This window comes from Sorex fumeus, unplaced genomic scaffold, assembly GCF_029834395.1.
Source record: "Sorex fumeus unplaced genomic scaffold, SorFum_2.1 ptg000061l, whole genome shotgun sequence".
Classification (NCBI taxonomy): Eukaryota; Metazoa; Chordata; class Mammalia; order Eulipotyphla; family Soricidae; genus Sorex; species Sorex fumeus.
In genome coordinates this window covers 22,958,140-23,102,318 of record NW_026606118.1, presented here as the reverse complement: position 1 = coordinate 23,102,318, position 144,179 = coordinate 22,958,140, and the positions used below count along the sequence as shown (strand labels likewise).

The following is a 144,179-nucleotide window of genomic DNA, read 5'->3' as shown; positions in this document are numbered from 1 at the left end:
TAATTATTTTGTTTTATTATTAATTATTATTGGGAGTTGGCATCACTTGGTGGTGTTTAGGACTACTTGTCTGTCTGTGCTAAGGGCTCACTCCTGGCCATGCTCAGGAGACTATATGGGGTTCCAGGGGTGGAACCCAGGTCAGTCACATCACCCTACCTACCGTACTAGTTCTCTGTCCCTTATTGGTTACAACTGTCAATCTGTTTTTGTGCTTATTTTATAAATTAAGCTATTAATTTATAAAGAATGACTATTATATTAAGTGTTTTTAAAATATATTGCATGCTTCATTGCCTTAAGTGAACATAAGCTGTTAAGAACCACACATAAGTACATTCTGTAATTTCAAATTCATGCAAGGAAATCATAATCAACAATTAAGAAATAAATAAGTCTATTGAAAGTCAGTCAATAAAACTGACATAATATAGTAAGTAGAAAATGACACTAAAATATTACTGGAATATCATTCTACGTGTTTTATGGAAATATAAAAGGTCCTATATTAAATTTAAAAAAGAATAACACATTATGATTAAAAAGATTTATATGATTAACAGAAGATCAAACACTACAGAAGAAAACATAAATAAACTTGAAAATTTAGTAATAAAAAATTACCTAAAATGTATACAGAGAAAAAGACTAAACTAAGGAACAACTGAAAATGTGCATATGATTGTAGACAGAGACTTTAAACTCTACACAGCTGTTGGTCCCAAACAGTTTAACAAAACACAGAACATTGAAAGGTCTGAAAGATGACATAGGAGAAAACAAAAATGACCTTGGGCATGTCAAATATTTTTAGACATGTCAAAGATACAATCCTTGAAAGAACTGATAACTTTGAATTAAGGAACTAATTTGGATATAATATAAAACACACCTCTTAGGCAAAAGTGCAGGGGGAGAGCTAAGAAAGAGGCTAATCACTGCATACTGTTAAGAGGCAGTTTTAATGGACAAGTGAATATTCATGCACCGTAGCACTGTCGCACTGTCCTCCCATTGTTCATCCATTTGCTCGAGAGAGCCCAGTAACATCTCCATTTGTGAGACTTGTTGTTACTGTGTTTGGCATATCAAATACGTCACGGGGAGCTTGCCAGGCTTTGCCATGCAGGCAAGATACTCTCAGTAGCTTGCAGGCTCTATAGAGAGGGTATAGCTGTGTTCAGTCATGTATGAAATTCAGATAGTCTCAGCAACACATTAAAACACATTTTCTCATGTCTGTATCGTTCTGTGACTGCCCAAGGGGTGAAGCTATAAAGCATTTTTTTCTTTTTTTTTTCTTTTTATTAGTGAAACACCATGAGGTACAGTTGTAGACTTACAAATTTTTGTGCTTGGGTTTCAGTTATACAATGATCAAGTACCCATCCCTTCATCAGTGCCCATTCTCCACCACCAATGAACCCAGTAGCCCTCCCATCCCCCCACCCTATCCCCCTCCCCACCCCACCCCACCTCAGTGGCATGGCATTCCCTTTTGTTCTCTCTTTCCTTTAGGGTGTTGTGGTTTGCAATAGAGGTATTGAGTGGCCATCGTGTTCAGTCTATACTCTACTTTCAGCACACATCCCGCATCCCGAGTGAATCCTCCAAACACCATTTACTTGGTGTTCCCTTCTCTATCTGAGATGCCTTTTCCCCCAGCATCTGCTGCCAGCTTCCAAGCCATGGCGTAGACCTCCTGGTACTTATCTCAACTATTCTTGGGTGTTCATCTCTCATTCTTTTACTTTATATTCCCCAGATGAGTGCAGACTTTCTATGTCTGTCCCTCTCTTTCTGAATCATTTCACTTAGCATGACACTTATGATACTTTCCATGTATTACTACTTGTATGTAAATTCCATGACTTCATCTTTTCTAACAACTGCATGGTATTCCATTGTGTAGATGTACCAAAGTTTCTTTAACCAGACATCTGTTTCCGGGCACACGGGTTTTTTCCAGATTTTGGCTATTGTGAACAGTGCAGCAATGATCATACAAGTGCAGATGTCATTTCAACTATACTTTTTTGCCTCTCCAGGATATATACCCAGGAGTGCTATTGCTATTGCTAGTGCTAGTGCAAAAATTTCTAATTTTTTGAGAATCGTCCATACTGTTTTCCTACAGGGCTGAACCAGTTGGCATTCCCACCAGCAGTGAAGGAGAATCCCTTTCTCCCCACATCCGCGCCAAGACCGGTTGCTTTTGTCTATAAAGCACCATCTAAGGAAAGCAGAACTAAAGCTTCTGATTTGCCAGGATCCAAATTTTGAGTCAACAGGTGATCATAGTCTTTGAGTAACTCTCCCCCAAATTAAGAAAAATCAAATGCTTCTGCAAAATATTCAATAAAAAATGAGACGACAAGACATTTTCAATAGATATGGCAGATGGCAACTGGAGAGATAGTACATGTAGTAAGGCATTACCTTGCTTGCAGAAGATCTGGCTTCTATTTCTAGCATAAACATGGTCCTCCCAAATATCACCAGGATCACTGTTGTGCATTGAGCCCCTGAATACCACTGGCAAACCTATTCCTCCTCAAAAATATTGTAGTTGACAACTTATCCAAAGTATATTTTAAAAAAGTATATCATTTTATGTTTTGTGGGTCACACCCGGCAATGCTCAGGGGCTACTCCTGGCTCTGCACTCATAAATTACCCCTGGTGGTAATTTGGGGATGATATGGGATGCCTGGGGTAGAACTCCAGTCAGTTGCATATAAAGCAAATGCCCTCCCTGCTGGACTATCACCCCAGCCCCAGTATACAAAAAAAAATTAAACAACAGTATGATAGTAAGAATTTAATGTTTAAAATATGTGGAAAATGAATAGATACATAATAAAGAACTTATATGAAAGTATATGCAAATGAAATATAAGCATATGTGAAGATACTTGGCATAGTACGTCTTAGGAAACTGCAGTAAAACAACTACACACCTGTCAAAATAATCAAACTTCTGAGCTGAAGAGTGAGTGTAAGATTTAAGGCCCATGTCTCAATCCTCAATGTCCCTCTCATCACATCTACTTGTAAAAAAACCAGCGGGAGAAAACCCTGAGCACAGAGCCAAGAGTAAAATGTGAATTCACTAGGTGTGGTCCCAAAATCCTAAAATAATAAATGAAAAATCATTACTCCCTAAATACTAATTCTGATAGAGATGTGGAACATTGAAACTCTTGATGCAATACAAATGCAAGATGGCATATTCACTTTGAAAGATATTTTTGCAGTTTCTCACACAACTAACTGAGCTCTTACTACGCAATTCAGCAGCTCTATTCCTTGATACTTGCATCTACATAAAATGAAAACTTAACATCCACAAAAATAATTGAGCACAGATATTCATAGCAATATAATTCATAATTGATAAAACCAGGAGTTTATCTTCAGTGAACGTAAAAGTTGTGCTCTAATCAGTCAATAGATTATTATTCAGCACCAAAAGTTGAGCTTTAAAAAAAGGTATGGAGGAATCATCAATACATAAGCCATATTTTTAAAAGCTATATATGTATAACTGAACCCAAGCACAAAAATGTATAAGTCTACAACTGTACCTCATGGTGCTTCACTAATAAAAAATTTTAAAAAATAAAAAATAAGCAGACACACAAAAAAAGCTATATAGGCAAAAATTTATAAAATTTATATTTAATTAAAAAGTTGCCTCAGTGACTGGAGGGAGAGCACAGAGACTAATGCACTTGCCTTGCACATGGCTAACCCCAGGTTGAACCCCAGGTTCAATCCCCAACTCCATATGGTTGTCCAAGCATATCCAGCAGTGATCTCCAAGAACAAAGCCAGCAGTAAACCCTGAGCACTACTGGGTGTGGTCGCCAAACACTGCCCCACCTCCCCACACCATCCCTGTGGCAAAAAAAAAGAAGTGTTAATTGTGTCGAGACATTTATGCCCGTGAAAACTACTTGGTAAATCTAATTTATATTTTAGAGTCAAGAGAACTCTCATTCGTAAATTTTTGTCTTTTTAAATAAAGTGTGGATTAAAAATTGTACTAAGGTATATTAGTTTACTAAGGTAAACTCCACTAAGACCACAGACAAAAAGAAAACATGCATAACATCAGTTATTAATATAAATACAACAGTAAATATTTATGTACATAAACACCTGAAAAAAGCAATAACAGAAGAAATTTTACTTGAAACAATGAAATCAAATGCAGTGAAATTTGTTTACCATATAAAACATCACAATTCTATAATCAGGAAAAAGATTATCAAAAACAAACTCACATCTAATACACTAAAGGGTAAAAGGTAAAGGCCCTCCCGTTGATCATCGATTTGCTCAAGCGGGCCCAGTAACGTCTCCATTGGAGACTTTGTTGTTACTGTGTCTGGCATATCGAATACTCTCGGTAGCTTGCCGGGCTCTCCGAGAGGGGCGGAGGAATCGAACTCGGGTCAGCCATGTTGGCCGCTTGTAAGGCGAACGCCCTACCCGCTGTGCTATACACTATTTTTGTAAATATGAAAGCCCAACATTTCCTCACCAGTAGAGCTAAACTATAGAAAACAATTAAAAGGTTCTTCTGTCAGAAGTAAAATCATTTGGGCCAGGTTGTGCATTTGCATTGCACGTGACACATCCGAGTTCGATCCCTGGCATCCCATGTGGTCCCCCAAGCACTGGTAGGAGTAATTCCTGAGTGCAGTGTCAGGAGTAGGCCTTGAGCCAATATTGGAGGTGTGACCAAAAAAAATTGTAAAATCATTTCATCCTAACCAACAAAAGAAAGAACATATAAAGTGTATACAAAAGTAAATTTGTGTGGAACCAAAGTAACATAAGAACATTGGAAGAAGGTAGTTGGCACTTTGGTAGGGAGGATATAGTAACTTTATATAACAATACCATAAATGCCAAAACTGTCATAAAAATGCTACCTAAACTATAAATTAATTTTTAAAACACAGACAGCATCAGACCTCTGGAAAATTTCAAGAAATCTAACATTTATTCACTGTAAGTAAGTAAAGGCCCTCCCGTTGATCATCGATTTGCTCGAGAGGGCCCAGTAACGTCTCCATTGGAGACTTTGTTGTTACTGTGTCTGGCATATCGAACACATCACGGGGAGCTTGCCAGGCTCTGCCATGTGGGCGAGATACTCTCAGTAGCTTGCCGGGCTCTCCGAGAGGGGCGGAGGAATCGAGCTCGGGTCGGCCAGTGGCACAATCGGTTAGCGCGTGGTACTTATATTCACTATAGTTCAAGAAAATAGTATTCACAAGAAAAATATCTGAAGACATAATGCGATAAGACTCAAATAAAAATTAATTTCTTATGGTTTAAATGTCTTTAAAAGATGACTGAGGGGCTAGAGCAAACTCAATGGGTTGAGAGCATAGTGGTACTACAAAAGGCCTGGTTAAATGCCCAGCACTATATGGTCCCCTAAGCACCAGAAATAAGCCTGGTGTAACCTACAGAACCACTGGTTAGGCCTGCCCCCAACACACACACACACACACACACACACACACACACACATACACACACACACACACACACACACACTAAATGATTGAGTAAATACAATTTAAAAAACTTGAGAATTGTAGCAAATAAGGAAAATATATATTACTACTACAAATAATAATAATGATAATGACATAAGCACAGGGTGAGTGGGAATGCAAGCTCAGTCTTTTAAGTTACTTTTCTATAATGTGAAATGGCATATGCTGGGAAATACTGATTAGGATAATTAGGTCTTATCAATTGATTGTGGCACTATCTACCCAATTGACGAATAAACATAATATAAATTTTGATGATGATTGTTTTTTGAAATACCAAGTTATATACATAGAAAATTGTCTGCCACTCACCAAGCATATCATAAATGTTCTGTAGGAAACAAAATAGTCTCTTGATTTTTTAAAATAATATGACATGGAGTTATTGAAGTCAATAGATCTAAAAGAAACATGAGGGGGTTGGAGCAAACGGCTAACCCAGGTTTGATCCATCCCCGGCATCCCATATGGTCCCCTGAGTACCACCAGGAGAAATTCCTGTGTGAAGAGCCAGGAGTAACCCCTGAGTATCACCGGCTGTGACCCAAAAAGAAAAAAAAAAGAAAAAAGAAACATGAGGGATTGTGAGCACTATTTTTGGGGGTGACCTTAAGGCAAATATTCAATCCTCTTTCAGAAGCAGACAGTACATGAATTTGTCTTATAAAACTCTCTTTGTATGTAAACATGTTTCCTAATTATACTTGGGACTTGGCTAGCTAACATGCAATAGATACGCCATATATGGTAGATAAACAAAATACACTACAAGATCAGAGAAAATACAAAGAATTACAATCAGGCAGAATAAACAGAATTCACCATTAATGCAAGAAAATTTCAAAGAGTAAAATCTTATTTTAAGAATATGGTGTTCGGTCATCAAATTCCAGGAAGAATGTAAATAATGGTTAGCTTTTGATCTGGTAAAGAAGCTTTACATAAATGTATTTTCCAAACAGAAGAACTCTAAGAAATTTGACTAAACTAAATGGTGAAAAATATCTCATGCTCTAAAGAAAGTAGAAAATTAGACATACAAATAGAAGCTGAAGGAGCCCAGGACAGCTTCTAGAATGATGGCATAAAAATTACTACAGGCATTCTTCCCACTGAGGAAAAAAAACTTATAATTGGTGAGAATTGTAAATAACTTTAAAACAATTTAATGCCTCTAGAAATTGTCCACAGTGTTTACAACAATTAAATAAATATTCAACAATATTTACTAAATCTCAGTAAAATAGTCTGTCAGTTTTGACTATGAGACTTGATGCTTGTTATTTGAACCCCATCTTAAGACTTCTGTTGCCAGACAGCATGACAAAAGTCCTCCCTTATATGGGCACAGTCAGGAAAACAGGACAGCCTCTCCCCAAGGTCCCAGATAATTATTATGGTAACCTCTGCTCCCCCATCAAATAAGAGACAGGCCAATTCTCTATTTTTTTATCCTCAACTCCACCCTGTATTCCAGAGAAAAGCAGTTGTGTAGTCTGGTGTATCTCACATATCCAAGAGCCACTAGTCGGGAAGAAATTATATTCTCAGAGCAACAGGACATGAATTATTGGGTCTTGGACATCCTGAAAGCAGCCATTACAGGACAGACTGGGTGAAGTAGGCCAATGAGGTCAAACTCTGCCATGCCTGCACATCACCTTGCTCACAAAACAGGAATATCATCAAAAGAAAATAGAACAGTATCCCTGCTCTCAGAACTAAAGAAGTAGAAGAGGTTTTATCCAGAGAGAAGACAAGGCTGCAATCAAAAAGAAATCTTCTCTTAAGAGAACTGCCCATACTGAGAATAGTGGAAAAAAGGAATATGAAAAGTGAATATGAAAAGTGTTATGCTGAGTAAGGTCGGTTAGAAGAAGGGGGATGGACAAAGAATGATCTCTAGTATGTGGCATGTAAAGAAACATAGTAAAGGAACAACAAACAGCCAAAGACTACAGAACCTGGGAACTGATCTACAGAACTGACTTTACTGCAATGGACAAAGTAAGAACTGGGTTGAGGTTTGGGACAATCTGGTGGAGGGGGTTGTTTGGGAATATTGTATGAATAAATGCTTATCATTAACAGTACTATAAACCGTGATGCCTAAAAGCAAAATAATATAAAATTTACAAACAAGTGTGATGATGATGGCCATCAACTAAATGAGGCTGGTAGGTATGAGAGGGCAACATGTTAAGTTGCAAATCAACTAGCAGTTTACCAGAAAGAACAAGAGTAACATTTTGCAAGGTACCAAGTAAGATGGTAATTGCAAACCATAACATCCAAAAGGAGAGAGAGAGAGAGAGTGAAAGAGAATGTGCCTGCCACAGAGGCAGGGGAAGGATGGGGTTGGGGTCATGGTAGGATACTGGGAACAGTGGTGTTGGAGAATGGGCACCGGTGAAGAGATGGGTATTCAATCATTGCATAACTGAAACATAATCACGAAAGTTTGTAAGTTAGTAACTATATCTCATGGTGATTCATTAAAAATTAAAGAAAGAACAAAAAAAAAGAAAAAGAAAGGGAAGGAGAATTTTTTTAAAATTTTTATTCATTGGGGCCTGAGTGATAGTAGAGCTGGTAGGGCATTTGCTGTGCATGTGGCCAATCCAGACTTGATCCCCAGCATCCCATCTGATCTCCTGAGGCAGCCAGGAATGATCCCTGAACACAGAACCAAGAATAAGCCCAGAAAATTGTAAGGTGTGGCCCCCAAACCAAAACAAACAAATAAAAATTGTTATTGATTGCAAAAAAAAAAAAAGTAGGAAGAAGAGAGGGGAGGGGTGGGAAAGAAGAAAAGATTAGTCTTCCTAATGTTGGAATAAATGTCAAAGAGGGACTTGTAAAGACTGCTTTTGAGACGGTTTGAGTTTAAATGGATCACGCTATAAGAACAATATTTGCTCCTAAAGCATCATTAGAGCAATAGAACTATAAACCAGCAATTAATTTGGTAAAGATGAATTGAGTCTTATACCTACAAAAAGGCTCATCTTTGGGGATGGGGGGGTAGGGAAGCCATGGGGGGCATACCTCACTGTATTCAAAGCTTGCTCCTGATTCTGCACTCAGGGATCATTTCTGATGGAGTTTGGGGGCCATATGTGGTACACAAAATAAAACCTGAGTTGTCTGCATACACAGCAAGTGCCTTACCTGCCATACTAGCTTTCTGGCACCAAGAATCATCTTAATAGAAGAATCTGGGAATGAGTCAAAGACAGTACTGCTGTTACCGCTCTATCCAAGGATGACTGTCCACATACCCAAGACTGTGTTCTCTGAAATATGCTACCAGGGAGCACAACACCAAAGAAAAAAGGGAAAAATCAAGAAATAGTCCAACCTTGTCACTAAATGAATAAACAAGTTGTGGAGATGATGGAGGAAATCAATACACAGAGTTGCTATAATATATTTTCTAAAATGCCAAATGAATTCTGAAACATGCAAGATCCATATAAATTTTTAAAAATGGGACTGTCACTGTCACTGTCACTGTCCTCCCATTGTTCATTGATTTGCTCAAGCGGGCCCAGTAATGTCTCAATTTTTGGAGACTTGTTGTTACTGTGTTTGGCATATTGAATATGTCACGGGTAGCTAGCCAGGCTCTGCCATGCGGGCGAGATACTCTCTGTAGCTTGCCAGGCTATGTTGATAGTTATTGGACTGAGAAAAAGAGGAAAACACCTTAGGAGGTATTTTGCCCTTGGGCAGTCAGGAAGGGCTTTGGTATGCCTTTTAGGTGGTGTTCCCTTTGGACTTGATGGGCCCTCAGGGAGGGCTTTCTTTTGTTGATTTGGCTAAGACTAGGTGCAGTGTTAGCCAGAAATAGGGGAGATAGGGGAGTTGGAGAGAGAGACAGAAGAGAGAGATATGAGGGAATGAAGAGAGGATTGGAATAAACTGCAATTAAGACCAACCAGCCTGATTCTCTTCCTTCCTCTGCCCTTGGCCAACAGCTGTCCCAATCCAGGTCACACACAGCCACAGCGGCTCTAGGGCACTGAACGCGGGCAGTGAGAGAGAGCCGTCCAGAGAGCCCACGAACACACAACCTTCCACGTGTTTAGTTTTTTACAGGGCATCATTGTTAAAGAAGTAATAGAAGGTTTGATAATATTTCACTCAAATAAATATCACATAATAAGAGAAAACTGGCTGGAGCGATAGCACAGCGGGTAGGGCGTTCGCCTTACAAGCGGCCAACATGGCCGACCCGAGTTCGATTCCTCCGCCCCTCTTGGAGAGCCCGGCAAGCTACCGAGAGTATTCGATATGCCAGACACAGTAACAACAAAGTCTCCAGTGGAGACGTTACTGGGCCCGCTCGAGCAAATCGACGATCAACGGAAGGGCATTTACCTTTACCTTTATCGAGCAAGAGAAAACTATTTAAATTTACCAAATGGAAAAGCTATACTTGAAACATATGATAAATTGACATATTTGAACCAGAAAGAACAAAAATTGATTTGAATTGGCAGAAGTCATTAAAATTAAAGTTAAACTGTTGAAGATATGTATGCATATGTATATGTATGTATGTATGTATGTATGTACACAATCTGAAGAACACAGTGGAAAGAAAAATAAATAAAAATAAACAGGGAATCAAATAAATGTAATGTGGAACATACTTTAATACACAAACATGCATAATGGGAGTATTAAAGTGGAGGAAAGATTAATAAGAATAAAATATCATAAAACTCCCCAAATTAGACAAAATACATTGATCTACACATCTGTGGAGCCCAACAAGTTACAGATAAGATAAAAACTAAAAGCTCTATCATCAAACATAGCAAGTTTAAAAGTCAGTGATAAAATCTGGAAAACAGCAAAGAATAATGACTTACAATGTATTAGACTGATAACTGAGCACTCATTACAAATAAATCAAGCTATATTCCAGTAACTTGACATAACAAAAATTATGAATGAAACTGAGATCCTGGATGAAATAAATCAACTAAGAGTCTAATATCCAATATGATATCTTACATCCATCATATCTCTTTTTGAAAAAAAAAGCAAAATACCACATCCCTAACTAAACAAAACTGAGGTTTTTTTTTTAATTTTAGCAGATCTACTTTACAAATATACTAAAATGAGTTTTTTCAGGAAGAATTAAAATTAGCCTGACAATATTTAAATACACTTTCTGAAGGTGGGTAATTTAAGAATAAGATAGTATATACAATGACCTCTCAGTATCTGTATTGCAAACCACAATGCCCAAAAGGAGAGAGAAAGAGTGAGTAAGAAAAGTGCCTGCCATAGAGAAAGGCTTGGGGCAAGGCTGGAAAAAAAAAAAAACTGGAAACATTTGTGGTGGGAAATGTAGAGTGGTGGAGAATGGATTTTAGGAAGTTGTATGAATGAAATCTGATCACGAACAGCTTTGTAACTGTGTATCCAATGGTGATTCAATAAAATAATAATATAATAATAATAAAAGAGTACTGTCACTGTCACCGTCCTCCCATTGTTCATCGATTTTCTCTAGCGAGCCCAGTAACATCTCCATTGTGAAACTTGATTGTTACTGTGTTTGGCATATCGAATACATCACGGGTAGCTTGCCAGGTTCTGCCGTGCGGGCAATATACTCTCGGTAGCTTGCCAGGCTCTCCGAGAGGGGCGGAGGAATAGAACTCAGGTTAGCCATGTTGGCTGCGTGCAAGGCAAACGCCCTACCACTGTGCTATCGCTCCTTCCCATAAAAGAGTGCATAAATATTTATTCTTTCTCCTCTTACTTCTTAAAATCAGTGACACAACCTGCTGTTAATTATTCTGTAGAACCTCCTCTGATTGCAGTGGTCTTACTCTGTCCACCTTTTCTCTCCTGCCCACATGTTGCTACCTTTGGAAGCTTGGATGGACATGAACATGACTTTACTGGTTTTAAAGGAATCAGAATATCAACCTGGTAAACATTTATTATGAAATAAAGGAGGAAAATAAAAATAAAATTGCTGTGAGATACACAAGAAGAAAAAAAATAATGTCACACAAATTCAACAATATCAATATTAGCAAAAACTATAAAATTATTAAACAATTCAAATGAAAATGAAAGGTGTTGTCAAGGCCGTCACTTTGCAGTAAAGGATTTAACTCAGATATGTGAGGTCCTGGGTTAGATCCTTGGTTACACACACACACACACACACACACACACACTATACATTGTCAAACTGGGTTACAAATAAAGAAAAAGACCTGACTTGGCACAATACAAACTTGAGATTCCATGATTGAGGGGAACAGCAATAGGAAGTGAATGGGAAGTCATGGGGTAGAGGGTAGCTGCAATGTAGGCAGGTAGATAGGGAAAGGCCCTTTGCAATGAAACAAAGTTTCATGGAAGAAGAATTCTAGGAATGACCCACCTTGTGGATACAGAAAACAAAGGCCTGAGAAGACCATCCGCAGACCCTCACGATATAGGCCTCCCCATGAAATTCCTCTTTTTGGACCTCCCTGGTGACTTCCTTAGCAACGGGCTTTTACCTGGAAAGAGGCGTCACGTGGGGACAGGCTGGAGAAACCCTATAAAGGCCACCTTGAACAAAGGAAGGGCGCGCATATGCTACCTGAGCCCATGTGCTGCTTGCGCCCACGTGGCCGAGCACATGTGGTGCCCGAGCACATGTGTCGCCCGCATCTCCCCTCTTGAGATGTGTACTTTCATGCTTTCGTGTCTAACTTTACTCTCTCTCTCTCTCTCTCTCTCTCTCTCTCTCTCTCTCTCTCTCTCTCTCTCTCTGCCCCTCCTTACCTAAAAATCCTCCAAATAAAATCTATTTGTTTCACTGCTTGTCTACTCCTGAAATTCCTTTCTGCGAGGCGAGACAAGAACCCAGCAACCCTGGGTCCCGGGTGGCAGAGGCAGGTGGGGAGAAAGTAACTGTCTTTCTCCTCCCCACTTCACATAAGTCACCAGTGGGGCCCACCGACATCAGCTGGAGTCAAGGGCCCTCCCCCACCCATACATCAATGCTTCAGAGGAATAGTGTAGCTATAAATCCAAACCACAGAGTCAACACTAAAAGTAGGAGATCCTAACCACAAGAACAAATTGCAATAATGTGTCTGTCAAGGTAGCAAACTTGACTGGGGCAGGGGAGTAAGGAACACTAGTGGGAGGAAGTTCACACTGGCGTTGGGACTTGTTCTGGAACATAGTGTGCCTAAAACTCAATTATGAATGACTTTGTAAATCAGGGTGTTTTCATTTTAAAAGATTAATAAAACATGAGTTTGGGAGGCACATTTGAATCATGGAGATTCATCTGGATTTCAACCTGAGAAGTATACTCTCAACCTCTCTCTCTCTCTCTCTCTCTCTCTCTCTCTCTCTCTCTCTCTCTCTCTCTCTCTCTCTCTCTCCCTCTCTCCTTTCTCAACATAAACTATTATACTTCCTCCTCCTAAAATTCTTTTCTGTGAAGTAAGGTGATGATCCTGCAAACCTGAGCAGAGATCAAATGTGAGAAGTCACTCTCCTTTCCCTGCAGAAAGAAATTCCTCCTTCCAACCTGAGTTCAGTGCTCCCTGGGGTCTTAGATGGTGGAGACCAGTTCTTGTGCCATGAAAATCAAGTAAATTTCATGCACAACTTCCCAGGAGACTTGTGGGGCTGGTGGGATGATAGTGTCCATGCAGCATAAATGTTCTTAGAAGACTTTACCAGTCCTCACCATAGCCAGGACTTCACCAAGTGACAAAGATAAATCAAGCAGAAAGTGGCACTACTCTTCTTTCAAGGGTAGCCTCCTTGTTTTCCACTTCACCTAAGTCACCTGCAGCATTTTGTGAGCGAGCCAGGTGAAAAAAAACCCCGCTGGGAAATAATATCTAGAAGTAATGTCATGTAAATCAGCTGCACAGATAAGTTGCTTGAGAGTGTCTCATAGTTGGTCAGAAACCAAACTCATCAAAATTTTGTCCCAGGCTACTGTACTGGAGAGTTTTCTGTCTTGGGGCTCTTTCCTCTGTTTTCTCTCTTAGCTCAGAAGAAAGAATCCAGGAATCTCTAAGTTGGAATTGAAATGTTAATGAGGGCAGACACAAAACCTTAGTCCTAGGAAAAATAATGCAGATAAAAGGGTCCATCAGGGAGATTCAGAGAAAAGATATACAGTTCTGCAAAACTGTTTTGTCCCCATTACCCAATAACAAGAATATCCAAGGTTAGTTCGGGGTTGGAGTCCCTTCATGCAAAGCCAGGGTTAGAATCCTCTTCATGGCATGGGGTAGTGGCACCTCCTGCAAATTTATGTTACAAGCATCACTGGGAACTTCAGTCAGGCAGGGATTGGGAACTTAAATCAAATGGGACTAAAGTAAAAGTCACTATAAGAAAGAAAACAGCAGGCCCAATCTGTCTTAGCTTTTTTTGTTTTTTTTTTTTAATCATAGGTCACCACTACTACTAAAGAACTAAAACGAATAGAAAATTTAGCTTTTATCCCTAAACACTCCCCTCTAAGGCATTTAGTAAAATACTGGAAGATAGTCTAACTAAACAGAATAAAAAGGAAGGATCATATCAATCTTTGTTGCATCATCTGGCCCAAATATAAGCTAGATCATGGGGAAATATGGCCTATTAAAGACAGATTGCATTACAATTATCAGTCACTGTCCTCCCGTTGTTCATCGATTTGCTCGAGCGGGCCCAGTAACTTCTCCATTGGAGACTTTGTTGTTACTGTGTTTGGAATATCGAATACATCACCGATAGCTTGCCAGGCTCTGCCATGCGGGCGAGATACTCTCGGTAGCTTGCCAGGCTCTCCGAGAGGGGTGGAGGAATTGAACTCGGGTCGGCCTTGTTGGCTGTGTGCAAGGCAAATGCCCTACCTCTGTGCTATCACTCCAGCCCCACATTACAATATCGTTTTTTTAAAATTTGTATTAGTAAAACATCATGAGGTACAGTTGTAGACTTACAAATTTTTGTGCTTGGGTTTCAATTATACAATGATCAAGTACCCATCCCTCCACCAGTGCCCATTTTCCACCACCACAGATCTCAGTATCTCTCCCACCCCCGACCCCCTCCATCCCACTCTGTCTCTGTGGCAGGCATTCCCTTTTGTTCTCTCTCTCCTTTTGGGTGCTGTGGTTTGCAAAAGAGACATTGAGTGGCAATCATGTTCAATCTATAGTCTACTTTCAGCATGCTTCTCCCATCCTGGGAGGATCTACCCAACACCCTTTATTGGGTGCTCCCTTCTCTATCTGAGCTGCCTTTTTCCTAGCATGTGTGGCTGGCCTCCAAGCCATGGAGTAAACCTCCTGGTACTTATCTCAGCTATTCTTGGGTGTTAGTTTCCTATTTTGTTACTTTATGTTCTCAAGATGAATGCAATCTGTCTATCCCTCTCTTTCTGAATCATTTCGCTTAGCATGATATTTTCCATGTAGTGCCACTTGTATGTTACAATATCATTTTATAGCTAGAATTTTCCTTCAAGAAACAAGAATCTTAGGTGCACACCATTGAAGTATTATACAGGATTCAGAAAAAAAAAGGAACAGGCTTTTATATGTTGTATATGCTAGACCCTGTCTCAGAATGAAAGGAATAGAATCCAGATCCTTTAGATGGCATTCTGTGATCACATCTCCCGTATGAATGGTACCTAACTAATAAATTGTAGAGGATCCCCTCTATTAGGGTCTGATGTCTGAAAGACCATACAAAGCAATGAGCTTTGTAGTATAAACCTTTATTTGGCACAAGTCAAGCAAGCGTTGAGTTCAGAAAGCTGAGAAAGCTGAGCGGTCAGGGCCATTCCCTCTATTAGGAGAGTGACCCCCCTCTTTTGTTTTCACACCCTTTTTATTCCTGATTTCTGGAAGTTACCCAATTCTTGATGGTCTAGCTCATTTCCTGGTGACCTTTTACTTGATTGGCTGCCGCCAGCGAGTTTGTCTGCTCAAGTGCCGTGTCAAACTCCTATTGGTCGTTACCATCTGGGGGAGTCAGGTCTCCTCTCTTTCCTAGGACTGGCTGACAGCAGGTTTCTACATTCTGCTGTGCATCAGGGTTTCCAGCTAACACTGTAATCCTGAGATATGCCTCAAGACCATGGTCATAGCTGGTACAAATTTTATACTAAGCAGGCTTTCGGTGCAGAAATGCTGCCACTTCACAATCGTGGTTCTATCCTATGCTGAATAGTACCTATTTTCTCTGATAGTAGTGGGGAGGGCCCCAGACCCATCTTCATCAATAGATCCACTAATGACCCAGAGCACAAACTACACCTAAACAGCCCCCTCCCTTGCTAGAATCACCCTTGCTCTTTTCTGGAACCTTTCTAGTTTATAGCTGCCTAGTTCAGAAACTTAGGAACAACAAAGTTCTCATCCTCTATTCTTAGAAGAGACAAGATTGACAAGCGGCTTCTCCTACTTACTACAACTGGGAGACAGAGGAACAAAGAAGGGTAGCAAAGGAATTGGTAGACAAGGAGAGGGAAAGGGCTGAAGACTCATATCAAATACCTCTCAAGTCTAACCCATCCCATGCAGGAGTCTGAAGACTTCCAGTTCCCAAAGGGACTCCTCCTTCAGTATGGCAAAGAATTCCCTGCATTCACTGGGAATTGCAAACAATTTTCTGTGCACTCCAAGAAATCATAGACACTGTACAAGAAGTGTGACCAAATGGATCATTACACAATGCACAAAGGCAGGTACAAGATTGTTGCTTCTATGTTTCTTAAGAGGAGTCTACATGGACCTCTTCACATTATCTTTGCTGAGGCAAACTCCGAATAGTAAGTAAAGCCCAAAGGTGCTGCAGTGTTCCTGACCTTTCATCACTCTCCCAGGTCTTTGTGACCATAGCTGGAAAGTCAATCAATTTCTAACTGACCTCATCATTTTCTTTCTCCTCTACTCCATAAAAAAAAGAACAGTGATTCATGCATTAAATATTTGATCACATCCTCCACTGCCTCTGAAAAAAGTGCCTGTTCTCTCAATTCTTTGTGCTACCCAATTCTGATTTTACATTGAGGTATCCCCTAAAGATTCAAGAGGCTCTCCTGGCTTTCCAAATGAGTTTCTTGCTTCCTTTTCGAATGATTTGTAGCTAGGCCTACCTAGCTGCAAACTGCAGATATGGGAAGCAAGTATCTCAGGAAAGACCTTCGTGATTATTCCTACTCAGTTGAAGAACAGAAATTTCCGAAGAAGTATAAATCGCTCCCACCATCTTGTACCTGCATTTGTGCCTTGGCCAAGTATAGAAATTACTGTAGCTGTTTCTATATAGCTGTCACTATGAACTTTACATCAGTTAAAAAATGGTTGAGCTGGAGAGATAGTACATGAGATGAGGCACTTGCCTTGCATGCAGTTGACCCCAGTTTGAATCCCTGACACTGCGTATTATTCCCAAAGCACCATCAAGAGTGATCCCTGAGCACAGTACCAGGCCGGAGTACAACCTTTATGTAACCTCCAAAGTTAAGCAAAGTAAAACATACTTGCCTGAGGCCAGTTGTTAAAAAAATATGATCAAAGGCTCCCTTAGAGAAGCCACCTTGCTCAAAATTAACTCAATATAAAATTAAAGTTATTGTCTGAGTTCTTATTATGCCTATGCAAAATTCTTGCCAATTTACTAAGAACAAACTTAGTCTTTTGCTGTAATTATAAATGTGGAGAGGAAAACTGGTCTTTATTTCAAGGACATGACTGTTTTTATGGAAATCAAATTCCAGTCCCATAAAAGAACAATAAAACTTCTTTTTAAGAAAAAACAGACCTTACCTTCTCTTCTAAAAGCTAATTAGCTTGTCTTTTTACAGAAGGCTAGCACAAACAGGAGCTAACACTTTCTTTTCTCTCTTTCTCTCTCTCCCTCTGTCTCTCTCTCTTTTGTTTAATTTTATTGAATCACCATGAGATAGTTACAAGCTTTCATGTTTGGATTACAATCACAAAATGATCAAACACCCATTACCCACCACCAATATCCCCAGTATCCCCCCCCCCCAATTTCCCACCCTCCCTCTGACTCCATGGCAGACAATATTCCCCATAATCTCTCTCTACATTTGGGCATTATGGTTTGCAATTCAGACACTGAGAGGTTCTCGTGTTTGGTACTTTATCTACATTCTGCACACATCTCCCATCCCGACCAATTCATACAGTCATTATTTTCTTAGTGATCCCTTAGGAGCTAACACTTTCTTTAACAACTAACTAAGCAGTATACAGAAAGAAGAATCAATAATAATGGGTAGACTCTACTATCTTACATTCAAGGATGATTAGGTAAATTGACAGAAAAGCAACAAGTAATTAGAATACTTTTCCCCATAAACTAATTAGACAACAATCAGCTCTAGAGCTGTTTTTTTTATATATATATGTATATATATATATATATTCTTCTGCAGTATACATGAAACATTCTCTAGGATTAATCATAGAGTAGATCATAATACCACCTCAATTAATTGAAATAATTATTGCAATCAGTTAAAGAATGTTCTCTTACTGCAATAAATTAGAATTTGAAATTAATAACAAATCTTAAGAATTCAGAAATCAAGTGGTAATTAAACAACATACCTTGAATAACCAATGAACAAATAAGAAGCCATGAGAAAAAGTATAAAATATTTTAAATAATAGTCAATATGCAACATGCCTAGCTTAATGTGTACAATTAAATGCTTAGAATAAATGTATAGCTCTGAAAAACTTTTTATAACCCTAACCCTAACTCTCCCGGGAGAGCACAAGGCAGAGTCTCCTACCCTGTGTCTGACTATCCTCGCCAGGGCCCAACAGCTGAAGACCTCCAGGCCCCAAACAAGGCCTTACTGGGGCCACTCTCCACACACTTGGATAAGCCTCAGACATAACAGAACTGGCAGAGGAACCCAGGTGTGTGGGACCTGGGGCTGAGATCTCCAAGACTGCACGGTTTGGGACTAGACCTGTCAGTAGCTAGACAGTTACACCCTCCAACTGCCGTGTAACCCCAACAACGGCCAGGATCCAGAGATTATCACAACAAGCTCCCGGGAGCGCGCGGCCACAAATGTGACTGCGCGACTATTTATTTACTTTTCTCTAAGTTTTCAGGGTACCTTAAATATCCAACCCACATGGCAGAGCCTGGCAAGCTATCCGTGGTCTATGCCAAATAGACCAAATTGATATGCCAAATCCAGTAATAAATGGATCTCATTTCCCTAATCCTGAATATACAGAGTCGAGAAGGATATGGAAGGAGAGGCTGATAAAACACCAAGGCAGACATAGGCTGCCAAAAGGCAGAAAAACAAAAATGATTGTCTGTACTTTTAATGCTCGTACGCTGGCATCTACTGCATCCATTGAAGACCTTATGGTACAAGCGCGAAAGATCAAGTACAACATCATTGGTCTGACCGAAACGAGAAGACATCAATCCCATCATGCTGTTTTCGACACTGGAGAAGAACTGTTCCTTGGAACATGTGATAAAAGAGGCATCGGTGGTGTTGGTATCCTTGTCAACACAAACTTAGTCACGAGCATTGATTCATTTGAATGCCTAACAACCCAAATAGGACGATTACACTTGAATAAATGTGGCTCACTACCGGCAGTTTCTATCTTTGTTGTCTATGCACCAACATCCAGTTATGGTGAAAGAGAAACTGAGAAATTCTACATGGAGCTGGAGAAGTTCTATAAAGAAGATCACACCTTCTACAAGATCTTTGTCGGTGATTTTAATGCCAAGATAGGACCAAGAAGATCAGGCGATGAACTCCACATCGGAACCCATGGCCTGGAATGGAACGAACAGGGTGACAGACTGTCTGAGTTCATCATGTCAACCAAAACCTTCCATGGTAACTCACAATTCCAAAAGGCTGAATCTAAATGTTGGACATGGGAGTCTCCCGATGGACGGTTCCACAATGAAATAGACCACATCATATTCAATCAGCGGTTTTGCCTAACCGATGTTGCTGTTGTCCCAAAATTCCAAACGGGATCAGACCACCGTCTTCTTCGTGCAAAATTCTACCTCACAGAACAAGGAGAAAAGAATGCAAGGTTTAAGAAGAGGACTCCCAGAACAACCACCAACTGGGAACTCTTTGGCTCTGTTGCGGCAACATGGGAAGATGCCGTCATTGACAACATTGATGAGGAATACGATAGAATGATTCAGCACCTCCATGATTGTGCAAGGAATGCCAAGAGAGAGATAACCACAAAAAACCGTCTTTCTTCGAACACTCTTGAACTTATTCGCCAACGTGGCTTGGCACATGCCTCAGGCAACCAGAAGCGAACATCCGAACTGGCAAAACAGTGCAGAGAAGCCATCAAGGATGACCTCAAAAACAGGAGAGCAGCAGTACTGGTAGATGCAGCAGAAGCTGGGAAAAACATTCGTAATGCCCGCCTGTCCTTCACCAACTACAAAACCAAGATGACTGCCCTCCGACATCATGATGGATCTATCACATCTTCCAGAAGGGCAATGGAGAAGATTATTCATGACTTCTACTCAGATCTCTTCAATAGCCACATCCACTTGCCCACATACCACATACCACATGATGGATATGTCGTTCCCAATGTTCTCCCTTCCGAAATCCAACATGCCATCTCATCGGTAAAGAAACAAAGAGTACCTGGCCCAGACAAGATCAGACCTGAACACCTGAAGAACTTACCATCAGTACTCATCAATACATTGGCTCGACTTTTCACACGCTACCTGTCTGAATGCAAGGTTCCATCCCAATGGAAAACCAGCAGGACTGTACTACTATACAAGAAAGGAGACATCCACGACATTGGCAACTATCGCCCAATCTGCCTATTGTCTGTCATCTACAAACTATTCACTCGAGTCATCCTGAATAGGATTAGCAGAACACTAGATGAAGGACAACCATGTGAACAAACTGGATTCCGAAAAGGATTCAGTACCATTGACCATATCCACACAATAACCAAGCTCACTGAGGTATCTCGGGAGTTCAAGATGCCGCTCTGTCTAACGTTCATTGATTTAAAGAAGGCCTTTGATTCTGTTGAGACGGAAGCAGTCATGGAAGCCCTAGCCAATCAGGGCGTACAAACTCAATACATCAGGATCCTTCGTGAGCTCTATTGCAGATTCACTACCAAAATCTCACCATTCTACAAAGAAGTAATCATCCATATCAAGAGAGGGGTTCGGCAGGGTGATACCATTTCACCAAAACTCTTCAGTGCCACCCTCGAGAACATCATGCGACGACTGGAATGGGAAAACATGGGAGTGAAGATAGATGGTCGGCAACTACACCACCTCCACTTTGCTGATGACATCGTTCTAATAACACCAAACATCAGCCAAGCAGCACAAATGCTGAACGACTTTGACCGTGAATGTGGAAAGGTCGGACTACAGCTGAATCTTACGAAGACAATGTTTATGAGAAACAGCCTTGTTCCTGACGCTCCATTCGCTCTCAACGGAACCACCATCCCCAAATGCAACAGTTATATATACCTAGGTCGAGAAATCAACATGATGAATGACCTGGCACCTGAGTTGCGCAGGAGGAAGAGAGCGGCTTGGAATGCCTTCAAGAGCATTGAAGAAATAACTAAAAGGACAAAGAACCTCCAGCTACGAGCACATCTCTTTTATTCCACTATTCTTCCTGCATTAACATATGCCTCAGAGACCTGGACCCTACGAAAACAGGATGAGAACGCTATTCGGGTCTCTCAAAGAGGAATCGAAAGAACTATGCTTGGAATATCACGATTCACTCAAATGAGAGATAGAATCCGGAGTTCTGATCTTCGTCAACGCTCAAGAATCAGGGACGCTGTCTCATTTGCCAAGACATCAAAAATCAGATGGGCTGGACACGTAACGAGGTTTACAGACAACCGCTGGACTAGAGCCATTACTGATTGGATTCCACGGGACATCAAAAGATTGCGTGGACGCCCACCTATAAGATGGTCAGACTTCTTCGTCAAGACCCTAAATGAACGGTTTGAGGCTCTGCATGTTCCTAGAACGAACAGATACCATTGGGCTACGCTAGCACGCAACCGGGATGAATGGAGACGTTACTGGCACCCGCTCAAATAAATCGATGAATAACGGGGATTAAGTGATTAAGTGATTAACCCTAATATGAACATAAAAGAAAAAATTTCATTTCAACATCCTAACTTTTTATCTTGAAAAAGAAAAGAGCAACCTAAAAGTAGTAAAGCAGATGGAAAAAAATAGTAAAGATTAAAGCATATGCTAATTAAATGGGGGCAAGAAAAAATATTAGTACTAATTAGATTTAATTTTGTTCTTAGAAAAAAATAAAATTAACAAAACTTCAGACAGACTGATGAACTTAGAAAGAGAGAAGATGTAAATTACCAAAATTGTCTGTGAAAAATAACAATTACGTTTTCCAGAAAATACCAAAGAATAAAATGAACAATCTACCAAGTAGAATTTATTTATCATGGATCATATTGAATATATGGGTGATGATGTGAATAAAAAGGGATAGATGTGCATACTTAGCAAATATATAATTGGTGTCATACCTACAGAAAATAGTATGATGATTCCTTAAACTTTTTAAAATAAGACTATCCATGTTTCAGCCACTTAATTTTGGGGTATTTTTGCAAATAAAACTAAAACACTATCTTAAAGAGATACATGCAGTTTTATGTTCAATGCAGTATTATTTACAGTGGCCAAGATAATTTTTAATAACTTAAACTTCTATTAAAGGATCAAAAGATATAGAAAGCTTGGTGAATTTATACCAAAAAAAAATCAGTAATGCAAAGGAGGAAATCTTGTCATTAGCAACAATATGTCCATGAAACTTGAGATCATTATACTAAGTGAAATAAATCAGAGAAAGACAAATAACATATGATCTCTCTTACATGTGGAATCTTATTAAAAACAGTGGCAACAAAAATAGTACATTCATAGAGCACATGTTAAATGCCAGAGTTGGTTGCCAGAGGTGTAGGTTGCCCTTGAAAACAGATTTAAAAGTTCATCTTAAGAATGTTTACTGGAGCAATAGCACAGTGGGTAGGTCTTTGCCTTGCATGTGGCTGACCCAAGTTCGATTTCCAGCATCCCATATGGTACCCTGAGCACCACCAGGGGCATTCCTGAGTGCAGAGCCAGGGGTAACCCCTGTTCATCGCCAGGTGTAACCCTTGATCACTTGATCACTTGACTTCCCGTTAATCATTGATTTGCTCAAGCGGTCTCCAGTAACATCTCCATTTGACCCTGTTTCGTGCTAGTGTAGCCCAATGGCGTCTGTTTGTTCTAGGAACACAAAGAGCCCCAAACCGATCGTTCAGGGTCTTGACAAAGAAGTCTGACCATCTCGTAGGTGGGCAGCCACATCATCTTTTGACGTCCCATGGAATTCAGCTGGTAACAGCTCTAGTCCAATGGTCATCTCCAAATCTCATTACGTGTCCAACCCATCTGATTTTCGACGCCTTGGCAAACGAGACAGCATCCCTGATTCTTGATCGTCGGTGGAGGTCAGAACTCCGAATTCTTCTTCTCATTTGAGTGAAACGTGATACTCCAAGCATAGCTCTTTCCATTCCTCTTTGGGAGACCCAAATAGCGTTCTCATCCTGTTTTCATAGGGCCCAAGTCTCTGAGGCGTATGTTAATGCAGGAAAAACAGTGGAACCAAAGAGATGTGCCCAGAACCGGAGGTTCTTGTTCCTCTTAGCTATTTTGTCGATGCTCTTGAAGGCATTCCAAGCCGTTCTCTTCCTCCTGCGCAACTCAGGTGCCAGGTCATTCATCATGTTGACTTTTCGACCTAGGTACACATAACTGTTGCATTCGGAGATGGTCGTTCCATTGAAAACGAATGGAATGTCAGCAACGAGACTGTTTCTCATAAACATTGTCTTTGTGAGATTCAGCTGGAGTTCAACCTTTCCACACACGCAGTTGAAGTTGGCCAGCATTTGTGCCGCTTGGCTAATGTTTGGTGTTATTAGAACGATGTCAGCAGCAAAGTGAAGGTGGTGTAGTTGCCGACAGTCTATCTTCACTCCCATTCCTTCCCATTCCAGTGGTTGTATGACATTCTCGAGGCGGTACTGAAGAATTTTGGTGAAATGATATCACCCTGTTGAACCCCTCTCTTGACATCGATGATCACTTCTTTGTAGAATGGTGAAATGAAATCCTGCTAGTGAATTCGTAATACGGCTCACGGAGAATCCTGATGAATTGAGTTTGAGTGCCTTGACTAGCTAGGGCTTCGATTACTGCTTTCGTCTCAACAGAATCAAAGGTCTTCTTTAAATCAATGAACATTAGACAGAGTGGCATCTTAAAGTCCCGAGAAACCTCAATGAGCCTGGTTATCGTGCGGATATGGTCAATCGTGCTGAATACTTTTTCAGAGACCGGTTTGCTCGCATGGCTGTCCTTCATCTAGTGTTCTGCCAATCCTATTCAGGATAATTCAAGTGAACTGCTTGTAGATGACAGACAACAGGCAGATCCGGCGATAGTTGCCAATATCGTGGATGTCTCCCTTCTTGTACAGTAGTACAGTTCTGCTGGTTTTCCACTGGGATGGAACCTTGCATTCAGACAGGTAGCATATGAAGAGCCGAACCAGTGTATTGATGAGTACTGATGGCAGGTTCTTCAGGTGTTCGGGTCTGACCTTGTCTGGGCCAGGTGCTGTTCGTTTCTTTACCAATGAAATGGCGCGTTGGAGTTTGGAGGGGAGAACGGAGAGCCTGGCAAGGTATCCATTGTGTATTCGATATGCCAAAACCAGTAATTACAATGGGTATCATTCTCCTGACCCTGAAGGAGTCACCAATACGGCAGCATTGAGAAGAATGAGGAAGGAGAGGCTGATAAAATCACAAGGCCGAACTAGGCTGCCAAAATGAAGAAAGACAAAAATCATTGTCTGTACTTTCAATGTATGTATGCTGGCATCATATGCATCCATCGAAGGTGTCACCCAAAAAAGGGAAAAAAAAAAGAATTATTACAGGAGTTTGGAAAGTCTCCAAATGCTAAAAGACTAATATTTCAGTAGTAGCACACCAGATTGGATAGAAATGTAACATAGTAGCCAACTAAGCACTATTAACAGGAACATTAACACAGAAGGCTCAACTAGCAATAACAGTTTAGTAAGCCTCAAACAAGGACCTAATGTCTCCATGGTGATATACAAAACTTTTCACATCTTATACTGAAGCATATGTTTTTTAATTCCATTAGCCACAGTGTTAACAAGCAATATAAAATAAATTATTTTGAGCCTGCAACAGAGGCAGGTTTAGGGAGTAGTTGGGAAAATGGAAACAATGTGAAAGAAAGCTCACAGTGGTGGTAGGAATATAGAATGCATGTAGCAAATGTATCTTGAACAACTTTGTACCATGGTGTTCAAATAAAGTGTGTGTGTGGGGAGGGAGAAGTGTTGCAGGGAGGAAAAACCTTTATAAGTAAGGAACAAGACAAATAAGCTATGCAGAAATGCACAAAACATCTGAATAGACATAGCCCCAAAGAAGATAACAGATAGTCAGTTGGAACATGGAAGCATCACAAGTGGTTTAGGGAAAGGAAAAAATCAAAACCAGATTTCACTCAAACTATTAAGGTGGTTCTAATAATTTAAGAAAAAAGGAAAAGGAATGCTAGGATACAAAGAATTTCAAACTCCTATATGTCAGAGGTAGAAATAAAAAATGGTGGAGTCACTACAGGAAACAATCTATTTCTCAAAAGCTTACAAGTAGAACATCCAGAAATTAAGAACCAACTAATACATTCAAGAGAGTTGAAAATATATATATATGACATAAAACCTATCCACAAGTCATTCCAGCTTAATTCATAAAAGCTAAAATGTGGAAGCAACCCAATTATCCATCAACTGTAAACTGCAGTACTATCCTCACGTTGTTCATCAATTTGCTTGAGCGGGCACCAGTAATGTCTCACAACAAATTGTGAGACTTGTTGTTACTGTTTTTGGCATGTCAAATACGTCACGGGGAACTTGTCAGGCTGTGCTGTGCAGCTGAGATACTCTCGGTAGCTTGCCAGGCTCTCTGAGAGGGGCTGAGGAATCGAACCCAGGTCATCTCCGTGCAAGGCAAAGGCCCTACCCACTGTGCTATCACTCCAGCACAACTGTAAACAGATAAATAAAATATGTCTATAGAGTGGAATATCAAGTGACATTAAAAAGGAGCCAAGAACCAACGCATGCTACAGTATAAATTAACCTTAAAAATACTGCCAATATTTAATGATACTAAAATTTATAGTTTTTTTAATGTCAATCTCAGAAGACCACATAATGTATATTTCATTTATATGAAATGGAATGTCTGAAAATTATGTGAAATGTCCAGAATAAGCAAATCTTTTGAGACAGAAAATACTTAGGCTGTCTAAGACTGGTGAATTGAAGAGGAATGAGGGGAATGGAGATTGATTGGAGGTGATGAAACGTCTTTAATTGATCATCGCAAAGGCTATATAATTTGTCAAAAACCATTTATTGTACACTTACAAAGGGTGAACAGTGTGGTATGTGATTTTTAGAGGCTTCATTAGCTTATGACATTTACATGCATAACACATTTATAGCAAATCTATGAAGCCCTTAAATTATAGATATTTCCAAATAGTGGTTATAATTCATATGAGTTTTCTTGACAGTTTTGCTTCCATCAGTAGTTCAATATAAGTCATAGCCTACTATTTAACTTGTAGAGAGAGGAAAGAGATTTAATTTTTCACTGTCTTATTGAAGTTTATTGGCTATCTTTGAAAACCCTTCCCATTGAGAAACCATTTCAATTCAGTCCTATAAAGTAATTATAGGCTGTGGCTATGCCCCCAAAATAGTTTATCCTAAACAAGTGACACATTGCCTTTGGCTTAAACCACCATATTTAACAAAATCTGGTACTTAAGGTGAGGTGATTTCTGTTGGGCATAAAAAATCATAACCACAGCCATCAGATCTGTTTATTTGTTGTTTTGTTGTCTATAACCAAAAATACTTTTTTGTCTTTCTAATTTTATTTTTATAAAGTTATTCACAATAATTTATTACATTTAATATCCCAACACCAATCCTAGCACCAATACACCTTCCTACCACCATATTTTGAATGTCTCCACCTCAATCCCCAAAGCCTCCCCCCCAAGCAGAACCTAAATAATTTATTTTGTTTTACTTGTTATGAATAAGCTGCTAAAAAGGATCCACCCTGCTCCGAGTTCCCCCGGATGAAACAGCCTGGCACGGGGTTCAGAGGCATCTCTGCAGCATGTTACTCTGTGTTGCTCTCATCCTAGAGATTTATTTGTGAGTTTGCCAAAAATAAAATTTTCAAAAATCTTTTCTTTATGATAAAAAGTTGTATTAGCTGGATAGTAAAGTGGCTTGCATGAGTTTTGCAATGAATTATTCTATTTATAAAAAAATTTAAACTATGCAGTATCTGAATCATCATAAGAAGGGAACTTCTTTGTAATAGTTTTATACATTCAGAGGTTTCAAAAAGAATTACAAAAATGTGAGATTAAAATTTTAAATAAAAATAGAATATAAAATTAAAATGGGAATGAGACTAGTTAAAACTAAGAAAACACTAGACATTAAAAAACTTAGAGTGCCAGAAATGTGGATGAAAATTTACTGTGTATAAAAATGCAGCTGAAGAGAAGATGTACATGTATGTTTTTAGGAAACTCTCATGAATTCTCCATTACAAAATGTACGTCTTTCTCTCTTGGTGAAATATATGTCAAAAAATTTTGCTCAATTGACGAAGGCACTTTCTTTCACTTGAGCAAATTATTTGTGCAGTTTAGTTGTTATATTTACAATTTGGGCTGGAGCAATAGCACAGAGGTAGGGCGTTTGCCTTGCATGCAGCCAATTTGGTCGACCCAAGTTCGATTCCTCTGCCCCTCTCAGAGAGCCCGGCAAACTACTGAGAGTATCTCGCCCACACGGCAAAGCCTGGCAAGCTCCCCGTGACGTATTCGATATGCCAAACACAGTAATAAGTGTCACAATGGAGATGTTACTGGGCCCGCTCGATCAAATCGATGAACAACGGGAGGACCGTGACCGTGACCGTGATTTACAATTTACTTCAATCTTTTCTAGTTTTCCCACAGTATATCCAGTTCTTATTTCAACATTTAGAAAAGCTAAAAAAGAAAGACAATTTCTAACTTGGAACACTTGGTCTAAATGAGCAACTGGTAAATATTAGTAGCACTGTCCTCCCGTTGTTCATCGATTTGCTCGAGCGGGCCCAGTAACGTCTCCATTGTGAGACTTGTTACTATGTTTGGTTATTTCTCAAAAATAAACAGGTTTATAATTTACTAGTTAATCGCTTTCGAGACACTCATTTGAGTTCCATACTTCCTGTTTAAAGGAATCACCATAAAGTGATTTTCCCTCTCTTCTGGTATGTGATCAAAAGTTAGTATATATAGTAAAAGGATCTGTATAATCTCCCGGCAGCTAGGGAAGGCCCTGGCAGCTCTCCCTCTCACCACCCACCTTCGGTGGTCCTGGGCCACTGCCCCACAAGGATGACCCAGGTCATGGGTGGACAATGGAGGAAATGAGGGCCAAGCCAGTTGATTGATCAGTTGCCGTTTATTCCATTCTCCCCACGCACCTGTTCCAATCTCCCTGAGCCCCTCATTGTAGCCTCACACTGTCTCTCATTCCTATCTCCTTCTATTTCTCCCGCTCCTCTCTCCACGCTTCATCTTGCAGCCTGGTCTCTCTCTCTCTCCACGTGCCTGCTCCTGAATTCTTCCCCTACATCCTTCACTCTCTGTCCCTCTTGCTAGTCAATCAGCGCTCCATCTTGCTGTTCTGCTCTCTCTATCATCTCTCTCCAACTCTTTCTCATCTGTCTCAAACTCACCAGCACTGGGGGTAGATGCTATACCCAGTCCAGTAGCAAAATCAACATAAGAAAGCCTTTCCTGGGATCATTAAGAAAATGATGGCTGGAGGAATAGTTCGGGATGGGAGATGTGCGCTGGAAGTAGATGATGGACCAAACATGTCTGTATTGCAAATCATAATGCCCCAAAATAGAGTGAGAGAGAGAGTATGGGAAATATTGTCTGCCATGGAGGCAGAGGGAAGGTGGAAAAAGGGGGGGGGGGTATAATGGGAAGAATGAGACCAGTTGTTACTGGTCTCATTCAGTTGTTACTGAATCTTACGAAGACAATGTTTATGAGAAACAGCCTTGTTCCTGACGCCCCATTCACTCTCAATGAAACGACCATCTCCGAATGCAACAGCTATGTGTACCTAGGTCGAGAGGTCAACATGACAAATGACCTGGCACCCGAGCTGCGCAGGAGGAAGAGAGCGGCTTGGAACGCCTTCAAGAACATCGAAGAAATAGCTAAGAGGATGAAGAACCTCCGGCTCTGGGCACATCTCTTTGATTCCACTGTTCTTCCTGCATTAACATATGCCTCAGAGACCTGAGCCCTACAAAAACAGGATGAGAATGCTATTCAGGTCTCCCAAAGAAGAATAGAAAGAGCTATGCTTGGAATATCACGTTTCACTCAAATGAGAGAAAGAATCCGGAGTTCCGACATCCGTCGACGATCAAGAATCAGGGACGCTGTCTCATTTGCCAAGGTGTCAAAAATCTCTGATGCTGGTCATCTCTGGGCTGGTCATGTAATGAGATTTAAAGACGACCGCTGGACTAGAGCTGTTACTGACTGGATTCCACGGGATGTCAAAAGACCGCGTGGCCGCCCACCTACCAGATGGTCAGACTTCTTCGTCAAGATCATGAACGATTGGTTTGAGGCCCTTCATGTTCCCGGAGCGAACAGATGCCATTGGGCTACACTAGCACGCGACAGGGACAAATGGAGACGTTACTGGCGCCCGCTCGAGCAAATCGATGACTAGCGGGAAGTTAAGTGATTAAGTAATACTGGGAAGATTGGTGGTGGGGAATGTGCACTGGTGGAGGGATGGGTGTTTGATCATTGTGTGATTGGAACCCAAACATGAAAGCTTGTAACTATCTCACAGTGATTCAGTAAAATTAAAAAAAGAAAAAAAGAAAGAAAGAGAGGTCTTCCTTTGCTCATGGCCAAAATATCACTTAAGGTGTTTTTCTCATTTCCTAAGTTTAATAACTTAATTAACATCTTAATTCTGCTTCATAATATTAGTTATTTTGTATGAAAACTGTAAGAGATACATTGAGCTTGTAGGGTGGCTCTCCTGGGGACATCTCACCACAGACTCAGACAACAGTTCTCAGGCCAGATTAACCTTTCCTAACCCTAGCAGGGTCTGAATCTAGTTATTATTTTTTTGGATCATGACAGAATTTGTCCATGACCGTGCTCTTAACTTGTAGTTAAGTATTATGGCACTTTGGCCAAGCCCATTTTGATGCCTGGGTAACACAGAGCTCACAGCTTGCCCTGGATACATCCAGTCCCTCATCAGGACCCTGCTTTGGGGGTGGTAGGAAGTAGTGCAACTGAGGCTTAAGTGGAGGGAACAGATGTCCAGGAGGTAAAAATTATTCAGAGTCAATTAACTCCCAAATTACAAAGGCATAGCATTAACTGTCTTCTTGTGCCCATGAAAAAAGGACATTGCTCTGAATTAACTATGCAAAGAACTTAAGGAGAAGAGAAAAACAATATTTACAAGTCAACAGAGCACAAAGGAAGAGGTTACAGGTAAAGACAGAGGAGTGGGAGCACTGTGATGGGAGTAACTCAAGAAACCTAAGCTCCCTGCAGCAAGGCAGAAAGGACAAACCAATGTTATCCTACAAGGACCAGCCTTAGTTTAAGGCACTATATTTTACAAAATGGTTAATGCAGTTTTTCCTGCGTAAAACATTCCAGCACTGCACCCTCCACCTGAGTGTCTGCATCCCTGCACCATTGTCCCAGTGTAACAGCTCAAGCCCTCATCACGAAAACCCCAAACTTCCTCCTGAAGACAAGTTCTCATTTTCTGTTGTCTTTGGGCACTTGTTATTCCCTACCATGTTTCCTATATCCCACATGTGAAAGATCTCATTTTGTATCTGTCCATCTCCCGATAAGGTCACTCAGCATGATATTCCTAGAGACATTCACATAGAAAATTTCATGACTTATATTTTCTTAAAACTAAGTAGTATTCCATTGCATATGTATATATATATATATAAATATATATATATATATATTCATAGTTTCTTGATCTGGTCATCTGTTCTTAGACACATGTTTTTTTTTCAGGTTTTAGCTATTGTGAACAGTGCCGCAATGAACATCAGAATGCAGATATTTGTTTTGTTTTGTTCTGTTTTAAGGAGAGATTTTTGGCCCTTGTGATACATGCCTGAAAGTGAAATTGCTGGGTCAGATTGAAGTCCAATTCTTATTTTTTTGAGAGATGTGCATATTGTTTTCCAAAAAGTCTGGGCCAGTCCACATTCGCACCAGCAGTGACTGAAACTCCCTTTATCTCCCCCAATATCCATGACAATACTGGTTGCTTTTGTTCCTTGTGATGTATGCCAGTCTCACTGGTGTGAGATGATATATCTCATTGTTATTTTGATTTGAATTTCCCTGATGGTAAGTGATGTAGAATATTTCTGTCATAAACCTTTCGGCCATCTGTACATCTCTCAGGAAGCTCTTCTTTATCTCTTCTCCCCAGTTTTAATGGAGTTGGATGATTTTTTTTTACTTGCAAAGCTTTACCAGTGCTTTATATAATCTCGGATCAATCTTAGTTTTCACTGAAAGATATTTTTCAAATATTTTAAAGTAGACAATAAAGAACTAAAGATTTTCTCAAATTCACCATGAATGAAGCATAGAATAAATATATAAAATAATTTTATGTGGCATCAATGCCTCCTCAAGCGGTAGACAGTCTAATTACGTCTTTGCTTCTAACATCCTTATTTCTAGACTCAATAACAAATAGTAGACAATTCACTATTTTATGACTCATTAGCACCACCTAGTGAATGTTATTTACATTTCCTAAATGTAAACTTGTGATGACAAAAATAAAATCAAATTAACCTTAGGATGACAACAAAACTTTTATCTCCAGCATTTTCTTCATATTTATTCTATTTTAGTACAGGTTCATTTACCATATAACTGAATGTTAGTTCATTAAAAATTATTTTCTATAATTTTAATATTTTTATCAGAAGACTCATTAACTTGGCTAGAGAACAGTAACGTAAGCCTGCCTGACATATATCACAGATTCATAATAAATATTAGATAAAATATTGGATCTTAAAAACCTCTGCAAGCTACAAAACTTAAAAATGTAGAACAATCTACAAAGTTTAATCCATAAGGGGACAGCAGGTTTAGATTTAATTTATGTTCAGAAAAATTCTGTGTATTTCAGAAAAATACTGTGGTTGAATTGATAATAATTTAATATTAAATATATGGGCTGGAGCAATCGTATAGTGGGTAGAACATTTGCCTTGCACACGGCCGACCCGGGTTTGATTCCTCTGTCCCTCTTGGAGAGTCCGGCAAGCTACCGAGAGTATCCCGTTCACACGGCAGAGCCTGGCAAGCTCCCTGTGGCATATTCAATACACCAAAAACAGTAACAACAAGTCTCACAATGGAGACGTTACTGGTGCCTGCTCGAGAAAATCGATGAACAACCAGAGGACAGTGCTACAGTGCTATTAAATACATATTATATTTTATATACGTATGTTATATTTATATACATATTAATTTCTAATACAGCTAAATTTATAATTTAAGTTGTTTATTTCTAGGCATTCAAAAAAGTGAAATATGGAACTTCATTGGACAGCATTTTCTGCATTTGATAGTTTCGAACACCTTGTTAAAATCACATTTCTAAACAAAAATAAAGGGTAAAAGGTAAAAAGGTAAAGGCCCTCCCGTTGATCGTCGATTTGCTCGAGCGGGCCCAGTAACGTCTCCATTGGAGACTTTGTTGTTACTGTGTCTGGCATATCGAATACTCTCGGTAGCTTGCCGGGCTCTCCGAGAGGGGCGGAGGAATCGAACTCGGGTCGGCCATGTTGGCTGCGTGCAAGGCAGACGCCCTACCCGCTGTGCTATCGCTCCAAACAAAAATAAAGGGGGTATTTTTTATTTTATATTCTTTTTCAGGGGCACACCTGGTGGTACTCAAGGTCCACACCTGAATCTATGATCAGGGCCACTGAAGACTCTGTGATTAGGGACTACACTTGGCTGTGCTTGGGAGATCGTATTCCATGTCAGGACTCAAATCAGCCACTTGGCAAGCCAAGTGCCTTAACCTTTGTACTACCTCTTCAGCCAACAAGGGCTATTTTTACAGCCCAAAGTCATACTTACTTTTTTGTTCTAAAAACATTGGCTGACACAGAGTTACACAAAACTTGAAGATGCAATAAAAATGAGGTTAGTGATGAGAACATCTGATTTTCGTAAAATAACTGAGGAAGTCATAGAGCACATGAAAAACCCAATGTGCTTAAGAGAAAGATTCCTTGATAATAAACTATTGGCGAGTTTCATAAAATGGAATGATTTGATATAAAAGTGCTCACAAACTTTCACTCTTTCACTAGATTTCTGTAGCTCTTTTGTGTAATGATAAAATGATCACTCTATCACTGTATCACTGTCATCCCGTTGTTCTTCGATTTATCGGAGCAGGTGCCAGTAGCGTTTCCATTCGTCCCAGCCCTGAGATTTTAGCAGCCTCTCCTTATTCGTCTTTCCCAACATCTTGGAGGCTCTTTCAGGGCAGGGGAAAGAGACCTGCTATTGTTACTGTTTTTGGCATATCGAATATGCTACAGCTAATTATGGAAAATGGGTAAGGAGTGTCTTTTGATGTGTCCAGGAATATGTTCACTCATATGTGAGGCTTGGCCTGAGCATGTAGAAAGTGGCCTGGAGTGTGATGTCGGTTGGGTAGTGGAGGTCAGCTGCTGGGGCTGGGTCCCTTGGGATAAGTTAAATGATAAATAATAAGTTAAAGGATAATAAACTGATAACTTCTAAAAATTCCATATTTATGATTCAACACTTTTTATTACACTTACTTTTATCTACCTTAATGCGTGACACGAGAAGAATAATGGAATTAAATAATCAAATAATGCTCACAGTACATGTTTTCTAATCTAGAAAATACAATAATATAATAAAGTGTTTACCAAATTTGGAAGCATCAAAGGGATCTGAAACCAGTGAAGTAATTTTTGTTTGAGATGTAGAGTTTGCCCAAATCTTTCCTTTTCAGAGGCTTTGATATCGGGTAACAAAAAAACAGAGACAACATATTAAAGTCACTCATTCCCCAAGCAAATATACTGATACTTCATCCAGTTCTCCTCAAATCACATCATCCCATCTGCCCTTCCTAATCTTTCAAGATGTTTCTCAGCCTAAAGATGCCCAATTATGAAACAGGAAAGGCTCCACTCAAAACTGATTCATACAGTTACAAAGTGTTCAAGAGGTTAAAAGACTGACATGAATTTTGTCCACTGAATATAATGCGCAGTGATATTGCCAGAGAAGACAAGAATTTGAATGAGCCTAGGTTGGAAAAATAAATTACCTTGTTTCCTTGAAGGCAATGACTCTGGGTCAAGGCTAAGGCCTCTTTCTTTGCTGTTGTGTGGAAAATCATCTCTATTGCTTTTCCTTTCGGTATAACTATGTGATTTTGACATTTTTGTGGTCTGTAATCTGATATTTTTCACAGATTGTCTTTCAGAAAATGGAAAGTATTCTCATTAGCTGAACGGGCATGATTGATGATGCTAACAAATGTCTTTCTCAAAATCCATCAAAACTTTAAACCAAGGTCAGGGTATTAATAAAACTACTATTTTCCTCCTATTTATTTTCTCTCTGGGTTTGTATGTTGATAAGTGTCCGGCTAATATCAATACCAGAAGAAAACAAGCATCCTTCTTTAAGAAATGTGGTTGTGTTAATATTTATTTAAGAGACATGGACTCAATGGTCATTAGTAAACATATCATTCAAAAAATTAGTATGTGTCTATCAATAAATTCAATTCCCACACTGTAAACTTTAATTTTAAGAGAAAACAGACATTATAGACTTTGGACTGAGGATAGTATCATAAATAATCTTTCTTGTGTCTTACTGATTGGTCAGTATAGTTTACTGGTTATTATCTATGTGCCAAATATCCAGCTAAAGAATTTACATTCATTTTCATGTTATAGCTAGTAAGTAATACTATGAACTTTTTATTATTATCATCCCCTCTTTTCAAGGGAGAAAACTAAGTCTAGAAAGGTAAATAGCATGTTCAACTTTACTCTGCTGGACAAAGACAAGAAAAGAGAATTAAACTGCAGTGAATATCTACCTGTTCACTATTATGGCACTGATAAGGCTTAATTTCAATTTTTTTCTCATTCACTTGAAATAATAGTCTGGTCACCAAGTAGGTGGGACTTTGTATGCCTCTGGGAGTGAGTGTCCAAATGAAGTAATCTTTCATAACTTATAAGAGATGTCAAATGACCCAGTGGGTTGCAAGTCACCTAAAATTTCAGAGAGACTCTTTACTATTAGTTCATTTGATTAGGAATAGGGTCATAGAAGGGGGGAAATTATATGCAAGACAGATAGGATTTTATTTTATTTTTATTTTGGCTGGGAGGGGTCATACCAGTAGTGCTCAGGGGCTTACTCCTGGCTATGTGCTCAGGGAATTACTTTCGGAGAGTTTGGGAGACCATATAGGGTGCCAAATATTAAGCTCAGATAAACATTGTACAAGGCAATGCCCTACCTCCTATGTTACCTTTTTTGTCCCAAGACAAATAGGATTTTAATGTTGTAAACTAGAGATCACAGTGTAAGGGTAAAACATTTTTAGAACATGAAAATTATCTTATATGTGAGGGAAAAGTAAGGCACATTAAGATACAGGGGACAGATTGAGTATCTGAAGTATTGCCTTTTTTCTAAAAGAATACCAAGTCAGACTGATAAAAGGCCAATTTATGGAATACTTAGAATGCTAATTTAAGGTGTATTGTCTATGGCCATTAGGATTGGAGAAACAATGGAGGAAATGGCAGGGAAACAATAAAGCCACATAAAAGACAATTATTCTGACATTGATTTTTAAGTAGGTAATAAGGCAGTAAGAAGACAAATGAGAAAATATTCCTATTAGGTTCTAGCTACAGCAGTGTAGAAGTGGTGTAATTGGAAAGGAGAAATAATGTATTACTAGAAATGTAATGTTGTTCTATCCTACTATGAATATCAGTTTTTAAAGTTCTTAAATTTAGCATATTTCTCTGTGTGTTTCAAGTTAACACAAAGATCTCTTGGAATTTGGCAGGGATAATGCCTGTGAAAGATTGTCCAATAACCTCAATTTGTGACATAATAGATCTATTAAATCAAAGGAACAACTTCAATACCTATTTCTGTTTGTATGCTTTTAATCTTGAAAATCATAACTTTACCCAAACATTTGTCCCACATCTGCACAAAAACAGGTCTTTAACTGAAATTACTGTGGGAAGCTTTACATAGAATATTTAGCTGTAAGAGAGTAGTTGGGCTTATCTTGGTTGTACACAGATAAAAATTTTGAAGGAGTTCTTCTTTGGTACTCTTTTATGAAAGATTCATATTAGAACCTTACTTCTAGTATACTGAAGCCCTAGTAGGTTTTTAATGCTTTTCAGTTCTGATGAATCAGAAAGCTATGCAGGTTCTCGATAACTTGTATAATGCCCATTCAATTCTATATTGCCCAGCCTACCAACATACTTTGAAAATATGCCCCTATGTTTCCTATCTCATCTGATAAGAATATAACTATAATGTATAAAACTGGAAAAATCATTTTTTAGAAACTATCAGAGAATGTGAGATGATTTCATTCAGATGACTTATAAAAATCAAATTATAGGCAATGACATATTATTATAATCATCTCACAGATGATTTCCTATTTTTACCAGATTCAGTATGTTTGCATCCCAGGATCTATATGAGCATGTGAAAGATAAATTAGCACATCCAAATACTTAATAAGTAGAAACTCATAAAAAATGGAAATTAAATTTTCCTTATAAAAGAAGAAAAGGTAGTTCATATATTAGGTGTTTATAACAAAGAAAGGCATTAATCAGCTTTCAAAGGCTAAATTTGTCTCAAACTCATTATTATTCAAAGCAATGAATTTTCCCTGGTAACGTGTCACAAAGGGTCTAAGAAACGAAGTTCTAATGATAGCCCAGCAATTTAGCACAGATTTTTCAATTCAGTAATCTGGAGTTTATGCACATAAGACTGATTATATGCATCAAAATTTGATTCTAAGAGTATTTAATAAATTAAAGATATTCAGTGTATTCCAATAATACAAAATATGATTCAATATATTTAAATACACACTTTGAGTAAACTGCTTTTTCAAACAAAGAACAATCATTCATTTCCCCCACACTATATCATGCTACAAAAGCTTTTGCAATTTCTCATTATGTCTGGCATTGAAAAATAATAGCAAATTGGAGCATTATAGAAGTCATGTTGATGAAAATTGAACTGAAATATGTGATAAACACTGACAAAAGAGTAATATTAAATAAACTTTTGAGCTTGACTGTACAGAAAATAATTTCACTAAAAGAATAATTTATTTTCAGATTATTAGTTTCTTGTAGATACTTGACTTAAAAATTAATTAATGAATGATATAGGAATGCACAAATTTTAGCACTTAGCATTTTTCAGAAAGGTAAGCATAACATTCTATTCAATAAATCCAATAAATCTGTTCAGAGATAGCACCATAATATTTATTAACTCATTGATACTTAAGTAATTTGAAATATTATTATGTACAATTGAGCATGTTGAGCCATACACTTTATCTTTAACCAACTCTAAATTATTACTAAGGATATTTATGATGTAATTGGCTAATGAACTAATTAGTAAGTTTAATTACTTGTTTATAACTAATATCTAAGTTTCTCATTTGTTATTGACAGTTTATTATAGCTTCAGATTAGAGCATTCTAAAGCCAGGTGTGATATAGATTGTCTCACAATGAAAGAACAGTTGAAGAACTACCCAGATATCCTTTAAGATTACCTAAGAATCACTGTTAGGACAAATTGCCATCACTGAACATCTTCAGGAATATATAGACTCTTTTGTCCGTTTTGAGTTATGCAGCATTTTATTTATTTATTCAACTAGATCACCACGAGATACACAGTTACACAGTTGTTCATGATTGAGTTTCAGTCATACAATGTTCCATTGCCCTTCCCTTCACCACTGTACATTTCCTATCACCAATGTCCCCAGTTTTTCTCCCATTGACCCTTCCTCCCCCATCCGCCTGTCTCTGTGGCAAGCACTTCTCTCTCTCTCTCTCCCTCTCTCTCTCTCATATTTTGTGTGTTATAATTTGCAATATAGGCATTGAAAGATTGTCATGTACACCCCTTTACTTTTGCCTACTTTTAGGACTCAGTATTTGTCCAGAATAAAGGAATATATAGACTCTTTGGAAGTGCAGAAGATCTTTTGGAGAAGTTGATGTAAATCTGAAATCCAGAAAATATTTCATTTTTCAGTTCATCTGACGGACAAGAATCCTGACTGCCTAAGCATCCTAACTGTCTAAAGCTTTGTTCATTTTTTAATTAAATTTTGGAAGGTTCTGTGCCAATTGTTCTTACTATTCCCTTTCTTTTACCACTTTCTCCATATCATTCCTTTCTCTTAAGGGTCATGAGCAGTGAGTCTAAAACCTATTCAGAAAGACATTTATTAATAAGGCTTCCAATTTCAAACAGATAAAGCATTTTCAATTTCATTCAGGCATGAGAAGATTCCGGTTAAGGAAGCAGGGAGGTAACTCAAAATCTGGTGTTCATTCTTTCCATGTAGCCCTGGGTTCAATCCCAGGCACCACATGGTCCTGAAGACACACAAAAAATGATCCCCAATCAATGTACCAGGAGTAGTCCCTGTCCACTGCTAGATTTGGCACACATAGACACCTCAAAAAAAAACAAGAACAGGGAAGACATAATGACCCATAATAACAACTATACAAAAATAACTCATCTCATACTTCCTAATCAGAGACCTATTCAACCTGATCTCAGAGCCATAGCAATAGATTGTCTGCATTCAGAAGGTAACCTCTCAGATCTGGAACAATATTACAGCAGGTATGGTACCTGCCTTGCTCATGGCCAACAGGATTTGATCTATTATATCCCATGTGATCCCACAAGCATTGTCAGGAGTAATTTCTGAACACAGAGACAGAAGTAACCGCTGAGCATCACTGGGTATGGCCCATAACACAAAAATAAAATGTAACAGTGTAAATTTTAAAATAATGTAATTTACTTAAATTAAAAATCAGAATGCCTCAGGTTCCATAGGAACAGAACTGAGACAACATTGTGTGTAGAGATTATTGGAGAGTGTTCTCAAGGGTCGATCCCACAAAAAAATGAGGAAAGCAGAGCAGATAGAGAAATGTCTAAAATGTGATGGAAATTGAAGTCTCAGTTACCCAAGCTCTGGAGTCACGTGACTATTCAGAATTGTTCAGAAATAAGTTTGGAACAAGACTTTATGATCTGCATCAACTAGTTTCTAGTCATGAGACTTCTTTTGGGAAGGGACGTATGCCTGGGTGTAATAATGGAGGACTCCACTCAGTGCTTGCACACTGCCATTATTTACACAGCATCCTCAATTTGTCAGTGTTCCAATTTAACATTGTTCCAAATGTTCAATATGTAAGTGCCGTTATTCCCAGTTTTCACGAGCAAAACACTACAGCCTTTACTGTATAGAGAAGAGAGACCTTACTTGGTCAGCTTACCCCTATCAAATATGAACGCCTCATTAGAGACAGAGAAAGTACAGGAATTAAGGTGGTTATCATATATGTATCCAGCCTAATTTGATCTCTATCTATACTGCATATGGCCTCTTGAGCACTGGCAGGAGTGAACCCCAATAGCAGCCCAGGAGGAAACCCTGAGCACATATATGTGTAAGTCCCCCACCCCCACCCTCCCCAAAGTAAATAAAAGAAAATGCAAATACATCATTAGTCTTGGTCTTGTCCTTCTATCTCAAGATTCTTCATGCCAAGCCTTTTTCTCATGTTCTAAGAGCTGGTCCAGTCAGTTGTGACCAAGTAAACCTGTCTGCTTTCATCCAAACACAGCACAAAGAACTGCCAAGAACCATTTTACGCTGAACACTTTAATGCTTACAGCTTCATCTTTAGTATAATAATTATTCTATAGCAGCTAGAAAAATCACAACATTTTAACGTTTTATGTTAATTTGATACTAAATTCATAGTAGAAAATACTAAATACCTTATTTAATCTATATTATCTCAGACTAATATCTCAATAATAGAAATCCTATCACATCATATTGTTATTTTTGTGGGAAAGAGGTAAATTTGAAACCCAGTATATATATATATATATATATATATACATACACGTGTATATATACATATGCATATGCATATATAGCACTGTAGCACTGTCCTCTCATTGTTCATCAATTTGCTCGAGCGGACCCAGTAACGTCTCCATTGTGAGACTTGTTACTGTGTTTGGCATATCGAATATGTCACGGGTAGCTTTCCAGGCTTTTATATACTATACTAGAAAGTCTGACTTATTATTAATTATATACTATTTGGCATTCGAATAGAACTCTGTAGTTTTCTTAATTTTAATTACAAATTCAATCTACTATATCACAACTATTACAAAGTTACTTTTCTATTTATTCAGAGGTCACAGAAACTTAATTCTTCACAGAGAAGCACAAAGCTATTTTAAGAGGTCTTTTGGTTCTAGAGGAAGTAGAATAATGAGTACTAAATATCCTTTTATGTTCTCTGCAATAGATATATAGAAAACTGAGTATCAGAAAATGTATCATTGTGAAACATAAGCTAGCTATTTAAAGCAAACTGTTCAGGATTGTAATCAGTAAGAGAATACAAACCAGGGGTCCTGATTACAGGAGCTCATTGTAGTGTTCATTTTCAGCGGTTGAAAACTTCAGAGCTCAGTGGCCTCAGTGAACTGAGAAACCAGAGATCAGTATTTGAAAGGAAAAAAATGGTTAGAATCTGAAGGCTAGAGTACATAGAGGGGGAACATCAAATGGTGAGAGCTCCAGAAATTTTTAGAGATGCTTACCTGAGGCTTTGACTGAGTACTAATATGTTTAATAGTGAGAGGAAATATTCTAACTTAAAGAATAAGGATTTGAAGTACAAGCAATATTAATAGTAGTCTGAGGCCACATAACCAGACTGGAATGATTTTATAACTCAATATGTATCTATAATCAATTCAAAGCTTATTACTTTAGTTGTGATCCCAAATTTTCTCTCTACTATCAGTTGTTTTAAACCTATCTTAGTCCCTGACTCAGGCCTCAAAGATATCTAATCGAATCTAATCGTTTAGCTACATGCCAGAATAAATACTAATATTTTTAAAAATTAATGAAATATAACAACCAACAAAACATAAGGCTTTCAAGTTAAAAATTACCTTTAGTATCAAAAACAGGGTAATATAACCATAATGAAGGGAAAGGCAGTCATTAGAAACACATGAAAAAACGATGTCTCTGTGAAACAGGGACATTAAAGAGCTATTTTATTGTGTTCTGTCTACCTTTAAAAGGATAGAGGAAATAACATAGTCATTGGATAAATTATTTCTTTTTATTCTGAAAATACAATTTCTAGAGCAGAGTTGATTCTAGAAATTTTACAATTTTTTTCTTAAAAGACCAGATAGTTAATATTTTGTCTTTGGGCCAGGTCATATAATCGGTACTACAAGTATTCAATTCTGATCACTTAGCACAAATATATAAATAAATAGGCATGTCTACCCCACAGTAAAATCTTATTTTAAAAAAGTCATAATAGATTTTGGGACTGAGTGACTTCTGTACTAGAGAGAAAAATAATATCAAAGATAATATATGTCCTTCATATAATTAACTTCATATTAGGCTCTTTTAAAGAATAGATAGTGAATTTAAAGCGGCTATTCTCACTGAAATTTAATGAGAAGAAAAGATTATAAAAAGGATCAAGTAACTTTGAGACCATATTAAAAAAATGTAGCATCTATATGTAATTACATTAGGTGTAATTGTTAGAGTTTAAGGATTAGGGAATTTGGATAAAACAAATGTTTGAAGAAATAATACATATTTTTACCCAAGTTTGTTGAAAACAAAATCATAAACTGATATTGTTCAACTACTAGCAAGAAAATACAAAAACTGGAGCTTCTAATTGTTAGGCAATTTACCCAAGGTATTTTTATGATAAGATATGATACAAATCCAAGTTAACCAAGAACCCAATGTTTTACCTGTTTAATATTCTTTCTCTTATGCCTATTCTTTAAAACAAGAGTGGAATATTTATTGAGAGAATAATGTTAGATGTTAATACAATACTGTGTTGTTAAGCAATATAGTATTGCTTCCATTAATTATAATGTCTAATAGGAAAGAATAATTTTCCCCATTTTATGGATGAAGGAGCTAAAACAGGATTCACATATAATATTTAAGTAACAACCAGCCTTAGAAGAAAAATATACAAATTAGGTATTCTAGACTTACAAGCTGTGTTTTACTCTTGAGCCTGGCAACATGCAGAGTACCTAAAAGATAAATAACATGTATTTGTTATATAACTAAAACCATGCAGTTTAAGAACATTTGAAATACAAACTGAATGATAAAGAAGAAAAATGAGGCCATTAATTTAATCATTTCATCAAGCAATTACTGGCAACATAGAAATTGCTAACAATAAATTTCAGAGTTAGTACAATAGCCCCAAGTACAAATCTGAATCTTAGAGTAATAAAATGATAGGATTTTAAAATTACTAAGAGGGTATAGAACCCTTTCTATTCTTTTTGGAGAAATGAAAATTCAACCCAGCTGTTAAATCATTTGCCTAAAATAACATCATTGGTTATTGACCCTTTCTTCTTAGTCATTCCCAGTTCCATTCCAGAAAATATAAATTATTCATGCAGAAAGACAAACCCAATTTTGGCAGGTCAGAGATTTCAATGAGATGCGAATTGGTTAAGGATTGTGATTTATGAATTGAGGCAGCTATCCAGATTGCCTTATCTCAGCTGTCCTTCTGTGAAGCATACTATTGTGAGTACCTAAATTGACCTCTATTCCATCCCATTCAAAAGTCACCTCTCATGAGAAGGAGGAATAATTACTGTAACAAAATGCAAAATTTTGGAAATCAAAAACATTTAGAGAGGAAACATAAATAGAAATTACTTTTCCTTTTTTTCCAGAAGAAAATTATGATAGCATGTTCACATAGTCCAAACAATAAAAATCCTCCCTCATTTTCAGTAATATATTTCTTAAGATTTTAGGTCTATGCATCTATACATACATAAAGACAGACATCATGATTTTGTGTAAGCCATATGAAGGTAGGGGCTACATTGTTTTCACACATTTCCAGAACTTTTCACAGTAGATTGTTCTTTAGTTCAAAATTATTGAATAAATAAAACAAACTATGTGACTGTGAGCAAATACATTGAAAAGTATCACTATAAACCAATGTAAATTGATTTTTGAAGTACAAATTTAAAGAAAATATTAATTATAATAATAAATAACACCAGTGATTGAATTTAATGTGTTGGCTATTTAAACTTGCTTTTCTACACATTAACTTTATTCAATTTTTTCTTGATCTCTCCAAAATACTAGAAATTTATTCCCTATAGGAGGTAGACTATGCAGTTTTTAAATGTTTCTTATCACAAATTTCGGTACTTCAAGTGTATCTGTAAAATTATTTGCTAATATTCCATATCCTACATAAAAGGGGGAAAATTCAAAAATAATAAATATCACAAGCACTCATTAAAAGAACATTACTCTAAATGAAGTATATTATTTCAAATGGTTTAATAAGTCACATATAAACACCCTATGGAGAGCACTATTACTAGTTCCCAACTGAATAAACTGAGATTCAGTAATAGTCAATAATCATCTTGAGATCTCAAATCTAGCCAAAGTATAAGACCAGGCTTTAGATATAAGCATTCAGGTGTCAGAAATGATCATCTCAATTACTATTTGCTCTTTCCTTCTCATACTGATATCAAAAGGGAGAAAATTAGTTGAATCATTTATACTTTTTGTGGAGACATTCACGCTTTTCAAGTAGCTCCCTGGCATGAATTATGCTGGGTTATTCCTCAGCTTGGACTTTCTTGTCATAATGATATCTCGTCAAGAGAACAGAAAAAAGTTCCATGCTCTGCAGGAAAACCCAACTACTTTGCACATTAATAGAACCTTGAGCCTTTTCACCAGAGAAAATAAGAAAGTTAAAACTTACTTGCTGCTAATTTACTAAGGTTTTAGCTTCTAGAACTCAACAAAATAGTATTATCACATGCCCTATTGCCTACCTGAGAGTAACAAGTATTTCATTAATTATCGGTCACTCCTTTTTTTTTGTACATACTAGCTTTAGATAAATTACTTAAGCCCTTGAAGTCCCATCTGTAAAAATGTACCTGGAGCGATAGCACAGCGGGTAGAGCATTTACCTTGCATGTGGCTGACCTGGGTTCGATTTCTCCATTCCTCTCGGAGAGCACGCAAGCTACCAAGAGTATCCCGCCCACATGGCAGAGTCTGGCAAGCTCCCTGTGGTGTATTTGATATGCCAAAAACAGTAACAAGTTCCACGATGGAGACATTACTGGTGCCCGCTCAAGAAAATCAATAAACAACAGGAGGACAGTGCTACAGTGCTACAGAGATGTTAAAGTCTGTAAGTAATTTGCTTAAAACTCTTAACTTCCCCCAAAGCTAAACAATCCTAAGAAAAAAAGATGTGAAACTTCTCTTTCCCCAAATTTAAATTATACTATAAAGCCATAATAATCAAGATAGTCTGTTACTAAAAAAGAGAGACTCTCTGGCCAGTAGAAAGTATAATATCAAGATCCCAGAGATGTATCCTAGGTATATGGTCAGCTAACTTTCAACAAAGGAGCTAGGAGTTTGATGTGGAGCAAGGAAAGCTTCTTTAATAGATGGTATTGGAAGAACTAGTTAGCCACATATTTTAAAAAAATCAGGAGATGTTTCAGTAAATACACGGGCCAGAAAAATGCAGTACTCACACAATTGTACTTTGTTGCATTCACTTCAAGGCTGAGTAATTTACTTCATGAAAATGATTGAAGATTTTGAGAATAAAAGAAAAAAAGAGAATGAAGCAAACTCTGCTGTAGTTAGAAGAAAAACTCATGAACACATTAATCATGTACTTCATGAGTACAATGATTAACATGGTTAACATGCTTCAAGGAGATGTGAGCTGATTCTTGAAACAAGCAAGAACTTGGACTGGTAGAAAAGATCACAAGCATAGAGTCTCCAGAGAAGCAACTCATGGCGAGAATTCAAATTCCTGAAAAAAAAAAAAAAAAACTACAACTTGGAGAGATTGAAAGGCTAAACCTGAAACTAAATCTACTCTAACAAAGGAACTTTCTTTTTAAGTACTGGTCAACATGATTTAAATACAGAGTAAGCAGACAGAACAAGGAGTAAGCAGCTTCAGCAGGGAATTAAGAAGTACAAATTTCAAATTACTATAAAGAAAGGAAATAAGGCAGATGAGCCAAGAAGTTAAATGCAAGAGATTTTTAATCACATGCTCCAGCTTATGCCAAGACGAGGTATCTTTTCATCCAGTCCAAGACACATCCAGTCCACAACCTGTTAAAAGAAGAAAAGATGTAATGTGAGTTTATCCTTTGAGCAAAAGGAAGAAAAAACCTACCAAGACAGTCAAAGGATCCAATGAGAGACCATTTGAACAAACTACATGGCAAAGATTACAAATTGATATCTTAATGCATCAGTGATTTTCAGTCAAGAAAGATGTGTTAAAAGAAAAAATATAGCATGATATTGGAAATAAGCAAGACACAGATGGTGGAAAACAACCAAGACATGAAAATAAGTTATTACCTTAGGCAGGGAAATCAATGAGAATCTCTTAGCAGGAACTAGAAAACTATTCTGAGTCAAATAGTATAGCAGGGTGGAAATATAGAATCCTTATTAAAAAAATAGTAGAACATATAATAATCAAATGAGATATTTTTTAAATTATCTCATAATCATATGAGAAATGCTGGAAACAGAAAATTGGCATCCCTAGATTGATAGGGAAATGAGTGATTACCTCTAGAAGGAGGGGAAAGATTTGTAAGCAAACTCTGAAGAAAATATAAAGAGATTCCTATAACTAAAACTTTTTCCTTCATTCCTACAATCACTGGCTAATAAAAATTTCTAATGTAAGTTGAATTTTTCACATTAACTACATTAAATCTAATATGTAGAAAATTCACAAAGTGGTTGAATTGTACAATGAAAGAACGACTAGTTTGGATTAAAAGGTATAACAAAGACCATCAGATTACAGGAAAATAAAAGCTTCTAGACAGAACCTTCTGAGAAAGCTATTCAGCCTCACACACAGTCTTTTGTAATGAAAAGGGGGAGATATTTTCATCCAACAACACAAAGGATGGAGCCTCAGGTCACGAACTACAATGCTGTTTCAGAGAAGATAGGAATGTTCAGCAATTTCTTTTATTCAGCAATTCTCAGAGAGCATTATGTTGCCCATTTTATTTTTTTCTCTCCAGTATAACAAACATTATAACTCCACAATACCAAGACTTCTTACCATTCATTACAACTTTGAGTTTTATGAAGTAATTTCTTGACTCCTTTAAGAGAGTGATAAAGTGTCTAAAATTACAATTTTCACAGATTACAAAGAGCAGAAAAGCAAGTGACAAAACCAGAATTGAGTACAATTAATCATATGGAAGATAGCAAGCAGATATACCAATTAGATGACAGCTACTTATCCATCTGCGTCCTACTAATCCTCAACAGAACAATATCTAGAATAAAATGTTGTTACCGAAAGTAGAAAGGTAAGTATATTCATTCGGACCTTGGTCTTACTGAAAATAATTGGCACTATTCCCCATATACTTGTCTTTTTGAGTATACCTAAATAAAAGGCAGTCACACACATATTGAAAACGATCAAGACATTTTAATTTGGAGAAGTAAGCGATGGGATTGACACCTGGCTCTGTGTTTAGGATCACTCCTGATGGTGCACAGGGCACGCCATACGTGTTGCTAGAGATTGAACCCAGGTCAGCTTTGCACAAGGAAGTGCTCTATCTTACCTGCTGTCTCCAGCACCAATCATGACATTTCAGACAACAAGCCAGTGTGTCGGCTGATTTATATATAGACAAGACACTTATAGGTAGTTCTCAGTTCATTGAGAGCACGAATAGGGCTGCTCTCTTGCTTTGTTGGCATTCCTGGCTGACAAGAAGTGCTGACTGTACAAACAAAGGATTATTTAGCTTAACCACATGACCTCAAGCTTTTGTTTCTTTGTTTTTGTTTGGCTTTGTCACATAGATAGGTACCCCAGAGATCTAAAAGAGGGTGGGAGAAGGGAGGAAGAAGAAAAGGAAGACAGAAAATAAACGTTTGTGGCTAAGTGATTATTACTGCAAAAGACAGAACAGAACATAGAAGTTTGAATCTAGCAGAAACAAATCAACAGTGTAGGATAAGAACTGTAGCACTGTCCTCCCATTGTTCATTGATTTGCTCAAGAGGGGACCAGTAACGTCTCCATTATGAGGCTTGTTACTGTTTTTGGCATATCAAATACACCAAGGGGAGCTTGCCAGGCTCTGCTGTGCAGGCAGGATATTCTTGGTAGCTTTCCAGGCTCTTCACAAGGGACCCGGTGAGCCGCTTGCAATGCAAATTCCTCATCCGCTGTGCAATGAACCCACAGTAATACTAAGATAACATCTGTTGAAACAAGTCTCTAAACTATGTCAAAAACTTCTGTGAAGGACGTGTGAGTACTAAATAGTTAAACATAAGTTGCCTGTGTATTTTAACTGGATTTGCCTGAGTTCTGATGAAGAAGGTCCTGTGCATGAATGGAGAATAGAATTATTCACCATAGACTTAAAAATTCTCTGAACTTAAAAGCAGAATATTACTTTAAAATTTAATTGTAGAATAATTTGGGGAGCACTTTTTGGTGTTGATATTTAGTAGCTCAGTCAAATCATTAATGTAAGAAGTAAAAAATATAACATAAATAGAAGTATAGCACACACACATATGTATATAAAACTTGTTAGTTTAGATACTGTGTATGATGCTGAGCTTCATATTAAATTTTTTATATAATTTTTAAGAGGTCTTAGAAGATATTCTAATGTTACTCTTGATTTTGCTTCAAAAGAACTAGAGGACTAAAAACTACTTATGGAAGTTAAAGCTTTTAAAATATTTCCAATCGTACATTTGGCTTACTATATGTATTTATACATGTGCATATATTATATGTATACATATATAAATAGAGCAAGCCATATATATATCAACAATGTAGATCAAGAATAAACTCAGAATGGGGCTGGAACAATAGCACAGCGGGTAGGGCGTTTGCCTTACACGCAGCCGACCCAGGTTCAATTCTCAGCATCCTATATGGTCCCCTGAGCATTGCCAGAGGTGATCCCTGAGTGCCGAGCCAGGAGTAACCCCTGTGCATCGCCAGGTGTGACCCAAAAAAGAAAAATAAAAGAATAAACTCACAGCAATGCCAAGATAACATCTATTGAAACATGTGTCTGAACACATCAAAAACTTTTATGAAGGATGTGTATTAAATAATTAAACAAGATTTAATTATATAATTAAACAATATATTAAATAATTAAACAACATATGTTGCATCTCAAATATATGCATATGTTCATATGTATAAGATATTTGAATGTGGTTCTTTATACTTTCAGAACCCAATTGCAGCCATATTCACGGCCAATCCTCACAGTCTTGGGACAAGACTCATCAATAAAAGAATCTGTTGAAAAACTCAAGTATGCTGCTTTGTAGCAGAAATTTTGGGGCTCTCAAGGATTCAGGGATGGGCGACCAACCTGGTTCCCCTGTTCTTCCAGGAGCCTGGCAGTCACACTCCCAAACTACCTCTGTTGCCATATTCGCTCACCAACCAGACATAATCCAGAGACTCACAAATAAATCTCAGAAGAGATCGACAAGTTGCAGAGATGCTCTCAGACCCCAAAGTCACCATCCAGTTAAAAATTTAACTATAGCTCGATAACCCTACTTAAATTTTTAGAATTTGTGGAGCGTGACATCTCATACTCTAAAACACTCTACATCACTGATGTACCAGAATTACCCCTCTTTATTAGATGGGATGTAAAGTAGAAAGCAACCAATCTCGTTAAAAAAAAAAAATTATCACACAAGGTTCAACCTGTAACAACATATTAGTAATCTCTTTTACAAGGGCTTAATGGCTTCACCATTAAGAGATTGTGAGATATAACAATCTTCACACATTTTCTTCTAAAAAAATTTTTGACCATTTTTAGTGAATTATCATAACAAGCAATACAAAATAAATTATTTAGGACCTTCTCTTGAGGCAGGCTTGGGTGGTTCTTGGGAAAATTCAAAATAATGGTGATGGGAAGGGATAATGGTGGTGAGATTGGTGGTGTAATATTGAATATAATAAATTACTGTGAACAACTTTTTAAAAAGACTATCTCATTAAAATCACAGAATTTCTTTTAAAAATCATGCTATATTTGCTTACCAACTTGAATATATGAAGCAGTTACATTTTCACTATCATATTTGCTATTTTATCAAAATAGTTCATAGTAAATCACATAGTAATATAGATACAAAATATATTTAAAATGCTGTGGAAAATACTGTCTGTAGTTTTCTTACATGTTAAAAAAATATTCCTGGGTGCCTAGGCTATTTCCTTACACCAGAACTTCAATGTTCCAGATTACTAAAAGGGAAGTTATATTTGTGTTGTTAGACTTTTTAAGTAGTTATAAAATTAATCCCAAGGATAATTTGTACAACTCAGTGCATTTATTATCTGCTTGCTTTACCAGTAATCATCTTCATTTGATATCATCTCAAATCTTTATCCATAGATCTGGAGAGATAGCTTAAAATGCCTTAGTACAAGACAAGTAGTAGCCCCTGACACTGCTAGGTGTGGCCCAGTAACACAATTTTTTTTTATCTATGTCTGCTGTATTTAGAGAAATATGTATAACCAGACAAATGTTGAGTTTAAATATTTTTCTTAAGTATTTTTCAGCCTGAGGTAGGCCAATACAGGTTGGTATTAAATTTTCAGAAGCCATAAAGCCAATATATATATGAAGAGATAAGACAAAAATGTTAAAAAGAACCTTCTTTCTCCCAATTCAGTTAGATCAAGAGAAAGGTCAGAGATAATTATCCCCCCTGAGTAAAGTAACAATTCCCCTGATTAAAGCCTTCAGGGCTGGAGCGATAGCATAGCGGTAGGGCGTTTGCCTTACAAGCGGCCAACATGGCCGCCCCGAGTTCGATTCCTCCGCCCCTCTCGGACAGCCCGGCAAGCGAGAGTATTCGATATGCCAAACACAGTAACAACAAAGTCTCCAATTGAGACGTTACTGGGCCCGCTCGAGCAAATCGAGCAAAGCCTTTTACTTGGCAACTCCCTAGCAAAGATCCTATTTGCACAAACAGCCCAAGTAAACTAAGTCAGATGTGAAAAGATCCCTCTAAAGTCATATTCCCAAAGCAACTGGAGCACTCCATTTTGGAGATGCCTTCAATTTCTCTTTGGATTTACAATTTTATGATAATCTCCCTCCAGAAGAAATCTGTGCTTTCTTTTAGTTTTTCTTTTCTTTGTTTCTTTTTTGGAAGGCAGAAAGAGGGTAGGGTGGGCCTGGGGTTTGGACCACACCTGGAGCTCAGAGCTTCCTCTAGTCCCTGCACTCAGGAATGACTTCTAAGTGCTCAGGGGACCATATGGGGAGCCAGAGATGGAACACAGTTTACCACTTGCAAGGTCAATGCTCTACCCACTGTACATCTGGGCTCGAATCCTTGCATCTTCTCTCTTAATACAACTCTTTTCATTATGGGGTTGGTCTTCTCCTGAAATTTTTTTCTCATATGAAACACAATGGATCTCTTTCTGGAGAACAGATTGGGACTGACTTATTTTTCTGCAAAGTGTGTAATCTTGCTTCAGTCCGAGAACCACGGCTCCTTGATAGTCCATAGTCAGCAATAGATTCCCAGGCAGTGCAGATCACAGACACTATGTGCAAGTTTAGCTGCTGCCTTAGTGAAGCTGGCAGGACCAACGTGCCTACTGTGTGCAAAAGCTCAGGTAGACTTTACCAGTCTAGTCTCCTCAGACACTCACCTAACCCATAAAAGGTAAAGGTAAAGGCCCTCCCGTTGATCATCGATTTGCTCGAGCAGGCCCAGTAACGTCTCCATTGGAGACTTTGTTGTTACTGTGTCTGGCATATCGAATACTCTCGGTAGCTTGCCGGGCTCTCCGAGAGGGGCGGAGGAATCAAACTCGGGTCGGCCATGTTGGCTGCGTGCAAGGCAGACGCCCTACCCACTGTGCTACCGCTCCAGCCCATAGCATCTAACCCATAGCATCGTACAAAACAGACCAGACATGGTAACTCTGTCTTGCAGCTTACCTCCTCCAGCCATGTGGCTGACCTATTATTCTCCCTCCACTCCATGTGTAACACTGTTTGAAATAATGAATTTCTAAATTTAAAAATTCTAAATCATTGATGCTTTTCCCACAGGAATGTACAGGAGAGTAACCAATTCATCGTAACTCACATAGCACAGCTGGTAAGGATTGATTATTTATTAAAAGTTCTGCATGCTGTGAGTTTCTGAGAGATAATACAGTATGTAAGTTGCTTGTATTGCACGTTGCAGACTCAGGTTAGGTGCCCCGAACTCTATCTGGTCTCCTGAGCACTACCAGGGATCCCGAAGAGCAGAACCGGGAGTAAGCCTTGAGCACTGTCAGATGTGAGCCAACCCCGCCTCTAATCCAATGGTGGGTGGCCCAGTGCATGCAGTGCTAACTCCTTCACACAAAGCAGGTGCTCCAGATTCTTGAGATTTTTCTTTTTGGAAACAATTTTCTAAGTAGCCCATTAGGTACAGTAACAATTCTCAGTACTGTGTATATCTTAAGAATTTTTCATTTTCTTTCCCAGAGTTGTTTTCCTGGAAAGATGTTTGAAGACATTATACCTATCAGGGTTTAGCAAAGCTCCTTTGCAGATCTTTGGAAGTCTACGGATTTGCAACTCTCTTTGCGAAGGTAGTCTGTGAAATCTGGCCTCTTTGGCCTCCCTGAACTCATCTTCTCCGCTGACAGGCAGAAGTTTGGTATTTCTAAGCCACCAAGGGAATTGGCTACTTAAATATTTCTTTCATGTAGACAGTACACATTCTGTTTATTTGGGAATGGAGAATGGTTGGAACACAACCAGCGGTACTCAGGGGCTATTTCTATTCAGTCAGGAACCTCTGGTGGTGTCCAGGGGGGCATATGTGGTGCCAAGGATATATTACATTTTAAAGATGAAGATCTGGGCTGAGGGACTGAGAAAACCCGCGCTAAGCCTGTTCCTTACATAGAGCTGTGAGGGACGGGAAACAGGAACGCAGATAACCGTGGGAACCTCCCTTTTTCATCCTCCCATCCAATCCAGGTATGGGCTGGCCCAGGGGGCTTTTCCGGGACTATGGCCACGTTCTCCCCCTTAAGGCCCCATAAGAACCATAAGTTAGCCTCTTAGGTGGAAACTTTGCTAGGGAATCTTAACCAAGAGAATCACATTAAAGCAATAACTCATTACCCACATCTCCATTTATATTACACCAAAAACACAATAGTAACAGTGAGCGTGAAGGTATAAACCACAAAGCATATGCTGGTAGGTAGAGTTCAAATACAGTTTCTTGCTTGTTTTTTCCTCTTTCCTGAAATGTATGCAAATGAGAAAGGAATCTTGAGCAAATCTAACCGAAACCTAATCTTACTTCTAACACTAACCCTATTCTGGGCTGGAGCGATAGGACAGTGGTAGGGCATTTGCCTTGCATGTGGCCGGCCCCACCAACCTGAGTTCGATTCCTCCGCCCCTGTTGGAGAGCCAGCAAGCTACTGAGAGTCGAGCCCAGCAAGGTACCGAGAGTATCTCACCCACATAGCAAAGCCTGGCAAGCTACCCATGACATATTCAATATGCCAAACACAGTAACAACAAGTCTCACAATGGTGACGTTACTGGGCCTGCTCGAGCAAATTGATGAACAACAGGAGGACAGTGCTATAGTGCTAACCCTATTCTAAGCCTGACTTTAACTTATGTGATTCCAACAACTAGGCTAAAATTAATGATGACCCTATATTTTGATTTCATTTTAAACTTTAGAATGCAATCTAACACATAAACTTAATATCTAAATCCTATACAATAGTAACCCCAGCTCTATTATTAATCTTAATCCTATCCCAATACTATAAAGAGTATGACTCGAGCTTGGGTTTTAAACTACCAAAAAATCAAAATTTAACACTTTCACTATACTTAACTAGCGGTTTTAACTATTAACACAGAAAATTAACCGTAACACTATGCTAAACCTAAGACTAATCCTAACCTTAAAACTAATCCTAACCCTAACCCGATTCTAACCCTAAATCTAGCCTATGCCTAAATCTAATTAGTCTAAATTTTACAAACACCCTGTATCTTCATTTTTAACTTTAAACACAGGCCTATACAATCCTAGGCCTTAGCCTAGCGCTAACCTTATACTGAGCCTATGAGATGTCTAAATCTAGCCTAGGCCTAAAACTACTAGTTAGCCTAAATTTGACAATCACACTATACTTATCACGTTAAACTATAAATATAGAAAACTACTACCACCTAACCTACAAGCAAGTTTAATCCTAGTTCTAACACAGACCCTACACTAACCCTGACCTTAGCCTATGCCTAATTCCTTCAATTAGGACAGATTTAATAATATCCATATACTTTGCATTTATTTTTACCATTAAACACAGTCAAATCTAAGACCTAACTCACACATAATCCTATACCATACCTAACCCGAATCCTAATTCCTAATCCTATACTAATCCTGATCCTAAACTATGTCTAATTCCATTAATTAGAATAAATTCTACTTTAATTTTTAGCTATAAACAAAGTTATACCTAGCACCTAATTCCTACAGAATCTTAAACCTAATCCTATTGCTAACCCTAATTCTATCTGTCTAAATTTAATAACTGCTTTATACTTAATAAGCAGTTTTAAATATGAGCACCTAAAAATATTCATACCTAACCCATACACAAACCTAACCCTAACCCTAACCCTAATCCTAATTCTAACCCTGACTTTAGTTCATGCCTAACTTTATCAATTAGGTTACATTTAACTGTTGCCCTATACTTTGCTTTTATTCTTAACTTTAAACACAGCCAAACCTAATACTTGACTCCTACAAAATCCTAATCATAACCTAAGCACAAATTTAAATCCAATTCTAGTCCTAACCTCAATCATAATCTTAACCTTTACACACTTTCTCTGATACTATCCTATGTCTAAATGCACCAATTAACCTAAGGTTTACAATTACCTTTACTTTGCTTGTTTTTTTGTTTGTTTGTTTGTTTTTAGGTCACATATGGTTGTTCTCGGAATTTACTTTGGCTGAACTCAGGTTCTCTCCTGGTGAGACTCAGGGCATCATATTAGGTACCAGGCCTAGTACACATTCCTAATTGCTGTGAATGTGTTGTTGAATATCAGAACTGAGAACTCAGTTCTTGAGTGGCAGAACAAAACATCCCTGAATAAAGTAATGAAGGGTAACAGTGTCATAGCAGCTTCTGCGAGGATTGGAGTTGTAGTAGATAAAGTACATGTTAAAGAATAACATTGAACATTGAATGCAACAGCTATGTGTACCTAGGTCGAGAGGTCAACATGAGAAATGACCTGGCACCTGAGCTGCGCAGGAGGAAGAGAGCGGCTTGGAACGCCTTCAAGAACGTCGAAGAAATAGCTAAGAGGACGAAGAACCTCCGGCTCCGGGCACATCTCTTTGATTCCACTGTTCTTCCTGCATTAACATATGCCTCAGAGACCTGGGCCCTACGCAAACAAGATGAGAACGCCATTCAGGTCTCCCAAAGAAGAATAGAAAGAGCTATGCTTGGAATAACACGTTTCACTCAAATGAGAGAACGAATCCGGAGTTCTGACATCCGTCGACGATCAAGGATCAGGGACGCTGTCTCATATGCCAAGGTGTCGAAAATCAGATGGGCTGGTCACGTAATGAGATTTAAAGACGACCGTTGGACTAGAGCTGTTACTGATTGGATTCCACGGGATGTCAAGAGACCGCGTGGCCGTCCACCTACCAGATGGTCAGACTTCTTTGTCAAGATCATGAACGATCGGTTTGAGGCCCTCCATGTTCCCGGAGCGAAAAGATGCCATTGGGCTACACTAGCACGCGACAGGGACAAATGGAGACGTTACTGGCGCCCGCTCGAGCAAATCGACGACTAACGGGAAGTTAAGTGATTAAGTGATTTTTAAAAGAATAACATGAAAATTTCAGAGCCTACGATAAGTTCTTGGCAGTAGTGTGATTTCAGTAAAACTTGTTTTAAGGTGAACTTTCCAAACACATGAATGAAAGAAAACAAAATAAATAAAGATGAAAATTATTAGAGGAGATTGAGTATAGAGTCTTGAAGGATGATATAATGAGTGGGAGAGTGGAGAAAAATGATAAATCCTTGATGATAAAAGCAAAAGTCAATGTTTACAGTGATAAGTCTGCAGCACTGAGCAAATATTCAATGGAATGGCCCCAAACCCTGTACTTTCTTGAACCCGCATCTTCTCTTAATACGACTCTTTTTTGTTATGCCTTCTGTAAACATCAAGAGAGTGCCAAAGTATTTTGCAAATTGTTCATCACACTCTGAAAATAAACAATGCATTGTACATAACGTACATTCTATACTACCAAGTTCTGGGCGATTCTATTTTCTTTAACTATAATGTGCTCAGTATTTACACTGGAAATAAGATCTTCAACATATGTTTCAAAAACAAAAGGATGGAATTAAAAACTTCCACCACAACATTTTTCGTATTTCACAGTTAAATTGAAATTTCTAAAATTAGAGTTCTCTGGTCGTTAATATTTTAATCTGAGGACTTGGAAGTTCTAATTCTTGAATTATGCTAAAAGGAAATTCATGCTTTTTTCCCAGTCAACAAACATTACTTTCTTGGTGTTTTTTCTTCTCTAATTTTTCGTCATGAAAGGAGAATGGAAGAATGAAGCAAAGAAAAAAAAAAAATAAAGCAAAGCAAAAACTCTTTCCTACCAGCAGAGAGCGCTGGTGTCTTCAGCGCCGTAATTGCTCAACAGCTGCGCCTTTAGCTTCCAGAGTCAAGCGCAACGATAGTTGTCCCTGCTGGGAACCTGTAGTTGACATTACGGTTGCTGGGCAACCGGCGGGTGGGCGGGACCTGTCATGCGCGCTGGTGCTCGCGACCCTCCGGACGGAAGCGGAAGTAGGAAGTGGTGATTCCTGGAGTAGAGATGGCGGCTCTCGCTCCGCTGCCCCCTCTTCCCCCCCAGTTTAAGAGCATACAACATCATCTGAGGACTGCTCAGGAGCATGACAAGCGGGACCCTGTGGTGGCCTATTACTGTGAGTTTTTCCGAGTCGTCGCGCCCCTCCGTATTTACCTTCGCCGCCACACACACACACACACACACACACACATACACACATACACGGAGCGGGCGGGGGTGGGGGCGGAGGCGGGGAGGTCAGCCCCGCCCCCTGGCTTCACACCTGTGCTTTGACCTCTGGCCTGCGGGTGAGCACCTTGGAGCCCCCCGCTCTTTTCTGGGATCCCGAATGTCTTTGCTCGTCCGTCGGCCCCAGGCAGACAAAAACACCCAGGGCACCCTTAGGTGCCCACCGTCTGTCTCTCCAGTCTTGAGCATCAGTATTCCAGAAACTGCCTGTGGAGCTGCATGCTCTTGAACCCTGACTCTTAACTGCCCTCCCTAAAGCTGTGCCTTTTTGCGCCCTTTTCAGGGAAATCTGAAATGGACCAGGGTTCTCGAGAGATAAGTTTTGAATCCAAACGAGGTGTGAGGCTCGCCCTCCACCCCGCCGTCAGCACCACCTGCAAACCACGGGGATGCAGGTGCTTTTTAAGAAAAAGAGGGTGGGAGGAAAAGTGCAGGTTAATTATGACCAAAAAGAAGTTCACCCCCAACCCCGAATGGCTCAATGAATTGTGCTCAAAAAGGAGCCCTTGAATTTGGCTGTTCCCTTTTTTTTTTTTTTTTTTTTTTTTGGTTTTTGGGTCACACCTGGTGATGCACAGGGGTTTCCCCTGGCTCTGCACTCAGGAGTTACTCCTGGCGGTGCTCTGGGGACCATATGGGATGCTGGGAATCGAACCCGGGTCGACCGCGTGCAAAGCAAACGCCTTACCCGCTGCGCTATCTCTCCAGCCCCGGCCATTCCCATTTCTGTATTGAAGCCGCCCTCCCACCAGTGAAGGTGTTTTAAGCCTTGATTCCTGGTGTTGAGAGCGTTGGCAACACTCTGACTTGACGTGTCAAACATATCAACGTGGATGCAAACACGAAGTTGGCTCAGACGCTCATGGCTTTATGTACATTTTATTCTGTTGTCCTTTACTATGTTATACTTTGCTCCCCCTGAAACACGTGACTGAGAAGTTACAGCTATTCAGAGAAGGAGTTCTGGAGATGAGAAGTGTGATGTCAAGTGTCTATTGTCTATCTCGGTTGTATTTTTAATGAGTTTCACTTAAGCTTGATTCACTGTCATCTCTGCCATACTACAGGTGTTCCCAGCTTTGGTTTCTCACTGTGTGCGAGGCCCTTTCAAACCTCCATGCTCTTTGTTTTCTTGGAATGTCTTACTTTTTTCCTTATCCCTTGGAAAGTTCGTGATTCAAGAGCAAATGCGTTCTCTCCCGTAGGCAGAAAGTTGAATCCTCCCTAGACTTTACCTACTTTTGTTCCCACTTGATAGTATACTTTTCATTATACTTGAAGCATCCTCACACAGGGGCAGTCGAAATATCCAGCATGCATTTACCAAACGTAGGCTTGTATCAAGCCATCCTTGGCACTGTGGCTACAGTTCCTGCTTTCAAGAGGCAGTGCCGGGAGGAGAATAAATACTAAGCTGCTGTTGTGTAAAATATTGCGAAGGAAAACAAAGCAGAGAGAGAAGTGTGTCTGAAGGAACAGCAGGCCAGGCTTACGTGGGGGATTTCAGTTTCAAGGTGAATGAGGAGTCCCAGCAAAGCCTCGGAATAAGTGAGAGACCCGTGGACTTTGCATCCCCTGGGAAAATGCGTCCTCCAGGAGAAAGTAACCAGAGTGTGTGTCTTGGAGCAGGGGGGTTGGGGATGCCATTGTAACCAGAAGAGTTAGAGTTGAGAAAACATGAGTAAACTATGCAGAGAAGCAATCTCTTATAATATTGAAATCCAGTCCTTGTTCCTGTCTACAACTGGCTCGTGTGTGTGTGTGTGTGTGTGTGTGTGTGTGTAGGGGCTGTTGTATCTGCCTTTGTGTCTTCCTTTGTTTCCTGTGCCTTTATTCCTGCCTTTTGCTATTTCTCTCCAAACTTTCTCTGGTTTCCTTTACTCTCTCACTGAGACATTCCCTCAAAGTTTCAGGGCTCTCTCCCTGCACAGTCTCATAATTGTCATGGAACCTTTGTGTAGCTTAGTTCCACAGACCCTCTTCAGCCCATTGCCATGTGGTTTTTATGCGCCTGAAAGTGCATGAACAGGCATGTCTGTTACTAAGGCCAGATGACACTTAATTTTTTTTTTTTTATGAAGCATGTGCTTTTTAAAGAACATACTTGACGATGCGTAGAGTTTGAAGAATAGTAAAATGAACTCTGATATGCTCACCATATTTGATGGTATTAGACTGTAATTTTTGCTAATCTGGTAGGTGTGAAATGGTGTCTGTTGGGAGTGAAATTTGCAATTCTCTGGGTCTTAATGAGGTTGGGCATCTTTTCATATGTTAATTAACCATTTGTGACTCTCTTTTTGAAATATTATTGTCTGGGACTTTTTTTTTTCTGTTTTACTGTTTCTTAATGACTTGGATACCATTCCTTTGTTATATGCACTGCATGTGTCTTCTCCAAATTCATTTTTTAAAAAATGGTTTGTGGAATCCTTTGCTATTCAAATGTTCATTTTAAAATACAGTCATTTAATATGTTTTGCTTTACACTCTGATTTTGTGTCTTTTTTTGTGTATGAACTTTGTCATTTTTAACTCCCTTGAATTTGTAAAATGAATGTCCTTTGTGAAATTTGGGGAACAGTTTGTTCTTAGCTTTTTCAAATATTGCTTCTTTTATTATTTCTATTCGAACTGAAATTGTGACCAGCCATGTGAGATATTTTTATCCTTTAACTTCTTTGTCTCCTAAGGCTTTAGGAGGATGCTGCTCTATCCCTTTGTCTCTCTATGCTAACTTCTATATAATTTCTTTTTTAAAAAAAATTATTTTTCCCTTCTCTTTGTTGTGATAGTGGTCACCTGGTAAAAATATTCTCATATCTTTTCATGCTTTAAAAGCATTTAGATTTGCTACCTGATAACTCCTCAGTGGTTGTGATTTTGGGTCTGTTGTGATTCTACTGTTTAACAGAAGGCTGCTATATGGTGACATCTTATAATTTATGTCTGGACACTTAAGTATACTAAAGCAGTGCTCATTAAATTTCAGTATGCAAGTCATTCTACAAGGAACTAATTTCCCAGTCCTCAATTTCCATATGTTCCTTTCCTGACAGAGCTTCTTTGTCAGGATAGCAAAGTAGTATACTGCTTCTAGTCCCCAGAGGGATTCACAGTTGTCCTTATCGTACTTGGAAAAGGAAAACTTTGATTCTGTATTCAGAGTTTTTCTGCTGTACTGACCTAAAGATGTACACTGGAGAACCCATCAGGACAGCAAGGAAAAAAGGAACAATTGAAATTACTGGTATAAGTGAAACATCCACTAATTAAGGCATTAGGCAAGGCTTCCTGACTTCTCTTTATTACCTACCAGACCAGAAAAAAAAAAAAAAAAAGCCTTTCTTCCAAAATAGTAGGCAGGAGAAAGGATGTCAGAAGAACATTCTAATTTAGGATAGAAAGGAACATGGAAGAGGAGTTGCTTAGAGAGGATGCTTCTTTGCAGGAAAAATTGATCAAGTGTAGTCTTATAAGTGGAATGGTCCTAAGATATTAGCTATTATTTTATCATTTTTGACTTTTATTCAGGGTGGGATACAAAGAGATATTTAGGAGCCAAGGTCACGTGTAAGGGAGGTATGGGGAGCATTCACTGTGGGTTCAAGGACATGAAAGACCAGACTGGAAAATTATCTGTCTTTCAGAATCTAAACTTAAATATTCTGATTAATAAGAGCAGAAGAAATACTGAAAGGGGAGGGGTAGAGGGATTTGCCTCTTTCATTCCAGTGATGAGCTTATGTTGCATATCAGATTGTACAATTGGAATTAAAAAATGAGATGGGACTTATGAATATGCGGGTTAACATTCATTAGAAGTGCAAGATTAAGTCATATATTTCTGAAAAAACTGAAATCCCACTGACTGATTGGTCTGGCATTACGCAACTAACTTTACCACTTATGTTAAATGGTATGTCCACTTGCAATAAATGAACTGAGTCTTTAGCTCTGAGGGTTATTGTTTTTTTTCCCCCCCAGTAATATATTTAAGACTAGTGCTGCAATAAAAACATTAAACATTTCATGTTTTGTGAAGCAATGCTGAGTATTTTCAGGCTCCCCAATCTCAGTCTTATTTTTTTCTTCAGCTTTTTAACATTTTTTTAAAAAAATTTTTATTAGTGAATCGCCGTGGGGTACAGTTACAGACTTACAAACTTTTGTTCTTGTGTTTCAGTCATAGAGTGATCAAGTATCATTCCTCTACCAGTGCCCAGTCTCCACCACCAATGGTCCCAGCATCCCTCCCACCACCCCCACCCTGCTTCTGTGGCAGGGCATTCCCTTTTGTTCTCCCTTTCCTTTGGGTGTTATAGTTTGCACCAGAGACATTGAGTGGCCATTGTGTTCGATCTATAGTCTACGTTCAACTCGCATCTCCCAACCTGAGCTGGTCCTCCAAATGCCCTTTACTTGTTGGTCCCTTCTCTACCTGAGCTGCCTTTTCCCCCATGTGTGAGACCGGCTTCCAAACCGTGGAGTAAACCTCCTGGTCCTTATCTCTACTATTCTTGGGTGTTAGTCTCCCATTCTGTTACTTTATATTCCACATATGAGTACAATCTTTCTATGTCTTTCCCTCTCTTTCTGACTCATTTCACTTAACATGATACTTTCCATGTTGATCCATTTATATGCACATTTCATGACTTCATCTTTTCTAACAGCTGCATAGTATTCCACTGTGTACCAAGGTTTCTTTAACCAGTCATTTGTTCTTGGACACTCAGGTTTTTTCCAGATTTTGGCTCCCAATCTCATTTTTTATTTTGGCTTTCTGGGTCACACCTGGCGAATGCACAGGGGTTACTCCTGGCTCTGCACTGAGGAATTACACATGGGGGTAGCTCAGGGGACCATATGGGATGCTGAGAATCAAACCCAGGTCAGCTGCGTGCAAGGCAAATGCTCTACCCGCTGTGCTATCACTCCAGTCCCTCCCAATCTCATTCTTAAGATAAATGAGATGACTCACTGATAGGGAAGTTGATGAATCTGTATAAAATTTCTGTATGTTACATGAATTGTTTTGTACAAACTCCTTTCTGATTTTTAAACACATTTAAATCATCTCCTGGGAGATTATTAAACAATATTATTTAGCGATTATGGATCCTAGTCTGAGATTCAGGTGCATTTGAAGAATTTAGTGATTTTGCTGTTGAATAAAACTCCATTACTTTTGCACTTAATGTGAATTTTCATTCACCTTAAATTTATGAAAGTGAAAGTAGGAATAGAATTAATTCTTTTGATTCATTTAAGACAAATCATGTTAATTTACAGGTAGTGATAAAACTCATTCTAAGATTGGTTCCTTTAAAATATATTGTTAAAAGTTTCGGTTCACACCTGGCAGTGCTCAGGGAGCTGCTCCTTCCATGGGAATCGTTGCTGGGAATCATGTTTTATGGGAATGGAACCCTTGCCTCGTACATGCAAACACATAGCTCCTTTGAACTTCTTTCTGGCCCCATAAAGTTTACTTTCAATAAAATTTTACCTTTTATACTAAGGGATTGTGTATATATATATATACACACACACATACATACATATATATACATACATATATCACTGTCACCCTGTTGTTCATTGATTTGCTCGAGTGGGCACCAGTAATGTCTCCATTCATCCCTGTCACGTGGTAGTGTAGCCCGATGGCATATTGGGGGCTCTTTCAGGGTCATTGTTACTGGTTTTCGCATATCGAGTACTCCACAGGTAGCTTGCCAGGCTCCGTTGTGCGGGTGGGATACTCTCGGTAGCTTGCCTGGTTCTCCGAGAGGGATGGAGGCTTTTGGGGCAGCCTCTAATCACCTTTACAGGTGTTCCCAGTCAGGCATATATGTCGGCAGGGTACTCTGGGTAGCCTGCCGGGTTCTCTGAGAGTGAGAACTATACAATAAGAGGTCGCACAGCCGCCAATGCGACCGCGCGCTTCCAGGAGCTTGGTTTTATAGTCTCTGGATCTTGCCCGTTGATGGGGTTGCACAGCAGTTGGTGGGTGTAACTGTCAAGCTACTGGAAGATGAGGGATCTGGGAGGAGGAGGCCCAGTCCAGAACTGAGCAGGCTTGGAGATCTCAGCCCGGGTCCCGCACACCTGGGTTCCTCTGCCGGTTCCTTCATGCTTGAGGCTCGCCCTAGCATGTGGAGAGTGGTCTCAGCATGGCTGTGGCTGGGTCCCAGAGGTCTTCAGCTGCCTGGACTCTGTTCAGGGCGGGGAGGGAAACTCAACCCACCCCCCTCCATATATATGTGTAGCCGTAGTAGTTGGAAACCATTTGGTAAGTGGGTAACAGAACTAGTTCATACAGTTGAAGACTGAAATGTGGGCAAATGCCAGTGCAGTCCTTTGGGTGGTTCCTGCTGTATCAAGCTTCATGTCATTAAAACATACCTGCAAGTTCTAGTCTCCCCTTTTATGTCTAATGGAACCAGAAGATAAATTTTAGTCTTTGCTCAGTGCACACTGCATAATAAATGCTTTGACTTTTGTCCTGGTTTAACCTAGATAAGGCTAAGGCCAGATTCTTTTGTTTTGTGTTAACCTAATTAATCACAGCAAATATCCGATTCTTTTTTATTTTACTTTTTTTTATTAAATCACTGTGAGATACCCAATTACAAAGTTGTTCATGATTGGGTTTCAGTCATACAATGTTTCATCACCTTTCCGTCACCAGCTTGCATTTCCTACCACCTGTCCCAGATTTCCTTCCCACACTTATCCCCACAACCTGCCTCTGTTGCAGGCACTTCTACCCTACCCCATCCCTCTCCCTTTCCGTCTCTCTCTCTCCCCCTCTCTCCCTCCCTCCCTTCCTCCCTTCTACCTTTCTCTCCCAGTCCCTTTTTCTTTGGAGGGCATTATGGTTTGCAATACAGGGTTTGAAAAGTTATCATGTTTGTCCCTTTACCTACTTTCAGCACTCAGTTCTTGTTCAGATTGATCATTTCCAAGTATCATTGTCGTAGTGGTCCGTCCTCTATCCTAGCTCCCCTCTTCCTACTGCCACTTGTGGCAAGCTTTGGAAAACAATATGGGCATTCCTTGTAAAGCTAGAAATTCCTCTCCCATATATGACCCAGCAATACCAATTCTGGAAATATACTCCGGGACCCCAAAAACACGTTGCAGAAAAGCCATCTGCACTTCGGTGTCCATTGCAGCACGATTCATAATAGCCAGAATCTGGAAGTTTGGGTTTTAAAAGTCTCCTCTAGGGGGTGACATTGTACAGTTAATTGACTTGAACAAGTTAGTGTGTGTGTGTGTGTGTGTGTGTGTGTAGAAAGAGAGAAAATCATTTAATACTGTTAAATAGAAAAATCAAGTACAGTTGCTCCAGGCATTGTAGGTATATTACTAAATTTTTTAATATGATATGCACACAAGGATAGAATTTTAATTTAGATTAAGACAGAATAATAGTGTATGTTGATGGTGTATCTCACGGTGATTCAATAAAAAAAATTTCGAAAAAAGATTTAGTGCTTTAAGTTTTACTGCCTACTGCCACTGTAAGTTTTAGTGCTTTATTGTTCCTGCGTCCATTCAAGTTTATCTTTGTGTGGCTTGGTAGTTTCTGTTGTTAATTATTGTTTCTTAGGAAGCACTTTGGATCTCATTGAATCTCTGCTGAAAACTTATTAGATACCCTGATATCCTTCTTTTTTTCCCCTTTTTTTTTTTTTTTTTTTTTCTTTTTGGGCCACACCCAGCAGTGCACAGGGGTTACTCCAGACTCATGCACTCGGGAATTACTCCTGGCGGTGCTGGGGGGTTGGGAGAATATGGGATGCTGGGAACCGAACCCAGGTCAGTTGTGTGCAAGGCAAACGCCCTACTTGCTGTGCTATTGCTCCAGCCCCTAAATACCCTTCTTTGTCTTACTTTTTAATTTCTCTGACATTTGCAACTCTCACACTATGCTGCATATTGTATACTACCTCACATATAAGGTAAGAACATTTTTCCCTGCCTCTCCTGTTCTTTGACCATAGTTTTATACATTTTACTTAAAGATATGTCATAAGTATATAATATATTTTAATTTTTTCTGACCATTTTAAAATTTTAATTATTTATTTTAGTGGAAATTAACTATTTTTTTTTTTAAAGAAAAAGAATAGAGGCTGGAGAGACAGTACAGGCCTTAAGGTGCTTGCCGTTCAGATGTGGCTGACCTTGATTTGATCTTTGGCACTCCATGTTACCCAGAGCACAGAACCAGGACTGCGAAGTCACCCTCATTACTGTCAAGTGTGGCCCAAGCACTCTCTCCTCAAAATAAGAATAGAATTAGAACATTTTTAAATATTTTCTCATTAATTGCCATTTTCAGCACTTTTTATTAATGTAGATCCAAGTTCTAAATGTTTTATATTTTCTTTACTTTTTTTCAAAAATAAACTTTATTGAGATTCTGTGATTTACAGTAATGTTAATGATAGTTTCGCGAATGCATGAATCCCACATCACAGGTAACACCGTTTGGGGTCTTTAAAAACTTAAGAATCTGGCTTCCTTACATATGACCCTTCAGTTCTACTTCCCCACTTCATGGCATTCTGTTCCAAGAACACAAAAGCATTCATTTTACAACATAATACATTCTGTGTCACTGTAACACTAAGTATAATATGGAAATAACCCAGATGTCCGCAATTGATAACTGGATAAAGAAGTTTAGAATATTAAGCATTTCCAAGAGGAGATGAACTCTTGCAGTTTGCTGCAATGTGGTTGGAACTGGAAGATATCATGTTAAGTAAAGTGAGTCAGAGGGCAAATGAATAGTGGATGATTTCATTCATCTGTGATATGTGAAGAAACAAAATAAAGGAAGGGACAGTATTGAATGAAGACAAGTTCTTGGCCTTTGACTACAAAACTGAGATTATGGAGAGGAGGACAAAAGTCAGACTAGGAATGAAACAGAGATGGGGGGAAGGTCCTGGGCACTTTGGTGGTAAAGATGCAGTAATTTTGTTCATCAGAACTGAGAGTTATGGGCCAAAGGGATAGTACAGTGGGTAAGGTAAGGATTTGCCGCAGAGAACACCACCAGAAGTTACTGCACAAGAGACAGGAGTAAGCCCTGTGCACTGCTGGGGATCACCCCAAAACCAAACCAAAAATAACCCCCCCCCCAAATCTTTATTAACAATATTGAAGTGTTCTTTTAAAAAATAAAAAATTGGGCATTAAAATGTTTATTTTAGCCTAATTTTTATAACATTGTCTTAACTAATAGAGAACTATCATTGTTATGCTGCCTTGCCACTCCTGTTCTTTGACCATAGTTTTATACATTTATACATTTCTTTATACATACAATTCTTTGAACATCAAGTGTGTGAAATAAGTACCAAGTGCTAGTAATTGGAGGAGAATTCAGTTACACCTTTTTTGAACTTTTAGATATTTTCTCATGCCTCCCTGAAAAACTCTGGTTTTGTTTTTGTTTTCATTGATTTATGCTTCTTTATTTTGAGTAGTTTTTACTGCTTTGTTCTGAAGTTCACTTACCTTTTTTTTTTCTCCATGGTTCCTAAACTGTTAGTCCTACTCAGTCAAATTTTGATTTCAGATTTGTGTTTTTCATCTCTAAAATTGCATTGTGTTCCTGTGTGTGTGTGTTCCATTTCACTTCGCATTTTATTCATGGTGTCTTTTAAATACTTAATATTGTTTTCCCTCTGTTTCCTTCTGTTTCCATCAAATCCTCATATTTTTTATGATGTCACTTTTTCCCGTTGCTTTGTTATTGTTATGGGGCTTTTAATAAGTTTTCTTAGCACTTTATGGGTGACATTTTTCTGTCTGTGATGCCCAATAATATGAACTTTATGTATTGACAGAAACTTGTGGTCTCACTGTAAGGGATTTGATTTGACCAGCAAAGTTGTCTTTCAATTTGGTTCTTTTGTGCCTGTTTATTTGGTTTGCTTTGTAATTTATTGGGGCAGACTGCTGATGCTTTAGAGATAGGTTTGCCCTGCCACTGAAACATACCTGTTCTTTTGGGCTCTCTACTGAATACCCCAAGTAAATATCTAGCATTCTCCTCTCATCTTGTTGGCTCCCGAAGGCATCCTGGTCCTGTGTTTGCTTTGAGAACTTAGTCCAGTCTTGTCCTTGTGAGTTTTCCCCTGTACATTCGCTTGATGCTCATCCTATCCTCAGTGTTACCCCTGTTCTGTTTCCTGGGTTTCTTTTCTGCATAGCTCTCCTCCTTCAGAACTCTGCCTGCCCTTCATCTTATTACAGACTCTGTCTTCCTTATCTCTAGTCTAGTTACTTAGTTTTACTCCCGGACTGTGCTCTACTTCAAAGCTCCTCCTGATTCTTCATTTGGGGTGTGCCTCCCGGCAGAATACTGGTTCTGTCACTGTTCAAGCCTGATTTGTTTTTCCAGTTGTCATGGCTTTTCACATTCTGAAAGTATGTACTTTGTTCACAGTGGTATGGTAAATATGTTGTGCCCAGAATTAGAATCCATGCTATTAATTTTAAAATCAGATCTCTCTTAGTGTTTGCTATGTACCAAGTAGATCAGTCCTTTATTAGGAATTAAGAAGCAGTTAAGTTTTTCTTAAAGCTGCTGTATTATGACAAAAACTCCAAAAACAGTTGATGAGCAAAGAAGTGAGTGAAGTAAATACTCTATAATAGTATGCTACAATTCAAATTTTCTTATTAAACTTTGACTCAAGAGCCCCTTCACAATATTTGCAATATATTTTCTAGGCTATTGCCTATACTAGTCACTAGAATCGAATGTTCGTGAACATCAGCATATATCATAACAACTATTTGAATGTTTACTTAACCTATTAAAACAAGAATCTCTCAGTTGCTTTTGTATGTATTTTATGTTTCATATCTATGCTGCATTTCATACTTTTTTACTTCTCAATAAGTAAGAATATGGTAAACTATTAATGTTTAGATTTTTTGGAACTTTGAGTAACACATACCTTCAGGCTTAATAAACATCTCCTAAATGTCTCCTCACATTAAACTAAAGTTGGGTTGGAAAATATTTAATCCTTTTGCGAATACACCTCATTAGTCATCATCAAATAATATTTATTCATAAAAATAAACATTTTCTTGATGAAATAAATCAAATACATTTTCTTGTAGATCACTTTAGCTACATGTTTATTCTATTTTAATAGGTAATTTTCCATGCAAGACATAAATTTTCATCACACCACTGCTGCTCGAATGAATTGTTTGTCTTGAACAGTGGTCTATATGAAGGTGATATTTTTATTCCTCTCCTATGGCAACAGCAAAAATACTAATGTTCACAAACAGATTTAATGTCTTCTTAATACTTGAAAATGTTTCTTCTATTTTCTGTATTTAAGACTTGGCATCTTTAAGATTTTCAAAGATGGACAAACCAGGGCAATATATATCTTATTTATTTCCATTCCCAAGATGATCTAGTTCTTCAATTAAAAGTCGTTAAATAATAATATCCTTGTAATTGCAAAACTATGTAAAACTACCACAGTAACATGCCTCCCCAGGAGGGAAGGGTTGTTGCTCCCTTCTGCCTTTTAACCCCCCGGGCAGCAAGATGGCGGCTGCCTCGGAGCTTATAGGAAAGCCAGGTATGAGCTGGTGGTGATAGGGCAACTACAACCTCATGGGAAGTGGGGCATTCCCGGCTCGTCCTTCACATCCTACCGAGGTCACAAGTTGCCCCCCACGAGCGGCTCTCAGGCAAGGCCATGGCTCCAGAGCCACAGAAATCAATCTTGTAATTATCTGGCTCTTGGCAGAAATCCCTCCAGACTTAATAAGCAAAATATCAAAATCCAAAATTGCACGGCCACGCAACATAGTATGGTTCTCATAACAAGCTGTAGAAAACAAATTATTTCACCATGCCTTTTCAGCAGTTCTGATTGTTGGGTGTAAACTCTAAACAATAACGGTGCATCTTTTGTTGAAATAATGAATGTAATCAAAGTAGATAGAGAGTTAAGTAGAATTCATCTGCTTCACAGGCATTGGGAGGGGCGGGTGGGTGGGTATATTGGGGTTCTTGGTGGTGAAAAATACGTACTGGTGAAGGAAAGGTGTTTGATCATTGCATGATCGAGACTTAAACCTGAAAGCTTTGTAACTTTTCCCACAGTGATTCAATAAATATAAAAAAAACTATGTAAAACAAGAAAAAACTATCCCGCTATCCATTATCACAAACTGGAATCAACTTACTGGGAAATGAGTAAATTGCTGATTGAACAAATGAATAAATAAAAGTTATTGTTGAATGTTGAAGTGTTTTCAGTCTAGGTCTCACTTGATTTAGAAGTTGGGTGAAATTTTTATGGCCAGAAATGTTATAAGATCTTAGTAAAATTGATTTTATTATGTTATAAGCCTATAGTAAAATTGATTTTATTATGCATTCATTGAAGTGGAAGTCAGTTTCTAGGACTTCTCCAGTAAATCGAGGAGTTACTATATTGTTAATAAATTGTAAGGGCAAGTAAAAGAATGGTCATGCTGGATAAGAACTGAGTATTGAAAGTGGAAAGTAGCTAAAACAATAGACACAATAACCTTTCAGTATCTGTATTGCAAATCACAATGCCCAAAAAGGAGAGAGAGGGAGAGGGAGAGGGGGTGGGAAGAAAAAGGAGAGGGGGGAGGGGGGAGGGAGGAAGGGAGGGAGGGAGAAGAGAGAGAGAGAGAGAGAGAGAGAGAGAGAGAGAGAGAGATGCCAACTGTGGGGGGAGTTGGGGAGTTGGGAGAGAAACTGAGAGTAATGGTGCCGGGAAATGTACACTGGTGGAGGGGTGGGTGCTGGAACACTGAAATCCAATCATGAGCATCTTTGTAATGGGCTAATCTCACAGTGATTCAATTTAAAAAAAAATAAATATTTAGGAAAAAGGAGAGAAGAGTGTAGAGTAGCTATTGGAAGTTTGTTGTAATAGACACAGTTGAATGTTGGAAGAAAAGAAAATTGTGTTTAGAGTGGGTGCTTCATAATAATGATTCTGGAGTACAGATGTTTGAAATGGAAATTTAACTCTGGACTGACAGGCATGTAAAGAACTGAATTGTTGGAGATTAGCTGTCAATAAGCTTTGAGATAAGGTGCTGTGTGTAAGAATTAAAATTTTTTAATTGAAAAAAAATTGAAATAGCAATGGCTAAGTAAAATATGTCTTCACATTTCCTTTTAAAAGAAAGACGGATGTGCCCAGTACCAGTATGCCAATTCCATGAAGTCACCAGGGACCCAAGCTTTCCAGTTTGAAATCTACAGTGAACAAAATTAAGTGCCTTATTCCAAGCTTGTCTTGTTTGTGGTCCAAGATAAATTTCAGTTCCCCAGTTTTGATTCTAGGTAGAAAGGAGAAGGAAAGGAAGAAATTAGATCTTTCTCCTACTGTCTTTTTAAATTTTCTTCTTCCTTTTCCTTTTTTTCCTCTTTCCCTTTTTCCCCTTTCCCGTTTCTTTAGGTGACTTACTAGGAGTCACTCCCAACAATTTCTGGTTGTGTATTAATATGTTACATGACCATCTTGTGCTTTGAGAAATACTTGACAACTCTCTAATAATGAAAGGATCTTGTTAGTAAAGAAGATAGGAAGAATAAATGGATATTTATAGGCAGCTAGTAATCTGACACAGATGTCGATTATTCATAAAGAATTTCAAGATACTGAAAGTATAGTGAAGGACCTTAAAACTCCACTGGCAGTGAACTGCTTTTTACTGGCCATTAAAAGCCTAACAGGGCCAAGTGAAAGAGGGCTGCATGAAGCATATTGAATGGACATTGAGAGGGTGCCTGAGTGATATTACATTGGGTAAGGCACTTGCCTTGCATGCTGCCAACCCCAGCCATATGGTCCCCTGAGCACCACCAGGAGTGATTTTTGAGTGCAGAGCCAGGAGAAACCCCTGAGCATCGCCAGTGCCTACCCCCCCGCCCCCCAGCCCCCCACAAAATGACATTGAAGAGAACCAGAACCCTGGTATGTAAGTATCAGTGGTATGCAGGGGAAACCAGTCATACTTGTCAGTCTTGAGATAAGAAGGTATGTAAGAGAATTTAAAAAATCACTCCTCCACAGGACTGTAAATTATTTCTTCAAGTGACATCAGGTTATACTTATATTCTTAAACAGAAAATGAGAAGGAATCTGAGGATATTTTGAGAAATTTGCTACTTTAAAGAATGAGATTAGGCAGATCATTTTTAGCCTTTTGATCATGTGTCTGTAAAACACAACTCCAGTATATTATGTAGGTATAAATATGTTGATGTACTAATATGATATATAATATTAAAAATAGAAATCTTTAAAGCAATGAAATAAAAATATTGATAGATTTAATAGTTTCTTTCCCATATTCCTGCTTAATGTCTTTTCAACCCTTTGGTCATATGAATATCAATTTCAGTGCAGCCGGGAATAGTGATTGTATTATGGGAAATCTGAGCAATGTGGCCTGTACTTGATTCTGTTAAACTAATTAAACAAGAAGAGCTCTAGACTAATACAGCTGCAACACCTGACTGACTGCACAAAGAAATTTGAGCTATAAATCCTTCACAGTTACCAAATCAAAGAGACAGTCATTCACGTAGGGCCAACTAAGCTTTAGGATACATGCAATAAATTAATAAATAAATTCCTATCTACACTTTTCCTTATGTCAGTTTTACCTGGTTTCTGGGGGCAGTTGCTCCTAACCTCCTCTGATTTGGTCCTCCTTAGTTTGAAACTGCTTTTCTCAAGGAAATTATTAAAAGTCCTCCTTTTAAAAATAAAAGTAAGATTACATAAAATACTTCAGATAATTTTGATAATATTGGAAAACAAAGTAAGATCTAATTTTGGGGTAGAAATGCATATTATTATTATTACATAGAAAGATGATGGGCTGGAGCAATAGCACAGCAGGTAGGGCATTTGCCTTGCATGCGACCGACCTGGGTTCGATTCCTTTGTTCATCTCAGAGAGCCCAGCAAGCTACCAAGAGTATCTTGCCCACACGGCAAAGCCTGGCAAGCTCCCTGTGGCATATTTGATATGCCAAAAACAGTAACAACAAGTCTCACAATGGAGATGTTACTGGTGCCTGCTCAAGCAAATCGATGAACAGTACGACTGCAGCGCTACAGTGCTACAGGAAGATGATACTTGAGATCTCAGCAAAATCAAAGAGTAGTGAAATATAAAAAAGTTAACATTTATTAAAGTTGAACCGCTAATGAAATTTTGAAAGTATTCTTACTGGGCCAGAGAGAGAGTATAGTGGATAGGGTGCTTGCCTTTCATGGCCAATCCTGGTTCCATCTCCGGCACCCACATAGGATCCCTAACCACTCCTGGAATAAGCCATGAGTACAGCCAAGTGTGGCACAAAAACTGGTGGTGGGGGAAGATTACTTATGTGATTCTTATTTTGATACAAGTGTTAGTAAATGGGAGAAGAGATAATGCAATTTAATATTTAAATGGAAAAATTAAGCTATAAGAAAAACTAAACAATCGTGGAAGTATCAAACCTCTGGAAAATGAGTGGTTTTTTTAGCTTACAGTTGACAAAAACAAAGCACTAATAATAGTTTTGACTAGTAGTATCTCAGTACTTCCGCCTCTGTGGTTTAAAACAATATTCAAAACATTTTAAAAGGGCATACTCTCTTTGCAATCATAGTCTATCTTAAAATACCCATCTGATGCACTTTATTTGTTGTTTTTTTTGTGGCGGCCACACCTATATTGCTCAGGACTAACTTGTGGCTCTGTGAATCAAACCCGTGTATTTGTTATGCAGTAATATATTAATAAGTTCAACTTAAACTTCGTAAGATAGCTCTTAAAAGGCTAAGTATTAAAAAATATATATAGTTTCTTGAGGGCCAGGAAGATAGTTTAAAGAGCTGGAATACATGCTTTGCATGGTGGAGAGCTTGGTTCCCTGACACTCCTGGGTAGTGACCTGACCCCAGGTTCTGCCAGGTTATGGCCCAACAAAACAAAAACCAAAGTAGTTCCTTCAAGTAAAGCCATTTAAATTATAAACATATATAGGATAAGAATATATAAGTATATTTTTACTTATTTTTTATTTTCTTATTTGTTTTTTCGGGAACCACACTTGGTGGTGCTTAGGGATTACTCTTGGTTCTATATTCAGGGATCACTCCTGGTGGTGCTTGGGCAACAATATGGCATGCTGGCGATTAAATCTAGGTCTGCTGTATAAATAGCAAGTGCCCTTATGTGTTGTACTGTCTCACCAGCCTCTTAAGTATATTTTAATGTCAGGTAGATATACTTGAATTGGAAATCCTAAAAATAAACAGGTTCCAAATCATGTTACAAAGTTCTAATAAAGCAGCCCTAACTTAGAAAACTAACAAAGCAGGGTAGAAAGTATGCAGAAATGAGGCCTTTCATCCCTTGGAAATGTGAAATATGATAATAAGTGATAAAAGTGGCCTTTGAATCAGTGGGACAACATGACCTACTCTTTTATTTATGAATTTATTCAGAAAATGTTTATTGAAAGCCAAATCCATGCCTAGATGCCAGGAATATATCAGCAAACCAGATAGACCACAGCACTATTGTCATGGGGTTTAAATTTGAGCTGTAGAGAATGAATAAGACACTATATGGCAAGGAAAATAGTAAAGTAGGGAAGAGGAATAGTATTTACAAAAACAAAAACATAAGTGTGTGGAACAACCCATTTTTATTTTATTTTTTTTAATTTTTTTAATTATTTTTTAAAATTTATTTATTTATTTATTGAATCACCATGGGAAAGGTTACAAAGCTTTCAGGTTTAGGTCTCAGTCATGCAAATATCAAGCACATTTCCCTTTACCAAAACTTATTTTTTACCATGAAGAACCCCAATAAAACCCCACCCCCCACCCCTCCCAGTCCCTGTGGGGCAGATGAATTCTAGTTAACACTCTATCTGCTTTGATTAGATTCATTGTTTCAATAAAAGATTCACCACTATTATTTAGAGTTTACCCCCCCCCCCAAATCAGACATGCTGACAAAGCATTGTGAAGTGATTTGCTTTCTACAGCTGGGTTCAAGAATTATATGTTGGTTTTGGGTTTCTGCTATTTTACTTATTGACCCTGGAAGTTTTTCTACTGAAAGTCAGATAGTTAAGAAATTGGTTTCTGTGCTCTGGAGTCGTGGCCGTGCTGGAGAGCCGCTAGTGGGGGGGAACTGGTGGCCTCGGTAGGGCGTGAAGGGCGTACCGAAACGCCCCCCTTCCCATGAGGTTTTAGTCGCCCCTAGTCCCCCGGCTCATACCTGCTGTCCACAAGGCTCCCATGCGGCCGCCATCTTTCTTTCCAGAGAGGAGAAGGCGACTGGGGCAACACCCTTTCCCCTCCGGACAGACCTGATGGCCTGGATTAACGCATAGTCCGTTCACTTTTCTGCTCCAAGCTGCCGGGTTCTGCATTAAGTCCTTGTGCTTCTGGGGCCGTGGCCGTGCTGGAGAGCCGCTCGCGGGGGGCAACTGGTGACCTCGGTAGGGCATGAAGGACAGACCGGAACGCCCCCCTTCCCATAAGAACAACCCATTTTTAAAAAATTATTGATGCAAAGAATTCTCAACAAAATCTTTGCAAACCAGATTGAACAGTACATCATAAAATCATACACCATGATCAAGCAGGATTCATCTGAAAGATGCAAGAATATGTAAATCAATGAACATGATATACCACATCATTAAAAGAAAAGATAAAAAAAAAAACACATGATCATATCCTTTGCGGAACCCAGCTTGCTCGCATGGTTGTCCTTCATCTAGTGTTCTGCCAATCCTATTTAGGATGACTCGAGTGAACAACTTGTAGATGACAGACAGTAGGCAGATCGGGCGATAGTTGCCAATGTCATGAATGTCTCCCTTCTTGAACAGTAGTACGGTGCTGCTGGTTTTCCATTGGGATGGAATCTTGCATTCAGACAGGTAGCGAGTGAAGAGCCGAGCCAGTGTATTGATGAGTACTGACGGCAGATTCTTCAGGTGTTCTGGTCTGACCTTGTCTGGGACAGGTGCTGTTTGTTTCTTTACCGACGAAATGGCGTGTCGGATTTTGGAAGGGAAAACATTGGGAACGACATATCCATCCTGTGGAATTTGGTATGTCGGCAAGTGGACATGGCTATCGAAGAGATTTGAGTAGAAGTCATGGATAATCTTCTCCATTGCCGTTCTGGAGGATGTGATGGATCCATCAGGACGTCGGAGGGCAGTCATCTTGGTCTTGTAGTTGGCGAAGGACAGGCGGGCGTAACGAATACTTTTCCCGGCTTCTGCCGCATCTACCAGTACTTCTGCTCTTCTCTCTTTGAGGTCTGCAAAGGATTCAGCACCATCAACCATATCCACACGATAACCAAGCTCATTGAGGTTTCTCAGGAGTTCAAGATGCCGCTCTGTTTAACGTTCATTGATTTAAAGAAGGCCTTTGATTCTGTTGAGACGGAAGCGGTCATTGAAGCCCTAGCCAATCAGGGCATTCAAGCCCAATACATCAAGATCCTCCATGAACTGTATTGCGGATTCACTACCAGGATCTCACCATTCTACAAAGAAGTGATCGTTGATGTCAAGAGAGGGGTGCGGCAGGGTGATACCATTTCACCGAAACTCTTCAGTGCCACCCTCGAGAACATCATGCGACGACTGGAATGGGAAGGAATGGGAGTGAAGATAGATGGTCGGCAACTACACCACCTCCGCTTTGCTGATGACATTGTTTTAATAACACCAAACATCAGCCAAGCGGCACAAATGCTGGCCGACTTTGACCGTGAGTGTGGAAAGGTCGGACTACAGCTGAATCTTACGAAGACAATGTTTATGAGAAACAGCCTTGTTCCTGACGCCCCATTCACTCTCAACGGAACGACCATTTTCGAATGCAACAGCTATGTGTACCTAGGTCGAGAAGTCAACATGACAAATGACCTGGCACCCGAGCTGCGCAGGAGGAAGAGAGTGACTTGGAATGCCTTGGCTCCGGGCACATCTCTTTGATTCCACTGTTCTTCCTGCATTAACATATGCCTCAGAGACCTGGGCCCTACAAAAATAGGATGAGAACGCTATTCAGGTCTCCCAAAGAAGAATAGAAAGAGCTATGCTTGGAATATCACGTTTCACTCAAATGAGAGAAGAAATCCAGAGTTCCGACATCCGTTGGCGATCAAGAATCAGGGACGCTGTCTCTTTTGCCAAGACATCAAAAATCAGATGGACTGGTCACATAATGAGATTTAAAGACGACCGCTGGACTAGAGCTTTTACTGACTGGATTCCACGGGATGTCAAAGACCCCGTGGCTGCCCACCTACCAGATGGTCAGACTTCTTCATGAAGATCATGAACGATTGGTTTGAGGCTCTTCATGTTCCCAGAGCGAACAGATGCCATTGGGCTACACTAGCACGCGACAGGCCAAATGGAGACGTTATTGGCACCCGCTCGAGCAAATCGACGACTAACGGGAAGTTAAGTGACTAAGTGATTAAGTGATGATATCAGTTAATGCAGAGGAAGTCCAACACCCATTTATGATTAAAAAATAAAATAAAATAGGATAGGAGGAACCTTCCTAAAGTTAGTAATAGTGATCTATAAAAAACCCATAGCCAATATTCTTATTAATGGTAAAAATCTGAAAGCATTCTGCTAAGATCAGGCACAAGTCAAGGATGTCCCTGGCCCCACTCTTATTCAATATTGCTCTAGAAGTCTCAGCAGCAACAATCAGGCAAGAAAAGGAAATCAAAGGGATACAAATTGGAAAAGAGATTGCCAAGTATCTTTGACTGCAGATAATACAATGATATATATATACATATATTGACGACCCTAAAGAATCTATACACATGCTCGTTGAAGCAGTACCAATACAGCAAAGTGGCCAGCTACAAAATCAGTACATGAAAATCAGTTGTATTCCTATATACAAATAATGAATTAGAAGAGATCAAAGAGTCTATTACATTTAAAATAGTGTACTTAGGGATCAACTTAACAAAAGAGAGGCCCATACTGTGAAAACTTCAAAACATTCAAGAAAGAAATTAAAGAAAGTCTTAGGAAATGGAAAAACATTCCATGCTCATGGATTGGAAGAATAAACATTGTCAAAATGACCATTTTACCTCAAATTCTATATAGTCGATGTAATCCAATCCAAATCAGACAACAATCTTCAAGAACTTAGAACAGTCCATTATAAAGTTTGTGTGGAACCATAAAAGACCCAACAGAGCCAAAACCATACTGAAAAACAAGAAACTTGGAGGGATCTCACAACCTTACTTGAATCTATATTGTAAAGCCATAGTGATCAAAATAACATGGTACTGTAATAAAGAAAATCAAAATGGGTAAGACTAAAGACTATATCCAAGAATAAATGCCCTTATATATAGTCAGCTAATTATTGACAAAGTGCTAAGAGCACGAAATAAAGACAGCTTTTACAACAAATGGTCCTGGGAGAATTGGATAACCAACATGCAAAACTTAAAGCTGGATCCATATTTCATACCAACTCAAAATAGATCAAGGACTTTGAGATCAGACCTGAATCTTTAAGGAAAATAAAGGCAGAACTCTCCAAGACCTAGTCCTCAAAGGGGTCTCCAGTGATATGATGCCATTGGCAGAGGCTACAGAATCAAAACTAAACAAATGGAACTACAACAATGTAAAAGTTTCTGTATAGCAAAAGAAACATGGGCTAAAACTAAAGATCAGCTAGCTGAATGGGAGGAAATATTTGCACACAGTGCATCACAAAAAGGGTTGATATTCAGGATCTGTAAAGTACTCATGAAGATCAAGAGCAACAACAAAATCGGAAAGTGGGAAGAGGAAATGAACAAGAGAGTTATCTGAGGAAGACCAACAGATGACCAACAGGCATACCGGGAACAGCCTTTGTTGGCAAGGATTTGGTGAAAAAGGAATCTTCATTTACCCTCATCTACTCTGGAGGGAATGTTGTGTGGTCCAACCCCCATGGAAAACAGTATGGAGTATTATCAGTAAACTTAGAATTTAGCTCCCATATGACCTACCTTTGGGTATCTATCCCCAAGACAAAAAAAAAAGCATTCATTCAAAAGGACTTATGCACACCATTATTCACTCTAACACTGAGTGCAATAGCCAAGATTGGGGATCAGCCTTGATGTCCAAGGACAGGTAAGTGGGTCATGAAGATATGCAATTTGCACCAACATGGATGGAACTGAAAGGCATTATGTTAAATAAAACAAAGCCAGAAGAAGGATAAACACAGGATGCTATCACTGATATGATCCTTTAGAAGAGTTGCAAACAATGTTTTAAAGGAGGATGCCCTGATCAACCTGACCCCAGAGAAATAGGAAGGAAAAGGAAAGAGAGTGGAGGGGAGGCAGAGAAGAGACAGATTAGAAGCAACAAGGGCCAGGTCAGGGGCGTCAGGTACAAAGGTGGTGCTAAGGAATGATAAAAGCCAAGTAGACAAAACATGGAGTCAATAGCACTGACATCAAGAGACCCAGACTTTAACAACCCAAGTTAGAAAGGTGCTGTCAAGAGGACAGGGGGCAAGTTGAACAGGATGTGGGCAGGAACCTGCCAACATTGGTAGGGGGAAGGGACAGTGATGGTAGGATCCATGCTGCAAAATTGAATGTCTAAAACTCAACTATGAATAACTTTAAAAATCAGTAGTGGAAAGAGAAAAATAAATAAATGAAAGTCTAAAATAATAATACCTGAAATTCATTTAGATAAAACATATAACTTACATGTATTCAGTCATGGAAAAGAAAAATAATATTTTTCTCTTTTTTTATTCCATAGGCCGTTTATATGCTATGCAAACTGGAATGAAGATTGATAGTAAAACTCCTGAATGTCGTAAATTTTTATCAAAGCTAATGGATCAGTTAGAAGCTGTAAGTTCAACACTGATTATTTGTTTTATGTTTAATATGTAAAATGCCATTATTTGTACATGTATATATTGTCAGTTCTTCCTTAGCAGTCCACAGTGTATTGCATCTATGGAGAAAATTGACACAATTTTTTTTTGTTTGCATCATACTTTTGAGTTGTAAATGCAAATGAAGTAGATTCTAAGAAACTTTTTATATACTGCTTGCATATCTTGTTTCGTATTATTGTAGTTCAGATTGACTGTAGAAATTAAAAGTAAAATAGATTAAAACTTGTTAATTTTTAGAAACAAAAAAAGAAAAATGTAAATTAATTTGGTTAAGAAAGAATTCCCTAATTCTTCTTTTAGGATACCCGGAAGTACATAGATACTTGAACATCTTATTATTGGTATTTTGGGCTTTAGAACTACTAAGGCTTGAGGGCTATCAGGAATGTGTTTCTCCAAAATTTTGTCAACGTTGAATTTCATTTCAAATAAAAAATGAGGCAGAAAAAATATTTTTCACAATGTTTCATTAACATCTTTTAAAGCAATGAGTGTAAGTTTACTTAAAATGACTATTCAGCATACAACTTTTGTGATCACAAATAATACTCTTTCCATCTAATTTTATTTTAGCTTAAGAAACAGTTGGGTGATAATGAAGCTATTACTCAAGAAATAGTAGGTTGTGCCCATTTGGAGAATTATGCTTTGAAAATGTTTTTGTATGCAGACAATGAAGATCGTGCTGGGCATTTTCACAAGTAAGTAAAGAAAGGCTTTAAAAAAAATATTTACTCTAAAGTCAGAATTTTCCGTTTTCTCTTGAACGCTTTCTGACTTCCTGATTAATGATAGATTTCTTTTTTAATTACTTATAGAAACTTAGAATGATTTGGGGTTACAAGTGAGGTCCTGTTGTTTTACAAAAAATATGACTGAACAAAGAACTCCCAGGGCAGATTCATTTTCTCAGTAAATATTTCCTAATTTGCCATTCTTTAACACTTAGTAAAATCTAAGTTGATTTTAGCCAAAAAATAGCTTAGTTCAATAATATTGATTTAAAAAATTACCAATCCTGCTAATTCAGTAATCTGTTATTTTATGATAGTTAAATGCAAAGTAAAACATCTGGGTTGATATGGATTTTGGTGATATCATGATTATATTTTCTAAGAATCAAAACTATGCCAATCAAAAACTATCACCTATAATTGCTATCACCTATAATTTGAATGTTACCTTCTAACACATTACAAAACGAGTTTCGGGTTTCTTAAAATCTGGGTTTATTGAAAGCAGCTATTTTGAGTATTTATTCCTACGTAGCTAATGATGGGCTGGAGTGATAGTGATAGAAGCACATTTCCCTTGCACGTGGTCTACCCGACCGACCCAGGTTCGATTCTTCTGCCTCTCTCGGAGAGCCAGGCAAGCTACCGAGAGTATCTTGTCCTCACAGCAAAGCCTGGCAAGCTCCCCGTGACATATTCGATATGCCGAACACAGTAATCACAATGGAGACATTACTGGGCCCGCTGGAGCAAATCAATGAACAACGGGAGGACAGTGCAGTGCTACATAGTTAATGATATGTATTAATGCTTTTCATTTAAACTACACCAACTCTCTTCCAGAAACATGATCAAGTCCTTCTATACTGCGAGTCTTTTAATAGATGTCATAACAGTATTTGGAGAGCTCACTGATGAAGTGAGTATACATTCTTTGTTGTTTTGTTAGCCAGTGAGCAGTATTGGATTTTTTGTTATTGTGTTATTTGTTTAGAACAGCTTGTACATCAAAAAGGTAAAGCGGCCCACTATGTAATGTAGATGTCTGTTAGCCACTTTTTAAAATGTTTTTGAAAATAACCTTTGATATGGCTCAGTGGTAGAGACTTTTTTTGAATAGATGAAGCCCTGGCTTCAACCCCCAATGCTGCAGCCAAAAAATATATATGTATTTTTAAAATTATATCTTTGGTAATACTTAAAATCGTGGTTATATCTTGCACTGGAGTAAGTATAATTTGCGTCGTAGCAAATGTTCATCTACGGTATTTGTTAATAGATTTAGAATTTGATTTAATTGTATTTAGATATTAATAGACTTATATTTAATATAAAGTTTAAGCATTAATTCATATATAAGCATATATACTAATGTAGTTTGCATTTAATATATACTTATGTAAACATATACTGTTCTCACATTTCTATAGTGATTGGTAAGTATAGTAGAGACAGAATTTTTTAAACTTCTAATTTTTTTTCCCTAGTCAGAAGTATTGTCTTTTATGTCTACTGTAGGATACATATAGATGCTTCACATCCATGTTCCCAATTTGGTTTTCATAACCACTCTTAGATAAGTAGAACATATAATCCATCTTCTAAATGAGCAAATTGAAGCTAAGTGAGAAACTTGGTGCTATAAATTTATTGTTTTCACTGTAGCAGAACTTTACCCTTGGCATGGAAAACTTGGTTGAAGGGGAGATAACCGTCAAGAAAAAGCAAGGGAAAATTAGATAGCTACAGATAGGACTGATCAAGGCAAGTTACATCAATGAATTGAATACTGTAAAGAACATTAATTTCTGTGATAGAGTTTTTACAAGCTGATGACTAACCCCTATTTCCAAAAAACAAATTGAAATCGATTTACAAGATACTTGCTTATTTGTGAAAAAATACATCAAAACTGCAAAAAGTTCTTTAAAAATGTTTACATATAGAATGAAGTTATCTGTAGATTTAATGATTTTAAGTTAGGTTTTGGCATTAGCAGAGTTTTGCAATACATCTTAGCACATCAGGGATCCCTACCCCTTATCTTCACCTAACATTCCAATCTTTCAAATAACCAGACACACACCCAAGTATTTCTGAGCCATCCTCTGGGGCATTGTTTTGCAATCTTGATCCAGCTATGCCCCCTTCTTACCTTGTTTCCTTCCTGTGCCCTGCTCCCACTTTGCTTCCTAGTTTTGAGCGTTGGCTTCTTTGGACTATCTGGGGGCCCCACAAGAGGCTGTTTGGCCCCAGGATGAGACACTACTCTGGTATGAAGCAACGTCCATTGTCAAGTCTTCTTGAGATGGAACAGTATCAGAGAATACTGAGACCTGGAGTGTAGAAACTTCTTCCTTGTATCACCCTTGTATACTCTAAAAGTTTTAATGGATCAACTCTGTTAGCACCGTCTTTACACACATCTCTTATTACTACTGATCTGAATTTTTTTCTCTATTTTACTAGTTTGGGGGCTCTGAGTTAGATATTTGAGACTACAGATGTGATTGTAACTTGGTATGACAAGAAGCCTTTATAAAACTTTTATTCATTTACGTTTTGGTTTTAGAGCCATACCCAGCAGTGCTTAGGGCTTATTTCTCTCTCTCTCTCTCTGTTCAGGGATTACTCCAGGTGGGTCTCAGGAGACCATATAGGGTGCCAGGGATCACTCCTGGTGGGGGGGGGGGGGGGGAGACCATATCAGGTACCAGGGATCAAGCCTGGGTTGACCACATCCAAAGTAAATGCCCTACCTGTTGCGCTGTGTGGCCCTGGAAAACTCATTCTTAGATGAGGAAACTTACTCTGCATCTATTTATGGCTTATAGTGATAGATTTACTGTATTTTTAACTTATTTCTAGGAGCATTTGAGGAGCAGATATTATTTTGCTAGTTTTTCCTCCTCATTGTCTTTAATTTAGGTTTGATATTGCTACTTTCAGAAAGAAAAATTTTAGTTGCATACAATAGTACAGTACTTATCTGTTGAGTTTCAGTTAATCTGGGAAAAACAAATGAGCATGGCAGATTTTCCTACCCTCTCATGGCTTGTGTTCTAATCCCGAAAGAGAAGCAAATTAGTAATTGTGATCATCCCTGGAATAGTAATGAACAATATGGGAAAGGATCCATTGTTACCAGGTTTTGGTGGCACTGTGCATTGTCCACTTTAGATGTATCATGTTTAAACTTCTGCACCTCCAAATTACAGTGGGAAAAGAGAAAAACATAAGTATCTTGTCCCTAGATGTTATAACTCGAATAATAATCTCAAAGTCTCGACAATGAAGGCCCAATTTTTGAATTCTTCTTTTGTTTGTTTGTCTTATTTTTGGATAACACCCAGTAGTGCTGTGGGTTGAATCCTGACTCTGCACTCAGGGGTCACACCTGCTGCTGCTCAGAAATGGCTTGTACAATGTAGTATTTCTGTCTATATGAAATAAGAATTGATAAAAGTAGAAGAAAATATTGGAAAGATCCAGAACCGTAATGGGAGATTTTTAACAAATCGGTTATCAGTAGGCCAAGTAGACTTAAAAAAAAAAAAAAAGAATAAAGACAAGCCACATGAAATATTGACTAGAATGTAAAACAATAAGTGCTTTCATACATTGCTTGGTGGAGATGTTAGATGTTATAACCACTTTGGGAAAGTTTTGGCAGATTTTTATAAAGCTAAACATACACCTACCCTTTTACCCAGCAATTCCTCCTTGGTATTTAACCAAGAGAAATAAAAACATATGTCCAGAAAAAAGATTTGTTTAAGACTGCTCATAAGTACTTTATTCATAATAGCCTGAAGTTGAAAACAACCCTGATGTTTGTCAGTGGAGAAATTGATAAAATAAATTGTGGGGGTATTTAGATGTAAAAAGGAGCTAATATACTGTGTATTAGAATTGAATCTTACAGACATTATGCTGAGCAAATCAAGACTTAAATTGTTATGAACTTTATGATTCCCTTCATGTATTTTACTACAGTAGGCAAATTTGTTCCAATGAAGGAAATGGGGAAAAAGGTTTTTTGTGGCAAAGGGAAATTGATCTGGAAAAGAATTTTCTGGAGAACTGGAAATGTTTTATTTTGATTGTATGTTTTTACAGATTCTATCTGTTTTTCAAAACTCATCAGATTATATTTTTAGGATTTATTCATCTCAAGGTATGCCAGTTTACCAACTAGTATAGAATACTGTTTTGTAGATAGGCTTTTATTGGTAAATTAGTTTAGCAGTTCCAATACTGCTTACATAGTTTTCTAGTAATGAACACATCAAGTAATACACCAAGAGTACTGCAACGAACAAACAAGTGCAGATGTCACTTCGACTATACTTTTTTGCCTCTCTGGGATATATTCCCAGGAGTGATATTGCTGGATCAAAAAGGAGCTCAATTTCTAATTTTTTGAGAATCATCCATACTGTTTTCCAAAAGGGCTGAACCAGTCGGCATTCCCACCAGCAGTGAAGGAGGGTCTCTTTCTCGCCACATCTGCACCAGCACCGGTTGCTTTTGTTCTTGTGGATGTGGGCCAGTCTCTGTGGTATGAAATGATATCTCTTTGTGGTTTTGATCTGCATCTCCCTGATAATTAATGATGTAGAGCATTTTCTCATGTGCCTTTTAGCCATTGGGATTTCTTCTTTGAGAAAGTTTCTGTTCATTTCATTGCCCCATTTTTTGATAGGGTTGCATGTTTTCTTCTTGTGGAGTTCAACCAGTACTTTGTATATCCTTGATATCAAGCCCTTGTCGGATGTGTATTCGGCAAATATCCTTTCCCATTCTGTAGACTATCTTTGTATTTTGGTCACTGTTTCTTTTGAGGTGCAGAAGCTTCTTAGTTTAAGATAGTCCCATTTGTCTATCTCTATTTTTCACTTGCTCGGCCAGTGGCGTGACATCTTTGAAGACACCATTAGCTTCAATGTCATGAGTCAGAAAGAGAGGGATACACATAGACAGATTACATTCATCTGGGGAACGTAAAGTAAGAAAATAGTAGACTAACACCCAAGAATGGCTGAGATTAGTACCAGGAATTTTGCTCCATGGCTTGGAGGCCAGCCACACATGCTAGAGGAAAAGGCAGCTCAGATAGAGAAGGGAGCACCAAATAAAGGGTGTTGGGAGGATCCTCCCAGTATGGGAGAAGCATGCTGAAAGTAGACTATAGACCAAACATGATTGCCACTCAATGCCTCTTTTGCAAACCACAACACCCAAAAGAAGAGAGAGAACAGAGGAGAATGCCCTGTCACAGAGGCAGGGGGCATAAGGGGGATGGGGGGTGGGAGGGATACTGGGATCCGTGGTGTTGGGAAATGGGCACTGGTGGAGGGATGGGTATTTGATCATTGTATAATTGAAACCCAAGCACAAAATTTGTAAGTCTACAACTGTACCTCATGGTGGCTAATAAAAATTAAAAAAAAAAAAGTAATACACCAAAGAAGCCAATTTTCTTCTAGAGGAAAAAGTTACAGTATAAAATGGCATATGATTAGGTTGTGTTATAGGATTGCATTGAAATTAGAGATTGCCAGGTTAATAATCCATGCTTTTAAATCATGGTCACGGTCCTCCCGTTGTTCATCGATTTGCTTGAGCGGGCCCAGTAACGTCTCCATCATGAAACTTGTTACTGTGTTTGGCATATCGAATACATCACGGGGAGCTTGCCAGGCTCTGTCATGCAGGCGAGATACTCTCAGTAGCTTGCCGGGCTCTCAGAGAGGGGCGGAGGAATTGAACTCGGGTCAGCCATGTTGGCTGCTTGTAAGGCAAATGCTCTACAGCTGTGCTATCGCTCCAGCCCATGCTTTTAAATAAATTCAGTAAATAGATAATACATTATGTATGCTTGACCTTTCATACCCACTTGGGTTGCACTGGTCTATTTGCAGTAAATAAATTAGATACAGTAAAACACATAACACCTACAGATCTTATCACAGACAACAATATTGATGTAGATATTGATTTAATAGCAGTTTATTTTCTATTAAAATAATGGAGCGATAGCACAGTGGTAGGGCGTTTGCCTTGCATGCAGCCAACATGGCCAACCCAAGTTTGATTCCTCCGCCCCTCTCGGAGAGCCCAGCAAGCTACTGAGAGTATCTCGCCCGCACGGCAGAGCCTGGCAAGCCACCCGTGATGTATTCGATATGCCAAACACAGTAACAACAAAATCTCCAATGGAGACGTTACTGGGCCCGCTCGAGCAAATCGATTTTCTTTAGCATTATTGCGATATCATATATAATAACATGCAAAATATTTGATAATGAACTGTGTTAGTGATAAGACTCTCACTCAACAGTATGTAATTGGTAGTTAATTTGAGGGATAGTCAGAGGTTATATGCAGACTTTCATTTGTGAGGGGCGCACCTAATTTCTGCATTCTTTAACAGTCAACTCTACATAAGTAGAATTTTATATAGAGAGATATTTGTATAATATATGTTTGTGTAAATACAGCCTATGTACATGGACATATGTTTATGCCACATAAACATAGTTTGTGTATATACTGCAGTGTCTTGGGAGCAGTGTGGCACCTCAAGCCTCATCTTGAATTCTGAGTACCAGCACTGTCACTGTCACTGTCCTCCCATTGTTCATTGATTTGCTCGAGCGGGCCCAGTAATTTCTCCATTGTGACACTTGTTACTGTGTTTGGCATATCGAATACATCACGGGTAGCTTGCCATCCTTAATAAATACATGTAGAAAGGAATGACTTTAGGACTGGATTATGGAAAATACTAGATGAAATAGGACCTCCTTATGACAAAAAGTAAAGTAATATTTATGTAATAATAGCACTCAACTTGCTGAGAATTTGAACATCAAAATAAGAAGGATATTAATAGTTGGCATCCCATTAAATAAAATTGCCCATGCATGAGTCCTCTGTGGTCTGTACAGTTAAATAAACTAACGAACAGAGACAGTACTTTATGGTAGTAATATAATTAATACAGAAATGATGAGGTCAGAAGATTATTAGTGAGTTTTAAGCTTGGTAGGAAATTTGATAAAGAACAGTCATTTAATTGCTAATATCTCCTCTCAACTTTTTACTGGATTTTGTTTTGGGACTTGTAACCAAGTGGCCAACATGGCCGACCCAAGTTCGATTCCTCCACCCCTCTCAGAGAGCCCGGCAAGCTACCGAGAGTATCTCGCCTGCACAGCAGAGCCTGGCAAGCTACCCGTGATGTATTCGATATGCCAAACACAGTAACAACAATTCTCATGTTGGAGACGCTACTGGGCTCGCTTGAGCAAATCGATGAACAGCGGGAGGACCGGACCATTATAGTTAAGATTTTAGTTATATTGCTAGAGGTAGTATACTAGGTAGGGAACCCTAGCATGCCATATGATCTCCCGAGCACCACCAGGAGTGATTTCTTTCTGAGTTCAAGTCAGGAATAACCCCTGAGCATCACTGGGTGTGAGTCCCTCTGCAAAAAAAGAAATAAAAGATGTTCAGTATAACTAACTCATTTTTTAAACTTGATTCATGCAATTATAGTTGCTATGAAAATATAAAATTATTTACTAAATATTACAAATACATGTAATCTTTATACTTATATTCAAATCTGTGATAATATATTTGTTAAATATGTTTAGTAAGCATTTCTTATTGTATATTTAATATAGAGTAAATGGTTTAGTGTGTTAGATCATAAATGTCATAGAGAAGTTTAAGGTGTAGATACAGCAATTTAAATGACATGGTTGAAGAAGATCTCACTGAAAAGGCACCATATTAATGAAATCTTGAAAAGCAGGGAATAAATCCTGCAGATGTTTCCAGAAGTGGTGAGAGAAGTCACAAAGTTTTTGACACCGTAAATCCTTGTATTCAGGTTTTAGAATAGGAAGACTGGCTGAATCCAGAGTGGGTGAGCAAAGTGATAAAAGGTGAGAGTTGGAAGGAAAATGTCAAGCAGAATTGATAGGATATCACTAATATATATATATATATATATATATATAACATATTTATTTATTTTAAGGTATTAATAGTTTTACTGTAATGAGTAATGATGGAATTGGGGAAATCCATTAATAGATTTTTAGTCAAAATGAGAAGTAATCTTGGCACAGAGCAGAGTTTGCTGTACAGAATGTAGAGAGAAGTGGTTTGACTCGATATATTTTGAATGTAGAACTGACAGCTTACTTGATTTATCTGTAGGGTGTGACAAAAATAAGCGGACTTAGAATAGGCTCCAAGGGTTTGGGTTTTAAACAGTTACATGAATGGAGTCACTTTTGCTGCAAAGTGGAGAGAAAAATTTAATGAAGTAAGATGAGTTAGTTTTGAACTTAGTGTATTTTGAACTGTCAAATGTAAAAGTGAGATGTTAATGAGGATATATATGCAGTTGCTCAGAGACCTGAGCCAAGGAAAGTTGGTAGCCTGAGGAAGTAATATTTAAAGGCAATGTGATTAGCTGTTGTCATCAACGTAAGGTATTGAAAGAGAACGTGGGAAGTCCAAGAACTCAAGCCCCCACTCAAGAGATAGGAATAAATACATATTTAGGGCTTGAGTGACAGTACAGTGTGAAGGGTGCTTAACCTTGTACGCTGCTGACCTGAGGTCAGTCTCCGGCACCCCTTATGATGCCCGGAGGTCCCTGAGCAGAGCCAAGAGGAAGTACTGAACACCACCAGGTCTGGCCCCAAGCTCAAACAAACAACAAGAATGAATATGTGTTAATGACAGAAAAGGAGCTCCCAAGGAGCCCTGGAACCCAGATCTTTATAAGCAGGACACTTAAAGGGTAGGCTCGTTGCAAGAGGAGAAAGGGCTCATCTTTTCATGTTCCTTGAGTCATTAAAGATGACATCTATAACTTTTCCCTTAGCCAAAAAGAAGCCTATAAGTAACTGCGGACTTGCTGGTGGCAAACTTTGGACCAGGAAGGCTCAAGAGTAAACCCAAGACGAAGAATTAGAGACAAATAATATAGTGTCTTGCTAGCTAGCTGACTTCTCGATATACTATTAGAAAATAATTTATATCACATTTTCCATAGTTTGGGGAAGCAATCTTGTTTTTTTGTTTTTGTTTTTTTTTTTTTCAATTCTCCTTTGTTTTGTGTTATTTGGGGGCTCAGGATCCTTGTTTAGTGCTCAGGGACCATTTGGTTCTAGGGATCTTTCATGCAAAGGAAACAGTCTAGCCCCTTATTTATTTCTCTGACCCCTATTATACCTCTTGTGATTTTTACGTGCACTCAGTATGAGAACCCTGATTCAGGTCTAGCTTATGGAGTGATGTTTTTTTAAATAGTCTTTCTTCAGTGTTAGCAAATACAAAAGGATTTAAAACTGGCTCTAGTGGCCAAAATTTGCAGCAGTAAGTGATTCTCAGCCATTGAGTTACAAAACAGGAACTTAGAGGCCAGGGACAAAAGTAAAAGTTCTTATTTATAATTCCTGTTTCCCAGAAAGGATGTCTAATCAGCCAAAAGAAAAGATCTCAAAAATATTGACATCTTGAAATTTTCCTTCTAAAGTAATATTTAATAGCTAGCATTATTTTAAAGAAAACAAGCAAATTCATTTTAAATGAAAACTGCCAACAATTTCTTATAAATATTTCTAGTGCCCATTTACAGAGGCGCTTTGGAAATAATATGGAATAAAAATCACATGTTGTGTGATTTATTCTGCTTTTTGAGAAAAAAAAATTAAATGTCTTTGTTATAATGAACCCGTTTGAGGTTAAAGGTTTTTTTAAACTTTTAATATATTAAAGAGTTCAAAGTAGTTTTGAAAGTCTATACTGTTTATGATAATGGAAATGGAAGAGCCCTCTAAAATTATTTTAATACAAATTATCTGGTAAAGTCTTCGGATACTATTAAATTATTGCAAACCAATGAAAATCTGTTCTGTTTTTTAAAATTACAAAAGAAGGCAAATTAAGTTTTCCAAAGGAATTTATTCATTTACTTTCAAAATGTTCCTCTTTATACCTATCTACCAGAGTATATCCTGTATTTAATACACATTAAGTAGCTGACCTTTTAAAGCCCCATTTTTTCTAATTTCATACATTCTCATATGAATCGCAAATTATGTCAACTAATTAAGTTACATGTACTAATTGAAGCTAACCAAGGAAGCCCTGAATTGAGTGCCTGAGTTTACTACTACATAGCATGACCCTGAATGAATCATTTTATGTTTGTAATGCCTTGAACTAATCCTTACAAAGACAGAATTCTAAAATCCGGAGCAGGATAAAGAAAGCGTTACAAACTAAAGATAATTCTGTCACATTTAGTGAGAGAAATTATTACCAGATTTTCACTTTGAACTCCAAAATTCACATCTGCCTTTTTCATGTTGTTATTCCTAGCATTGTTACAGTAGTGCCTGACTTGAATAACTATTAAATAACTTAAAGAACTCTTGCATTGCATGGGAGGTTATAAGGAGTAATTGGAAACTGGGCCTGAAAGGGGGAAAATGTTGTGAAAGAAGACGTCATATGAAATTAGGACAAAAGCATGAAAAAAAATTGGGGGAGACAAGTGTCATCTGGATTGAAAGGCAAAATGAGAAATAATGCTGGGGAAACTACTGAAGCACAGGCTTCGCATCTAGGGACCCCAGATTCAATCTCCTGCAATGCTTGCTCCCCCGAACACTGCCGTTGGTTAGACCCCAGAAAAGATCAAACTAAACAATGTCCACAGTATTTACATTGACCCACTCTTATTGTTTCTCAGTTTTAGCATGAATGAGTAAAACATGATGTACCTAAATTAAGGTTTTTGGGAGAAACAAGTAAGCACTAAATATTTGGCCGTATTTTATAACCTGTTAAAAGAGTGTTTTCCAAAGTAGATGTTAGCACTCCCACTGTGGGGTGGGGGTTTCAGTTATTTATCAGCCAGAGGACAGTAAGTAGTACCCTCAGATACCAATGTGAGGTGCTTTCTGTTTGTTAATTTGAAATTTCCAGTGGTGTGCTGGGTGATTTTTTTTTTTTTCTGAAAAGAGGGCAGTAAACCAAGTCAGTTTAGAAAGCTCTGCAGTGTGGAGTATTCCAATAAAGATATTTGTCTGTGACTTTATTCATGTCTTGGATTTATCTTATTGAATCCGCCATTCCCCAGTAATGTGTGTTCTGCCCATGGTGGGGAAAAGCTCTTTTTTGGTCTATCTAATTGTCATTATTCTTTTCCTCCTCAGAATAGTCTTACTACTTCTTTTTCACTTACATACGTCATGGCCATCCTGCAAGACTGTACTAAAATATTATTTGATCAGTTCTTATATACGTTTTTTTTTTTTTGTTCTCCTGTTTCATGTACTTACTTGATCACTTGACTTCCCATTAATCGGTGATTTGCTCGAGTGGGCACCAGTAACGTCTCCATTTGTCCCTGTCACGTGCTAGTGTAGCCCAATGGTGTCTGTTTGCTCTAGGAACACGAAGAGCCTCAAACCGATCATTCATGATCTTGATGAAGAAGTCTGACCATCTGGTAGGTGGGAGGCCACGCAGTCTATTGACATCCCATGGAATCCAGTCGGTAACAGCTCTTGTCCAGCGGTCATCTGTAAATCGCATTACGTGACCAGCCCATCTGATTTTTGACGCCTTGGCAAAAGAGACAGCATCCCTGATTCTTGATCATCGATGGAGGTCGGAACTCCGGATTCTTTCTCTCATTTGAGTGAAACGTGATATTCCAAGCATAGCTCTTTCCATTCCTCTTTGGGAGACCCGAATAGCGTTCTCATCCTGTTTTTGTAGGGCCCAGGTCTCTGAGGAGTATGTTAATGCAGGAGGAACAGTGGAATCAAAGAGATGTGCCCAGAGCCGGAGGTTCTTCGTCCTCTTAGCTATTTCTTCGATGCTCTTGAAGGCGTTCCAAGCCCCTCTCTTCCTCCTGCGCAGCTCGGGTGCCAGGTCATTTGTCATGTTGACTTCTCGACCTAGGTACACATAGCTGTTGCATTCAGAGATGGTCGTTCCATTGAGAGTGAATGGGGCATCGGGAACGAGGCTGTTTTCTCATAAACATTGTCTTCGTAAGATTCAGCTGTAGTCCGACCTTTCCACACTCATGGTCAAAGTTGGCCAGCATTTGTGCTGCTTGGCTAATGTTTGGCGTTATTAAAACAATGTCATCAGCAAAACGGAGGTGGTGTACTTGCCGACCATCTATCTTCACTCCCATTCCAGTCGTCGCATGATGTTCTCAAGGGTAGCACTGAAGAGTTTCGGTGAAATGGTGTTCACCCTCTCTTGACATCAATGATTACTTCTTTGTAGAATGGTGAAATCCTGGTAGTGAATCCGTAATACAGCTCACGGAGGATCTTGATGTATTGAGCTTGCATTCAGACAGGTAGCGTGTGAAGAGCCGAGCCAGTGTATTGATGAGTACTGACGGCAGGTTCTTCAGGTGTTCAGGTCTGACCTTGTCTGGGCCGGGTGCTGTTCATTTCTTTACTGACGAAATGGTGTGTCGGATTTCGGAAGGGAGAACATTGGGAATGACATGTCCATCCTGTGGAATTTGGTATGTGGGCAGTTGGACATGGCTATCGAAGAGATTTGAGTAGAAGTCATGGATAATGTTCTCCATTGCCGTTCTGGAAGATGTGATAGCTCCATCAGGACGTCGGAGGGCAGTCATCTTGATCTTGTAGTTGGCGAAGGACACGCGGGCGTTATGAATGCTTTTCCCGGCTTCTGCCGCATCTACCAGCACTGCTGCTCTTCTCTCTTTGAGGTCTTCCTTGATCACTTCTCTGTACTGCTTTGCAAGCTTGAATGGTCACTTGTGGTTGCCTGAGGCATGAGCCAAGCCACGTTGGAGAATAAGCTCAAGAGTTTTCGAAGACAGGCTTTTTTTTTGTGGTTATGTCTCTCGGCATTCCTCGCACAATCATGGAGGTGCTGAACCAGTCGATCGTATTCCTCGTCAATGTTGTCAATGACGGCATCTTCCCATGTTGCTGCAACAGAGCCAAAGAGCTCCCAGTTGGTGGTCGTTCTGGGAGTTCTCTTTTTAAACTTTGCAGCCCTTTCTCCCCGCTCTGTGAAGTAGAATTTTCCTCCACTACCTCCACTACCCAGCCGCCTCCACACTCCAGGATGCTTTCTGGATCCACAAAGCGGCCGCGCAACACATTATAAGACATTGCATACCCATCTTCCAGATTTGCCGTACCATATTTGATAAGGTTCAAATATGGTAATACCTACAAGGGCGATTAGAGGTCGCCCCAAAAGCCTCTCTCCCTCTCGGAAAGCCTGGCAAGCTACCGAGAGTATTCGGCCTACACGGCAGAGCCTCGCAAGCTATCCGTTGTGTATTTGATATGCCAAATCCAGTAATTACAATGGGTCTCATGTACTTACTATAATAAGCAATTCAGCACTTTCTATCTGCCATATTTTCATAATACTCTTTTCAGTAGGTGCATTTTAGTTTCAGGTGTACATCGCAATGAGAGACTTGTTCTTTGTGTATATTGCAAAAGGATGACCACAGTCAGTTTAGTAGCATTTGGTTTCCATGCAGCATTACTGAAAGTATCTTTGCTTGTCATGAGAACTTCTAATGCGCATAGAGGAAAGAAAAGGCAGTGGCTTAGAGAACCTGCCTTGTGAATGTACGGCCATGAGGTCAAATCTCCAGTGCCCCTGGGTGCCGAGGCAGGCCCAGTGGCTCTCTCAATTGATCTCTGCTGCTGAAATCTCCTGTGCTCACAGAGGATTTCTGTCTAAACCACATGTAGGAAGAGGTGAGTTTGTGCGTGTGTGTTACACAAAGGGATGCAGACCTTTCAAGCACCAAAGTGAAATACACAGCTATACTGACCATAGCCAATTGTAGTATCACAGCCAGAAGTGGGACTTCATGAGTGCAGGAGTGTGACCTCTGCCAAGCCCCTGTGCAGACATCACAACCGAAAGGGCCCAGACCTCAGAGAGCATGGTGACTGTGTAGGCACTGCAGTTTGGCATGTGACTCCCCGCCCCCACAGAGAGAAATGTGTGAGTGCCACAACCAAGCTTCGGTGCAATCTCTCATTATCACAACTGCAACAATGAAGGGAGGCAGTTAAAAAACTTATAATATCTATCATCTCAGCAACTTCCAAATATGCAGCATTCTATATTGTATGTAAAGGTCATTGATGTACTTTGCATTGTTGTGGCTTATCTATAACTATAATTTTATAATGGGAAACTTGTAATTTTATACATCCTTTACAATAATAGTAATATTTTGTATTTTAGTGCCCATACCAAGATAATCAGCTCTCTAACTGCAAAAATAAATAAATAAATAAATAAAAAACAAAAACAATCAGAAAAGTCTTATATCTCCCTTATGTCTAACTGGAGTTCTTAATAGCAAGAATTTATTAAGACTTTAAACAGTGTTGAGTTAATTGTGTTTCTGGTTCCTCTCAAAAGAGGGAAATTTGAAATAGTCACTTCTTTTATTAGTTTATATTGCTGGAATATAGGCTATTAGTGAACATTTGTAAGTATCATATTACAAATGGTGAACTCAAGTGGACATGTATACCTAAGTCAGATAATATTCTAATGCTTGTAGACCTTCAATTCCAGTTGTCCAGATTTTGGAAAAAGGTTAAACTATTCTGGAAAACTTAGTGATTAAATTCATGATTTTGTTCCCAAATAATGTAGAGGAAGGAAGGAAGTTGATGCTGCAATTCTTATTGTTCAAAAAAAACAGCCAAATACTGAAATTTCAATCATTCTATATTACTTTATAGTAAAACTAGTTGAGCTATATAAACTCAGCAGTCATTATATTACCACAGAGGTAAAATATTTATTGAGCAGAATTATTTCCATTAGAATAAGTAAAGCTAAAAGAAATTGGAGATACATATATTTATTGAACTATACTACTACTGATCACAAAGCCACCAAGTATTTGATATAATATAAACTAGACAGATCTTAACCGTTATTGAACTTAGAGTTAGGGTATGTATATGCTGCAGGAGAGGATTTCATATACATTTAATTATGATTAAAATACTAGAGAGCTACTGAAAGCCCCTGCCTAACGTTGGAAATTCAGAAAAGCATTTTTTGAGGAAATTAAATTCTGATCTGAACTATGAGGAATTGACTCTGAACTCCGAGAAAATGTGAATTGCTTATGCTGGGAAATGGCAGTGGAAACTAAATTGTGTGGACTTTCACCTGTTTAAAAGGTGCCAGCATCTCTAGTTGATAATGACTGGTATGGGAGCATGAGAAGAAGTTAGACAGTTAGAACCAAATAGGATAAACTCATAGTCATTTTGTTTTTTGGTTGTTGTTTTGTTTTTTCTTTTAACAAGTTTTGTTTTCCCTTTTTAATGCTGTGATGCCAGAGGTTGCGCCCTTGGTTGTGGTGCTCACGTGCACTTAGCTTGAGGTTCCTGGAGGTCACGGCCGTTATTGCCATGATTGCATGTACAGGTACAGGTTAGTGCTGATATCCAACTTGTAGCCTCAGTCCTGCAGTGCAGGCTGTCGGATGGTGAGGCATAGTCCTCTTGGCCCAAACCATTGAAAAGAATGACATGACTGGAGTTTTCTTTTTAAAAGGTAACTCTAACCACTGGATGAAAAAGTGTGTGTGTGTGTGGGGGGGGGGGGGGGGAGAAATCAAGACTATAAGGAGATAGGTTCAGCCACTGTTGGTGAGAAAATGGGAGATGAACATCAATTCATAATGTTTCAAAAGTAAAATCAACAAGTTTCCTAGAAATTAGGCAAGGGAATTGGGCTAGAAGCTGAGAAAAGTGCTGAAAATGATGCCCTCTAATTTCTAATTTGGGGAAATGAAGTTTCCTAGGAGGATTGCTGGAACAGTCAAGGAATTGGGACAAATGATTTGAATTTTATTAAAACATAGATGTCTTAATAGAGATTACAATATATTGATTGGTACTATTTTAAACTGTGGGAGCAAGCACAGAGAAATAACCTCTGACAGGAATCCTTATGCTTGTAGGAGTCTGGTACATAGTGCCGTGAATCAAAATACATAGTAGATGTATCAGCTGAAGGGGAGCACCTCTGCTGAGGGCAGATCATTTTCAGATAAACTTGGACTCAGTTTATTTGGGGAGGGGTGGTAGGGGGACAGAGAGAGAGAGAGAGAGAGAGAGAGAGAGAGAGAGAGAGAGAGAGAGAGAGAGAGAGAGAGAAGAGAAGAGAAGAGATTTTTTGTGAGTTTTCTGCTAGTTATGAGGGAAACAATTCAGATAGAAAATTCTATAGGCATTAGTGTTAGTAGTGCCCACCAGTTTGCAATGTCCTATCTAACCAGTGTATGAAAGAATATTTTGAACAGGAGATTTGCAGTTCTGGCCTGCAGGTACAAAATGTTCCCATTTCTGTACTGGACTAAATATTCTCAGCCAGGGGCCTTATATCCCTAAGGTATTCCAAGGGCACCAGTTGCAAATGGCAAAGGGAACAAGGTCAGAAGGAAGACACAGTCAACAAAGCATTGAGAAACCCTGCATTAGATATTTTTTCAATTTATTTTTTATTTTATGGAATCACCATGTGATTGAGCATTATAAAGCTGTTCATGATTGGGTTTCAGTCATACAGTGTTCCAACACCCATCCCTCCACCAGTGTAATTTCCTAGCACCAGTGTCCCCTGTTTCCCTCTCACCCCTTTAAGCCACCCCCCACCCCAGTCTGCCTCTATGGCAGGCACCTCTCCTCTGTCTTTTCCTCTCTCTCTCTCTCTCTCTCTCTCTCTCTCTCTCTCTCTCTCTCTCTCTCTCTCTCATTTTAGGCATTCTGGTTTGTAATACAGATGCTAAAAGGTTATCATGTATATCCATTTACCTATGTTCAATACTGAGTTCTTGTCCAGAGTGATCATTTCCAACCTGAGTTAGAGATTTAGAAAAGATCCCCTGTAGGAAACTAGAAGGTAGATCAGCATACAAACCTAGGAGTCGGGAATGTGTCACAAAGGTCAGCGTGATCCTGTGCAAAGCAGTCTTCTAAGTGACATGGTAAGATGATGCCTGAAAAATGTCAGCTGAATTTTCCACTGTGGAGTAGCCAGTGATTTACAACTTTCTTAGACATGTGGTGCAGTTCAAAACCACTCAGTTAAGCAGCAAGCAGAACCATTTCCATGAACCAGCGTAAGATCCCTGTAGACTGTAGACCCCTACAACTCCACACACTAATCAGTGGTTTCCACTGGAATATGCTATCTGTGACATTAATAAAAGCAGTTCCTCTAGTGAACTGATGACATAAATGAGAAAGAGACTGGCAGCCCAGAGGGTCCCTTTAGAAAGGGCAGGAACACGATTGGCTTCCTCTGCTAACTTTGGTATCATGAGAATAAGCAGAACAGTAAGGAGAAAATTAATTGAAGTGATGAATTGGAAGATGTGTATTTGTTTTGAAATTTGTGGGTAGAATTTAGTGAAATGAATTATACCTGAAAAGAAAATGGAAATTAGTGTGTAGGATATATTTTTAAGGTACAGTATATTAGTGGCAAGCTACCTGTGATGTATTAGATATGCCAAACAAAGTAATAATTGTCACAATAGAGACATTACTGGGCCCGCTTGAGCAAAATCACTGAACACCGGGAGGACAGTGACAGTGATATTAGAGGATTGCTGAGTAAAGGGAAACAGAAGATGATACAAACTCAGTAATTTGGGGGTTGCATTTATTTAAGACTTTTTATATGCCACTTTTAAAAGTATCCACATAGCCTCATAAAATGATCAAGTATCAACTTGATAGTGAATTGGTACTTAATGGTACTTAATAGTTCTCTCAGAATGACAAGTTACACTTGGTCTCCAGATTATAAAATCCTGTGTTCTCTTACACTCTTAATGTGCATAAAAATCACTTGGTGCTTATGATAAGGAAATAATGAAATTGTTATAGTGAAGTAATAAATTCAGTAGGTTCTGATTGGGCTTAAAAGTTCTGCATTTCACAAAGTTCACAATTGATACCAGTGCCACTGGTTTATCTTGAAGGTCACCACTAGCCACCCCAAGATGTTAACAGATTGAATTCTTATTTTTTAATTTAATTTTTTTATTTAATTTTATAGACTTAAGTGTAAATGCTTAAGAGAAAAAGAAGACAATAACTAGTTCTTCACTTATTTTCAGTTCTGCTTTCAACAGCCCATTTAATGTTTTTTCTTTTATGAACTGGAGTTACTTAGCCCCACAACTTTTAAATAACATAGCACAGAGGAAAAGGTAAAGTTTATCCACCAGTCTAGCCTTTGTTTTTACTATTATGGTTTTTCTTCTTTTGGTTTCATAGGTTCAAATAAATGTTACTTTTTTTTTTTTTTTAGAAATAGTTCAGTCTATTGATAGTGGTCTCCCCTGTGCATGACCTTTAAGGTGTGCTGAAGAGACATTCCCATATTCCCTTTACTGCAATAGAAAACCATAAATGAGAACTGGGCTTGTATTTTGAGGAAGATCATTTTTAATGAGCCAGTTATTAGTCACAAATGTGTTTGGAACAAGTGGTAGTAGGGATACAGCAAAACTGTCATCATAGCTGTACCATGAAAAGGCAGGTGTTATCTCCTGAATAGACTGTAATCTCTGTTGTCATAAATACAATTTTATTTGGCCACTACAGTCTAGAATTGATGATAATTTTTTTTTTTAGAATGTAAAACACAGAAAATATGCAAGGTGGAAGGCTACATATATCCATAATTGTTTAAAGAATGGAGAAACTCCTCAAGCAGGGCCTGTTGGAATTGATGATGACAATGGTATGTATTATTCATATATATTGAAATATATATTGGGGAAAGAATCAAATATTTTGTTTTCCCCATCAGGTCCAAGTTCTATGAAAATTAGGTACATAGTTAAAAACTCAGTGATGTTGGAAAATAATGTTATTTTAATAGCTATGTATCACCAAAATATTCTGTTTCTACTTCTAATCAGATTTTATTCCTACCTAGAACAGGTAATCTGTACTTTATAAAACATTTCCAAACCACAAAGAATGCATTTTATATATTTGAGGTTCTTCCTTTTTTTTTTTTTCCTGAGTGGTTTGGATAGTACATAGTAGCTAATACATTGACATAGTTTATAATGTTTAGAGGATATTTAAAACTATGAGGTTGATTCCATATCCCAGTCTTCTCAGATTCTACCAAGACCCTGTTTTTATAATGTGTTTTTAATAAATAGTTATATCCATCCTCTTTTTATACAGTTTATACAGACACTATTCTGTACCTGGAATTAGTAATTTTTTTTCTTAATATATACAGGAAAATTGAAATTGAATAACGAAAAAATAGGTCTCATTCCTTCATTTGGCCTTTTAGTTTATGATGAAAAAAGAAAAGGAAAAATAATTTTCAGTTACATTGTTTTTATTGATTAGCCATATAAGAAATAGACTTTATAGATTCTCTAAATTAAGGAAACTCCAGAGGCCAGAGAGATCGTACAGGGCTTACTGTGCTCACCATGCATATGGTCGTCCCCGATTGATCCCTGATGCTGCATATGGTCCTCTGAGTCCACAGACAGACACATACACACACAAAGATACACACACAGTAAGAGTCCACAGACAGACACATACACACACAGATACACACACAGTAACACACACACACACACACACACACACACCTAACACTAATAACCTTCCTCTTAATACTGCACTTCTGTTGGATTAGGACCCCACTTATATGACCTCATTTAAACTTAGCTTTCTAACAATCTTACCACTAAATATAGTCACTTTGGAGATCTAGAACTTCATCATGTGAAATTAGGGCGAGGGGATAGTTCAACCAATAGCAACTATACAATCCTTTTATTAACTTACAGAAGATAGCAGCCAAAAAGTCCCTTTGTGTCTTTTTAAAGTTAAAACTATCCATCCCTCCTAAAATACTTGTCTTTATCTATCTGAATAATGCCTGCCTTTCATGAGATCTCTGAAATCTCAAGAGTTCCTTAGTTTATGTATATATGATGAATATATTTATACTCATGTATGTGTTGCATAATATTATTTGATAAAGTCTCTTGTCTGGTAATACTTAAGCTTTATGTAACACTTGTTAGGTGTGAGACAGATAAACATTTTTAAACACTGCCTAATTATGACTTAGAAATGATTGGGCGTCCTTACCCAAGCTCCAATCAATTAGCAGAGGCAATGATTTGAACTCAAATCTTTCTGATTCTAAACACTTTGCTCTTATTCTAAATTTAAGCAAAAGTTTTTTTCTCAGCCAGTTTGACATTAGATAACAAGACTTCCTCCTCATTGAACTTTTTAAGAAAGTGTCAACCAGTTCACTTGATAATACACCCTTATCTCAAGAATACAATATCAGTATTATGAGGAACAGTGCTGTACTTTAGATGCCCGGTAAAGCTGTAAGTTTCCCGTGACCTCTCCTGGGACATTTGTGCTCTCTTTTTTTTTTTTTTAGCTCTGTGTTTGTTTTTTAAGAAATTTTTTTTCCCCTTTATTAGGGAGATTTTTTTTTCTAGCATGATCGTGGTACCAAGGTTGAATAATAAAACACCCCCCTTTATAAGAGCTCACACTCATAATCAGGGAGCAAAAGGTTAATGGACAACATTAACGTGTTTCAGATATACATGGCAGTGGGAGATTGTTCCTGAGCTGTTTCTTTTGGAGGGTTGATGGGTCCGTCTTCCACCTGGTGTTTTGGGTACCTAAGAAGCCCGCCTGGCAGGCAGTTCAGTGTGAAACTGAAGATGACATGCTCCAAGGGACCTGCAGTGCCAAGGATTACCTGGGCCAGTTCAAGCCCCCCTGCAGTGCTCAGGGACCCGCATGCCGGTACCTGGAGACCACAGAGCACATCAGGCATGCACCTCAGTCCCAGTGCTCTCTCTGCGGCCCCTCACCTAGGTCCTCAAAGAGAAATTGAACCGGGCTCAGGGATGTGGCTTAGTGTTAGACCACATGCCTTGCATATATGAGGCTCTGGGGATTTGATCCTTGTCACCATATAAAATAGAGGAATTTGACTGTCAAGTTAAAAACAAAAAAAAAGGAACCGATGCTATGACTTAAAAATAAAAACTACGTGTCTTCAGGGTCAAAGGCACGGAGATGGCTCAGTGGCAGCAGCAGCTGCCTTTGCAGGGCCATAGGCACACGTTCAGAGACATAAGAAGACACCCCACAGACTGGGAGAGAATGTTTGCCCACCACTCACTGAGAAAGGGTTGCTATCCAGGATAGAGTGAGCACTGGTAGAGCTTCAGAAGAAATAAATGCCAAGCCCCTCAGAAAATGGGCGGGAAGGGTGGAGTGGGGGATGAACAGAAACTTCCTCAATGAAGACAGACAGTTGTCAGAAATGCGTAAGAAAAAATGCTCTTTGTCAGAGGGAAACTCAAAACAACAATGAGATACAACCTCACCCCAACGAGATGTGTTCTTGGCACACATCACAGAGAACAAAGACAAGCAGTGTTGGCATGGATATAGGGGCAGAGGGACCTTCATTCACTGCTGGTGGAAACATTGACTAGTTCTGCCTTTTGGGAAAACCGTATGGACACTTCTCAAAAGACTAGGAATTCAGCTTTAGGCAGAATTGATGCTATTTATAATTATATTGGCATGTATGTTTATAACCAAACAAAAACATTGATCTAAAAATTAATGAGTGTAATGTTTATAGAAATCTGTAATGTTTGCGGGTGGGGATCACACCCAGAGGAGCTCAGAGCTTACGCCTGGCTCTGGGCACATTGCTCACCACTGATAGGATTTGGGGGATCATCTGGGATGCTGAAATCAAACCTGGGTCAGCCGGTGTAAGGCAAGTAGCCTGTCGCTGTTCTCTCTCTCTCTCTCTCTCTCTCTCTCTCTCTCTCTCTCTCTCTCTCTCTCGTCCTGCATTTTTCTATTTTTTTTTAACTAAGATTCCCAAATGGGTAGCTGTCATTTTAAATAGACTATTAAAATTTAATTTCTCAGTTGTTTTCAAAGTGATACAATATGATTTCTTTCTGCATAGCTAAATATGGAGATCCGTTCTTTTGTTTTTCTTGATTAGCTTGATGTTCTGAGCCTCAATTACTTAATAGCAAGTAAACAATAAGTAATGAGTAAAATGTAGCTGTCAGAAATGTCATTCTTGGAACTGGAGCTAATAGCACAGCGGGTAGGGCATTTGCCTTGCACGCAGCTGACCCGGGTTCGATTCCCAGCATCCCATATGGTCCCCTGAGCACCGCCACGGGTGGTTCCTGAGTGCAGAACCAGGAGTGACCCCTGTGCTTCGCCAGGTGTGACCCAAAAAGAAAAAAAAAAAGAAATGTCATTCTTTTTGGATAGCTTAAGTGTAGTGTGTTTTACCAAAAAAAAAAAAAAAAAAAGTTCTTAAACGGGTCTGAAGTTTAACAAGAAGGTTGTGGTAAGTTTTTGTTTCTCCTCCTCCCACTCCCAGCCCTATTAGAGTTTACTTTCTGAGAAACACGTACAATATTCAAAGATTTTACAGAAGTAGGAAGTGTTAACTTAAAAGTGATCCTTACATTGTCAGGCACGGAGTTAGCGTAAGAAAAAGAGAAACAAAACCCAACCTTCCTCTAAATGCTTGAGCCTGCTGATCAGCTGCATTACGTGGAATTGCCTCAGAATATCTGAAGAGTCGTGTTTATGTAGCAAAATAATCTGGGGTGTTTTTTTATTCGAGATTACCTAATTTAACGCTGCATAAATCTATGTAACAGATGTCGAAGAAAGCGAAGACGCGGGAGCCTCCTCTCTGCCCACACAGCCTCCTCAAGCTGGGACTTCAGCGTGCGACCCTGGCAGCTTACCTTCCAGCGGCTTCTCGGGCATCCAGATCCCGCCTGGCGCGCATGCACCTGCCAACACACCCGCAGAAGTGCCTCACAGCGCAGGTAGGAAATGGGAATGGGAATTTCCCAGGTTCTCAGCACACTCACAGATAACCCTCCTCCCTGTCATATTTCTGCCTTGATGGAAGAGTCATGTGGTGGTCATCGAGTGCCGTAAGACCTGGAAGTTCAATTCCAACTCAGTAGAAAATTGAGTCTTTGCATGCAGCCCACCCAGATTTAATCTCGGGTGCTGGGGAGCACCCCAGACGGTTCCCAAATTCGCCAGGTGTGATCCCTGAGCACAGAGTCAGGAGTAAGACCCAGAGTACAGCTGGTTGGGCCCAAAAAGCAAAAGAAAGAAAGTTGAGTCTTTCCCAGTGGGGATTTGTTTGTATATGGGTTTGTTTGGGGGGGGTTGGTGATTTTTTTTTCTGGGGGGCGGGGGGAGTGGCTAAGGGGGACATACCAAGTGGTGCTCAGTCTAGGTGATGCTTGGAGGACCATGTGTGGTGCTGCAATTGGAACCAGGGTTGGCCTTGTGCAAGGCGAATGCCTTAACCCCTAGACTATCTTTCTGGTCTCTTTAAATTACCTGCAAATAGGGCAAACATTTTTAGTCTTCAGAGCTTAGAAGAATACAATTTTAACAATTTTTATATTGATATTCTCTGATTTTACTCTGAATTTATTATTTTAAGGTCTGTGTGATAATATTAACAGGCAAAGTGATTTTCTAAGTACAATTTTGTTGCGTACTTTAACAATATTTTCTTTTTTTTTTTGAGGGGGTGGGAGCCACGCCCAGTGATGCTTAGGGGTTGCTCCTTGCTCTATACTCAGGAATTACTTCTAGCAGTGCTTGAGGAACCATACAGGTGCTGGGGATCAAACCCTGGTCAGCCGTGTACAAGACGAAATGCCCTACCCACTGTACTATCACTCCAACCCTCCCCATTATTGTCTAACTTTTTAATATTTAATATTTGTAGTATAGAATAGGCAAAACAAGCAATGCAGATGCATTTGCCTTAGATGAATATTGTTTTAATTATTTTCAATACTGATCAAGAGTGCCATACACAAGCACTTGTATTAGCATGCAAAGTAAGAATAACATGTATTTTGTAGTCCGATATACTAATCATTAGTTTTCATTCTTTGTTAGCCACAGACTCAGATGTTAGTGTCTCTCAGTCTAGGTTTTTTTCCTCATTCTAAAATGAATTTTATCAGCTTTACTTCTTCTTGTGGTTACTTTTTTTTTCCGTTTTCATTTGAGTCACTTTGATATACAGTTAGGAAGTTGTTCGTGATTGGGTTTCAGTCATACAGGGTTCCAACACCTGTCCCTTCACCAGTGCGCATTAAGCGCCACCAATGCCCTCTGCCTCTCTGCCTCTCCGTCTCCCTCCCTCTCTGTTCCTCCCTCTCTTCCTCTCCCTCTCCTCTTGCTCCCTACCTCCTCCTCTCCCTCTCCCTCTCCCTCCTCCCCCACCCCCGCTTCCTTTCGGATATTATGGTTTACAACACAGATACTGAGGTTATCATTTATGTTTGTCCCTTTACCTATTTTCAGCATTCAGTTCTTGTCCAGAGTAATCATTTCCAAGTATAATTGTTCACCTCTTCTCCCCATTATTTTATGGGGTTGGATTTTTTTTTCTTGTAAAGTTCTACCTGTGCTTCTATTAACCCCTTATCAGATGAGTGTTGGGTAAATAATTTTTTCTCAATCCATTCTTTGTATCTTGGTTGTTGTTTACTTTGAAGTGTAGGCGCTTCTTAGTTTAATGTAGCCCCTTTGTTTAGCTTTGCTTCCACTTGCTTGGTCAGTGGTAGTTCATCGTTGAAGATACCTTTAGCTTCTGTGTCATGGAGAGTTCTGCCTACTTTTTCTTCTGTCTACTTTACAGATTCAGGTCTGATGTCTAGGTCTTGAATCCATTTTGTTTTGATTTTCAGGCATGGCATTAGGAAAAGGTATGAGTTTATTTTTTGGTTATAGCTGATCAGTTTTTCCAACACCACGTCAAGTTGAAAAGGCTTTCCTTGTTCCACTTCATATTTTTGCTTCTTTTTCGAAGATTGACTGGTTGCGTATCATGGTTATTTTTAATTATTAATGAAGGAAAGTATGAACATTAACTGGTGCCATTCCTAACATAAAATCAGTGTTCAGCAAATTGCTTCCTTTTTGGTTTTTGTTTTCCTACTTCTGTACCAAAGAAAGACATTGTATACATTAAGCTCAACCCTGTGAAATTTGCTTGTTAAAATTAAGTGATAAAATATTGGTATTCGATGTTGAAGAAACACATTTTCTGCTGAAAAGCTATCCATGACAATAAATCTTAGCAACAGAGACTTCTGTCTGGAACTTTCTGTTGTGAGTAATTCATTCTCATCCAGTTACTCTCTAGTATAAGCCTTTTCTTTTGCTCTTTTGTTTTTCAGAGTGAGGGCATAAAATGTAAGACCTTGGATTTCTTTTTAGGATATAATTCTACTTTTTAGTTATAGGTTCTTGTGAATTTAACATTTAAGTAATTAGATTTTTTTATCATATTATTTCTTTCAATGCTTTAATAGTTTCTGCTATTTAAAAAAAAACTAAATTTTCCCTTTGGAAGTAAGGTAAAAACATACCTAGTAGTGGCAAAACCAGAGTTTGAACCCATGTCTTACTGATGTCAAGTTTTCAGCACCTCCCTTCTGCATCCCTTCCTCCAGGGAGTTTGGAGCCCCGCAAGTCAAAATCTGCTTGCTTGCTTTTGCTTTTCTCTTTAAGATTGTTCGAAGATATTAGAATCTACTCTTAGTGGGCAGATTTTTTTTTTCTATTATATTTAAAACAGTTTTTTTCTTAAGCCTAGTAGAAGACGAAATAACATTTTAACATTTTTAGTTTATAAATATAACAGATGTTTCCCCTGTTACTCACTTAAGAATGATTTACTTTCCCTCATATAAAGCTCCAGGATACATTTTTATCAAAGGGAAATCCTTACGATAGCTGAAAAGAATAGTAAGTACTAATAGTCAGTTTTAGTTCTTTCACAAAAAGGCAGAAGGGGTCTGGGGGTAGAAAGAGGGCCGGGATAACAGTTGTTTGTGTTTGCCTCTTGTGTAACCACTGATATTTACCACTGTTTGCTATCAGATATAGATGATACAATGTACAGGGTTTGGTTTTGTTTTTGTTTTGTTTCATTCAACATTTTCCCAGTAAATACTGAGGGAGGTGGTCTCAGGAGTCAATCTCTAATGACGGTGAACAGTAGGATTGTTTTATAATTAATGGTAGCCTTTTAATTATAAATGCAGTGACCATATAAATAGACTTTTAAAAACTTTGCTGTTTTATAATTGTGTGTCAAAAGTATTGCACTTGAGCTCTTGAATAGTTTTCCAAATTCTTCATGTTCTGCCCTAAGCATGATTCCCCCGCCACCCCAGCACACTTTTGTTTGTTTTATGGTTTCTTTGCCTCTCTGAATGCATTGCTTTTTATTAGTGTGTTTATTTATACTTTCTTGGAGAGTTTTCTAACCAAAGACCCATTTCTCTCTTTTCAGAATCCCCACACAGTGCAGTCAGTGGAATAATTTAATATTTAATTCAAATTTTATAGTGCTTAATTCTTATGTTAATTTGTTTTAATCATATTTAATGGGCTGTGTAAATATTTACATTAAAATTGACCAGAAGGTTCTTAGCACTCCTCTTTTGATCTAAACTAGGAAAAAAAAGAGAGGAATTTTCAACCCAGTTCTGCTTCCCACAAAAATGTTTTTATTGTTACACCTTGTCAACTTATTACAGTATAAGGATCTGTAACCCATTTGTGAATTGACAACAAAGGTTTTTCAACTCAACATAAATGAAGATAGACTGCATATTAATATCTCAAAAAACAAATGACATAAACTCAAGACCATTTTTACTAACTTAACAGGTATTTATGAGCTTGTGTTGGTATGTCCGGCCCCATGGCAGCGTGCCCTGAAGGTTGCCAAGAAAACAACCCAGAAGCAGCATCTTCTGACTGCTGCAGGCAGCATTTTGAGCAGCCTGTGTGATTTTTTCAGGCTTAGTTGAAAGATTGACCAGTTTTTAATAAAAAGCAGACCCACAGTGACTGCTTCTCGCTGGGCCCCGGGATGGCTGCGTAAGTCAAAGGACCTAGTCTACAGAATTTGTGCCTCTTCTAATATTGAATTCACAACAGGTCCAGAAGCTGATACCCAGTTTCAGTTCACTGGAATTAGAAAGCATTTCAGCTTTTATATTCTGACAGGAAAATTGAATTTTGGGCTGGCCAAATGGAGCAATTACTTATTACTTTCATGATAATGTAGTTCAAGTGCAGGTCTTTAAAAAAAAAAACCAGAAAAACAAAAACAAAAAGAACAACTGTGAACACAATATAAAACAGATCCTAAACTGTACCTCATCTGTTCAGTTCCTATGTCTGGAGAAGCAAATATCAACTCATCTTGTGATAATTTGTATAATAAATTATGCAACTGGGAGAAAATAATGCATGCCACCTATTTTAAAATAGTGTTTAAATTTTTGCTGACTGTATTTTTTCCTATAAATTGTTTTGTTCCTGTTAAATTTATCATAGTAGATGCGAAAAAGAATTTAAAAAGTGGGCCAGAGAGATAATGCATTGGCTAGGTGCTTGCCTCGTATGTGGCTGACCCAGGTTCCATCCCAGTCACTGCATACAGTCCTCTGAGCCAAACCAGGAGTAAGCCCCAAGCACTACTGGGTGATTCCTCAAATGCAGAACAATAAAAACATAAAAATTAAAACTTGTTATGCATTGAACATAGATTTATGAGCACATTCACTCAGCTCTAGAGGTTTCCAATTGCTGTGCTAGGGGTGCCCCAGATATCCCCAGGATTGCAGGGCCTGAGATTCTGGGGACCTATGCAAGCATTCTTGCATCCTTGCATTAAACTCACTGTCCATTTGGCTAGGAATCTCTGTTGGTATACCTGGACCTCCAGAATGCACCGCCTCCCAACAACAAAAAAAAAAATTGTAGTTTGCCATAAAACAAAATTAAATGAAATAAAATCATAAAAATGTAATCCTTTTTCTTTCAGTCTGATTTGAGTCCTTCAAACTCAAAATTTTTTTTCTACAAATTCTATTTAGCATTTTAGTCTTTACAAAATCCTATAATATATGCCTCTGGAAAACTTGTTGGTTTATTTTCTCCCTTTCCTGTCTCATCCATTTTATCTCAGTGTCTTTCTCATTATTCTTTCTACAAATTGCTCATTTGAAGCTAACTTACATTGTAAGCTTGGGCAAAAGAATTTGGCTTTTGAGACTGAGTTTATTGATTTAGAGTAATCAGTTTTTCATTCTTTGCTTTCCTACTGATTGAATCACTTAAGTCTCTGGTGAAGTTTCAGCATATTGTGTTAATTTTTTTAGTTGATTAATATTCTTTCATTCTAACATGCTGCTATTTAGCATTAATTAAGAATGTTCGTTGTTCCCTAAATGTGACAGTCATAGCAAGTTGTAACAGGATGTTAAAATTAACTGGATATTTATTAACTGGATATACTATTGGATATTTAAAAAATTCTTTAAAACATAAGCTGGAAAATTTGTAATGTATGATTTGTAATTTCATGCAAAATGATAAAATGAGATTCATTCCCTAAGTTAAATTATTTATAATTGTATTGTTTTACTAATATTTAATTTGTTAAGAAATTGAATAACAGGAAACTCATATTTCTGAAGATATTTGCTAAACTTTAATTGAGGAAGAAGTTGTATGTTACTCATTATAAAGTACATAATAAGAACTATGTTACCAAAACGTGTATGCAAAAACTCAGTTTGTTTTCCTGTATATCCCTACTGTAACCTGAAATATTATATTCAAATTTTTTAAGATTTCAAGGAAAGAGTTCAGTGAAGCAATGAAGCTACTTCACAATCCTGTAAGTGTTTTCTAAGATAAAAATAATCAAGAGGTATAATACTATCATACCCATTTGTGGTTCTCTGATTCACAGGTGTAGCAAGTAATACCATCCAGCCCACTCCACAGACTATTCCGGCCATTGATCCTGCAATTTTCAGTACGTTTTCCCAGGGTAAGTCACCTGTTTTATGAAGTATAGCGTGTCTCCAGTTTTAGGGTATTCTTTTGCCACTTAACCTTAGACGTTTCATATATCTGAACACCTGGATCATTGGGAACACATTGCTCTGAGTGCCTGTGTTCACGAGGTACCTCAGTGAGCCAGTGTTCTTTCATGGTAGCAGAAATAACATAAATCCAATTCATTCCCTCCCCCCCTTTTATTCCTCTACTCTTTCTTTGGCTGTAGTGGCATAATCAGTAGGCATGTTATTGTGGAAGGTTATGCTAGATGAGTTTAATTAAAGTTTATGTGTTGGGATTATGATCTTCCTTTTCTGCCTTGATTATTACATTGTCTAAAAGACTTTTCAAGAGCTAACCATACTTGAATACAAAATAATCTGAATATAATAAGTATTTTGATGTTGATACAGGCAAGGTTATTGATTTTTCTCTTTTAATCTTTCCTACTATGTGTTTCTTTTCCTTTTGGTTTCTGATCCATAACCAGCCATCCTGAGCGCTTACTCCTGGGTTTGTGTTCAGGGCTCACTCTTGGTGACCCTTGCCAGACAGCTTGCAGTGCCAGGGTTCAAATCTGTGTGGCTGTAAGCTCCTTACTTTTCATACTGTCTCACTGACCCTCTTTCCTACTTCACCGACCTGTCTCCTGTATTTTCCTCATACAGTTGGCTTAATTGGATATTTTTCATTCAGAATTTTCTTCAGGTGTCTGATGAGATTTAGCCCTTCGATATTTAAAACGAAGGCATTGATTTTAGTAACTTTTACTGGGTTTCCTTTGGTATTAATGTCTGCAGATTTGTTTCCAGCTTCATTTTTCTGTTTTCTTGGGAACTAACATTTATACTAGTTGATCTTAGTCATAAATAAGGAGGTCCTTTTATGGAGGAACTTGGAATAGCAGTTCAGTATATTTTTTTGGTCGGTGTGGGGGGGGGGGGGGAGATCAGCTCTCACTCTATATAGGACATGTGTTCCACGATTTTCTAAAAAATACATTCCGTTATCATTTTTGCCTGGGGGGGAAATATGAGAACAGGACTCTTGAGCCAAGGGGGCAATTCAGAGATAAAGGGTATCAAACTAGTGTGTTGTTTCTTTAGCTTTTTACATGACCCTACTCCAGCCCTGTGTGTTTAGATTACCTGAAGTTTTGGACTGTGGATCAAGACATCATAGTCACCTCTAGGGGCCAAGGCCGAAGTTAAGGTTTCATCTACTATTTTTCTCTAATACCCAGTGTCCACTCAGTTACCTCTTTCTCCTTTGTCTTTTCAGTTTTATGAGTCATTTACTTTTCGCTTTCCCTTGTGATTTTGTGTGGTTTCAAGAACAGAAATCAACCGTGTGTGCCTAGGTGCTTAGTGCATCTAGAACTAGAAGCCTTTGTTGCTAGTGGTGGTGGTTGGAGGGTGAGAAATCACACACCATGGTTCTGGGGATTGAGGGTGTACTACCACCCACTCAGTGCTTGGGGGTTGCTGCCTGCAGTACTCAGGGGACTGCAGAGTGCTAGAATTGGGCCCTGGGGCTGCGGCTCTCAAAGCATGTGCTCTAGCCATTCGAGCTGTTCCCTGGCCCGACCCTACAGCTGATCCCCATCCTGGACAGCACCTTTAGAATTCTTAATTTTCACCAAACTGTCTGGAGGTTAGGAAAAATATCTGTAAATATCTTAGGACTCTTGATGTTTGCCTAACATTAACCATTTCTAAGGAATTTAAATAGAGAAGATACCCCAATAAGAAAAAGATACTAACCCCACCTTCTCCCAAAAAAAGATATATAATAATTGTGGGAATTAAATTAAATGGGCTCTGTGCACTATAGAGGCTCTAAAATATGAGTGATGCAAAAACATGATGCAAGATATTTGACAGTAGACTGAGAACTTGCTCAATAAATACATATTAACCTGTTTTCCACATTTCCCTCTATAGTCATGGCCACTTGTAATAGCTCTGGAGGACCCACGCTCTCCTGGGTAGCCCAGTGTCCCCTTGTGCTGAATCAGCAGGCATTTGACCAACAATCATGGGTCACCCCCACCCCAACCTCCTGAGCACCATTGTGAGCATCCCCCACACCCCAAAAGAAAGTCTACCTAAGATCTGAGGTGAAGTGTGTGTTAAAAAAAAAGAAAATCAGTGAGTCCATTGAGGCATTTGAGAAATTGTGTCATCCATTAAGAGCATGAGACAAGTTAGATAACGGGCTGGAGTGGTAGCACAGCAGGTAGGGCATTTGCCTTGCACATGATCGACCCGGGTTCAGTTCCCAGAATCCCATATGGTCCCCCTAGCACTGCCAGGAGTAATTCCTGAGTGCAGAGCCAGGAGTAATCCCTGTGCATCTCCAGGTGTGACCCAAAAAGAAAATAAATAAATAAATAAACAAGCTAGATAAGAAACTGGTAATACACACGCTATTTGGATCAGTTTGGCAAGAAAAATATTTAAAAGTTGATTCTAGAATCGTTGGTTACCAGTGATAAAGAAGATGCTATCTCACAAATTGTGTGCCTCATTTTGTTGTGATTAACAAGTTTGACTAATGAAAAGCAATTATTTCCATGCAGCACAAGCTCCCTCTCACACATTACATTACTCAGTGCAACTAATGGGCAAGAAAGAAATTGGTTCTTAAATAGTAAAGAATTATGTCCAGAACATATACAAAGAGCTTTGCCGTGTATTAGATAAACATCAATTCAGTAGAAAGATGTGGGCAAAGAATATAAACTGAAAATATACATATGCAATGTTAATATTTAAAAAATGTCCAACCTTACTAATAATCAGGCAGCCTTACTAATAATCAACCTTACTAATAATCAAGAATAACTGAGTTTAGCTTTTCCAAAAGATGCAAAAGTATTTTGAAAGATTTAATAACCCACTCTGTTAAAGGAAGCATAAGACATGATATTGGCATACTGTTAGTGGGAACGTAGATTAGTAATATTTCTTTGTAATATGTTAGTATTAGAATTAATGAATGTAAATTATTTTTTTAAAGCAACTATTCCACTTGTATAAACTTATCGTAAAGAAAAACTTAGATATGAATGCAAACAGATGTATATTTGATTTAGCATCATTTGTAGAAATAATAGAAAATCATCTTTTTAAATTTTTATTTTATAAAGTCATTCACAATATTTGATTACATTTAATATTCAAACACCAATCCCACCACCATTACACTTTCCCACTACCATATTTTGGATATTTCCATCCCGAACCCCAACCCCTGCCCCAAAGAAGAATTGAAACATTTTATATTGTTTGTTATAGAAAACCACGGAAAATGCTATAAAAAATTTTTCTTAGAGGAGAGGAGAGTTTGAAGATTGAAGATTGTTGTATTTCACCGAGGGGCCGTTAAGTCCTTCAATAAGAGATCAATAACATGTTGTTAAAGGTTGAGCCTTGTCTGCTTATACATACGTGTGTGTGTATTATTAATAATATTAATAATATAAATATTAATATTTATATAAATAGGGTTGGAGCGATAGCACAGCTGGTAGGGCGTTCGCCTTACAAGCGGCCAACATGGCCGACCCGAGTTCGATTCCTCCGTCCCTCTCGGAGAGCCCGGCAAGCTACCAAGAGTATTCGATATGCCAGACACAGTAACAACAAAGTCTCCAATGGAGACGTTACTGGGCCCGCTCGAGCAAATCGACGATCAACGGGAGGGCCTTTAAATATATATATTTCCCTCTAAAATTGGTGCCTCCTACTTTGAACCCCAGCAAATGTGGTGCGATAATTTAGGAGTATGGATAGGGTGTGTGGTATGAAGAGTCACGTGGGGCAGGAATAGGTTCACTCATGAGTGAGGCCCCAGTGTGTAGAGAGCGGCTATGAGCAAGGCAGTGGTTGAGTTCTGGAGGTTTTTGGCTGCCAGGGCTGGGTCCCTTGGGGCAGGGAGGGGTCTCACCTGCCCCCGCCTAAGACCTCCAGTACTTAACTGCCGCCCTGCTCGCCGCTGCTCTCCACACACTTGGGCCGAGCCTCACCCGTGAGTGAATACCCAGAAAACCCAGATATGTGGGTCTTTGTGACTGAGAACTCTGGGTTCAATGGGACTGGGAATGGGATCCTCTTCCCATCTCCCCCTATCTCCAGCAACTCAGCAGTCACACCCATAAGCCACCTCTGGCTGGCACCAGATAATCTTGTCATGGGCCACCATCCAGAGTCACATGTCCTCTCCCGGAAGGGAGCATAACATGACGCTCTTCATAACCATGCCACCAGACCCTGCGCCAGGCTTCTTCATTAGAAAATCATCCTAAGTGCTGTTTTATGGGAAATTGGTTAAATTATAAATGTTTCACTTATACTATGGAATACTCTGAACAAATTTTAAAAAAACGTGGTTACTTGCACGATACAGTTTGACTATTAAAACATCTAAAACCATATTACCAAGTTTGTAAGCATATTTGTGTGTAAATATATAGAAGTCTAAATTCAAAATTGTGATTGCAGGTCAGCTAGATAGTACAGACAGGTAAGGGTCTTGCTTTGCATGCCGCCCACCCAAGTGCAATAGCTGGCACCATATATTGTCCCCTGTGTGGTCCAAAAATCAAATGAGACAGAGAGAGAGAGAGACAGACAGACAGACAGACAGACAGAGATTGATTTTGCATAATGACCTTCACCACCCCCTTCACCACCCCTTCTGGTGCTTCTATTTTCCTGTTACATTTTCTCCTTATTATTTGTTGCTTACCATCTTTTAATATATACATGTGTGTGTTTGCAGTAATACTAGGCTGTTAAATATTTCATAATGAATTCATGGGTATCAGTTGTTCAGCCCAACAGGCTCAGTATTGCTGGAAGTAGTCTCTGGTATCAAAAAAAGAAAGAAAGAAAAAAATTAACGTGTTTTATCTATGACTCTTAACAGTAAAGACCAACTCTTTGTAGCTATTAATAATTTAGTAATACTGCACAGCTGTTTGAGGGCTTGTATAATGTAACACACCGAACTGGATACTGTTATGTAGATATATCTTATCTCAGCATCTAAAATGTAATTCTATATGGATGTTATGTATCTTTAAATATGGGAAATAAATAGCACTTTTTAATATTTATTAGTTAATGTTATTAAGTACTTGCAGGTGCCTAACGGGGTACTGGAAATTTCTTCCAGACACTTTCAGTACTCTTTAAAAATCCTAGAGCATAATAAATTGGATCAGAATTTAGAATCAAAATGCTCAGAATTGCTACTTTAATTTTGAAATCCATAACTAAATAATGTCAGAGTTTTTTTTTTTTTTTTTTTTGCTGTGTAGAATTAAAAGCAACTGAGCAAAGCCATTTTCTTCGAAGTGGAATCAAACTATATATGTTACATCCTATACAGTTCTCCGTAGAATCGTAATAAAAATTTCTAGAGAATATCATTTGTTTTAAAAGAGAAGAGATATAAAATCTGTAGCTTATTTTTTCATCTTTAGATATGTATATTTGAATCACAGATGAAATTAAGTGATTTTAGTTTTTAACCTAAATTATCTTAACATAATCGTGCAACTGAAAACATGATGAATATAAATTTTAGAGAAACAATTTTTAAGAATTGTCTACATGGGGGCTGGAGTGATAGCACAGCGCATAGGGTGTTTGCCTTGTATGTGGTCAACCCAGGTTTAATTCCCAGCATCCCATATGGTCCTCTGACCACCGCCAGGAGTAATTCCTGAGTACAGAGCCAGGAGTAACTCCTGTTCTTCCCCAGGTATGACCCAAATAGCAAAAACAAACAAACAAACAAAGAGTTGTCTGCATGTTTAATTTTGTAGCTTAATGATAAAAATTTTGGCTAGATCTTGGAGTTTTTAATATAGGCTCCAAAATACAAACTTTTCATGCTTAAAAAAAATTCATTTTTTCTTATAAATATTTTAGTATAATTTTTACATGACATTTTGACTTTGTTGTTGATGGTGCTGATTGTATTTATATTCTAAATCACATTAGGATTGAATGGTTTACTCTGTGTTTAGTATTCCTTGAAGAGGGACTGGGAGATCCTAGCATAAACAGCAAAGCTGTATTACACAGGATATAATATTCTTGAAATTAATTTGCCAGAATACAGATTAATTATACTCTTGGTGGGGGGGAGTCTTAAACAAGTTTTCATGTATTGGTTTATGTATAGTTTATATTAGTAATAAGTAAAATATTAGTATATTAGTAATCAGAAAGTTGTAAAATAAGAAAAAGAAAAGCAAAAGAAGAAAAGAAAAAGTATCTCAACGCCTATTTAAATATAGCTGAATTGATAAAATATAAACTGAATTTTATAGCCCTTTTTTTTATAATTTTGTATGTATTTACCTAAACTCATCAGAGCACATTTTACATATTATATCTTAATTTTTTCTTTTTAGGGGATATTCATTTAACACCAGAAGACTTTGCTAGAGCTCAAAAATACTGCAAATATGCTGGCAGTGCTTTGCAGTATGAAGATGTCAGCACAGCAGTGCAGAATCTGCAGAAGGCCCTCAAGTTACTGACGACAGGCAGAGAATGAAGGCTTTGTGCAACAGATCCATGCATTTTTAAAGAACTAACAGTCCGTTACTCCATCTTCAGCCTATCAAGAGCACAGTTTTCAAAGACTTCAATTCCATTGAATACAACAATGAAATCTGTGTCTGTGTATCAGATTCTTGTTGAAGCATTCATCTGCCTCAATCAGTTTTCATTGTCCACTTAATGGATCATTTATTTCCTGAGGATATAGGGCTGATGTTAAAAGATTCTAAAAATGTACATTGAACTCTGCTTTAAAAAATGAAACACACTTCTATGAACTGTTTTGGGAATAAGCTTTGTATGTTAATTTACATTATTAAGGAATTTATTACTCTGTTATTTGGACAAACACCATATTATTTCACTCTAAAATTCTGAACTTAAATTTTAATAAAATTTGCCAGAATATTCTAGATTAGAAATCAGTTTTGTTTTCTTCAGAATTTATTTATTATTGAACATAACTCTTAACATGAATCTGAAAGAAATTATGTTCAAGATTAAATTTTTGACTTAAATCCACCTACATTAAAATTTTTGATTTTCATTGAAAGAAATATAAGGCATACAGAACCACATATTGACCTATAAATAATGTTGGTTGCTCATTGAAGCTTAAGGCAAATTGACACATACTTTATAAGCAGTTTTACTGCATGTACTAGAGAATGAAAAAAAGACATTTGTAGTAATGCCTGGAAACTTGGTGCTTTGAGTTAATGTTCTCTACCACTGTGGAGAAGACTCCATAGAGTGTATAGCAATGAGTGATGCAGAAGATTATAAGAATTTAAACTCTTAGTTGTTAAATTTATAATTTGCTGTGGGGGTGGGTGAGTATGGGCTTATTATGTCACCTGCATTTGTGCTGTGTTGAAAAATAAATGCAAGGAATTCTTTTAACTAATTCAATTCCTTATGGAGCTAAATGTCTGATTTGCGTGTTATAATTGTCATTTTTTAAGAAAAATTTTTAGTTCCAGGAGTGTCTATAAGAAGAGGTTTTTTCTTTAAGAGATATATTTGGATGATACACCTGAAATTTATCAGATACTTTTTTTTAATTGAATCACCGTGAGATATGGTTACAAAGCTTCCATGTTTGAGTTTCATTCATATAATGATTGAACACCCATCTTCCACCAGTGTACATTTTCCACCATCAATGTCCGCAGTATTCCTCCCCTTACCTCCCGCTCCTCCCCCTGCCTCTATACAGACAGTTTCCCTCTAACTCTCTCTCTACTTTTAGGCATTATGGTTTGCAATACAGATACTGAGAGGCCATCATGTTTGGTCCTTTATGGTCCTTTTCTTTTCTTTAATTCCACTAAATTTAATTTTTGTTTTTTGTTTTTTTACAATTGGGGGCCAGCAAATTATGGGCTAGAAACCTATTATTGAGACAAAATTATATCCATTCATGTAGTTTTTCTGTGGTCACTTTCCATGACTCTAAAATTATATGGTCTGCAAGTCTACAATATGTATTATTTGTTACTTTTAGAAAGTTTGCTAACCCATTACAACACTCTGAAAGAAAACCATTAACTCATAATTGTCTGTCTTTTGCTTACGTGTAAATTATTTATAGGGTTTAATAGAATGAACATTCAGACAGAATAAGCTATTCTAAATTTTTGCAAGAAACAAACCCCTAGAAGCATCCCTTTGGAAGTGACTGTCATCTTTTCACAATTAATTTCCTACAACATTTTTAAGAGTTAGTGTTTACATCAGTACAGCATTCTAATGCAGTTTTCTAGAACTTCATCTAATAGAACATTGATAGGCATGATCTTTAATGTTATCCAAGGTAAATATTTTTTCACCCAATTTTAACTTAGAAGTCTGTGTACTAGAAGAAAAAACTTTCCCAGGCTACCTGTTGCTCCCAGAAAGGAGATCACAAGGAGGAAAGAAACTATGGAAGTGTGGGGTGCATCAAGAATGGGCTCCGGACACCTGCCCCATCTGGGAATGGAAGCAATCCACTGCCTCCCCTTTGTTAGGAAAACTAAGGGTTCTGTACATTAAATGCAGTTCCATAACCCAAGTGCTCAGCACACTGGCATTCAGTGCATGTTTATTGTTAACCTTGTTATCAATACAATGTAAGCTGTTGAAAATGACTTACTGGCAGGCAGTTATTAGCCAATCCCAGTTGTCTCTGTGCCCCATTCCTTAAAAATGTGTTTGGAGGGAGGAAAGTGAACTTTATAATTATTCTTTTTTATTTATTTGAATGGATTTCTTTGCATGAAATGGGAGAAGACAAAAATTAGAAATCTGCTTGTGTAACGTTAGGGTAAGTAGTTTCCCTCTAGTCATTCATCTGTTTCTTGAGGGGCTCCTATATTGTCTTTTGAAAGAGAAAACGGAAAAGGAGTAGGGAAAACCCCTACCTCAGAGAGTTTATATTCTAGTGGGGTAAAAGCACAATCAAATCTATCATATTCTGTATTCAACTAGTAGTTTTTGAAAAGTATCATTAGTAATGCAACTCACAGGCCCTATCACAGTCCTACCCAATCCGAAACTAAGATATGGGCTCGGGATTTCTGGGTTGAAGTAGCTCCATTGGTGCTCTGGGGCTCCCTAAAGTCTGAGTAATACAGTTTAGTGAAGTGCAGAAATACTACAAATCTAGAAGAATTCTTATGAGTTTTGTTTCGGTTCGGTTTGTTTTTTTAGCCCTACCTGGCAGTGCTCAGGGATCACTCCTGGCTGGCTCAGGGGATCCAAGGGGGTGCCAAGTTGAACCTGGCTCTACCACATGCAAGAGAAGCATCTACCTACTGTACAATCTCTCTGACCCCGAGGAGGATTCGGAAGCAGCAGCTCCTCTGTGATACCTGGAACCGTAGCAGTAGAGTCTCCTCAGCTCCCGAGAAAGTGCAGGAAGCTCTGAATGGGCGATCAGTGCTATGGAGAATAACCAGAACAGATGGGAAAGTTGTGTGCGCTGGCGTGTGATGTTTAGAATGAGAGAGCCACGAGAGGCCTCATTGAAGTATTTGCTTTGGTTTGGGAGCCATAGATCACTATGCTAGGTCACATCCCTGACATGGTTGGAGTGAAGTGGATCATGCAGTATCAGAAGTTGGGGGTCCCGTGTGCAAAAGCATCCTCTTCAGGCCATTGAGTCATGTCCGCACTCCCAGGATGGAGCCCCTTTTAGGAGAGCATTCCTGAAGAAGGAGGGAAACTTGGAGAGGCAAGAAGCAGGAACAAGGAAGGCTAGTGATTGAGCAAGATGGTTTCTTTTTTTTATTTATTTGAAAAAAATAATTTTTTTTTTCATTTAAAGCACCGTGATTGACAGCACTGGTGGTGATAGGGTTGCATCCAGTTTTTCAATACCACAGTTTCCACCACTGGTTTTTGCCCCCACTCTCCAATCCTTCGAAAACTCAGTTCCATAGACCAGTTTTTACGTTCTATTGCCTTTGGCTATTTTATTTCTTTAGTATGTTTTAGAATGCCCCACAAATGAGAGAGATCATTCTCTATCTGTTCCTTTCCTTCACTCAGTGTAATACTCTATAGTTAAATCCACAAACCAGCAAACTGCATGATTTATCTTTTTTTGTTGTTGTTGTTGGGGAGTGGATCACACCCAGCGATGCTCAGAGGTTACTCCTGGCTCTGCACTCAGGAATCAGTCCTGGCAGTACACAAATGAACTATATGGGATGCCCAGGATCAAACCCGGGTGGGCCAAGTGCAAGACAAACTCACCCTACTTGCTGTGCTATCATTCTGGCCCCGATTTTTCTTTTGTTGCTATTGTTTTGTTTTTTGGGCCACATGCAATAGTGCTCGGGACTTACTAGTGGTTTTGTACTCAGGGATCATTCTTTGCAAGTGTTGGGAGACCATTTATAGGGATCCTGGGTTTGAACACTGGTCAACCACATCCAAGGCAAGCATCATATTGCTGTACTATCTCTGGCCTCACTTATCTCATTATACAGCCAACTTGAATATCCTCATCCACTGTGAATAATAATATATTGTGGTTCAGCTGCCATTGGAAAGCAATATGAGCTCTTCTCAAAAAACTAGGAATTGAGCTTTTATACAACCCAGCAATTCCACTCCTTGGGGTCTACCCCAAAGGTCCAAAAGAACTATTGTGAAAAAAAATATTTGTACTACTTTGTTTATTGCAATAACCAAAATAACAAAACTACCTGGGTGACCAAGAACAGATAAATGGTAAACAAAAAAGGACATGGCCTGTGTACACAGTGGAATGTTACTCAACTATAAGAAAAGTTGAAATCTTGGGGCCAGAGTGATCGTACAGTGGGTAGGGTGTGTGTCTTACACATGGCTGATCTGGGTTCAATCCCTGGCACCCCATCTGCTCCCCTGAGCACTGCCAAGAGTAATATCTGTGCACAGAGCCAGAAGTAAGCCCGACGGGTCACCATGTGTGACTGGCCCCCCCAAAATTTTTTTAAAGAAAGTTGACTTTTATTCTGAGCAAGACAGGCCCTGAAAATATTTTGTCAGAATATTTTCAATATTTTGAAATATATGTCTTTTGTGACTTAACTGTAAAGGGTCAAATTGAATCGCAAATTGAGACTACACTAGTGAGCAAGGGTAGAAGCTAGACCAGTTTTTTTTAAAAAATGGTAGTAATTAAAGTGAGGTGTGATGACTTTGGTCAGGGTAGAAGTGGAGGTGATGAGAGCTGTTTTCTGTCTTTATAATACTAACCATGGCATTTTTGCTAAACTAGATTAAGAGGAATACAGTTTGTCAGCCTACATGCCTGGAAGGAATGAGCGTGTGCACTGCAATGAAAGTTGCCAAATTCTACTGATGTGCACATTGAAATACAGTATTCCCAAGTTCTTGTGACTATCCCAAGTAAAACTACTTGATAACATTGTTTTGTCAGTGCAGGCAGAAAAGGAAGAAAAAATAAGATAAAAATGTCTGTCACAGTCATCCACCAAATCTCTGAAAAATGGAGCTAGAAGCCAGGAACAGTTCCCATGGCTAGCAAGGCCAGGCAAGTTTGCAGGTTTCAAGATTACATTCCCAAAACGGTCAGTCCCAGTTACGGGTCTTGGGAATGACATTCTCAGATGTTCATAGAATTTGGATTGGAATTGTACTTCTAGAAATAAGATTGCTGTGTGTGCATAAAGAAAAGGTTATGCGGTGGTTTTTCTTAAGTATAATCACAATTGTCACAAAGGAACAGTGGTTTGGGTTATCTTCAAAACTTCCTTCCAACTCATTCCTTTTGTTTTTAAATTTTATATTCATTTTATGTACCTAAACAGATCAGATTAATATAAAGGACTCCCCTGATAAAGAAGTTCTGTTTTTCAAAAATATTTATTTATTTACTTATTTTTGGCTCTTCACTCAGGAATTACTCCTGGCAGTGCTCAGGGGGACCATATGGGATGCTGGGAATCAAACCCGAGTAGGCCGCATGCAAGGCAAATGCCCTACCCTCTGTGCTGTCACTCCAGCCCCTCAAAGAAATTTTAAAATGAACAACCTTCATGCCATGTATTACTGAACAAAGGGATGCTTACCCGGTTAATTGAAATCTTTTACTTCTCTGTGGAGTCTAAGACTGAAAGTTCATTCACTGGCGGACTTAAGTGGGGCGAATTTTACGTAAGAAATACTTTATATTCTCTTTAAATTTTAATGTATCATGCCAGGTAGCACTGTAGCACTGTCCTACCATTGTTCATCGATTTGCTCGAGCTGGCACCACTAACGTCTCCATTGTGAAACTTCTTACTGTTTTTTGGCATATCGAATTCATCACGGGTAGCTTGCCAGGCTTTCCCATGCAGGCAGAATACTCTCAGTAGCTTTCTGGGATCTCTGAGAGGGGCGGAAGAATTGAACCCAGGTTGGCTGTGTGCAAGGTGCCCTACAGCTCTGCTATTGCTCCAGCCCTTCATGCCATGTATTACTGAATATTTTACCTGTATGAAAAACAATGCTAGGAGGTAAACCCTATTCTCCCTATTTTACAGGTGAGAAAACTGAGCTCCAAGGTAATATTTTTTCCAAGGCTACACAGCTGAAACTGAAAACTTTAAGATCATACTGCCTGTTTCAGTTATCTGACATGATGTAAGTCCAATTTAGCAAGGGTATCGGACTATTGCCTTAAGTGGAGAGTTTAGCAGCTAGAGGTTTTTCTATAATCAGGACAATGTTTTCCAATGAACTATGGTACTAGGCAGTGATTTCAGGAAAGAATACGTACTAGAACCTATGCCTATAAGCAAATGGTGAGAAATAAGATTTGGTTAACTGATATCATGGATTGGTGAGTCATATCCTTGGGGTGTCCTCCATCACTCCATACCTTCCCCAGACATGTCTATTATTTATTTAAATCATTTTTCCACATTATATAGCCTTCACCTTCAGGAAATCAGATTGGGATATTAGCTTAAGTATTAAGTTAATAATTATATGCTCCATGAAACTTCTCTCAGATATTCTGATGAGACACTATCAGCATCAGTCATTGAAAATCCATTAATGTGTACTGAGCACCTATCTCATGTGTATTGAACACAGTAATTTTTCCCAGGAATGTCAGAAGTGCCTTAGAAGAGGTTGAATTGAAGGTTTGTCAAAGAAGTCAGCAAAAAATAAAAGCATGAACAGCAACAGCAGGGAGGGGAAATGTAGAAAATTCAGGGGATTCTAATCATTTAGGGTGGTTGTGATATTCATGACCTTAGGCAAGGAGTGATAAATATGAGATTGCACAGAGCAGAATGTTTTTCAGACTAAACTGTCTTTCCAAACTCCCTATTTTAGAACCTTGCCACCTCCTCCTCCTCCTCTTTTTTTTCTTCTCCTTCACCCTCCTCAACTTCTTCCTCCTCCTCCTCCTCTCCGTTTCACCTCCTCTTCCTCCTCCCTCTCTTCCTTCTCCTCCTCTTTCTTCTCTGCCTTCTCTTCTTCTCCTCCTCATTTCTTCTCCTCTCCCACTTCCTCCTCCTCCTTCTCCCTTTCCTCTTCCTTCTCCCCCACCCTCCTCCATCTTCTGCTCCTTAAATAAAAGATGGGAACATTCTAAAGTTCTGGACAAGGGCAATATAATGCAAAAGTACCCTGCCATGGGTTTAATCATTCTTTATTTTAGTAACATAAGTTACTTTGGGTTCAAAACTTAAATCCTGATAATCATTGTTTTATTGTCACACAATGAGTAAAGAGCCTCACTAACATGTCAAGAATTCCATAAATAAATCCCGTTAAACACGGAATTGAAATCCTTTTGAAACTAAGGACCAGTGCAAATAATTTGTCATTTCTTAGGGCCAAGGATTTTCTTTGGCAAAAGTGAAGATTTCCCAATGAACAGAAATCTGTGAAGGTTTCAGAACAAAAATAATTACTGAAAATAAAGTTTTATAATAATAGGTGGTGTTTATTCAAGACCCAACAGTCCTAAATGCTTATGTGCCTACCAGGAGTTTCAAAATATATGAAGCAAAATCTGATGCAATTGTCACTGTCACTGTCTTCCCATCGTTCATAGATTTGCTCGAGTGGGCCCAGTAACATCTCCATTGAGACACTTGTTACTGTGTTTGGCATATCAAATACCTTACGGGTAGCTTGCCAGACTTTGCCGTGGGGGCGAGATACTCTCTGTAGCTTGCCAGGCTCTCCGAGAGGGGCGGAGGAATCGAATCCGGCTCAGCCATGTTGGCCGCTTGCAAGGCAAACACCCTACATTCTGTGCTATCGCTGATTGCAATTAAAGATGGAAGATACTGAGACTGGTACAGTGAGTAGAGCATTTTTTGCTTTGCATGCAACTGAACCAGGCTCCATTCTTTGCCTCCCATTAAGAGCAATCCCTGAGCACACAGCCATGAGTAAGCCTGGAATTATGCTGGGTAGAGCCCCCCAAAAATGAAAACAAAGATAAATGTTTAATTATACTTGAATGTTTTTAACATTAACAAGTTGATAGAATAGAAAATATGACTAAAATACTAAAACCTTAAAATTTCTCCGTATGGCTCTGAATAAAACCAATTTTTTTTTTTTTGCAGTTTATTTTTTCAGTGTGGAGCGATAGCACAGCAGTAGGGCATTTGCCTTGCACAGAGCCAACATGGCCGACCCGAGTTCGATTCCTCTGCCCCTCTCGGAGAGCCCGGTAAGCTACCGAGAGTATCTCACCTGCACCTGCACGGCAGAGCCTGGCAAGCTCCCCGTGACGTATTCGATATGCCAAACACAGTAACAACAAAGTCTCCAATGGAAACGTTACTGGGCCCGCTTGAGCAAATCGATGAACAACGGGAGAACAGTGTTTGTTGTAAGAAAAATTAAAGCAGGAAAAAATATTCAAATCACATTGAAAATTGAAGGTAATTTTGTTATCTGAGGAAAATGTAATAGCTAACTTTTACAAACAAGCAAATGGAATGTCACCATTCACGATGAATTTTGGGAAAGTCAGACCTCATTTGTTTTACTTCTTTTTTTTTAAATATTACGATTTTCTTTTGTTTTGGTTCACGCCCAAAATCGGGGCTTACTCCTGGCTGTGCACTCAGACATCACTCCTGATAGACCCAATGGGGTGCTGGAGATCAAACCCAGGTGGCCCACATGCAAGGCAAGTTTCATACTCTCTATACCACTTCTCCAGCCCTCTTATTTATTTTTGTGATGTATATTCTCTTGTTCCCACTACTTCAAAGACAATTAGGTGTTTTTCTTTTTTCTTCTTCTTTTGTAGTGTGAGGCTGTGAAAATAATCTTCTGAACCTGTTCTTTCTCATGATTGAAGATTTCATTTCTGCATGGGTGAAGAATATAAGCTGAATGCCTACCTTTTAGATGATGAATTTAGGAAAAACATGCCTGTTTTTAGTACGTGTAAGTCAGTATATAAAAGTGTGTATTTAGGTATCTTTATTGAATATGGAAAACTATAGATTGTATTTCAAGCCCATGTTGAAATGTTATTTGTAATTATTCCTTCATATTCTAAGTATTTCTAAACCATCCAAGCAGTTTAGGGGTGGGGGGATTTTATTCCAAGTAGCACTGTAGCATTGTTGTTCATCGATTTGCTTGAGCAGTCACCAGTAACGTCTTCATTGTGAGACTTGTTACTGTGTTTGGTATATTGAATACACCACGGGGAACATGCCAGGCTCTGCTGTGCAGGCGGGATACTCTCGGTATCTTGTCGGGCTCTCTTAGAAGAACAGAGGAATCAAACCCGGGTCTGCCGCGTGCAAGGCAAAATCCCTACCCACTATGCTATTGCTCCGGCCAATTATTATTCCAAGTAATATAGTGTAAACTCACAGATTAAATCATTATTTATTAGTACCTCTTTTGAGAAGAAATCCCATAGTTTCAGATAAAATATAATATTTTAAAATATACATTGCATATGTGTATCTTTATAGTTAATATGTATTGGGAATACTTGATACATTGGAACCAGACAGTTCTTTTGAAGTAAATTTTTGGATCATGTGAAAAAAATCAAACAAAATCAGAAAATGACATATTTTGTATTAGTGCCTACTCTGCTGATTTCAGAGGTGCAATTTTTTTGTTCTCACCTTCATGGATGGTTAGTTTTCCTTAAGATAAACTGCAAAACGTAATCAGAACATTTCTAACCCGTGATCTTTAGAATGATAAAAGATTCCATTAGGATGACAGCAGTTAGCTTCACTTTCCAGTAGAGAAAGTGAGGTAAGTAATTAAGATAAAAAGGAAGCAGCAGGGAAAAATATAATTGTGCAAAATATAACTTTTTTCCAAACAGAAGAATACTCATATATATCTAAAGAGAAGCTAGATAATGGGATGGAGATTATTGCACTGCCCCTTGAGGTCAGCTATCTTTTTTTTTTAATTTTTATTAGTGAAACACCATGAGGTACAGTTTTAGACTTACCAATTTGTGTGCTTGGGTTTCAGTTATACAATCATCGAGTGCCCATCCCTCCACCAGTGCCCATTCTCCACCACCACTGATCCCAGTATCCTTCCCACCCCCCATCCACCCCATCCCACCCTGCCTCTGTGGCAGGGCATTCCCTTTTGTTCTCTCTCTCCTTTTGGGTGTTGTGGTTTGCAAAAGAGGCATTGAGTGGCAATCATTTTCGGTCTAGAGTCTACTTTCAGCATGCATTTTTCATCCTGGGAGTATCCTCCCAACACCTTTTATTTGGTGCTCCCTTCTCTATCTGAGCTGCCCTTTCCCCTAGAATGCCCGGCTGGCCACTAAGCTATGGAGTAATCCTCCTGGTGCTGATCTCAGCTATTCTTGGGTATTAATCTCATATTTTGTTACTTTATATCCCCCAGATGAATGCAATCTTTCTATGTCTGTCCCTCTCTTTCTGATTCATTTCGCTTAGCATGATACTTTCCATGTAGTACCACTTGTATGTAAATTTCATGACTTCATCTTCTCTAACAGCTACATAGTACTCCATTATGTAGATGTACCAAAGTTTCAGTCATCGAGGACAGCTTTTGAAGATGGATTTTAAAGAGGTCCCAGGGATAGCTGTGTGACTTGGAGCACCTGCTTTGTGAGCATCAGGCTACTAGTTCTATTTCAATGTCCAGAGTCACTGTGAGCCAAGTGATATCTGGACTCTCTGCTGACTGTGAATCCCGGTTCATAAGCAGTTTCCAGCCATACTGTGTGTAGGATGCAACATCACCAAGCACCACACTAAAAATATGTGACGTCACTATGGCTTGACTGTGCAAGCTCTGGTAAACATCTATGTGAGCACTTCAGCCAGTATATGCATGAGCATCACAACTAAATGTAGACCCACAAGCACTGTGCATCAACTAAAGGAGTGCAGCCATGCAGGAGAAATTATACAAGGGTTAAGACACTTGCTTTGCATGTGTTCAACCAGGGCTCACTCCCCAGTTCAACATATTGTCCCCTAAGCACCACCAGAAATGATTGCAAGAAACTTCCAGATGTGACTTGGAAGGAAGGTTAGAAGGGACAGAGGAAGGGAGGTAATGAGAGAGAGAGAGAGAGAGAGAGAGAGAGAGAGAGAGAGAGAGAGAGAGAGAACAACCTTCAGTGAGCACCAAAGTTAAGCAACATATGCAAGCACCATGACCTGATATGTGACCTTAACCTAAATATTTGAGCACCACAGCCAGATCTGTGTGACACTTGATCATTACAACAACAGAAAAGGGGAGATAATTCTTAAATTTTTCAAATTGCATATTAAAAATTGGTAGTTACTTTTGAGTCTAAACTCAGATACATTGAGTTATAGTCTGTTCTTCTATGTTTATTCTTTTCAAAGCAAAATGTATGATTTCATGTAAATACCAAGTTTGTGTAAATTTTAGCTCTCTTGATCTTTGCACACATCCTAACCCAATTCTTATTCTCTATATTTATTCCCCAGACACCTAATAATCAGAGTAAGAGAGGGATTCACCATAGAGAGGAGAGTGAAGAAGCATAAAAATAATGGGAATAGAGGAAGAAAAGTATAAGTGGTAGAACATTCTCGGAGCATGAAAAGGCAAATCTATGGGTGAAGCTCTTGAAGATCTATAAGTCTCACTAACACTGAAATGTCACTATACCCTGCCCAGAGGATCACTACTTGGAAGTTACTGTTGCCCGACTCTTCTGTTTAGTTAGTTCTACAGTATGTTATCAGGATGCTAGGAATTTTTTTCTTTATTAGATGAGTCACAATCACAAATCATCCTGTTATTTGTCGATTGCCTCGAGCAGGCCCCAGTAACGTCTCTTTCATCCTAGCCCTGAGATTATATTCAAGGCTCTTTAGGAGAATGAGACCCATCTTTGTTACTGGTATTTGGCATATTGGGTACGCCACGGGGAGTTTGCCAGACTCTGCCGTGTGGGCAGGCTACATTCGGTAACCTGCCAGTTTGTCCAAAGTAGGAATGAGATAATAAGATGTCATAATAAGATGTCGTTCCGGGAGCTGGTTTTTATAGCCTCTGAGTCTTAGCCATTGATGGGATTATACGGCGCCAGGGGGCCAGTTGGTAGGTGTGACCCCCGCCTACTGGAATTTGGAGGATCTGGGTGGAGGATGCTCGGCCCAAATCCGAGTAGGCTTGGAGATCTCGGATGAGTGGACCATGAATATGTGGTATATGTACACAGTGGAACACTATGCAGCTATAAGGAATGATGATGAAATTAAGCAATTTGCTATAACATGGATGGAACTGAAAGATTCCATGTTAAATTAAATAAGCCAGAAGAAGGACACACAGAATGTTTGTCACACATGGCTGATAGGATAACTCAACAATGGGAAGCAATATATTAAAGGGGTATGCCTATATTACCTTTGATCCCAGAATATAGGGAGGAGAAGGAGAGAGAAAAAAAGAAATTAAGGTGGGAGGGATTGGAGGGAGAAGTAAGACAGACAAAAAGTGACAGGGGCAGGGATCAAAGGAATTTGGGTACATACTTTATAACGGGACTGGAGTGATAGCAAAGCGGTAGGGTGTTTGCCTGGCTCGCGGCTGCCCCAGGCAACCCGGGTTCGATTCCTCCACCCTTCTTGGAGAACCTGGCAAGCTACCAAGAGTATCTCGCCCACACGGCAAAGCCTGGCAAGCTACCTATGACATATTCGATATGCCAAACACAGAAACAACAAATCTCACAATGGTGATACTACTGGGCCCACTCGAGCAAATAGATGAACAACAGGAGGATAGTGACAGTGACAGTGACTTTATAATGAGAAGTAGTTTAACTAAATATTCAAACCACAGAGTCAATAGCACTGAAAACAGGAGATCCGAACTTCAACAACCAAACTTTAAAATGTAGTTGTCAAGGTGGCAAGCTGTCAAGGTGGGAGGGTAGGGGGTCTGGGTGGGAGGAGCCTGGGAACACTGCTGGAAGGAAGTTGACACTGGTGGTGCTAGAACATAGTATGTCTGAAACTCAAATATGAATAACTTTTTGAAACCTGGTACTTTAATAAAATTTTTTCTCATTAAAATTATTTTTAAAAGTGATTCCAAACATTTACATCATACTTTCATTTAAAGGTGTTCAAGCACTTAAACTGCTGTTTCCTCTAGGTGAAAAATTATTTGACTGGGTTGGAGATATCCTGCTGTTCACAATATGTCTTTCACAAGGAGAAATGAATCTTATTGGGAATTTGCATCTTAAGTCACCTACTCAGGAAAATCTTGGGATTTGTACATTTAAAATTTTTAAGTACTCGGGGAAGCTGAATAATCCTGGAAACTTTAATTCAATCCTAATGAAGTGTTAAAAGATGCTGTAATGCTGATGAAGGTGACAAACTCTTTGATTCACTAGATTTTAAACATGATCTAATTTGTTCCTGCTCTTTTTATACAAAAGATGAAGCTGAAACCCAAGAGAGATCTACTTATTCAATCAGGCCCACATCTGGCAATGAAAATTAAATGAATGAACTCCAAGTTTCAGTCCAAGGATCACATCATATACATTTTGTGAGGACTATAGTCCAAAAGCACTGTGAGCACATCCTTAAAATTTTATACTTCACCAAAATTTATATGTAAGTCATGGGTAACATTAATTGGTTGATCAAACATGTCTTAAGAATTCACTCATTACGATTCTTAAAAGTCTTTAAAACTCCATAAAAAGTTTCTACTTAAAGATTCCATGCAGATCAGAGATTACAAACATACATGAAAAGAGCTTCAGTCATCCATATAACATAATATATGTTACCAATTTTTCGATAAAAAAACACTGTGATCTTGATATGAACAAGATACATCTCTACCTTCTTTTATCTCTAGTTGAAATTTAGTATTTCCTACAATTAAAAAAAATAGGCCATTGCAATATTTGTAATCTTTGAATCAATAAAAATCACAGATCATACCTGATACATAGTACAGACAAGGACAAACATGAGGGCATCTATCCTGATTCTGGGGAAAAGCCAAACAGAGCCTGGAGGTTGCTGAGAGTCAGGTCCTAATGACTGAAGAGGCACAGGGCAATAGGGCATGCCCAGTTGCATCCACCATGATAAAATCCTACAAGCAAATCAAAGACAGATGAAACTTAAAATGCCATTTTTTCACCACTTGACAACTTTTTAGCAGTCAGAATAGGACTGACTGGGGATGGAGCAATAGCACAGCGGGTAGGGAGTTTGCCTTGCATGCGGCTGACCTGGATTCGATATCCAGCATCCCATATGGTCCCCTGAGCAATGCCAGGGTAATTCCTGATTGCAGAGCCAGGAGTAACCCTTGTGTATTGCCGGGTGTGACCCAAAAAGAAAAAAAAACACTGACTGAAATACCCTATGCATAGAGACCTAAGTAGAGAAAAGGTCCACCTTTTTGCTTATATACATTGCTAGTCTGCATTACTTGAGCATACAACTCAAGCACTTCTTGGATCAATGTGCCCCAGGCTGCAATTATAAAACCCAAAATAAAAGTCTGCTGTAATACCTAATTTGCTGAAACTAGACTAGACTTCAGTTTGGGGATCATTGTGGTTGTTATTGATTTATGCTCATTACTATTTTCAATTTATGACAGCTACTCCAAATTTTATTAATACGTTAAAAAAGACAAATATATTAATATATCAAAAAATTATAACATTTTATTTCTGGTTTCCACATGATTACCATATACACAATTTTTAGTAAAATAATCATCTCCAAACATGTTCATGCCTTAATCGCCAAAACCTTTTATTAATATTTCATCATACTTGGAAAAGAAATTGCAGATTTGGCTAAGGTTAAGGACTCTGAAGTAGCACATTATTCTGGGTCATCCAAGTGGGTGCAGTCTAATCACAGACTTGTGTAAAGCAAAAAGTGTCCAGGTTCTGGTCAGAGAGGAGGATCAGAAAGGAGTTTGCTCTGTCATTGCAGACTTTGAAGATGGAACAAAGTGAACCGTGAGCCAAGAATGTGGGTGGCCTCTAAGAATCTGAGAAAGACAAGAAAATAGATTCTCCTGTAGATGTTACAGAAGGAAACACAGCCCTGTCAGCATACTTAATTTGGGTGCAGTGAGTTCTTCATCAGACTTTGGTCTTCAATAACTTAATAAATGTGTGCTCTTTACACCACCTACCTCTTCATGGTCAGATGTGATGAAAGCTGTAAGAAACTCTCCATTATCACTTTGTGCATTAAAGTGTGTTTTTTTGAGAAACTTCATCAAAAGTAGACATACACAAATAATACATTGAAATATTATTTGCAGGGGCCGGAGCGATAGCACAGCAGGTAGAGCATTTGCCTTGCACGCGGCTCACCTGGGTTCGAATCCCAGCATTCCATGTGGTCCCCTGAGGACTGTCAGGAGTGATTCCTGAGTGCAGAGCCAGGAGTAACCCTTGTGCATCGCCGGGTGTGACCCACAAAGCAAAATATATTACATATTTTATTATATAGATTATTTGCGGTGTCTGTTGCAACAGTTAAAGAAAAACCAAATATAATTTGTCATTACTAAATAATAAGGGTTTTCTGGGACCCACAAGTTAAATCTATTGACTATATAATTTTGACGAGACAATTCCCATATTATTCATTATAGAAAAATCTTAAGAATAGCTGACATTCCAGCTTGTTTTTCTCTCTCCACTTTCTTTCTCAGAGTTCTTATTTTTTCTGGCTTCAACTATTTCAGAATCTGGATTACATTCATATATGCAACTCAGTTATGGCAGAAAGAAGCCAAGGAAAGAGTGATTTTAATAATCGACATTATTACTTTACAAGCTTCAAATGAACGCACAGCTACTAAATTATTATTCTAGGGAAATATTGCAGGGAAATAAAAACCCAATAAAGGAAACATCTGCCAAATAAGACATGTTTTCAAATCCCAGTGGTGAAAGGATTTATGATAAATACTGAATTCTCAAGAACAACTTCTAACCTTGCTGTAACGTGAATGCAACAATGATGTCTAGCAAAGCAGGAAAGCACATGGTGCTTAATGTTTCAAGTGAACTATCTTCCACAAATGAGTGTTTCATGTTTTGTCTTGTTGTATGTGGTTTTATTCTAAACATTATAATAAAAAATTGGAATAAAAGAATTTCATCACACATGCACACAAAGAGTTTTCCTTAGTCTACCTGTTAAATATAAATGGCTCCTTTTAAATATCAACTAATTGAAATGGGCTTCTGTGAAGTTCTTGGGGAAATGTTTGATAAATATGAAAAGCACATTTCCATTTATTATTTTTGAGTCTGTCAAGGGGAAAAAATCCTTTGTAATTCCAACAGAGATATTTCTTCCTTTATGGAAAACTATGATCATGGGGTAATCAACAAGAGACTGGACCGCCTTTGTCAACAGCAGCTGTCAGCTCTTAGGCACAATTTGCAAGGCACTTAACACAACATCCATATCCTCTTATTGCAAGTAAACATTCACATCCTCTTGTAACAAGCAGGCTCCTTCGCAGTGTATGAAGTGAAATAAAACCTCAGGGCTGGAGTAACCATATTATTTGGGTAGGAAATTGCTTTGTACATGCCCAAGCAAAGTTCAATCCCCAGTACCTCTTAGGTTCCCCTGAGCCAGTCAGAAGGGATCCCTTTATTTGGTGCTACCTAAAGGGTGTTGGGAGGATCCTCCCAGGATGGGAGATGCAAGCTGAAAGTAGACTATAACAAACATGATTGCCACTCAATGCCTCTTTTGCAAACCACAGCACCCAAAAGAAGAGAGAGAACAAAAGGGAGTGCCCTGCCACAGAGGCAGGGTGGGATGGGGTGGGGGGTGGGAGGGATACTGCGATCTGTGGTGTTGGGAAATGGGCACTGGTGGAGGGATGGGTACTCGATCATTGTATAACTGAAACCCAAGCACAAAAATTTTTAAGTCTACAACTGTACCTCATGGTGTTTCACTAATAAAAATTAAAAAAAATAAAAGAAGTGATCCCTGAGTGCAGAGCCAGGAGTCAGCCCTGAGCAACAATGGGTGTGACCGTCAAACAAACAAGAAGTGGAATAGGACCACCAATGCAAGCACACAATCAAGAAGTATTGATCAGTGTTCTTTTGAAAATATGCATAAAACAATCCAATTATTCTTTCCCAGAACTAGATCCTTTGGGTAATAAAAGACAGGCTAGATTGGCTGAGATCAAGAGAACACCACTTATAATAAAGTATCTGGAGTTTGGACAAATGGAATGGTAAAACTTGAATGTTGCCAGCTTCTTCCTGTGCAAAATCTAATGTAGTCAATACATGTGTTTTCCATGTTTCCAGGCACTTTCAGGAGTTCAAAAAGAATACGCCTTCTTAATAACAATATTTAAGTCATTTTGATGTCAGCTACATAAAGCTGTGTTTTGTTAAATGGTATTAATTCTTAGGAGATTATCAGAATGTTTTTTAGAGCATTTTGTAAAATTTAATACAATGCTAAATTTTATCTGAAAACCTCATAAAAATGTAAGTCACACTTCACAGAAGTTCCAATTACTTTTCCACTTACACAATCACATAGTCTCACTCCTAAAGAACAGCTCCTGTATTTAATATAGATCTCAAACAAAGACCAGAGTTTCATTGGTGTTTTCAAATAAGATACTTGCTAAATACATGTCCATTGTATGGTAAACAATGACAAATAGCAGTAGCTATGCCCTAATGATGCAAACAGTTTATAATGAGAAGGTCTGATTTTTAAAAAATTAATACAAATTAGCACACAATTTCATGTTCTTAAAGACAATCTGCAGAGGTCTACATTAATTAAAGTGCACCAAAAATACTGCAAAATATCTAATAGCTCAAACACAATGTAATTTTGTTACATTGCTGATATGAAAATTCAATATGGGTGCATCTTGGGGATGGTAAAGGATTAATCCAAGATTCTCTCTCCTGTGGTTTCATTTCTCAAAGACTTCTTGTCATGCATATCTAGGAAAGAGAATATGGTGGGTGTTCACTTCTTTCTCCAGGAATTCTTTACATCACTTCCATTCGAATTCCCTTGGGAGAATAAGTCTTTTGGACAGAACAATAAAGAGAATGGAAAATACAGCACATCTGTATGCCCAGTAGTAGCAGATCTTATGTACACAACCCTACCACTCAAAATCATTTTAAGTTATATTTCATGGGTAACAGAGATATCGCGTCTGATCTTGGAAAAATATTTCTCCGTGGCAAAAACAAATCCAACACTGACAGAAAACAAAGCAGTAAATTTAAAAAAGAATCAAACCCAGAGCTAATTAGTATAAGTATTTTTGCACCCACCATATATATATATGTATATGTATATATATAGAGTACTACTCATAAACTACATATCCCGATTTTTTGTTTAAGTTTTAATAAATAGTTCAAATAATCAATATCATCAAAAAAGATAATAGGACTAGAACAATAGCATAGTAGGTAGGGTGCTTGCCTTGCACTTGGCCAACCCAGGTTGTATCCCCAGTATTCCATATGATTCCTCTGAGCTCTCCAAGAATGTTTCCTGAACAACAGAGCCAGAAGTAACAACAGAGCATCACCAGGTGTAACTTAAAAACCTGAAAAAAAAGAACAGAGATGGAGAAAATGACATTTTCACAAGTCATATTGAAACCAGGACTTGGGAATATAAGCTATGTTTCTGAAAACTCCAAAGTATTTGGCACCCATCCATCCTTTACCTTCTAAAAAGAAACATTTGAGAAACATTGAGCAACCATAATTCCAAATTAAGTAAGTCTGTACATATTTTAATTTTTAAATGTTTATAATTTAGTTATGTTATGTCTGAGGCTTAGTGGGCTGGACATGTAATGAGGTTTACAGACAACCGCTGGACTAGAGCCATTACTGATTGGATTCCACGAGACATCAAAAGATCACGTGGACGCCCACCTATAAGATGGTCAGACTTCTTCGTCAAGACCCTAAATGATCGGTTTGAGGCTCTACATGTTCCTAAAACGAACAGATACCATTGGGCTACGCTAGCACGCAACCGGGATGAATGGAGACGTTACTGGCACCCGCTCGAATAAATCGATGAATAACGGGGATTAAGTGATTAAGTGATAAGTGATTATAATTTAGTAACGTGGCTACAGTATATATATGCATCTTTCACAAGTATTCTTGCACGTCTTTTAGACATTCATTTATATTTAAAAGTCATTTTCTTAAGAATCTGCATTTCTGACAGTTTAATACCTGGAATGGGAAAGAATCAGATTTTAGGTGGTAACTCCACTGTTGTTCACTGCATCCTTTTCCTTTTCACCAAAAAGCAGACTTAGAAGCTTTCTCACTTACCATTCATTGTTTGAGATTCTAGGCACCACTAGTTGATTTGATACACCATCAACTTTAAGGGGAAACGATATAAGAACACTTATATGGATACTCACCAACATGTAAGTGCTTTGCCAATATCCTACTTTTTAAAGCAAATCTGCGTGGTAGCAATTGTACAGTGTGCAAATGTCAAACTCTAGGATCTGCAGGAATATCTCTGCAGCTTAGAATGCCTTAGAATTCGCAAGTGTATGATCATGAGTTCAGAAACCCACCATATATGCAGAGCATGCTCCTGGCATCTCTACTGTCTATGATCACTGATACCGCAGGTAATTTCTGGTTTACTGGCCACCAGAGGTATGAGAACACCACAACGAAAGGTGTGTGAGCCTTGGGGAACTGGTGTGTCCCTTAGCTAATGAGCACGGAGCTAAGTGTGTAAGCACCACCACCTGTTGTGAAACTCTGCAGCTTAGTGACTGAGCACTAAAGACAGGCAACCTCTGATCATGGCAATAACAATATTCACAAAAATAAAGGGAATAAAATAGGACATTACACCACCTTCAGGAAGATGGATTCTGTTGCTTTAGCTTTAGTAAATTTTCTGCTAATACCTCCCGCCAGGTCTACCGAAACAGTATAATTGATACCAAATGTTCCAAAGAATTTGTCCAGACCATCTCTCAGGGTTACTGGTATGGTCTGGCACTGAACATTCTTAGTTACAATATTTGCTGTCATATTTTATATGAGAAATTGGGAACCTTTTCCTGTGAAGTCCAGAAAAAGAAATATTATAGATGGTTTGACTTAAACATTTTCTGTTACAACCATGCATATGGCAAGTATGAATACAGCAACAGATGAAGAGCATCAATGAATGAGTGTGGCTGCATTTCAATAAAAACTTTATTGAAAAAATATCTGATGGTTGGCCAGGGACCTAAATTCCCTTAATGCGTTGCAGAAAGCAGCCATTCAACATTTGTCATTCTATCAATATGTGTCATCCTATCAAATTCAAATTAGTGATAGGTGAGCATAGCAGGTGACCTATAGGAAAACAATCAGGACAGCTGCACACAACTTTCATTGTCCATAGAGGCACATTGTAGGTGGCCAGGAAGGACCAGCATAGGTAAGAAGAAAAAGCACACCAGAAAATTTTGACACCTGTTTCTAACAGTATATGGTTTTAAAATGCAATAGGGACAATTTCTCTACAGAGATGCTCAAGAGAGGAGGAAACTGTGGGGTGCGGAAGAATCTTGAAGGTAAGTATACTCGATCTTATGTAAAGTGCCTTTGGTAGTACTTTGATTATGGTGATGGTCTAGTCATGATTTCCAGCCACCATTGCACCAAAAATCTGATTTTAGAACTGGTTTTATTTTTATAGTGTAAATTAGGAGTTAAGATCCAATTTGGGGGTAACTATGTTGAGTAACTTAAAAGTACTGTATCAGGAACCAAACAAAGACAGCATCTTTTTGCAAGAGACTTGGTGTTGTGTCTAAGGAACATAGACCTGAAAGACAGTAAATAAAGCACTTTTGTTTGTTTGTTTGCTTTGGGGTTGGAGTACACATCTGGGAGTGCTCAGGAGTACTCCTGACTCTGCATTTAATAATCACTTATGGGGGGTACATATGGGATGCTAGGGATTAAATCCATAATAAAAAAATCCATAATAAAGCATTTTGATTAGCATTCATCTTGACTAAAATCTTTCTAAAGTGATATCAATGGTGGGGTGGCAAGGGGGATCTAACCCATGTGAATTGACAATGAGCTATTCATAGAATTGGGTTTTTTTTTTTAATAATATACCAGTCGGCCATGTTGGCTGCGTGCAAGGCAAACGCCCTACCGCTGTGCTATCGCTCCAGCCAACATGGCCAACCCAAGTTCGATTCCTCCGCCCCTCTCGGAGAGTCCGGCAAACTACCGAGAGTATCTCGCCCGCACGGCAGAGCCTGGCAAGCTCCCCGTGATGTATTCGATATGCCAAACACAGTAACAACAAGTCTCATGATGGAGATGTTACTGGGCCCGCTCGAGCAAATTGAGCAAATGTAGGAGTACTGCTATTTATTCAGCCATTGATCAAGCTGATTGAATTGGGCATAAACTCCACATTACTTTTTAAATTTTTTTTAATTTTATAAGTTAGTTCACAATGTTTGATTACATTCAATATTCAAACACAATCCTACCACCATTACACCTTCCATCACCAAATTTGAAATGTTTTATCCCAAACCCCAATCCCTGTCCAAAAACACAACCGAAATAATGTAAGAATTAGGTTCTTAGACATAAATCCAGAAAGAAATAGTTCTCCATGGCTCAATTTATAAAACAAAAGGCTTATTTAAAATTTTTTGCCTGTAAATATTATTAATATTTTTATAACAACTCAAAATACTAAGAATCTGCACAGAATTTCATTGAGGACACCACAGATTAGAAAAATAAATGGTGCCTTAATATTTCATTGAGAAAAGAATTAAGTTACTTGGATTGCATCTTGCTAATTCAGGTCTAGAGAACAAAACATTTTGGGGGGCACAGCCAGTGCTTAGGGCTTACTTCAAGCTTTGTGCTCAGGTGTTACTCCTGGAGGGACTTGGGGTCCACATGGGATTGAACACAGCTCAGTCCATGCAAATCAGGTGCGTTGTCTGCTGGGCTACCTCTCCATTCTCATTTTATAAAATGTTTAACATATAAGTGAAGTGACTACCACGAACCAGAGACATTGTTGAGTGATTCACATAGAGTATCTTTATGAGAATATCACAGAATTGTTTTTCTATCTTACACAATCATTTCTATTTCTAAGAACATCTACTAAATTTCCAGAGTCAAAGTTTGAAAAGCAAGACCTGAAAGATTAAGTTTCCCTTTGACTTTGGTCTATATGGAATCACAAATATTTGGCTTAGAATTGAAATCTTAAATAAAAGACCCAAATTCTAAAGTATCTATAACTGAAATGTTAGTCAAAGACTTGAGATAGTTCATATAATATTGACTCAATAAATAAACTGATTCCACCTAAGTATAAATGCATTCTTTTGAAAAAGAGGCGTATAATCTCACCTAAGACATCTTTAGCATAGGAAGAGAATGTTTGATAGCACACTAAATAAAATGGTTCTTTGAATTTCAAATTCATTTAATACATTACTGTATTTATTTTATACTCTAATGAACAAGACAGAGCTAGCCCAGACTGGTCACTTTACAGATGAGAAAGATGATCCTAATGGTTAATGGTTTCTACAGACATCATGCAACTTGAAAAGAAATGCAAAAGCTCTATAAAGTAGACATCCTTATCCAGTTCCCCAGCCTTTCCCACAGCAGTTCTGCTACTTTAGTTCCAGGTAGATGTGACATTTGTACTCAGAGTTCCATCGTGCCCATCTACCTACTCATCCTATTATTTAACTTTGAACTTAAGTGCAAATGATTGAGTAAAATAATTTTTCCTAAGAAATTCTCAACATCATCATATATCATACTGGTAGCTTCTTACACCAGGTCTCCATGATCCCATCGAATGTATAAAATCAAAATGCCTCTCAAAAATTGAGAAATGCATTGTAAAGAAAAGATAACACAGAGCTAGAGCTTAATTGGGAACGACTGAGTTGATGGCATAAACTCAAAAGGCTATGTTCAAACTTGTTCATTTTAAAAGACATGGATTTAATACTGGGCTGGAGCAATAGTACAGCGGGTAGGGTGTTTGCCTTGCATGAGGCCGACCCGGGTTCAATTCCCCTGCCCCTCTCAGAGTCTGGCAAGCTAACCCGCCCACATGGCAGAGTCTGGCAAGCTCCCCGTGGCGTATTTGATATGCCAAAAGCAGTAACAAGTCTCACAATTTGTGCCCGCCTGAGCAAATTGATGAACAATGGGAGGACAGTGCTACAGTAGAGTTAATACTTAACATAAGATAGCAGCTTTTTAGTTACCAATTTCAAAATTGTCTTAATTTGTCTTGGCCTATTTTCTCTGTTGCAATTTGCATCCATAATTTTCATCCCCTTTTTAATCCTTTTTATTTTTCACTGGATTCTAGGACACTTCTATCCCATCACTCCCTCCATCTCTATCCTGAATCTTCATCATTCTCTTGACACCTCCTGAATCACGAATCACGACCATCCTGTTATTCGTCGATTGCCTAGAGCAGGCCCCAGTAACGTCTCCTTCATCCTAGCCCTGAGATTTTTAAGAAAGTGCTATATTCAAGGCTCTTTAGGAGAATGAGACCCATCATTGTTACTGGTATTTGGCATATTGGGTAAGCCACGGGAAGTTTGCCAGACTCTGCTGTGTGGGCAGGTTACATTCGGTAGCCTGCCAGTTTGTCCAAAGTAGGAATGAGATAATAAGATGTCATAATAAGATGTCGCGCGGCCGCGCAGTTCCGGGAGCTGGTTTTTATAGTCTCTGAGTCTTGGCCGTTGATGGGATTACACGGTGCCAGGGGGCCAGTTGGTGGGTGTGACCCCCGCCTACTGGAATTCGGTGGATCTGGGTGGAGGATGCTCAGCCCTGATCCGAGTAGGCTCCTGAATATCATACATATTATGAAACTCCTGAATATCATACATATTATGAAACTATTCCTCTTCTTTCTTCTTCGTCTTCTTTCCCTCTCTCCCTCTGTCCCTCCTCCTATTCCTCCTCCTCCTCATTCTTCCTCCTCCTTTTCACCCTTCTCCTTCTCCTCCTTCTTCCTCCTCCCTCTTCATCCCTACTCCTCCTCCTCCTTCTTCTTCTTCTTTCTCCTCAGCAATCTCCTCCCCTAATTCCTCCTTCTCCTCCTCTTCCACCTGTTACTTCTCTTTTTATCTCTATCTCTACATATTTTTCAAGAGAACTACCCTTTTGCATTATCAGCACTGAACAAAATTTCCATTATATATTTATAATAAATCACAAACTCTGTGCCAAAAATCACAAACTCATTTAAAACTCTTTCGGAAGTGAAGACAGGATTCTCCAGTCTTTCAGGTTTGAGCTGTACACAGTGACTTTCTTTATAAAGATTATAATATATAAAGAAAATGAAATGAATTACGTTGTTCTGGAGAAACCCATTCAAATTAGTCCAGTTTTCCCCCATTTAAATCTCATAAACTTATCTTCCTTGTTAAATCAGTTTTCTTCAAGTAAGTACCTAATCTTCAAGCTTTCCCTTTTCATCCTCTTTTACTTTCAAGAGATGATTTAATGACTCAGGTAGTCCATGCTTCCTATAGCATAAAGAAAAAAGTTCCACCAGTTTTCTGCACAAACTTGTCCCAATAACCTTTTACATGATCTTGATTCATTCTGAGAATCACTGACCTCCTCAGTTTCTTTCTCAGCCTACATAAAACACTTACAGTTTCTCTTCTTCTTCTTCTTCTTCTTCTTCTTCTTCTTCTTCTTCTTCTTCTTCTTCTTCTTCTTCTTCTTCTTCTTCCTCTTCCTCTTCCTCTTCTTCTTCTTCCTCTTCCTCTTCCTCCTCCTCCTCCTCCTTCTCCTCTTCCTCCTCTTCTTCTTCCTCTAATATTTTAGGGCCACAGTCTGTGGTACTCAGTGTTTTACCCCAGTTACTCTTGGATTTGTGTCCAGGGATCATTCCTGGTAGTACAGGGGTTGCCAGGGATAGAATTTGTGTTTGCTAAAGAAAAACTGCTATTATAAACTACTAGTATAAAAATGTAAGCTATCTTTCTTTCAATTGTCTGTCTTTTTGAACATTCCATTTTGATTAAATTTTAGCAATTTTAGTGGCAGACTCATGCTAAATATACATATTATCTTGTAATAGAGCAAAGTAAAAATATCTTCAATGCTTATCAAATCCAAATCAAGTTGCTTTGGTTGGAGAAACTAGGGATGCTACTAATGTTTCTGTAACTTACATCCCCAACATTTTCCTTCTCACTTTTCTGACATTAACTGCTCCCATCTGACTGCTTTCCCGCCTTCTCATGCATCTCCATGAGCATTCCCCACTGTTGTGCATTCCTGAAGTCCACTCTTCATGCGCTGCTGTCTCTCTTCCTCCTTTTCTGTTTGTCTCTGCCTCTGTCTCTCTCTTTCTCTGTCTCTCTGTCCCTCTCTGTCTCTCTTTCTCCATGGCATAAGAGCTACCTTCTTTGGGCAAGTCTCATGTACCTAAAGCAAAAAGCACAACAGGTCATGTATTTTTTCTTTCTCTTCCCATTCCCCCATTTTTTAAAATTAAAGCTCTGTGATTTAAAAGTTATTCATAGTTGAGTTTTAGACACACAATATTGCAGCACCAATCGCACCACCACTGCCAACTTCCTTTCATCAATGTTGTCAGGTTCCCTCCCATCACCATCCCTCCATCACCTGCAGCCTATCCTCCTGGTAGGCACCATTCTAAGTTACATTGTTAAAATTTGTGTCTCTTGATTTCAGTGTTGTTGACTGTGATTTGGCTGTTTGGCTTTATCATTCCTTAAAACCATTTTGTACCTGGTTCCCCTACCCTGGCTCCTGTTTCTCCTCATCCGTCTCTTCTCTCCCTCTCCTCCATTCTTCATTTCCTTCTCCCTATACTCTGGGGCCAAGGTTATTCAGGGCATCCCTCTTTAAAACGTTTTATTCCATCATCCAGTTATTCTAAAGGTAAAAGGTAAAGGCACTCCCGTTGATCATCGATTTGCTCGAGCGGGCCCAGTAACGTCTCCATTGGAGACTTGGTTGTTACTGTGTCTGGCATATCGAATACGTCACGAGGAGCTTGCCAGGCTCTGCCATGGGGCAAGATACTCTCAGTAGCTTGCCGGGCTCTCCGAGAGGGACAGAGGAATCGAACTCGGGTCGGCCATGTTGGCTGCGTGCAAGGCAAACGCCCTACCGCTGTGCTATCACTCCGGCCATCCAGTTATTCTAACTACCACGTATCAGTGATATCCGAATAGATTATATTTAAGATATAATCAACAAATAAGTATTTTTTCTCTACTTATCTTCATTATGAACAATGTGATTTATAGCTGTTGTTGCAAACACATGCATCTTACTCACCAAACTTTGTAATGGAGGCTTTTTCTTGATTTATTTATTTGTCTTAAATATTTATTCAAATGTTATCTTGTTAATTGCATCATGTGATATTCCTATCATTTTTCTTCTCTCCAATTCCCAATAATGTATTCCTTATCTTCTACTTATATTATCTCTTTTAACTTCTAAGATGTTTTACTCCCTAAAATTTCTTTTCCTTCAGTTAAAGTATTCTTTCCTTATACAGGAAATATGAACCTTGGAGTTTGTAAGCCTGAGATCCAATTCTACTTCTACATGGCCAGTTTGTAAATTTGAGCAACATTTTAAAATCCTTTCCCCTACATCTTAGAAGGGTATCATGAGAATAAAACAAGATAATGCTTACAGAGTGCTCAGCGCAGTATGCCTGAGTAACAGTTACAATGATCTTGATGATGATAATGGTAGTGATGATGATGGAGGTCTGTAATGTGTAACAAAGTTCCTGAATGAGAGACACATTGAATGCAGAGTAGACTTCAGGGATACACAACAGTGGAGAATGCTCACGGAGATGCATGAGAAGGGGGGAAAGCAGTCAGATGGGAGCAGTTAATATCAGAAGAGTGAGAAGGAAAATGTTGGGAATGTAAGTTACAGAAACGTTAGTAGCATCCCTAGTTTCTCCAACCAAAGCAATTTGATTTGGATTTGATAAGCATTGAAGATATTTTAACTTTGCTCTATTACAAGATCATGTACGTATAGCATGAGTCTGCCACTAAAATTGCTAAAATTTAATCAAAATGGAATGTTCAAAAAGACAGACAATTGAAAGAAAGATAGCTTACATTTTTATACTAGTAGTTTATAATAGCAGTTTTTCTTTAGCAAACACAAATTCTATCCCCGGCAACACCTGTACTACCAGGAATGATCCCTGGACACAAATCTAAGAGTAACTGGGGTAAAACACTGAGTACCACAGACTGTGGCCCTAAAAAAATTAGAGGAAGAGTAGAAGGAGGAGAAGGAGGAGGAGGAGGAGGAGGAGGAGGAGGAGGAGGAGGAAGAAGAAGAAGAAGAAGAAGAAGAAGAAGAAGAAGAAGAAGAAGAAGAAGAAGAAGAAGAAGAAGAAGAAAATCTTTACAATTAAAGTTTAAGTATTAAAATTTTCTTTTCCATTTTATTTAAAAATGTATTTACATGTGTATACTTGGGGAGGTGCAGATTCAGGACTTTAAGGCTCTATGCTCAGGATCACTCCTTGCAGGGCTTGAGGGATCATATGGGGTGGCAGAGATCAAACCCAGGTCAGCTGCACGCAAAGCAAGCACTTACCTCACTGTACTATCTCTCTAACTGGGTATATATATTCTTTTCTTTTAATATTTAAAATTGTAGCCTTAATTTTAGTTCTGAAGCATTTTTTCTAGTCTTGGATCACTTTATTTTTTAATGAAAATAATTCATCATTACCTTATAATATTATCAAAGATTTCTAGAAGTTCAAATCTCTGTACACGTATGAATGCCACTGCACTGTTCCCAAAAGTCCCACTGACATCACCCTATTAAAATGGTTCCCCCTTCCCTTTCCTCCCAGCCTCTTCCCTTTTTATTCTGGTAACTGGTAACCACCGTATTTTCCACAGAATATGTTACGCTTATGTTGACCAGTTTGTTTGCTTTGGTTATCTATATTCCACATAAGAGTGAAGTCATATGGTAAGTATCTTTCATTTTCAGTTTTATTTCACAGCGTAGCCTATTTATTTTATCTCAAAAGACAAAGCTAAGCCTCTTTAAATGGCTAGGTAGTATTCCCTTGAGCATTTATATCGACTTTTTATCCATCTAGCATCTCCAGCCTCTTTTAATGTAGTTGTTGTAAAACACTTTATCCTTTCACCCCAAGTCTGTTTAAGAATATGATGAACTTGAATATATAATTTAGATAAATACAGACCTTTAAAAAATCTATAGCCACTCTGTGTTTTTTAGATGATAAGTTTAAAGAATGAATACTCAGAATGAATATTGATTTATGAGGTTTAATTGATGCCATTCTATGTTCTGGTTCTGGTTGATTCCTATCTATGTTGTTACCTTTTCATGAATTTAATTGCCACCAGGCATGCATCCATCCTCAATGAGAAATTCCTTACAGATGCTTCTTGTGTGGAGAGTATTGCTGGATTTCCAATAATTTAATAATAAAATAAATTTAATAATTTATTTAATTATTAATAAAATAAATTTAATTTATTTAATTTTTATTTAATAAATAAATAAATTTAATAAATAAAATAAATTTAATAATCAAATAAAGGTAGGGATTTTAACCTTCCATACAATGCCATTCTCCTCAGGAACAGCTAAACTGCAGGGTGTGGGTTTCATAGCCCAGGGCTCTGGCAACTGCAGAAGCTGAGTTCTAAAGAGGAGAAGAGCCTGGAGGGACAATGATTCTAAAATTGCTGAGGTTCAAAGTCCGAGTTCCACACCTAATATTTGGCAGCCAAGTGCAT

The 144,179-nt window shown here is 38.5% G+C and overlaps 1 protein-coding gene across 1 annotated transcript; it reads left to right on the top strand.

Annotated features, from left to right (window-relative positions):
* The first annotated feature begins 56,507 nt into the window (after positions 1 to 56,507).
* On the top strand, positions 56,508 to 115,678 carry VTA1 (vesicle trafficking 1). Its single transcript, XM_056126110.1, has 8 exons — positions 56,508 to 56,647; positions 78,692 to 78,786; positions 79,410 to 79,537; positions 80,414 to 80,489; positions 98,329 to 98,437; positions 102,426 to 102,599; positions 108,593 to 108,673; positions 115,115 to 115,678. The coding sequence occupies exons 1-8, from the start codon at positions 56,536 to 56,538 to the stop codon at positions 115,258 to 115,260; spliced, it is 921 nt and encodes a 306-aa protein (XP_055982085.1). The 5' UTR covers positions 56,508 to 56,535; the 3' UTR covers positions 115,261 to 115,678.
* The last annotated feature ends 28,501 nt before the right edge of the window (positions 115,679 to 144,179 follow it).

Coding starts and splice junctions, on each gene's coding strand:
- VTA1 (XM_056126110.1), top strand. CDS start 56,536: ATGGCGGCTCTCGCTCCGCTGCCCCCTCTTCCCCCCCAGTTTAAGAGC. Junction 80,490..98,328: donor TTGGAGAGCTCACTGATGAA/GTGAGTATACAT, acceptor TTTTTTTTTTAG/AATGTAAAACACAGAAAATA. Junction 108,674..115,114: donor TTTCAGTACGTTTTCCCAGG/GTAAGTCACCTG, acceptor TTTTCTTTTTAG/GGGATATTCATTTAACACCA.